Here is a 116,943-nt window from a genome sequence, read left to right as displayed (position 1 = left end):
TTGAGTGTGTCCAGGGATATACTTCTGTGGGTTCATCTGTGCTCACACATGTGTGTCTGTGTGCCTGTTTATATGGACAAGTATCATGTGCATGTGTGTACATAAGTACCTACACATGCATGTGGAATCTATGCACACATGCTGAGAGCATATCTGATTGCATGTTTCTGGATGTGTGCACATATGCATCAGAGGGAGGAAGGGACATAGGCACATTTCTATACTGTGTCTGATAGTGTTTCTAGGCACAGGGTGCACCCCAGGTTTGGCTGTTCTTGTGATAACCCTAGGGGGCTGTGGGAAGGTATCTGGACTCCCCCTTCTCAGGTCCATCCAGCTCTGGCTGCTCTGAGTCCAGCCATTCCCTTCTGCCTGGGAGAGTGTGGGGTATGAATGGGGAAAGGTTAGGAGGGACCCACGATGGCATAGTGGCTAAAAACTTGTGCTGTGAGTCCAGGCTAGCTGGGCATTGGTCCCTGCCCCACCATCCACTGATCATGTGATCTTGAGCAAGCTGAGTTGTGTTGTTTCCATGTTCCAGGTTTCCCTTCTGTAAAATGGGGATGAGAATAGAGCTCTCCCTCCCAGGGTGGTTGTGAGGATTAAAGGAGTTCGCTCACGTGAATTTCTTAGCTCAGAGCCTGACCTATATGAGTTATCTGTTATTTCCCATGGGGCAGACCCTTACGGGCAGACTGTGCCTGTGCCTACTCACTCCTCAGTCCAGAGCGCCCAGATAGCCCTGGGCCTCCACTTCCTGCCTGCTGAGCTCAGCACTTCCCAGGCCCCACCACTGTGGTAGCCACATCTGGCTGGCTCTGTGCAGGGACCACAGTAGGGCGCCTCTGTGGCCATGGTTGGGGTTTCCGCTGACTCAGGCCTCTGGCTCTGAAGGCGGGAAATCTCAGGCCTGCCCTGCCCCTGCCAGGGTTAGAAGGGGCCACAGGGCTATGGCGTCAGCTTGCCAGCTTGTTGCTTCTACAGGAAGTCCCCCATTAAGGCACTCCAGTTGCTCCCCCTTCCCCCATACCCATTCCTACCACTCCTGGGCCTCTTGAACTTACTCCTCCACAGTTGCTCAGCCTTGGTACCCAGAAATTTGTTTGCTGCTTCTGGGGAAGGCCCTTGAGAGGGTCACCTTGATCATCCTCCTGCCTCTGGACAGAAATGGACACAGTACCTGTTCCTTTCTCCTTGAAAGTCCTCTCTCTCATCCAACCTCAATCCCTCTTGCTTCCTTCCTGACTGTAAAGCAACCAACCCTGTTCCATTGCTGGAGAATAAGCTTGAATTCCAGCTTCACTCCCTCACCCCTCCCGCACTGTCCACAATTAGAATAACAGTGAATATTTATTTGGCTGTTTTGTGCCAGACCCTGTGGGAAGCACTTCTACAGACTTTAACTCGTTTCCTTCTCACAACAGCCCTGGGAGGTATATGTAATCATTATCCCATTGTACAGATGAGAAAATGGAGTCATAGTTAAACAGTAAGTTTGAAGACACAAAAGTAGAGGCAAGGACAGGGATTTGAGCCCTTCTAGCCTCGCGGGGTAAGGGAGAATGAGGGGACCCGCTGCGTTCCACTCCCCTGGGAATGAGGCCAGAGCAGAAGGGGTTAATTTAGAGCCACCCTCCTGGAGGGGGGCCCTCGCCCCCAGTTCAGCCAGAGGAGTAGACTAACTGGGAATGTTAGGCTGCGGAACTGGAAAAAGCTGACCAAGAAGGCTTGGGCAGTAGCCAGGTCACGGGTGCAGGGGGCCTGGGGAGGAGGGTCTCCATTCCCCCCACCCCAGCCTTCTGGAGGCCCAGCCAGGGAGGGGAAAAGGGGTGGCGCGGGGAGGCTTTTCAAGGTCCAGGCCTGGCTCTTAAAGGGCCGGACTCCCCCTCCTCACACACCGGCAGCTGCCGGTCGCTGGAGCCCCCTTTCAGGACAGCTCTGGGCACGCAGGGCCCTGCCTCCCGCGCTCGCTTAGCTCACCTGGCGGGGAAGTAGGAGGGGCGGGCCTGGGAGCCCCGCCAGGCCCCGAGTGGGACTGGGTGTCCCACCGCCTCTGCCGCCTCTGCAGCCCCCTCCGGCCCTCTCTCCCTCCTCCTGCCTGGCGGGCGGGTCCAGCTGTGTTCCATTAGCGGCTCTGGCAAGTCCCCAGCCCCCTGGATCCGCCCCCTCTTCCCCGCCGGAGTGGGCGGCAGTACCCGGCAGGCGCGCTCTCGGGGCAGCAATCAGCCCCCAGAGCTCAGGACCTGGGACGCTGGGGACCCTCGGCTGGCCAGAAGTGACCAAGGGCTTCCCAGTGGGCCTGAGGAACCTGGGTCCTGCTCCCTGTGGCTGGCCGCCTTTGGCTGCCTGAACTACTCAGGGAGGTTGGGGATCCCCAACCAAGGTAAGTGAGGATGGAGCGGGTGGTCTTGGGGCTCTGGGCTGAAGAGCCCCTCTGTCCCGGACTTGCTGTGTGACCTAGAGCAAGTGGCATTCCCTCTGGACCTCAGTCTCCTTCTCTATAATGGATGAGCCCTAACCTTCATCCCAGTTCTGACTCTCCCTGCCTTCAAATCTGTGCCTTTGTATTGGGTTGGGATCATCGCTTTGGAAGCTTCTCTCCTTCCATCGCTGTAGGCCCCTGCTCTGGCTGCCAGAGACCAGGATCGGGAAGGGGACATGTAGCACATCAGTGTTCACTCCTCCACATGCATGCACATGCCTCCCACAGTTGGCAGCCCTTTCATTGACAGGCAGGACGGGGAGGCCAGGGGAGGGTCTGAGAGATGGGGCTTACCTACCACTAGGATGGGGAATGAATTGGGGGATGACTAGTTTTGCCCCAGGAGAACAGGGATTGGGTATCCTACTGCCAAGTATATTGAGGCGAGGGGGTCCTTCCTACACTCATTCCCTGTCGAGGACTGAGGGAGGGGAAATATGATTCCATTACAATTGGAGGGAATGAGGTCAGACTTGCGTAAGAACTTCCTGACAGGAGGGCTTTCTAGTGGGGTAGTCATAGGCTGGCTGTGTGCACGTGTGTGTGTGTGTGTGTGCCCACTGCTGTCTGCGTGTAACAGTGAACAAGTGTCTCTCTGTGAGCATGACTGTGTTCAGGTAGGTTTATATGCACACACTGGCATGAATGAGTCTGTATATATATGTGCCTGTATATCTGTGCATGTCATGCTGACACATGCATGACTCTGTGTGTGTGCATTTGAGCTGCCCATCCCAGGGGAGGCTGGATGATATATGGCTCTGCTGGCTGCTTGCTGAGCCTGTATTGATTTATCTGGGCCCATCCATCAGGGTTTAATAAAACTAAAAGATGAGCATCCATCAGCAGGTGAGGTTGGCAACAAGGTCCTGAGCCTGGTGACCTGCACTCCCACCCACTATCCCGATGAGGGGAGCTTCCTTAGCCCACACACAGCCCTGTGATGCCTGCCAGGAGACTCAGCCCAGTCGTTAGCCCCTGACCTTGTGGGTGCCTGGCAGGCTGCCTGGCTGAGCTAGGTGCAGCTACCAGGCACCAGACTAGCTGGTAAAATATTGAAATACTTCCGAATGTCTTGGTAAATAGCCTCTGCCTCAAGTCTCCTCTCTATCTCAATTGACCTGGCTTTCCAGGGCCCTCTGATCTCTCCTCAGTCCAATAACTACCCACAGGCACAGTCAGAGGCCGCCTGGATCCTGCTTCAATGCCCCAGCCAGCATTCTCCTCTGTGCCATACTAGAGGTTAAATATTTTGAATATCACCCTAGCCCAAATCCTAACCCAAGGCGTGTGGTTGGGCCTGTGAGTGGGACTGATGCCTGGCCAGAACTCCTGCCACCCCAGAACCACTGCCTGGGCCCCATGGGCTGGCTTCTGCTTGCCCGTGTGTGGAACTGTGCTGTGTCAGCTCAGGAATCTACCTTCCCGGTTTTGATGGTTTTCAGGTGCTGCGGCTGTGGCCGTCTTCTCTGGACAAGGATGTGGGCATCTTGGGCTCCTGGCTTGTGGCTGCTCAGTCTCTGGGTCACCTGCAGTCATGGGGCAGATACAGGTGAGATGACACATGAAGATCGGGGTACCATAAACCTGTGACTGACTCCCTGGGGTGCCTATGCATATATATCACTGTGTGCCTGTGTCATACAGGCATTTATAGGAGAGTCTGGGGCTGGGCTCAGGGCGGCCTGAGGTGTTTGCCCACCTGAGCCTATGCAAGGCGAGTTAGAGTGTGCGTGTTTGTGCCTGCGAGTTCGTGTGTCTTTGAGCCTCTCTGTTTGCATCTCAGAGTCTCTATGTGCTTCTGTACATATTCCTGTGTCTGTGTGTGTGAGAAAACAACCCCTACCCCTAATACATAAACCTGTCCTGCATGCCAAGTGCTGGTAGGGCTGGTGCAGTAGGGCTGCAGGTGGTAAGCTCTCCCTGCAGAAGGAGATGCAGTCTGAAAGAGGCCCAGGCCTCTCCAGTCCTTTTCATGGTATGGATTCCATCCTCTGGCCCACGTGCTCCTCCTCCTCCCCGGCTGGCCCTGGATCCTGGATAAAGGGCCTGCCTCAAGGCCCAGACGCTGGATGGGACAGAGGGTGCAGCTTTCCAGGGCCCAAAGCCAGAGGAAGTTGACCGGGCAACTTGCCCTGCCCTGCTGGGTGCCCTCTGGGCTCAGCAGCTCAGCCGCCCAGTCGAGCAGAAATAGAACTCCTAGAACCCAAATCTAGCTGAAGGAAGCTGAAATACCAAGGTGCAGATGTGAGAGGGATGTGCACTGGGGCTTCATGTGACTGCCTGTGGTGTGTGTGTACATATGTGTTTCTGCATGTGTGTGTGTGTGCCTTGCTCTCTCCCTTACCGGGTCCCCTGGGGGTTGGGCAGAGAATTTCAACATCTGTAAGGAATCCGGGTCCATTGCCAAGGGGTGAGTCACCCACTGCTGCAGCCGATGCTGAAGACAGTGATAGTCTTTCTGGCCAGACCTGGGGGAGGGAGACTCCAATGGGTTCACTGGGCCTAGAGATCCAGGATTCCTTCCTCCAGTTAGGCAGCCAGGGAGTCCAGTGCCCAGCTTGTAGGACCTGTAGTCACTGTCTTGTCCCAGCTACCCCGTCTGCATTGATGGGAAGGCCGTTTTGCGGCTGGCCTCTGTCTCTCCTCTTGTAGCACCTCTTCCTACACTTCTGCTCTATCAGCCCCAGGAGGAGGCAGGCCTGTGACTGCCCACCTGTCCCTTCAAGGTTTTAGAGACCTGAATTAAGCCCTCCCCTTCTCCACAAGCCTTTACCCCCTTAATCTACCCTGTCTGGAGCCCCAGGGTTGTAGTGGTTTCCTCGAGCTTGTGGTCCCCTCATGCCCTCAGTCTCTTCTCACTGTTTCTTAAGGTGGTTAACGAGTTGAAAAGTCATTCTGGCAGCTCTGACTTGTGACTGGGCTCTTTGCCTGGATGTGGGAAGGGGAACATCACTTGCTGAGAACACATGTACCAGCCTCACAAGGCAACCCTGGTGGCATGGGCATTCATAACCCACACATGTGCAGACATGCACATGCACTTGTATATAATATAAATGTGCGTGAACCTGACATTTCCTTATGCCTGATGTGCTCCTCTGCCCCCCACTTAGGTGTATATCATGGAGGGAGCACATGTATACACAGCTCCCCACCCCATCTGAGCTCTAGGGCTACCCAGTTTTTTCCCTTTTTCTCTCTTGCTGGCATGGCCCTTGCCTCAGGGTCTTGAGGGTCTGGGTTCTAGGAATTCTGGTCCTGCTCTGCTGTGAACTCAGTGACCTTGGGCCGGGCCTCAGTCCCTGGGCCTTAGGCTTCCCATCTGCACACTGGAGATCCTCCTGGCTCCCAGGGCAGCCAGGACAGGAAGGCAAGGGCGAAGGCAGCCCCAAGGCAGGGTCTGGCTGAAGGTCCACAGTGGGGAATGCAGACTCGCTCCTCCCCAGGCTCCCCGAGTGCCTGGCTGTACAGCTCCCTCGGCTGGAGCCACTCAGTGCCCCACTGCCAACTCTTTTCTAGGTGAGCAATGCCCACCTTCACAGCAAGAAGGACTCAAGTTGGAACACAGAAGCCACTTATCAACCAATGTGACTGGTGAGTGCCCATCTCATCCTGCTATTCCCCCTACCACCATCTTCCTGGGGTGACTGTGCCCCTCCTCACCTGCCCAACTGAGCTCTTCATCTGATGTCACCCCCAAAGGCTTCAATCTCATCCGCCGACTCAGCCTTATGAAGACATCTGCCATCAAGAAGATCCGCAACCCCAAGGGGCCTCTCATCCTGAGACTGGGGGCAGCCCCACTCAGCCAGCCCACACGGTAAAGGCCCGAGGGTGACCACTGGGGATCCACACTTGCCTCAGCCACAGTCCCCAGCCACTCTGGAGGTGTACCTGTAGGTCATTTTATCCCACCCCTTGCTGGGAGTTGGCCTGGTCTCCACTTTGGGGACTTACAGTGTGAACAGAGAGGAGGTACCTGGCAGGCTCACCCTCTGTCCCTCCCTCTTCTGGCTCGCAGTGGCCTTGGGCCGGGCCTCAGTCCCTGGGCCTTAGGCTTCCCATCTGCACACTGGATCCTCCTGGCTCCCAGGGCAGCCAGGACAGGAAGGCAAGGGTGAAGGCAGCCCCAAGGTAGGGTTTGGCTGAAGGTCCAGAGTAGGGAATACAGACTCGCTCCTCCCCAGGCCTATAGCTTTTAGGCACTGTGAAGACCCCAGGGTGGAGGTGGGAACTTGACAAGAGTTGTGTGTGTGTGTGCATGTGCGTGCACATGTGCACAAGCACCCACATGTGTGAAATCCAAACACCCACAAGTACCTGGCAGGTGTGGCCTCCGCTTCCCTCTTCAGCTTACCTCCCCAAATGCTCCTCTTCCCTGTTGCTCCTGTCATGCTGAACTCTTTCAATCTTTTTTCAGCATCTCTCCTCCTACTCCAGTCCTGGTTATTCTGGATTCCAGGGCATCCTGGATTCCTTCAAAGCATTTACCACAATTGTAATGAACTAGCGAACTAGGCATTCTGGGGATTCTTTGTTTAGGGTTTTACTTCCCAGTCCACCCCGCTCAGTCTTGCAGGCTCATGGGGGCAAGCACCTTTGCTATGTTTTCACCACTGTTAGCCCCAGTAGCCAGACCCACACCTGGCACATGGTAGGCACTCAGTACATGGCTGTGGAATGAATAGATGTGTGTGTGTGTGTGTGTGTGTCAGTGTGGAGGCATGGGCCGGTGGCTGTCTGGTGTGGGCTCAGCAGTCCTGAGGGCTCAGGGCGGGCAACACGGGGCTCTCACCTGAGTCTCAGGGTGCCCTCTCTGCTCCACCCACAGGCGGGTGTTCCCTCAGGGCCTCCCCAATGAGTTTGCTCTGGTGCTCACACTATTGCTGAAGAAACACACCCGCCAGAACACGTGGTACTTGTTTCAAGTGACCGATGGAGATGGGTATCCACAGGTGAGCCTGGCCCCCTCTTCCAAACCCATTGCTCCCGGGCAGTCGAGCAGTGCCAGTTCAGCCCAGCTTCTGTCCCTGTGTATGACTGCTTGTTCCATCTGGTGCCCACCCCACCTGCATGTATCCCATTCTCTCAGGAATACTGCTCTGTGACACCAGCCACCTTTCTTCCCTTGCCTTGCCTCAATTTCCCCTCCTGTGAAGTGACCTTGAAAGTGCTTAACTTTGCCATGCTGTGGCTCTGGGGCTCTAATTTTCTATTCTGCTCCTTTCCCAACTCCACACAGATCTCCCTGGAAGTCAATAGCCAAGATCGGAGCCTGGAGTTCCGGGCCCGGGGCCAAGATGGTGACTTTGTGTCCTGCATCTTCCTGGTGCCCCAGCTCTTCGACCTGCGTTGGCACAAGCTGGTGTTAAGTGTGGCTGAACGCGTGGCCTCTGTGCACATGGACTGCACCTCAGCTTCTTCCCAGCCCCTGGGGCCCCGGCGACCCATGCGGCCTGTGGGCCATGTCTTCCTGGGCTTGGATGCTGAGCAGGGCAAACCCGTCTCGGTGGGTGCTAGGTTGGGCCGTGGCCTCAGCTCCTACCTTCTGGGACCCTGAAAGCTCCCCGGAATCTGGATCTGACCAGGTCCTTCCCTTGCTCAGAATCCTCTCGTGGTTCCCAATCATCCTCCAGATGTAGCCTGGACATGTTTACCTGGCATTCAAGGCCTTTCATGGTCTGATCCCTATAAACGTCTACAGTCTCGTCTTCCTTTACATCTCCAGGCAGCTCTGCTCTGGTCAGGTCCAGCCTAGTCGTCCACCTCACCTAGTGCTTCCACTCCTCTGCCCTTGCCTGTGCTGCTGCCAGCCACCTGGAATGCTTTTCTGCGCATGCCCATCTGTGGAATAAAGGCCCAGCTCGACTGGAACCTTCTCCACCCTTGTTCCCCTGGGCCAAAGTGAATATTTCTCCCCACTCTCCCTCTTTCCCCCACGTGCAGTTTTGTTTTGCTTTTGGTGACAGCTGTATCCTTGATGGCGTCCCAGGCCAGACTGGAAACACTCTGAGGGTGAATCTTGGGCAGGGCTGTCCTGGAGGCCAGGTCACAGAACTATCTGATAAAATGAGATGAAACTGACTTGTGTGTCCCCTGCAGTTTGACCTCCAGCAGGCACACATCTACTGTGACCCAGAGCTCGTGCTGGAGGAGGGCTGCTGTGAGATTTTACCGGCAGGGGTGAGTGGCCCAACCCCAGCACAGCAAGGGGTTTGGGGTGTTGCCCAGGGCACAGTGTGCTGAAGATGGGGGGGCTGGAAGGGGATGCCTAGAGACCTTAGGCATGAAGGGGTGAGGGGGATCTGTCCTCTATACTGACTCCAGCCCTTTCCCCATGCTGGGCAGTGTCCCCCAGAGACCTCCAAGGCCCGCCGGGACACCCAGAGCAATGAGCTCATCGAGATCAATCCACAGACTGAAGGCAAAGTCTATACCCGCTGCTTCTGCCTGGAGGAGCCTCAAAACAGCAAGGTGGGTGGGCAGGGCAGGCAGACATGGGCACAGGTAGGCATGAGTGAGATCACCTCTCCCGCAGCTGACCACAGGGTCTGCCACAGGGTCAGTTGTGCCTGGGTAGGGAGAGCCTGGCAGCCTACCTACTTGGCACCAGTCCTGTAGGAAGCAGGGAGGCAGACAGCCCACCAGGTGACCTGTGCCTGCCTGTCTGTTGCATTCTGGTACTCCCCAGATGCTCACTGCTGCCACCCCAGCCCCTTCTGCTGGGGGCAAGACCAGGACTGCACCCAAAGGCAGTTTCACCAGGACAGGGGTACTGGGGTCAGAGGCCAGCCCTCACTGCTTCCCTCGGGGCTTGCTTGCTGTCCTGGTTCCAGCCCTGGCCAGTGCCACGCCGGTGCTATGCCCAGCACCATGGCCAGATGCCCTGCCCACTCTCAGGTTCTTTAGGGTGCCAGGGAAGCCCAATTCCTCCTTGATCCCACCCCTGGTTGGGCAGCCTCCCTGCCCACTGGGCATCGTGCCTAACCTTTGGCTGCAGGAACACAGGATCCCATTGATTCATAGTCTTGTTTTCTCTGACATCACGTGGGTGGGGGGAAAAGGACGGGGCTTATGGGGGTGCCAGGGGCCTGAGTTCTTGATGTTCTGGGAGGTGTCAACTATCAGGATGATGGGGCACCTAGGGTCTAGGCCCCTGCCTGGGTGCCCCTTTCCAGTGGAGCTGCAGAACTTCCCCTTCCTCAAGAGTTCCCCTTTGTTCTGTGTGCCCAGGTGGATGCCCAGCTGACTGGAAGAATCAGCCAGAAGGAAGAAAGGGTAACGAAGGTAGAGATGGTGGTGGGTGGGAGGAGCCCACAGCGCCCTCTGACTGCTCTCTATGCCCTCTGTGAACCCCTTGAATAAGGCAGTCTACCCTCACTCTCGTCTCACCTGGTCAGAGCTTAGGCTGTGTAGGGGGCAGCTCCGAGAAGGAAGGATGAGTGGGGGGACAGGCATAGCACCAGGCACTAGCTGGGGCACCCACTCCTGGTGGTTCTTGGGGAAGGGTGCTGGGAACAGTGCATCATCCCCTCTGTTCCCTGCCCATCCCCATGCCTTCTGACTCCCCAGGCCCATCAGGAGACAGCAGCCAATGAGGTGAGCCTCCTGTAGAGTGGCGGAAAGAGCTTGGATGAGGAGGTGCCAGCATAAACCCTTTGCTCAAGGCTTTGGGGCCCTGGAGCCTTGAGGGTGTGGGATGTAGGATGATGACACAGCTCCCAGCATTCTTGGGGAACTGACATTGGGCCCTGTCTGTCTGCTGCCTCTCCTTGGCTGGTGGGGAAGGGGGGAGCTTGGGGGTGGGGTTAGCCTTGGACACTCCCACCACTTTGGCAGCAAATGGTCACGGGCACCATGGGGAAGGCCCAGGCCTTGGCCATGGGACCCCAGATCCTGGGCCTCCTACTGCTACTACATGCTGTGTGACCCAGAGCCCATTGCTGTCCTCTCTGGGCTTCAGTTTCCTCATTGGAGAAATGGCTTGGCTCTGGGTTGATGGGTTTGTTTGATAGGATTCCTATCTTTCTGCTCCTTCAGAATCTACTCAGGACATGTGTGATGTTCTGTGTGCTTGGTGTATATATGAGGTGGAGGGAATAGGGTGGAGGGGCCTGGTCCTGGGCCAACAGAACTGACCTGCTGGCCTGTCCTTCCCTTTCAGTGCCCACCCTGTGTCCATGGTGCCCAGGAGAGCAATGTGAGTGGACTGAGGGTGTGCAGGGTGAGGCGGGTGGGGGCTGGGGGTGGGCTGGAAGTTGGCCTGGCAGCTTCCTGAGTAAGGACAAAGGGGGTCTTTGTGCACTTTCACACTCCCTTCCTGTCCATTCGCCAGAGCTGGGCTTACCCCCACCTGCATCCCTGCCAAGCCAGGGCTGTGTGGAAGGAAGCCTCATGCCCTGTGATCTGGGCGATGTATTAGGGTCCAGGGTGGAATGGGGGCAGTGGTGGCTGCCAGGCCCAGGACCTTGGTGGCCGATCCCAGCTTTGCACCCACAGGGACTCAGGCCTGCTCTACGGGGAGGCTTCCTGAATTATCTTGGGTCCCTAGAGAAGGGGAAGGGCTGGCCGGCCCCCAAGGCACTTGTTGGCTCAGAACCTCACCTCCTATGTGTCCCTAGCTGGCCCTGGCCCAGCCCTCCCTCCAGGGGTCCAGAAGGACAAGGGACAGGAGCTCAGTGCAAGCCCAGCCGGTACCCAACTTAGCTTCTCCTGTGGGCAGCACCAGTACCACGTTCCCACCACCTGACATTCTGACTTGACATTCCACATTGGTCCACAAAGGGTACAACCCTGAGTCCCCTCAGCTCCAAACCCCTGGTCTTGGGGAACATTGGAAAATACCCCTCAGCTGCCTGCCCCTCTTCCTATCCAACCCCCTACCAAATCTGGTAAGGCTGGTGGTCCCCAGATGTGCAGGGGTTACCATGGCAACCGAGCGATCAGGAATCCTAACAACTGGGGGGTGGAGCTATCCGAAGCCAGGCAGGTTACGTAAGGCAGGTCAGACCCTTCCACAAGTCTGACAGCATGAGGATGCAAAGCAGGTTTGTTGGACTGTGAGGCAGAGCAGGCGCTGGGATTCAGGCTGTTGGTCCTGTCACCATGCTGTGTGACCCTGGCTAAATCACTTACCCTCTCTGTGCCCCAGTTTACTCTCCCTCCCTGAGGTATAATGCTCTCTTCTCTGTCCCCCCAGGTCACAATTGGTCCCTCTGGCCCCAAGGTGAGCCTCAAGTGGAGAACAGGACACTCCTGCCCTCTTCGGTGGGCCCAGCCCATCCCACAGCATGTGACCCATGGCTGTGTGTTTATATCATGGCTGTGTGTTCCCGGAGCTTGTATGAGTGTGGGGAGGGTGATTAGGGGTGTGTGTGTCTTGGAGGGAGTAGGGGTGGGTGTGTGCGTAAGGATGCTAAGAACTGCCCTTTTCTAAGGCCCTACTGTGCATCAGGCCTAGGACCACACATGTACACATCTCTTACCTTCCTCCACACCCTCCGCATCCTGAGGGGTGGGCACTATCATTTTGCTTCATGAAAACTGAGGCCCCACTGTGCCCAGATGTGTTACTGGGTATGTTGGAGTGATTGTGTGTGGGAGTGGTTACACACATCTCTGGGACGCAGCTTTGCACGTGTGTAGCCCACTGTAGCGCGGGGAGCTCGCCCATGTACCTGTGGGCCTGCCGGGATGCAGATGGGGTTGGCGGCACAGGTGCACAGGTGAGGTGGTGGGCTTGTGCCGGTGGAGATAGTTTTATTCTTGGGCCCACCTTCATGTAGTGCTGACTGAGTGCTCTGTGCTGGGCACTTCACCCACCACACCCAATTTCTTCCTTACCACAACCCCTTGAGGTAGCTGCGGACAGGAATCCCATTTCAGTGATGAAGAAACTGAGGCTCAGAGAGGTCATATGACTTGCCCTGAGTTACAGGCCAGTAAGTGGTGGGGGTAGGATTTGAACTCAGATAGTCTGACACTCACCATCATAGGTTTCTGCCACTCCACAAATGTGCCCATGCACATGTGTCCATGTGTCCCTGGGTGTGCAGCATGTGAGGTAGCGTGCTTGTGTTGGTGTGTGAGGGAAGTACCCTGTAGGTGAGACTACAGATTTGTGAAATATAGCCTTTTGGGGAGGGTTGGGGATGGGTGAAATAGGTGGAGGGGATAAGGAGGTGCACACTATAAATTATAAGATATATTAGCCATAGAAATAGAAGTATGACATGTAAGATATAACCAATAATATTGTAATATCTTAGTATGGTAATGGGGTAACTTCACTTCCCGAGGCAACGATCTGCACTATCGAGTCACTATGTTCACTGAAACCAATATACTATTGTATATCAACTTTTTTCCAGTAAAAAACATACAGCCTTTTGGGGTAGGAGGGGCATGTGGGTGAGGTGTATGGAATCCATATGCTGCCGGAGTGGCGGGGGCTTGGGGCAGGGCAGTGCTCATCTGTGCACCCATGTGTGGTGGAGGGTGGAGACCAGATCGGGGAGAGCTTCCTCGAGGTTCCCATGTGCCCTCCGTGGTCCCAGCTCCCTTTTTGGTCTCCTCCACAGGGAGGGAAAGGGGAACGGGGCCTGCCTGGCCCATCTGGCCCCAAGGGAGAGAAGGGAGCCCGGGTAAGTGCCCCAGCCATGCCCGCTGCAGGACCTTTCCCAGCTGTGGCCTGGGGGTGGGCTGGGGTATGAGGCACTATCCCATCATTTCAGCCAGAAACCTACAGCCTGGCCCCACTGGGGGTTGACCGCCAGGGTCTTTCTAGGGGTTAGTGTATGTATGGAAACCTCTATTTTCTCAGAGCACCTGAGACTGGGATTCCTGGGCCTGTCCTCAAAAGAGGGCCCCACCCTGATCCCTTGTTCCCTCCCTGCAGGGCAATGACTGTGTCCGAATCTCTCCAGATGCCCCACTTCAGGTAAGACCTGGAGGCGAGTCTTGCTTCAGGGCCAATGTTGGGTCAGCCTCAGTGTAATGGCCTGTACCCTTGGCAGCCCATGGCGTAGCCCTGGGCCCCTCTCAACACCTTGTCTTCTTGTCCAGTGTGCAGAAGGCCTGAAGGGAGAGAAGGGGGAGTCAGGAGCCTTGGTGAGTGTGGGACCAGGGATAGGGCAGGGGCAGGGGGGTCCCGGCCCGGTCTCGCTCTCCTGTCCTCATCCCTCCTTCTGGGTCCCCTTCTTACCTCAGGGACCCTCAGGACCCCCAGGCTCCACAGGCCAGAAGGTAAGGGGCCTGGATTTGGAGGGGCGGGCGCCAGGGAGGTCTGTGGGCCCTGCACACACGAGGAGGGAGGTATCTGAAGTCTCCTAAGAGGATGGGGTCATTGGGCACAGAGCCGGCAGCACCTTCCATCCCCCCAAGCACCCTGCCTCGTCCATATTCCCACCAAACCTAGAGGGAAATGGCACAGACTCCCTGAGTGAGTGGCGGTGGATTGGAAGTTCCTCCTGTTGCCTACCCTCCTGTAGTGACTGAAGCCCTTTCATCTCAAGAGAGGCAGAGGCTAGGGGCCTAGAAAACAGCTGCGTCTCCCTGAGATGGAGCTGCCGCGGTCCCTCCAGCCCCTGTCCCTAACCCTGCTCGCTTTGCCTCTTGCTTCCCTAGGGCCAGAAAGGCGAGAAGGGAGACGGAGGCATCAAGGGCTCGCCGGGAAAGCCAGGCCGAGATGTATGGTGCTTGGGACCTGTCCCTACCACACCCCCACTTCCCTCAGCATGTGATCTTGAAAGGCTGGAATCCAAACTGCGTCCTTCCCTCAGACAGAACAGAGGCCCAGGGCGGGGAGGGCTGTGCCTCAGCAGGCGTAGCAAGGAGCGGGTGTAAAAGGGCCTGAGTCCAGGCTTCCTACTCCCAGCCTAAGATGCCCCGACCTCTAGTGCCCTGAGGTTGACATTTGATGACCTTCGGGTGCTGGGTTGGAGTCTGGCTTTGGGGAGGGGTGGTGAGCTTGGGTAGGTGGGTATGGACTGGTCCCAGCAGTGGGCTGCTGCCTCAGGGGTACCTGGCCTTGGGGTGTTCTTACATCCTCCCTCCCCACAGGGCCGGCCAGGTGAGATCTGCGTCATGGGGCCCAAAGGGCAGAAGGTGAGTTGTGGGTGTCTGTGGGGTGGGGAGTGGGTTGTGGGGCTGAGGTGACAGCTCTCTCATGATCGCCTTACGTCTGTGCCAGGGAGACCCTGGCTTTGTCGGGCCTGAAGGGCTGGCAGGAGAGCCTGGGCCCCCTGGCCTCCCTGGGCCCCCTGGGGCAGGACTTCCTGGGACCCCGGTGAGTACCCTTGTCCTTCCTGCCATCCTTTCTTCAGCGTGCCCTTCTCCTGCTGGGCAGGGGTGGGGAGATAAGGCTCAGTCCCAGACGTCCTGGTTGGGGGAAGGGGCTAGAGCATATCTCACTATAATTTGAGGCCTCGGGAAGCCTCTACCTGATCCTCTTTCTGCCCTCAGGGGGACCCGGGTGGCCCACCAGGACCTAAGGGAGACAAGGTAAGCACAGACAGGACTGTGGGCACAGCAGGGAGCTCCCTGCTTAGCGGGAAGAGAGGAGACGGAGCTGGGGGCAGCCGGAGCAGTGGCAGTGCAGGGGAAGAGGCCAGGCCTTCAGAGAAGGAGTCTGGGCTTGGCTCAGCCAGGCCCCTTGGTGGGGAATATTTCCAGCCCAGTGCTTGCTGATGTGGGAGCCTTGGCCTGGGTTCCAGGCAGGCCCAAGTCTAGGAATGACCAGAGTACCCTTGACTGGATGGCTGAAGCTCATGTTAGGGCCTGGTGCCTTGATGAGCAGGAAGCCCTGAAAACCTGTCTGTCTATCTACCTGCTGTGGTTCCTCTGGGGTCACCCAGATTCCTCCCAATCTGCCACACTGGGGAAGTGTGCACAGATGCCTCACATGCTCCCTTCCTTTTCAACCAGAAGGACTTGGGTTTAGACATGGAGAAGGATGGGTATCAGGAAGGGAGTGTCTGCTGACCAAACAGACCAAGAGGAGATGGGAGACTTGGCAGAGATGGTCCTCCATCCAGGGAGAGGACTGGATACGGAAGGGGTGAATGAGCCAGTCCCAGCCAGGAGTCTCCTTCTTAACCCTTCTTCTGACCACAGGGCAGCTCCGGGGTGCCAGGAAAGGAAGGTCCTGGAGGGAAACCTGTGAGTGACCCCAGTCTGGTCGGTAGCGGGGTGGGGCGCTGTTCCCCACCGTGCCCAGGTCAGCTCTCCCAAGGCCTCCAGAGGGAGGGGCGCTAGGTCCTCAGGTCTCCCCAGCATACCAGTCCCTCTGCCCTGGCACTAACACCCACCTGCTTCTTCTCCAACAGGGAAAGCCAGGGGTGCCAGGACTGAAGGGAGAGAAGGTGAGTCCCAGGCTGGGTTGTTCCACGTTGGGGTGGGAGTGGGAGCTCCTCTCTGAAGGGGACACTGAGTATCAAGAGCTCTGGGCCCAGGGATGCTGGGCCTCCTCCGGGGACCCTTGTCCCTTCTTCATTCCTATGGTGTGCATGTGAGATTACTAAATAAAGAGCCTGGCTTGGGACCTAGTCAGCTGGGCTCAAGTCCCACCTTGGCCACTCACATGATTTATGAACATGGCAAGTCCATTAGCTTCTCTCTTGGCCCAAGTTTCCACATCTGTGAATGGATACAGTGACTTCTTATGGTTTGTGATGGCCAAGAGTCCTAAGTTGAATGAATGAGTTGATTGAACAGAAAGCACCTCCAGCTCTCCTGCTGTCCTCTTTGACGTTGGCGGGTAGGGCACCGGTCCCTTCATTGTCCAGCACTCCTTGTCTTCCCCAGGGTCTCAGCCCCACCTTGTCCACTCATGGTCTCTCCTCTCTGCTAGGGTGACCCCTGTGAAGTGTGCCCGATGCTGCCTGAAGGGCTTCAGAACTTTGTAGGCCTCCCTGGAAAGCCAGGGCCCAAGGGGGAACCAGGGGATTCTGCACCAGCCAGGGTGAGTGCTCAGGGTGGCCACTGAGGGACCCCACAAGAATCCTGGGAGTATGATCATGGAGGGGAGTTGGGCAGAGGAACTGGGTGTTCCTCATGGCCATAGAGAGAGACTATGGGCAGAGGGTCTAGGCTCTTAGTTCAGTGGGTGCAGAGACTGAATCATAGAGTTTAGGGCTGGGCTAAGAGGCCTCCCCTGGTCTCCATGGCAACCTCCCTGGGCTCTTGAGAAAGCTCTAAGATGCCTTTTGGCCAAGCTGGGGCAGAGCCAGCCCTTCTAGTGAGCTGTACCCTCAGCTTGGGATTAGGTATTGGCTGGGGTCTAGGGGAGGAGATGGCAGGGCTGGGCTAGGGTCCTGCCTGATCCCCCACCTCACTCCCTCATAGACACTTTCTTTCAGGAGGGCCTGGGAGCTGCTGGACGAAAAGGTGATCGGGTATGTGAAGGAACTTTCCAGTGGGGTAGCTTAGCCTGGCCAGATTTCCTCCATTTTTACGTAGGTTGATGAACCCTGGCTCTGGGGTGCTGACCTTGCACCTCTGGGGGTTTGAAGGGTTTGTGGCATGTGACCTTGTCCTCATATATGGCTAGGAAGTTTGGGGTACCCCAACATGCCCAGTCTCAGCCCATAACCTTTCTCGCCCTACAGGGAGACCCTGGCATCCAAGGCCTCAAAGGAGAGAAGGTAAGGGCACCCCAGTCTCCTAGCTGCCACCCTCTGACAACTGGGAGCCTTTCTCATCGCTTCTCTCCCTCCCCTAGGGGGAGTCTTGCTTGTCCTGCAGCCTAGCTGTAGGGGCCCAGCATTTGGGGCCCTCTAAAGAGGCCAAAGGAGACATGGGCCCCCCTGGCTTCGGTTTGCCTGGCCTTCCGGTGAGTGACTGCTTCCCTAGCCCAGCTCAGTCCAGCTCATCCTTCCCACTCCAGTGGCTTCCCTGACTCCTTAGGCCCAGATGTCTAGGCAGAGACCAGGAGGGAGACCCTGAGGCAGGTGTCCCAGGCCTGCAGCCCGATCTCTCCTTCCATGCCTGCTCTGCTCCAGTTACTTGCCCCAGGACTCCCTCTTAGGACCTCCGAGTGCCCAGCTGTGCAACAAGTAACCAAGCTGTCTAACTGCCTGCAGGCTTGTGGGATATGCAATTGTCTAGCTACCTGCAGGCTTGTGGGATGTACAATTCTGAGCTGACCTTTCTCCTTCCGGGTGGACTCTAGGACCCATGGAGCTTTGCAGAGAGGTGGGGGCAGGAGTGTGGAGATGCTGTGACTGTGACTTGATTGTTTTTCAGGGGAAAGTTGGGCCTTCAGGACCAACAGGACTGAAAGGAGAGAAGGTGAGATTGGGTTGTATGTCAGGGACACCAGGACTTCTTGGTAGGGAGGTGGGAGATGCGGCTGGGCAGAGATTAGGGCTGATATAGACAAGAGATCACACTGTGAATCCACAGTGAGGTACACTCATCAGTGCACACTTAAGACTACAGTGCACATTCAAGACTACCTTATAATAAAATAATAATATTTAACACTTACAATAAAATAATATTTAACATTTCTTTACCACTTGTCATATGCCAGGCACCGCTCCAAGTGCTTGTACATATATTAACTTGTTTCATCCTACTAAACCTTCTAGAGTAGGTACTCCATTATTCCCACTTTATGGATGAAGAAACACGTGCAGAAAGGCCAAGTCAGTGCTTCAAGTTCACACACGTGTTTGGGTGCAGAACTGGGATTCGAGCTCAGGAAATCTGCTCCAGGGTCTGTAACCTTCACTATTCATCTGGGTCACTCAGTTTCGGTGCCATATCACCATTTGTGTTTAGGATTGTGTTGGAGACCAGTGAGAGCGCTGAACTTACGACGCAGCATTACTCAGATGAGGGGGTCTGTGGGTGTCCAAGTGTTCAAGTGTGAGAAACACTGAAATATATTCAGACTCAGCTCTTCCGGGCAAACCACACCTGTCACTTCTCCAGTGGAGCTTTGGCACCCCCGCCCTACAGCTGCTCTTCCATCTCAGGAAATGGCACCTACCCAGCTCCTCAAACCCCAAACCTGGTGGCAACCCTGAGTCCTCCCTTGTCCACATTGTCCTTTCCATCTGACAGTTCTGCCAGCAGCATCTCTCCAAGCTCCCCTGCCTCACTCCACCTGCATGACCACCACCTTAGGCTAGGTCCCATCATCTCACCCGGATGGTGGTCGCAGCCCCCTGTCTGGCCTGCCTGCCGCCACAGCAGCTTATCAACAGTCCCTTTGTCACCCAACACCCTTGTAAAAAGAACTTGGGTTACATTATTTTCCTGCTGAAAATCTTTCCATGATTTGACTTTGTACTGAAGTTGCACTATGCCTAGCAAGACCCTGGTGAGCGGCCCCTGCCTGCCTTTGCTGCTTCGTATGGTTCTCCTCCCCAGCTCCCACATGCTTGAGATGTACTGCCCTCCTCCCATTTTGGAGTATGTCAAGACTGTTCCCACCTCTTAGATTTTGTACTTGCAACTCCCACCGTCTAGAACTTTGTTCCTGTCTGCCCTCCCCCTTCTTTCATTGACTGGTCTTATTCTCATCTTTCTGATGATAATTGTGGTTAACACTCCTCTGACCACCCTGAGTGGCCTCCCCGCCTACTTTGTCTCCTCTGGTTGTTTATTTCCTTTACAGCGCTCATTGCTATTTGCAGTTAGTTATTTAAGAAGTCCTTTTTGACCCCAAAAGTGTGTAAATTCCATAAGGCGTGTTTGCCTGTGCTCTTAACTGCTATCTACCATCCCCCCGCCCAGTGCCCAGTGCACATAGATGTCCAGTGAATAGCTGTTGGATATGAGAATTAATGATCTTTGTGTGTTGGGTCAGGGCTGAGTGTGGGGCTGGGATTCTGTGAAGTGAGGCTGGGGACACAGACAGGCTGGCCACGGATTTCCTTGAGGACCTTGGGGGAAATTGCTGTCTCTTTCTGGGCCTCAGTTTCCCTAGGCAGGAAATGACAGAGGTAGTCTACAGGTTCCAAGGGGCTGCCTTTTGTGGTCTGTGGTTTGGGATTGACCTGGCACCCAAATGCCCCCCAGCTCTGACCCAGGGTTCTCTGCTTTGCTCCCAGGGTGATTTCGGGGAGGCAGGGCCAGCTGGCAGTCCGGTAAGTGTGCTTTCACAGCACCAGCTCTGGGGAGAAGGACAAGGTGGGAGGTTCTGCCCGCTGCCAGGGCCAGATAGGCCTGGACTGTGACTCAGGACAGTGCAGGCAGATGCTGGGTATCACACATGTCTTTTTATTATGTAGGGGCCACGAGGGCCAGTGGGACCCACAGGCATCAAAGGGGAGAAGGTGAGTCTGGGGACAGTTTCCACGCTGCAGCCAGGGCAGATTTCACGAACACATACTCATCTTGCTCTACTTCAAACCCTCTGATGCTCCCCACTGCTTGAGGGTAACATTTGACTCCTTAGCATGGTGTTCAAGACCCCTGATGACTTCTCTTCTTTTCTTACCTGTCCTCCCACTATCTCTCCTGAGATATCCATTGCCCAGCAGAGGTTACCCCTTCCAAGCCTGGCCTGGGGCCCCCCAATCCTGTGTGTTTGCTTGGCAGGGGGAGCCTTGTGAGCCATGCCCAGCCCTGTCCAAGCTGCAGGATGGGGACAGCCCCATGGTGGCCTTGCCCGGGCCTCCTGGGGAGAAGGGAGACCCTGGGCCTCCAGGCTTTGGCCTTCCAGGAAAACAGGTGAGTTCTGGGGTCTTCAGCACTGGGATACAAGCTGGACTCAAGAGAGGGGAGGGACCTTGCTTGGGTCTCTTGGCTTGCTCGACAGTGGAGAGTGGGTGCGTGTTGTTGGAGGGGTCAGTGTCTCTGTGCCCAGGAAGCTGGCCTGACAGGCCTCTGCCTTTATCCTGGGACCCAGCATGGCAAAATGTACAGAAAGAGCCCCAGCCTGGGACCAAACAGACCTGGGTTTGAGTTCCAGCTCTATCTACCTTTTACTAGCTCTTTGACTTGAGCAAGTTAACCTTTCCTCTGTGTGCCTGGGCTTCCTGTGCATGGTTTTGTTGTAAAGCATAGGAGTGATATGTGTGAGATCTTAGCTAAGACTTAGCAGCACCCAGCGGGCCTCAGGAGGTGAGAGTCACCACTGTGGTGCTTGCTGTTATTTCTGTATACACCGGGTGCCTGTGCCACTCCACGTGTGTGAGGTCCTCTGATCTCACAGGGGCTCTGCCGGCTAGAAGCCTGTGCTATTTTTATCATTCCCATTTGACAGATGAGGAAATCAAGGCACAGATAGGTTGAGTGACTTGCCCAGGGTCACCCAGGCAGGACTCTGGCTCAAGCCTCTTTTCTTAATCTATTCAGTATCGCTTCCCTAGAATGAGAGCAGAGATTCAGGCCCATTTTGTGTACTGTGGTGTTCCCTGGGTCTAACACAGTGCCAGGCACTTTGGGGTGTCTTGTGTGAGTGGGTGGGTACTGGAAGTGCTTTCTCCCCAGGGCAAGGCCGGAGAGCGGGGACTGAAGGGGCAGAAGGTGAGAGAGCCTCCGTGGGCACCACATCCTCTCAGATACCCCCCCATCGCCTTCTCCTGATTGCCCTGTGCCCACTCTCCACTCCCTGCCTGGCCCCCACCCCCAGCAAAGGGCTCTGAATATCTGAAGGTCCCAAGAGGCGGTCTGCCCCCAGCGGAGTCACCTCTGCCCTCCTTGAACCTTACTCCTTACAGGGTGTTGCTGGGAATCCTGGAGATCCTGGAACGCCAGGCACCATGGGGCAGCCGGGACTGTCAGGAGAGCCTGGAGTGCGGGGCCCCATGGGGCCGAAAGGGGAAAAGGTCAGTCAGGCAGGGAGCAATTTTTTGCATGAACAAAAAGAAATTAGGCCGAGTGCTAATGAAGCAAGGAACTGTGGAGTCAAGCTGTGGGTTTTACAGGATGCCGGAATCACTGGGTGGAGCGAGGCGTCTCAGCTCTTCTCCAAGGCAGGGAGAAGACCTAGGAGTGTCAGCTACTATTTTGCTTTCCCAGGCTGAGGGGGCAGCAGAGGAGCAGAGCTTTCAGAAGGGTACTAGGACCCCTTTTCTGATGCCTCCTCCTGGCCTGGCTGCCAGCCCTGGCTCACCGGCTCATGTGCCCATCTCTGACCAGGGTGATGGATGCACTGCCTGCCCCAGCCTGCAGGGGGCGATGACGGACATGGCTGGGCTGCCTGGGAAGCCGGGTCCCAAAGGAGAGCCAGGCCTGGAAGGTGTGGGCCGGCCTGGTAAACCGGTGAGTTCCCAAGTGCCAGCCCTCTGGTCCTTCCCAGCCTGGGCTTGACCTTCTGTCCCTCCTGCCTTCTTTCTCCTGCGGGACCCATGGGCCATCTGTGTCTTTTAGGGCCAACCTGGCCTACCAGGAGTTCAAGGACCCCCTGGACTAAAGGGCATACAGGTATGTGTGGGTGAGGGTGGGCTGGGGAGACCCATGGGGGCAGTGGGCCTGAAGTGGGGAATGAGATCAGCTACAGAGAAGGGAGAAGGTAGAAGGGGAGAAGGTTAAGGAGAAGGGGCTAAGGAAGAGGTCAAGGGTGAGTGGGGAGTTTCAAGCCAACAATTGTCCTTATGCCTCTTCAGGGAGAACCTGGGCCACCAGGAATGGGAGCCCAGGGGCCCCAGGTGAGTCTCCAGCCTTACTTTCACCGGTCTGACCCCCCACCAACACTTCCATTAGCCAGCAGCCTACTCCCATATACCCCCAAAACCACCAGGCTCTGCCAGTCCCCAAGTGCTTAAAGGCACAGCCCTGGGCTAAGGGACTGGCAGTAGCCCTGGCTTGCCATTGCTTCTGTCAGGGATGGTGACTTTGACCCCTGCCTCTCTGCCCCTCAGAGTCTCCCTGGGGAGCTCTCCTGAGTTTGGACTGGTGGACACTCCACCCCAGACCAGGCCTGCCAGTGGGGCAGTTGGCTTGGGCAGCTGTGGCCCAGTCTGCCTTTTCTGACTTACAGGGAGAGCCTGGAGCCCAGGGTTTGCCTGGCATTCAGGTACGTCTGCTTTGGGCCTTAGGAAGCTGGCAGGAGAAGGGGCCACTGTAGAGTAAGGGCTGATTATCTGTGCTTCCATCTGCAGGGGCCTCGGGGACCTCGGGGGCCACATGGCTCTGCTGGAGAGAAGGGTACCAAGGTGAGCCTCCAGGCCTGCAGGCTTTGGAGTGTCCTGGCCATGGGTGCAGGGGACATGGGAGCTGAGTGGTGGATGCCATTCCAAGGGCTGCCCTGGTCTGAAGCATCTCATCTGCTGGATTGCCCTACCACCTTTGCGCCCTCTCTTCCACAGGGATCTCCAGGGGTGAAAGGAGCTCCTGGACCTATGGGACCTCCTGGAACCAGTGTCTCTGGGCCTCCGGTAAGGGTCCTCTCTGTGTGCCATGCTGGAGGCATTGCTGGGGCCAAGGATGTTGCTGCTGGGAAGAGGGCCCAGGGCTGTCTCTGCCTGTCCCACCAATATGGGACATGGGAGGAGAGGGGTCGCAGCCTGGCCCAGCCTCAGAGGAGGTAGGCGGTACTGTTTGAGGGAAGACCCTGAATAATGACATTGCTGATCTTCACCATTTTTTGAGCAATGACTGCTGAGGCCTTGTGTCAAGTTCTTAACAAGCAGCGATTCACTTACTCCTCACAACAGTCCTGGAAGGGAATGGCTATTATTGTCCCCATTTCATAGATAAGGAAACTGAAGGCCAAAGAGTGAGAAGGCAGAGCCAGGACTTGAACCCAGGTCTGTTTGATTCAAAGTCCATATGTTAACTCCCCCATGCCCACTTCAAACTTTGGAGCCATTAGGGATCATTTAAGCCAGCGCTGCCCAACAGAACTATCTAGAATGATGGAAATCTATTCTGTACTGCCCAAGATGGTAGCCACTAGCCACATGTGGCTGTTAAGCACTCGAAATGTAGCTAGTGTGGCTGAGGAACTGAGTTTTAAATGTCACTTAATTTTAAATAAAATCTAAATAATCATATGTGGCTATTGGCTATGATAGTGGACAGCACAGATCTATCTAGACAAGCTTCATTACCTCTTCCAACTTTTACCCTCAAAGACCTCTCGTTACTATCCCACCAATGATTCCCATGTTTTAGAAGATGTGTCTATTGAAAAAATTGCATAGGTTAAGTAATAATAAATACATTTCCTAATTTTCATTCACCAAAGACCCACATAATAGTCAGCTTCTGCTCCACACGAACCCACTAGAATTTTACAAGATATTATAATTCTAGCCTAAATCAAAGAAATGCTACTTTTCAGCTAAACTGTGCCATGCTGGGCTGTGGGCAAATGTGTAATTTCTCCTGGGCTTTGGGTAATGTTGAAAGTAGCCCAGTGAACCATATCTTTTCTGCCTTATGGACCCGGTGAGAAATTGAGTCTCGTTTGGGATCACAGCCAACCTGTATTGCCCAGCAGCGCTAACAGCAAGGGTGAAGGTGAAGGTGGCTCTGGCCCATGGGCTTCAAGTCCCGTGTGTGAAGGTGGCATGTCCTACAGGGGGGCAGCAGTCAGAATGCCCCTGGGCCGCCAGGCTGACCTCTCCAGAGCTTCTTTCCTCAAACTGAATCCCATCTGGGAGTCTTCTCAATCCTGGCCTCATGCTCTGTGCCAGTTGTGTGACCTTAGGCAAGTGACAGCCTTTCAGAGCCTCCAGTTCCTTGTTGATAAAATAGGGGCTGAAATTCCTCTCTCTCCATTGCCAATTGAGATAAGCTTTGTGACAGAGAGAATGTCTATTGGGCACTAAAGGGGGAGAGGAGAGGGCAGGGACTTTGGGCACCGCAGGCCTGGGCACAGTCATGCTGTTGGGTCTGTTACCAGATGTCATTAAGCCTCGGTGTTCTCGCCTGTCTAGCAGGGCGGGAGCTGGGGGCTCTTTGGTGTTCCCCATCTGTCGGGCACTCCATGCCTGGCATCTGACACCCAGCTGGGGCTCAGGAAACGCCTGTCTCCTTCCTCCTCCCTCCTCTCCTGTGTCTCAGTGTGGGGACCTGGGCCCCAGGGTTCCTGGGGTGGTTTCTGTTTGTCCTACCACCCTCCCCTGAGGTGGGCCAGATGGCTGACCTCCGTCCCGCCTTGCCCACCAACGCTGGTCTCTCTCCCTTCAGGGCCCTGGTGGGCAGCAAGGACAGACTGGACTTCCGGGAGCCAGAGGGGTGCCAGTGAGTACTGTGTCTTGGGGCAGCAGGAAACCACAGCTGGCTTTGCCTCTACACCCCATGTACTCACCTCTGTGTGTTTCTTCTCTGCAGGGTGAAAAGGGGCCTCAGGGAGAGAAGGTGAGTCCTAAGGATCTGTAGCCAATATTCTGGGGAAAATAGCAGCCCTGTAGCCCCATCACCAGGGGAACCTGTGCATGTGGTAAGGGCTCTGGACTGGAGGACAGGAGCTAAGGAGTTAACCTGGACTCCTTGCTACCCACTGGCTCTGTGGTTCCAGGAAGCAGGGGCCCTACTTTCTATTCCACCTGTTTGTTGACCCAGGAGACCAGACCTAGGGAGCCCTTAAGACCCCTGGGGTGGGGTAGCCACGCAGGTGCATTCTCCAATGGGGCCCGAGTCAGGGCAGGGCCAGGAACTGAGTTGGGAAAAACTATTGGCACAGGGGCAGAGAAGTGAGGGGCCAAGAAAGAAGGGCCTGGAAGCCAGGGTGGGCCAAGAGGTGTGGAGCTACAGCCTGGCTGAGCTGGAGGCAAGAATACTGTGTAGCAGATGCTGCCGAAATGGAAAACGATGGTAGCAGCAGCCGTCATGGGCCGAGAGCTTGCCATGTGGCAGTGACTCTCTGTACATTAATCCACTCCACCCTCATGCCTGTCTGTGCATTTGGTATTGTTCTCCCCATTTTACCGATGAGGAGACTGAGGTTCAGAGAGGTTGACTGGACTGGGCACAATCATAAGAGGCAGATCCTCTCCGTCCTGGCCTCTCCATCCCTAGAGCTTGGACTGTCTCCCAGATGTTGGTTTCCAGAAGGCCCTCCAACCTTACTCTCCTCTGACAAAGGTTTTTGTCTTTTCAGGGTGAACCAGGAGAGTGCTCTTGCCCTTCCCGGGGAGACCCTGTCTTCTCTGGCATGCCGGTAAGTGGTGCTGAGAGCCTTCCCCCCATCCCAGGGGGAGAGGCCTGGCTTCCTGCCTTGGCCCAACATGCAAGGGGGCCCTGCAGGGCTTTGCGCCACAGCCAGCTGCCTCCCCACGCAGCCCTGCGCTTGGTGTGGACGCTGCCTATAACCTCTCCCCTTCTTTTGCGACCCCCACTCCCACCCAGGGTGCTCCGGGACTTTGGATGGGCAGCTCCTGGCAGCCGGGCCCGCAGGTGTGTGTCGCTGGTCTCCTCTGCCTCTCCTCTTGTCCGCCAGCACCCTGCGGCTTACCCACCTTAAACTGCTGCCCTCAGTGAGGGGGCAGGCCTTTCTTCTGGGTCTGATTCTTTCTTTTTCCCTCAGGGTCCTCCAGGTGTTCCCGGACCACCAGGCCCCCCTGGAATGCCTGGGCTGCAGGTAAAGAGGGAGGAGAGAATAAGCGTTTGGGAGGCAGTGTGGTAGGACTCATGCTCCAGGCCGGACCCTGAGGGTGCTGCTCCCTCGCCCAGCACATACACTGGTCACTCTCCCCCTCTGCACACCAGAGTGGCATGGAGCGCCCACTGATTCCCTCAGGGCAGGTGGGCATGCCCCCAGCCTCTTCTCAAGGAACGATCTGTATGAGTCTAGGCACCCCACTGACATGGGGCAAACTCAGGCCCTGGCCAGCTGTTAGGAGCCCAGAATCTGGGTCAAGCCATCCTTTACGCTGGTACAGAGCTGCACTGTTTGGAGCAGCCTTCCACATTCATTCATGGAACAAGCAGCTTTGCACATGTGCTATTTTCCAGACACTCTTTTTACATGGTGATGCTACAGCAGTGGACAAAAATGAAAATCCCTGCTCTCTTGAAGCTTACCTTCTAGTAAGAAAGACAGACAATAAGCAAGATAAATAAAATACTGTACGTTAGAAAATGATACGTGCTAAGAAGAAAGAAAAAGCAGGAGGTGGGGTGAGAAAATGGGAGGAAGGCACTGAAGATATTTGAGAAGTGTTGAAAAGAAAGTACATTTGAATCAAGATTTAAAGGAAATGGTGAGCCTGTGAGAAGAGTATTCCTGATAGAGAAAGCAGCAGGTGCAAAGGTCTGGAGGTGGGAATGGGCCTGACATGTTTGGGGGAATAGCAAAGAGACCAGAGATAGTGAGGGGACAGCTGTAGGAGATGGATCACTGTGATTAGAGTGGGCGTTCCAGAGCCAGGAAGTCTGACTTTGATTCCCAGCTCTGCTATGTGCTAGCTGTGTGATACTGGACAAGTTACTTACCCTCCCTGTGCCTCAACTCTTTCATCTGTTAAGTGGAGATAATCACAGTACATACCTCATGGGGCTTTTGTGAGTTTTAAGCAAGTTAATCTGTGTGAAATATGTAGAGCCAAGCTGGCACATAGTAAATACTTTGGAGGCATTTAGCCACCGTTACAATGACTACTATTAAGATTTTACATTCATTCTCTCATTTGTTTGAGCCTTACATCTTCAACTTACACTTTCATCTTACAATTCCAATAGAAGGATGGTTGTTATCCCCAAGTCACAGCAGGGCAAACTAACGCCCCAAGAGGGGAAGCATCTTGCCTGAGGTTATCTGGCTAGGAACTGACGATGCTGCCACTTCCTCCTCCCTTCAGGAGAGTTCCCAGGGATGGCACAGCAGGCCACATTTTCCAGAGGCCCTAGGAGGCACACATAGTGCCTTCTGCATGTCTGGCTCCCAGCTCCTGGAAGATTGGTTCTCATCCAAACAGCAGAGCAGAATCACACGGAAGCTTTTTATAAACGATTCCCTCCTGCCCTGGTGATTTTATACACTCCCCAACCCTCCCCACCCTGGGCTGAGAATCTGTTCTGGGGAGTCACCACTGCTGATGGGACTCTCTGCCAGAACCTCAGTTTTCTCATCTCATGAAAAGCTCAGAACTAGAGCCAATTTTCAGTCTCCCATAGGCAGCCACACATTTACCAAGTTCCTGGACATCATCTTCTGCCAGGAAGCTGGAATCTGTCTGCAGGGGGCTTGCAGTTTGCTTGGGGAAGCATGAGAGTCATTTCAAAGTGACCCATTAACAAGCACATGCTGATGGAATGTGAACCCTGCCAAGACATGCTCAGGGAACAGGGCAGAAAAGAGTGACTGCAGAGACTGGAGTCCTGCTCTGGTGCCAGTGCTGGCACCATCTGGAGGCGGCTGCTAACAGGCACCTGCTTCGTGCCAGGCAGAGTGCAGGCCCTCTCTGCCAGGTGGTCTCCTGTCGTCCTTCCAAAGAAGGGAAGGCCCAAAAGTTTCTGTCTGCAGGTGCAGAAGCAGGCTCTGAGAGATACAGCATGCACTTGCCCATGTATGTAATCTCCTGTCATTCTTATCCATTTCACAGAAAAGGAGACTGAGGCACAGAGGTTAAGAAATGTGTCAGAGACTTTGTAGTTAGTAAATATTGAATAGGTAGCTCTTTACTTCTACAGTAGAACAAGTGGGACATTTAGTGGGGCAGGAAAGAAAATCACAGAGTATCTGGCTTGAACTAACACATGGCAGCAGAGAATGGAGCAGGGGGTGAATCCAGGGGCATAATTATAATAACACGTTCAAGGTGTTTTCCCTGTGCCAGGCACTGTTCTAAGCACTTTACCCTGTTAACTCATTTAGGATGAAGAACAAGAGAGGGTTGGGGTGCAGGAGGAGGCTGACTTCAGGTCTGACCCAGGCCTGGTAAAGCTTGGCCTGAAATAGTGTAGGCTGGTGAGCAAGGTGGTGTGTTCTGCTGCTAGGAGCTGGAACTTGAAGGGAGGCCAGCTCTCAGAGCGGGTGAAGGAAATCCCGTGTGGGCAGAGCAGGGTGAGCAGCGGTGCGTTCACTCAATGCGTATTTAATGCATGCCTCCTCCTTGTCGGGCATGGGGGATTTAAAACGGAACATACTCCCTGCCTCCATGGTGTATTTAATATGCAAATGTGCATTGTGAGTCTGCAAGGGAAACAGTCTGGGTAGCACACGTTTTTCGTGAGCATCCTGCGTGCCAGGCTCTGTACTAAGCTCCTTACAGCCATGATCTCCTTTAAGCCCCACAGGAACTATCCCTGTTTTACAGATAAGGCACAGAGAATCTTTTTCCCCAAGTAAAAAAGTTATACTGGTAGTCAGGGTTTGCATATAGGTAGATCTGACTCCCAAGATCCCACCTTCCTGCATGCGGGAGTGTTCTGGGGGACGTGCTGAGGAGTGATGCTGATGTAGAGGGGTTGAGGCCAGTGGTCTTCACTCTCAATCTCATCTCTGCACCTTCCTTGTCCTGTGACCTTTGGCAAGTTACCCTCTCTGAATTTTTTTTCTGAAGAGTTCTGTTTTTAAGATGGAGTAACAACACCTAGCTCACCAAGATAACCGTGATGACGAAATGAGAAAACATAGGACAAGTACCTAACTCAAAAAGAAACAATCCTTACTTATGGAAGAACCGCCGCCCAATTTCTGACCCTTCCTTAACATGGGGAAAACTCCCTGTTGGACTGATTTTGGGGTCACCCTTCCAGGCCCCCTCAGCTTTCCCTCCAAACAGTCTGGAGATTTTTTGAGTTAAGAATAGATACCAACTTGGGCCAGTCAGGGCTCTCAGCTCTGCAGGAGGAGGGGAAGAGGCCCTGGGGGTGGTGGGAATGCAGCAGGGTGACCCATGGGCTGGAGAGGGGTCCACTTACTCATGTCTCCTCTTGGCTGCAGGGAGTGCCTGGAAACAACGGCTTGCCAGGACAGCCAGGCCTAACTGCGGAACTGGTAGGTCCTGGCCAGAGCTCACTGTCCAACCCCCACCCTGCCCTCCCTGCCAGCCCCCTGAGCTGTAGGGGAGGGTCCCTCCTCTCTCCCTCTGCTGAGGCTGGGAGAAGCCTGGAGGGCTCGGGCTTCCTGAGACTCCGCCTGATCCCATAGTCTCCACCCTGGTCCCCTCACCTGCCTGAGCCCTGCTGTCTCTTGCAGGGGTCCCTACCGATTGAACAGCACCTCCTGAAGGTAAGCGGATAAAAGGAGGGAGAAGGAACTCAACGGGTGTCTCCTAAGGGGATTGCTGTAGTGAGTGCTAGGCTGTGTGATGCCGCACGCACCGAGGGAGCTGCAGATGGAGCTGTTTGTGGGGAATGTGCTTCCCAAGCATCTGTCTCTGAGGGCCTAGCTTGGGGCCTAGCTGGTAGCAGACACATAGTTATATTTGCGTTTGAAGGGATCCTGTGAAGGTACCCACACAGTGGAGGCTGTCGGCTTTCCAACTCTGAAGCCTGCCTGCGGCAGCTACCAACAAAGCCCTGCACCACCCTGGTCACACCAGGGCAGGGCCCAGCCTCTTCCAGAGCAGAGCGGGAGGGTGGAAGTACTCTTGTAGGTCATTGGAAGGGGGCTGGCTGAAAAGGAAGGTTATGTTCTATGATGGGACTGGGCCTGGGGCCTGGGAGAAGGCTTCAAGCAACCTCTGGTCAATCCAGAAACAAACCAGGGAGGAGATGGGGTTTGAGAAGCAATTCTAGTGGTGCAAGAAAGGGGGCTTGGGCCTGGTAGGGGAGTTCGCCTGTGCTAGGGCCTGCCAATAATACCAGGCTTACGCCCAGAGCTGGGTTCTGGCCTGGCCTCCCTGGCTGAGTACCAAGGGTGACACCTTCCCTGCTCAGTCACCTCTAGAGACAAGACCTGGACTCTCCTCCAGCTCAGCATCCTCTGGGGTCCCTCCCATACCTTGGCCTCCAGAGTCCCGCTGTCCTGATCCCCTCTAGTCAGTGCCCTGGGTCTCCCACCACCCCTAGGTCCCAGCGCAGACAGCAGATGTCTCCAGCAGCAGCCTGAGGTTGGGTTAACCTGGCAACAGTTGCAGATTGGATCGCAGTGAAGTGTAGCAATGAAACCCCAGCTCTTCTCCCCTAGGCTCCTGGCAAGCTGGGGTTCCTCTAAGTCCTGCCTCCAGGCATGTGACTGTAGACTCCAAATGCAGGATTTGACATTTCTCTGTATAACATTTCATCTGACGGCATCTCAATCAAGTGCTCCATGAAGGGTCCCAAACAGGAACTGATAGTGGTCTGGAGAAGGGTCAGATGGCACTCAAGGGGGGCCTGGAGCTCCAGCCACCACATGCACCCATGGCCCAGAGGAAGTCTGGACCTACGGACAGGGTGCCAGCTGTGACCTCAGACAGCCCAGCATCCAACCAGGCTGCCCTCGCCTCAGATGTATCCTGCTGTCTTGCTGAACATCCGCTTTCCCATCTCTAGAATGCATATAAGATTACTTGCCTCCTTGTGTGGTCAGGATTGAATGTGGTAATGTGTAAAGTCCTGTTATGAGGCTGGCTTCCTGGGTGCTGAGTAAATGGAGCCCACTATCATGGGGCTTTGCAGTTAACAGTGAGGGTGGAGCAGGACTTCCACCACGGACAGACCCCAGGCTCCAGAGTCTTTAACATCATAGTCCAGTTTTCACTAGTGGGTTTTATTTTCCCGGGAAGAGAGCTCATTGCTTCCCCCAAGCTTCCATAGGGGTCTGTGACCCAAAGAGGCTGAAACCCCTGGTAAGAGGAGGGCTTTCTCTTTGGGAAGACTGCTCAGGCCCAGTGAGCCCAGGAGCCTGTGACAGTCAGGGTCCCCTGGTGCGGGAGGGCAGGCGCACCCCAGAGGGTGTCTGTGAAGCGCCCGGCTCCTCCTGCAGCTGCTGCCACCATTGCTCCCTTGTGCAGAGAAGCTGGTGCTGGAACTGCCTTTTCAGCCTAAACCCTCATGGCGCGTCCCCACAGTAGGTGCAGGTTGCAGGAACAGCCGGGACAGATGGTCCCTCTGCGGGCCCCTCCGCCTCCTCCCACACGCCTGTCTGGAAAGTGGCTTTGGCTTGGCCCTACCAGAGCTGCTTGCTGGAGGAAACTCAGAGCCAGGGTTGGGATCGGGTCCCCTGAGGATGAAGCAAAGCTGCCGCAAGGATGTGGCTGGGGAGAAAGGGCGTGTGGGTGGAGGACTCCAGGCAAGATGCCCGGGCTGAGTTCCAAGGGGTTCCCCCATCCAGCCCATCCTGGCCTTCTCAGACCCATGGCCCACCAGCCTCCCTTTCCTTCCTCAGAGCATCTGTGGGGAATGTGCCCAGGGGCAGACAGCCCACCCAGCGGCCCTTGTGGAAAAAGGACAGAAGGGCGATCAGGGCATCCCTGGTGTGCCAGGCTTCGACAACTGTGCCTGGGTAGGAGGCTGGGCTCGGGGCACCCTGGTGCAGGGAGGGCTGGGCTGTCCTCCCTGACAGAGGGTCCCTCGTTGTCCTCCCCAGTGCTTCGCAGAGCGGGAGCGTCCACGAGCTGAGGAGGCCCGGGTGAGTGGCTCTTGCCTTTTCTTGGCCCTGGGTCCTGAGCCCACGGGGAGGGGCCCTGTTTGCTCACACCTGCCATCTCCTTCCCATTCCAGGGAGACAACGATGAAGGAGATCCAGGCTGTGCTGGGAGTCCCGGCCTGCCCGGCCCCCCGGGATTGCCCGGCCAGAGGGGAGAAGAGGTAAGACCAGTGGCCGAGCCCTCATCCGGGCAGGGCCTCAAGGGCTAATGTTTCCATGTTAAGAGGCCCTCAGTTCCTGGGGGGCAGTGTCATTCCAGCCAGATGTCCTCTCGGCTGTCCACTGGCTCCCTGTCTTGTGGGAGTCCTCCGGGGCCTCCGAGGCCTCAGGACACCCGTTGTCTCTTACTGCTCAGAGCACATCTGCTCTTCTTCTCCCCCCGTCCAACTGCCTCCTCTGCTGGCAGCCCTTCTCCAGGACTCGCTGCTTCCCCCCTGCAGCCCACTGCTCAAGCCTCACCTCAGGGAGACCACCTCTCTAAAGTAACCCCCCAATCCCAGAACCCCCAGGCCCCTCCTGCATCGCTCCCATCACCCTGAGTGTCTCTTCCTTCACTTAGGAATATGCTACAGGTACCTGTCGAGCAGCACGTGGCAGCCCCTGTGCTATCTGTTATGGGCACCTTTCCCCTAGAGTGTGAGCAACATGAGGCAGGGTTTTTTCTGTTTTGTTTACTGCTGTGTCCCCATCCCCTGGACTAGTGCTTCATCATAATAGCTGCTCAGTAAATGTTTGTTGGCTGATTAAATGAACTGGTTGGAGGGTTTAACATTAGCTGAATGGTCCTGCTTTGGCATCAGCCGCCCTCTGTTCACTCTGGCTATTGTGAGCTGGGAGGAAAGTTGGGGGGCCATGGGGGCTCTTTGGGGCCTGAGTCCCTTCACCCCTTTCCCTTGGCTTCCTTTACAGGGTCCACCTGGCATGAGGGGTTCCCCAGGTCCTCCGGGCCCTATTGTAAGTATCTGTGATTTCCTGCCCCACTTGAGAAGGTCTCAAAGGGGTCACAATGCCCACACACCATTCTGCTGCCTTGTCTCCAAGAAGCTGGGCAGGGCAGAAACGGGGGACTTCCACTTGCCCACTCCTTTCCCTCATCAGAGCATCTGCAGGGACTGTGGACTCTGGCCACTGAGTCCCCTGGGTCTGGCCTGCTCCACCTTGCCCTGCCTGTGGTCCTGCTTAGGGGAGCCCTCAAGGGTGCATCCCTGTCTCTGCATCCCCATCTCTGTGGTGTTTTGCACATTGGACCCAGGCTGCCCTAGGCAGGAGGGCCTCGGCTCCTGGCTCATGGTCTCAGCAGCCAAGAAAGTGGTGGCAACCTGGTCAGATCTCTTCACACCGCCGTGACACCAGTCCCTACAGGGGCCAGGAGCTGATATGGAGGTGCCCTCCATTGCTCTGTAGGGCCATCTCTAGGACAAGTCTACAAAGGCCAGAGTGGGGGCATCTACCCTGGAATCTTCTGTGGTGTTGATATGGCAGGAAAATAGAAGTGACTAAGAAAGTCTGGAAAAACTGAAAATGCTTTCTTTGGAGAAAAAAAATGGCTGGTGGGAGCCATCTTAGAACCAGGGAGCCGTCCAGCGGGGGGCGCATGGAGGTCAGGCAGCAGACAGGATGGGCTTCCATTCCAGCAAGGGTATCTGATGCAGGCAGGCAGTGGGGAGACCCCGTTTGACTCTGGGGCTGTTTCTCCTCTCTGCTGATGGCGGAGCCATCCTTCCGGAGCCAAGGGAAGGAGCCTATGTCTTCTGGGCCAAGACTTTCAAAGAGTCTCTTTCCCGCTGCCTCGAGCATATTCGTGACCTCCTCTCCCCACAGCCCTCAGCCCAGACTGTGTCCCAGGTTACTGTGCTTGTAAGATGTGACCTGCCTGTTTCTCCCCCCAGGGCCCCCCAGGTTTCCCTGGTGCTGTTGGCTCCCCCGGATTGCCCGTAAGAACCTAGCGCTGCTCGACCTCCCCTCCCCCACCTGCCAGCCAGGTCTCTGTGGCTTCGCTCGCTTGTCCCCCTCCTCCCTCCTCCGTGTTTGTCATTGTCCCCCTGCAGGCAGTGGTAGCTAACGACACGGGTCCCCCGAGGTCCCAGCAGCTTGGACATCCTCTGGCCTCTGCCTTCTTCCCATTTTCTCTTCTCCCTCATCTCCTGCTTTCATCTTCTCTCTTCTGCTCTCTCCAGTTCCCTTTTCTTTCCCAAGATCCACATCACTCCCCTAAGTTCTCAGGAGCTCTTTTACCTTCTTATTTTGAGCTGGTGCCTCCAGCGGCCTCTTTATTTGCCCCTTCTCACTTCTGCCTCCTGCTTCTCCCACCTTTGGTGTTGACTGAAGATTTGCTGAAAGTAGTTCTTGGGGCCCTGCCAGGTGCCTGGCACAGAGCCCGGAAGAGATGCCAAAGCTTTAGGGCTTCACATTGCAGGCTGGCACCGGTTTGCTGCCCTGCTGCTTGGCAGGGCTGTCCAGAGGCACCCCAGGGATTTAAAGGCGGCCTTACCTGCACCTTTCCCATCGTCCCAGAGGAAATGCTCGGCTTCCTCCCCTTCCTTTCCTCTTCCTCGGCTCCAGTCCTGGTCTGCTCCCAGGCTGGGCATGGCAGGCCAGCCAGCTGGGTTTCTGGGTGTCGGGGGGCCCTGCCCCTCTGTGCCCAGAGTCTTGGTCTGCTCCTTCTGCCAGGTGTCATTAATTGCTCTGCCTTCGTCATCGTCACAAGTGTGTTTAAATCATCCCCATCCTCACTGTTGTTCCCTCCTGGGTCACGGAAACTAACCTCCTGTTTGTCAGATTCCATGTTCCTGGGGCCTGGCTCCTCTCCTCCCAGGCCTGGTGCTGGAGGCTTAGGGAGCAGGGCCCTCCTTGTCACTCCATCTGTCCCCACGTCCTCATTCTGGCTGGACCTTGTCTGTTCCTGCTTGCTTGGGTGAAGGGGCCATCTGTCTGTCTAGCCATCTGTCTTGTGTGGTGGAAAGGTTCGGGCACCATCTCTTGAGGGCATAAGGGAGAAGGGGCAGACATGGCCCCTAAGCGGTGTGGTGAACCCACGAAGATCAGGGTGAGGACTGAGGGGCGGGGGCTCTGGCTCTGATTGAAACTGATACCCCTTTCCACCGTAAAAAGGGACAGGGACTGCTCTGGAGGGGGCCTTCACATGCCTCCCTGCTGCATCCCTAAAAGAAGGTGATTTTTGGCTGGAGGGGGGTGGGGTTGGACAGGTAAGTGTTGGGTACCTGGTTGGTGGGGAACATCACTCTAGGGACACCTCTCTTGACAGTTGCCCCTCAGGGGGAAGCACACATGTGTCACGCTCCTAAAGGTACACCGCAGATAGTTACAGTTGTAGGGCACACCAGGGACAGAGATCTGCTTGAGAGGTACTCTCCGAGAGTCACCCTCCTAGGGGGGGCTTATCTCAGTAGTTACCTGACTTGGGGGCTCTGCTCCTGAGGGGCACCCATATGCGAGAGTTCATGCCTCTAACAGTTACCCTGCTGGGGCACACCCCCTGTCGTCACCTTGCTGGGGGTACTGGGGGCAACCAGCAACTCCCACCTGTGCCTGGCCCAGGAACAGAGGGCTGCAGGCAGGAAGGAGGAGTCTGGGGCCGGCTGGGGACTGCCCTCCCCTGCAGTTACTCATGATTTTTCTCTCCAAGGGTCTTCAAGGAGAGCGAGGCCTCAGGGGCCCATCAGGAGAGAAGGGGGAACTGGTAAGAGGTGGCGGGGGATGGAGATAGATGGAGAGCTCTGGGGAGACAGAGTCTGGGCCCCAGGGATGGCTGCCAGGTGGAAGATGGGAGGTGGGCGCTATCTTCTGAAACTCTGCCCCTCAGCCCTGAGTCCCTCGGGGTGGGGGTATTCACACTCCCTCAGGACCCAGGAGGTGGAGCTCCATGTACCCAGTTCCTGTACGGGGCAAACACCCCTGTCTTCCGGCTTCCATCAGCATCCCTGGGGGTTCTCTGCATCCCTCCGCCAGCAGCAGTCAACATGCCCCTTCCCTCCCCTTCCCGGGCCTGCCCCAACCCCTGCTCTGGGCTTTCTCCTCTGGCTTAGCACCCAGGGTCCTGATCAGGCTGGTGCTAGTCACCCAGCCCCAGGCCTGTGGTGGCAGTCACAACCCAAGGCACCTGAGCCTTGGGAAAATGACCCAAGGTGGTGGCTGTCCTGGGGTGGGCGTGTGCCTGTTGAGTAGCAGCTTTAGACATTCTGGCTGTGGTTACCTTTCACTCAGGGAGTGGGGACGGAAATGTTGGGGGACTGGTCCATCATGTCTACCTTTCTTTGTAGGGTCCTCCAGGGCAACCTGGCTACCCAGGTGCCATGGGCCCCCCAGGACTGCCTGTGAGTAAGGGGATGCTGCCTCTGGGGGTACTAGAGCCTTGGGTGGTGGTCAGGACAAGACTAGGCTTGGGTATCCCTCAAGCAGGCTCCCTCCCTTCCAAGCATCTCAGCCCAGGTCATCTGGGCAGAGCCCCCACTGTCAGTCCCCTGGGCAGTGTAGCTCGGTCCTACCACTCCCCTTTGGGGGGTCCACTGCAGTCTCTGCACTTAGAGGGCTAGACTCTCACAGCACGCTGAGCGACCCAGACCCAGGGACTGAGATCTGCCTCCTGCAGGGGTTGGGAGAGTTGGGGACACAGGGGGAGGCACACTGTCCCACCTGGTGGGTGCATCCCTTCTTTCCACTGAGGGCCACAGTGGCAGGTGCGAAGTGGCCCACCCCTCTCCTCCCCCAGCCGCCATCCTCGCTGCCATCTGCCTCTAAGTGCCAGTCTGCGTGCCAGCTGCAGTCTCCACCCCTCATATTAGCGCCACGATGGGCGGGCCACTGGCTAATTCTGCTCTCTCTGCTTGCTTGTCAGGGCATCAAGGGGGAGCGTGGCTATGCTGGGCCTGCAGGAGAGAAGGGAGAGTCGGTGAGTGCAGCTCTGCAGGGGTGTGAGGAAGGGCTTCAAATGGAGCTGTCCCAGCCTATACCTCCCCGACCTCTAGAGATTGTCCCAGTGGCCTGGGAAGCGGGAGACATGACCCCTGCTTTCAAGCCCCCTGAGCCACTCCAGCTGCTGCTGAAGCAGTGGGCTGGTTGCTGCGGAGGCAGAATCTGAGAATCCCAGCAGGTTTCATGGAGAGGGGCTGGCCCGGCTGCCAAGGGGGAAGCGGGCTGGGACTTGGCTGGCAGGAGAGCTGCCTCCTCCTCACAAAGGCAGGTGGGCAGGGACGGCCTGAGAGAGCCAGGCCTGGGACTCTAGACCCTGCCCCGCCACCTGGCCTGTCCCCTGCCAGCCCAGAGCCACCTTCCACAGAGCCAGGGAGTGCTAGGCCCCGTGCTGAATGCACCAGCCGGGCGGTTAGCTGAGGACACTGGGGCAAGTCTCCCAAACTGTAATCTTACCTCCCCCATCAGGCATGTCAGTGAAGCAGCGAGCACGGGCATGCATTTATTCAATGACCAATATTTTGCATGGGCCTCTGGGTGCCAGATTCCGTTCTGAAGATGCTGTGATAAATAAAACAGGCAGTTGTGCCCATTCCCCTCATGGAGCTCATATTCGAGTCGGTGGGTTGGGGGCAGATAACAGATGAATAAAAAATACATAGAAATCATGAGAGAGAAAGCCAATGGAGAAAATGGAGCGAGGCAAGGGTCTGGAGAGGGTATAGGCTGCCTTTAGACAGAAGGTCAGGGAGGCCTTTCTGAGGAGGAGGTTTCTGAGCTGAGCCCTGAATGGAGCTGGGGGCAGGGGAGGCACAGGGGTGTCTGCACTGGGGAATCCCAGAGTGGGAGGCCATGGGGAGAAGCACCTCAGGAACAGATTGGACCCATCTAATGATTTGGTAAGGTTTCAAATACATAGAAAGGGTGTGGGGGGGGGGATGGTGGACATTCTAGATAGAGCAGACAGCTGTGCAGAGGCCCAGGGGTATGTCAGGGAACAGTAGTCAAGGGTGAGGGAGGCAAAGCAGGAAAGGCTTGTTGGTACCAGATCTCAGGATGCCTCAAAACCCAGCATGGCTGGAAAATGTACACCTCATTTGGTTGGCCAAGGGATCCATGGAAGGTTTTCAAGCAAGTGTGTTATAATCAGATCTGTGCTGAAGAAAAAAAGGTGGCAATCAGTTGCTGGCTGGATTGGAGTGGGTGGGTGGGTGAGGACTAGGCAGAGCTGGTTCAGTAGCTCAGGCCAGCTTAAAGGGGCCTCCCACCACACCCCCTGCCTCGGCTCTGTGCCCCGTCCCCTGTCCCATCCCCAGATCTCCCCCAGTCAGGCAGTCAGGTGAGTGATTCTGCTCCTGTGTGTTCCTAGGGTCCTCCAGGCTCTGAAGGCCCTGCAGGCCCCCCAGGTCCAGTGGTGAGTGAGGAAGAGAGCGGGGATGTGCAGCCATGAGGGCTCCTGGGCCTGCCCTGGGGTCTGAGGGCAGGGCGATTGGGCTCCAGCTGCACTGTTCTCTGTGGTGACAGGGTCCCCGAGGAGAGCGAGGACCCCAAGGGAACTCGGGCGAGAAGGGCGACCAGGTGAGTGGTGATGGGTCCCGGCTGGCTGTCCTGATCCCAGGGGATGGCGGGGGTGGGGGAGGCAGGGAAGGGGTGAGGGGGCAGGTCCCCTCCGGGTCCCCTCCCTGGTGGTCACCCTCACTGGCTCTAGTCCTCCAGCCCCCGCCCCCCCTGGAGGTGGAACTGCCCATCTCAGGCCTGGAGCCTCACCTGCCGGCCACCTTGGGCGGAGTGGAGGGCAAGGCCCTGTGGTGTGAGGCAGCCACACTCCTCACTCTGTCACTCTTTCCACCTGGGCGGCCGGCAGGAGGGAGTGGGTAGCACAGCAAACTATCCCTTGCTTCTTCCCTTAGGGATTTCAAGGCCAGCCAGGCTTTCCAGGTCCACCGGTGAGTGAAGACAACACAAAGCCAGCTCTGTCTGTTATGGCCCCATCTGGGGGGACTGGTGGGGGTCGGAGTGGAGGGGTGCAGGCCTGACCAGACCCGGCTGGGCAAGGCTGGGCCTGGGGAAGGGAGGGAGGAGGCATGAGAGGAACAGCCTGGGTGGCCAGGACTGACTACAGGAGCCAGGACCTGGAGAGCAAAGCCTCCCGGGTGGGCCTCAGCCCAGCTGGCCAGCCCCAGGCATGCTCCTGGGTGGTGCTTCTAGGAAGTCAAAGTGCATCCCACTGACAATGGTGAAGCACACTCAGGAGGAGAAAGATGGGGAACTGCACCTTCAGCCCTGCTTTCATTCCCGCCTGGTCCTTTGTTGCTCTAGGGTCCCCCTGGATTCCCAGGCAAAGCTGGCACACCTGGCCCCCCTGGCCCCCAAGCGGAGAAGGTGAGCAGGACCCCAAGTGGGCCACAGTCACAGATCTGAGCCATGCAGCTCCCACGCCCTGTCCTACCCCCAGCATCAGACCTGCACAAATGTAAGGACTGACTCAGTTACATCAATGGTGGGCAAAGAGACCTCCAGGATGGGCTTAGCCACTGCCGTAGGGCGACAGGGCCTGGGGCAGACCAGTGGGTCCCTAGGGATGGCAGCTGAGGTCCCTGCCTGACAGGAGATGGTGTGTGGGAAAGTGGCAGAGTTGGTGGCTAGCATGTGACACGCCAGTCCAGGCCAGCTTCATCTCCTCAAGGGGGAAGGTGAGGAGTTGAGGGAACCCCAGAGACAGGGAACCCCAGAGCCCAGCAGCAGGAAGAGCTCTGGGTATTTGCCTTCTGGGTCTGCCAACAGCAGGAACGGGGAGTGCCTCCAGGGCAGCCATGCTCAGGGTGTCCCCCATCCTCAGAAAAGGTAGGCGTGGCCGGGGACCTGGTGACAAAGGTGGGAAGGAGCGAGTCTGGGGAGCCCCCACACTGGCTGCCCCTAGGTTTGCCTTGATAAATTTGGGGACTTGCTCTTCCTTGGTGTGGGGGCTGATAGCCCCATCTCAGTCCAACCTCTGGTGACCCAGATATGATGAGTAGGTCGTGTAATAAACCCCAAGCCCCTATGACTTCTAAGTGTGGGTTGGAGGCAGATCATGGTCCAGAGGGCAGGGCAGGAGGCCTGCAGCCTTGTGGGGAGCCTCCTTCCTCTGAAAGCACATATAGCACAGCCTCTCAGAGCTGGAAGTGACCTACAGAGGGGCCGCCTTGTGCTGCCTTCTCACTGTTCAGGTGAGGAAATGAGGCTGGGAGAGGCTGGGGGACTCTCAGGTTTCCACAGCGAGATGACACAGAGCTGAGACTTCCCTCCCAGCCTAGTGCCACACTGCCCCCCGAGAGCCAGCACCTATTAGCCATGGTGGAGGCAGTGGTGGGTGCTACCTTTCCTTCTCTGTGGGACACCTGGGTGGCAGCCCTGCCAGAACCCTCTGTGTTGGCCCTTTACCCCAACACTGCCTGCTCTCCTTAGGCTGGTCATTGCAGAGAATCCCAAACCTCTGGCCAGTGGTTCCCTATCCCAAGTCCCTGTGGAGCTGACATTTCCTGAGGCTGTGCTGACCCCACCTGGCAGTTTGTGGCATTGCATTGCTACCCAGAGCTCTTTTCTCCCAGCTCTGGGGTCTCTAGTTGAATCTCTTCCCCTTGGCTTCCCGCACAGCCCCTGCTCCAGAGCAGCCACCCTTTCCCTACTAGGGAGTGCAGAAGCCCTCCCCACTAAGCTGCCTGCCTCCCCCTTCCTTATCCAATAAATGTTCTAATTCCATTTCTGATCTTATCAATCCCCTGCTTCAAACCATCAGTGGCTCCCCAGTGCGTGCAGTGGTGGTTTTCACTTTATTTTGTAGTTCCCAAGCCTTTTCATTACACAAAAGCTTATGTGAACCCCCAACATATAAAACAGATTCAAGCAGTGCTGTTCTGTCTAAGGCAAGGGTAGGGGTCCTTAGACTCCCACTGTCTGTGCTCCCACTTGGTGCTCCCAGCTCCAGGCCTCCTCCAGGAACCCCAGGGCTCTGACAAGTACCATTTGACAACCACTGGCCTGTTTGAGAGGGTCTAGCAGTGTTCAAGCTCCTCCGCCAATGAGGGTGTCCCCCTCCCGCCTCCCCTCCCACCCCACCCACCACATGGGCTCCCCAGACACCCTGGCTAAGCATGTAACCGCTTCCCAGTCTTTTTCCTCCTCTGAAGTTCCCTCTGGCATGCCCTTCTCCACTTGCCCAAATCCCAGACATCCTTCAGAGACTGTTGTCTGGAGACACTTCTGTGACACTTTCCCGGGCCCGCAGCCAGAGTGGTCTGCTCCCTCTTCTGAACTCCCAGGGCGCCTTTGTCCACAGGGCACATGGATGGCTGCATTACACCCGATTGTGGTGGGCCTGTGATCCTCCCTGGACTGTGAGCTCCTTGAGGAGAGGAACCACTCTCTTCAATCTAAATCTGGAAGAATCGGAGGTTATGTAGGGCTCGGCACCTTGTTGGGACCAACGTGTGCCTTCAGTTCACATGCATTACTGAGCACCCACCGTGACAGTCCCTGGGTCAACCCTGGAGAAGATGCCAGACTGAATAGGAGCAGTGCAGAAAGGGGGATGTCTGCAGATGAAGACAGATCCTTGGGAGAGTAGCGTGTGAAATATATACGGTTAGGCCAAAACAGAATGGGGGTTAGGAACCCGCGATCCTGACAGCCTGCAGTCATCAGGACTCATGGCCCAGAGCCTCGTCTCCAGGGCTGGGGCAAGGCCCAGCTGACTTTGCTGGGGTGGGGCTCATTTCCAGGGCAGTGAAGGGGTTCGAGGCCCAGCAGGCATGCCTGGTTCTCCTGGGCCACCAGGATCTCCTGGGATTCAGGTGAGTGCGTGGCCTCTTAGCCTGACAGACATGCGGTACGTGCGTTACATGTGCGGACGTGTATATTTGGTTGGGGTGGGACGTGGGTAAGGGGTGGGGAGGGTGGAGGAGCTGGGGTGGTCTCCCACCTCCTCAGGCTCTGGCACAGGCATGCAGAAATGCCTTTTTCCTGTTCCCAGGGCCCTGCCGGCCTGGATGGTCTGGATGGGAAGGATGGCAAGCCTGGCTTAAGGGTGAGACAATGGGCTGGTGGGGGAGGAGGGAACCCCCTTCCTTCTCCTTCCTTCCCCAAGAGCCAAAGTCAGGGAATCCTGATGAAGGGAGCTGAACCTCCCCATCTCCATCAGGGGTACCCCTGTCTTCCCCCAGTCTGCCTCTCACACCCCATTTCTCCAATGGCACCAGATCCCCTGGGTCTCTTGGTTCTCCTGGTAGCCTAACTGGGTGGGATGCCCTGGGTCTCACCAAAGACAGGCAGGGAAGATCATAAATTTATATCCAGAAATTCAGGCCGCTAAAGAAACTGGACTGGGTGTCAGAAAGAACAGGCTCTGGCCGTGGAAGGGCTTGAGTGGCCCTGGCTCCTTGGATCTGGCTTTGCTGGGGAATCTGAGAAGGATGGGGCCATGCAAAGGGCAGGGCATCAAGGGCAGTCCCCTTCTGTGGCCAAAAGAAGAAAAACTGAGGTTCAGAGAGGGGCTGGGGTTCACTCAAGGCTGAGCCCTGTTTGGAGTCTTCCCTCTGCCCTGTCTGTCCACGATTGTCCTTCTGTCCTGGGATTGCTGGGGAAGGGGCTGAAAAAAGGGGAAGACAGTGGGGAAGGAGTGGGTATAAGCTGGACAAAGCTTCTGCCTCAATGCCTCCATCTCTTTCCCTAGGGGGATCCTGGGTCCCCTGGCCCCCCTGGACTCATGGGACCCCCGGTAAGTTGAGTTGTAGGAATGAACTGGGTGCTGGGCCGTCCCAAAGCTGAGAGGTGCAGGCTCTGTCTTGATGGGTGGGGTGACTCAAACCCAGATCTTCTGTGGGCCCTGTTTGGACTCTGAGTGGGTTTGATTTATTTAACCTGAGGAAGGAATGGGACGTGGCCTCTGCCTGAGGTAAGGGATGTGGCAGCTCCCTGCTTTTTCTTCCAGGGCTTCAAGGGAAAAACAGGACATCCTGGCCTTCCGGGACCCAAGGTAAAGGTCTGGTGATTTCTTCTAGGCAGGTTTTCTTGGCTCTCTTCAGGGCCTGACCCCAGGCAGATGTGGCAGCCTAACCAGAGTGGATGTGCCACCTGACCCCTAGCTAAATGCCACCCCAGCATCCAAGCCTTCTGAGGCCAATGGTGCCCAGCAGACTGGGTCGGGGCTTCGCCATCTACCATCCTGAGGGCATCAGAGGGCCACTAGTCAGAGCCAGGGCTGGTGGCAGGACCCCACTGACGTAAGGTTGCCTTAGGATTCGGGGAGCCAAGGGGAGGTCTGGTGAGCTCCAGTTGCCCCTCTCTCTTCCAGGGTGACTGTGGAAAACCAGGTCCCCCAGGCAGCAGTGGCCGGCCCGGAGCAGAGGTAGGGACTGGGGACTCGGCACGCTGCCTCTGGACCGCCTCTGGGCTCTGCCGAGTCTGGGACACAGGCACTCCCCGCTGCTCTCTGGCCCAGTGGCTGCCGTCTCTCCTTGGCCTGTTGGGGGAGGTTGTGCCCAACACCACACATCTTGACCTTCTGCTGCCTCTCAAGAGTTGTTTCCCTCCCTACAGGCTATTGGGTCACTAACCTAAAAGGGCAGGGCCTGGTCTTCTTGGCCTGGGGGCTCTGCGTTCTCTCTCCAGTAATGGTCACCAGCAGGGCTGGTCCCTCAGGCCCTGGAAGGCTTAGGCATGGAGGCCAGGGCTCAGCTTGGCCCGCCGACGGCTGGTATTCTGCCTGCTCTGCTCTGCCCTTTCCCACCCAACAGCCCACGTGTGCAAGCCTGTTTCTGTGTCATTTCTTCCTTTCTCTGGATCCTGCAGGGTGAGCCTGGAGCCATGGGACCCCAGGGAAGACCTGGTCCTCCCGGCCATCTTGTGAGTTAACCTGTTTCCGTCTCTGCCTCTGTGAGTTAGGGTTCCACTGGGCTGGGTGGTGACCTGATAGAAGTGGCTGCAGGAGCAGCCCCAGCATGGGAGAGCAATAGGCGTCTTTGGGTTCACCCAATCCAGTGGTGCCCAGGCTGCTAGCCGTGTTCTTATGTGCTGGGCATGTTCCAGTTTACTTGTTAAAGATCCTTCAGTTATTCAACAAATAATTATTGAGCACCTGCTCCATGCCAGGCACTGTTCCAAGCACTGGGTTATGGCAGTGAGATAAATAAGGTCCCCTGGCCCCAGAGCTTCCATGCTGGCACGACAAATGAGCACATGAATGCGGAAGCATCAGGCAGTCATGTGATGTCACAGGGAGGGGCTGGAAGGCTACTTCAGAGGAACCTTTAGAGAAGTGGCATTTGAGATGAGGCCTCAGTGACAAGAAGGAGCCAGCTGTCGAGCAGTCTGGGGGAAGAATGTCCAGGTGGTGGTGGTAGGTGGGGGTGGCGGGTAGCTGATGCAAAGAGCCTGAGGTAGGGAGAGGCTTGGTGTGTCTGGGAGCCCCAGAGTTTGCCTGGCTGGAGTGGAGTTCAGGAAGGGTGTGAGTGGGAATGGGATGCAGAAGATTGAGCACACAGGGGTATGGTGAGGAGGGGGTGCAAATGGGAGGCTTTCTCAGCAATGGAAGGATGGATGTGGAGCGGTGTGGCAGCAGACAGGTGGGCCATGTGTTGGGAGGTAGAGGCCTTGCTAATGACCTGGACAGGGCAGAGGGCCTAGATCAGTGGGAAGAGCAGAGCTGAGGATGACTCTCATTTGGCTGGGGCAGCTGGGTAAATGCATGGTGAATTTCCTGGGACCAGGGGCAAGTTGGAGAGGATATTTATTAAGCAATAATGAATTTCCCATCTACTTTACTCATCAGTGAAAGATGACTGCTGATGAGTGCCTCTGATCAGCGTGACAGTGCCGAGCTGATGAGGTTCCAGAGAGAAACACTAGAGTTTCATTGCAGCCCTATTGTACCTGGATGTACAATTTCCAGGAGGCTTTTGGAAATGTTAAAAATAGTTTATGACCAAAAAAAGGAACTCTCAGATCCTCATCACTATGCTGGATCTCAAGGTGTCCAGGGGCCTTTGACTGGGGACCCTAGGTCAGCCTAGCACCCCTCACACTACACATGAAGGGAATCAACACACTCTGAATTATGTCCCCACTGGACACTGACTGGGGGCTTGCTGGGGACCAGGGGATGCACGTTCTTCCTCTCTCCTCTGTCCATTCAGCCCAGTCCCCTGCGGTGCGCCAGTCCCAGTGCTGGACATTCCTGCCCCAGGAGACTTGAGATGAGTAGAGCAGAGTCCGTGCCTCCGGACCTTTCCATCTGGGAGTGTGGAGGGAAATGCTCTGAGAGAGGCTTGTGTGCCCTGGCCTTCAGAGGGGCAGCTCTTACCAGGGAGCTGGCATGTAGCTGTGCCTCAGACGGTGGAGAGATAGGGAGGGCATTCCGACAGAGCCCGGGCCCAGGCAGGGTCTCCTGGGCCTCCAGGGGAAGGGGTGCAGCAGGAGGCCCAGGAGGCCTGCAAGCTCTTAAGGCTGTGGCTGTGGAGCTTAGTTGTGGTCCCAGGGGCTGGTGCTGACCCCCTGATGCACAGACCCAGCTCTTGGCCTTTGCCCCTCCCACAGCACAGAAGGAGGTGGAGGCCTCAGAAGCACCAGGCCCCAGGGTCAACCCCCTCAGGCCTTTGCCCTCTGCACTTGGCTCCCAGATCACGGTCTTGGCCCAGGTGCACTGTTCAGTGTGCGGGTGCAGGTATGAGCGTCCTGTGAGCTCTGGCACACCTCTTCTGGCAGAAGCTCAAGTGCAAGGCCCGAAGGGAAGGAGGGTTTAGGGAAGAGAACAGAGCTGCTGAAGTTCAGGGCTTGTTCCTGCTGTGGGCCCCTTGCTGCCTCTCCAGGCCTTATTATTGGAGCCTCTTTCCAACCCACTGATTTCGTCTCTCTTTAGGGGCCACCAGGGCCTCCAGGTCAGCCGGGCCCAGCAGGGATCTCTGCAGTGGTGAGTGATGTGCTCCTCTTTCCCTGCCTCCCAGGCCCTGCTCTGCTGTGGGCTTCTCTAAGAGGGAGAGGGGTGGGGGGACAGGGGATGAGAACAGTTTGTCCCCATCCCCCTCCTTCCCTGGCATCTGCCTCTTCTGCCTCCCCTAACTAGCATGTGGTGACGGCCCTCGGAGAGGGCTGGAAACCAGCCCAGAGCCCTACTCCTCATTCATGCAGTGCCACCTCTCACCGTGGGCCTGGGCGGCAGTGGCCATGATCCCTGGCACACGTGGGTCTCTGCCTCTGGGCATGTGGGCTCACTCTTCCCTCCCCCCTCCCCCTCACCATCCCCCTTCCTTTTCTCTAGGGCCTGAAAGGAGACCGAGGAGCTACTGGAGAAAGGGGCCTTTCAGGCCTTCCAGGCCAGCCTGGTTCACCTGGACACCCTGGCCCCCCGGTAAGATCCCGTGTCTCACTGCACAGCCCTGGGGAAAAGGGCTGGTTGGCTTTGTCAGTGGAGTGCAGCACAGCACACTGGGGTCTCTTGGGAAGGAGAGGCTATTAGCATGGAAGATGGCGGTGGGGAGCTTGTGCCTAAGGATCACATCATATCTGGAGGAAAGGAGAAGCTGTGCCTGCCAGTGCCATGCTGGCCACACGCCAGCCACCACCTCTGACCATATGCCACTAGAGCAGATCCCTATTAGGTGTCGGACAGGGGAGACCTGGCCCGTGTGCTGCCCCAGCCCCCACCCGGGGTTGGTAACTACAGAACACCTGTAAATGTCAGGAGCCAGAAACCCAGTGCTATTACTCTAGCTCTCTTGGCAACTCAGAGGCCACTCCCTGGCCTCAGCTAGGGTTCAGTGCTAAGAGCTGTGAGGTACTGGCCGCTGACAGTGTGCTGAGCGCTGACCTAAGAGCTTGACATTTTGTCATTTAATCTGTACTACAACCCTGTCTAGTAGGTCTGATTGTCCCCATTTTATAGATGAGGAAACCAAACCTCAGCAAGGTTAAGTAGGTTGCCCAGAGTCACACAGCTAGTGACCAGAAGAGCCTGCCTGATTCTTGTGTCCTTAGCTGCTCTGCAGCACTCCCCCTTTCGAGGCTTCCAGCCAAATGAATCACATCAGGTGGAACAGATTGCCAGTCTCAGGGATGGAAAGCTTCATGGGGTGGCTGAAGCAGGAACCCATCTCCCAGCCCCCAGCTCAGGGTGCTTTCCGTCAAAGCAGACTTTCTGCCAGGACCAGTGTGATGACCAGAAGGCTGGTGGCCTGGAATGAGGGGGATGACTCCAGCTGGAGAGGAGTGGCGGGTCGGCCCATCTGCCCAGAGGGCTGGGTCTCCCCTCCCACTCACTCAGATTCCTGCTGTGCACCCTGGGCAGGCAGGTTCCCCCAGCCCTCCAGCCCTCCCCACCTTAGGGGCTCTGGAGCCTCCAAGTTCCCTGCGTGGATCTGCCAGTTGCCTCTTGATCACAGTTTCCTCTTCCCCAGCATCCCCCCAGAAGCAGGCTGGGCCCAGGAAGCAGCCTCCCCTGCTCTGGGGAGGGAGCAGGCTCAGGCTGTCCTAGCGGATCCCAGGGACCTTACCAAGAATGGAGATTCACAGTTCACGCCTTCACTCAGCAAACGCTTAACATATACCCAGAGCCAGGGTGTGTGGGAGATGCCCGGATCTCAAGCCAAGAGCAAGGCAGACACAGACTGCTGTTTCCCCAGAGAACTCAGTCCAGGAGCTGTCAGCGTGGGGCTCTGGGACCAGGCTGTGTTGGGGGTGGGGTCTAAGTTCCCACAGCCTGTGCCTAGAGTGTCTGAGGGTGAGGGCTGGGGGGCTGTGGAAGGGGACTGAGCATGCCTGGTGGGCAAGGTGAGGCACGTGACCCAAGCTGGGCAGGTGCCCCTTACGACTCCATTGCTCTCAACTCCCTAGGGCGAGCCTGGTGCGGATGGTGCAGCTGGCAAAGAGGTATTGTTGTGCGGGCTTCTCCTCTCCCCTCAGGAGTGCTTCTCCGTGCTCCTCACCTTGCCCCAGCTCCTTTGTTCATTCAGTAAACGACCCCCCCATATGCACAGACTATCTCTGGGCAGACATGCAGGAAACTGGTGGCCCTTGTTGCTTTGGAGAGAGGAACTGGGGACGAAGGGAGAGGGTGAGAGTGAGACTTGCGTTTTCCATTTTTTTTTTTCCATGTACCTGGTCAAAAAGAGCCAATAATAATTCCAAACAAACATTTCCTGGACACCAGCTCCTGCCAGAGCCCCCAGTATGCCATAGAGTGACCCTTGCATTCTGACTTCTCACCCCTTTTTGTCTATGACAAGGGACCCACCCAACATGACCATACAAGGCCAGGTCCTAGGGGACATCATTCTCCCATCCAGCTGCCAGCCAACAGAGGGAGGGAGGCTGTCGTCCGCTCTCACACAGAGCCCAGGTGGACACAGCCCGGGGACCTAGGGCTGTGGAAGGTGTTCCCGTCACGGCCCCTGCTTCCCCAGGATGGCTCAGAGATGCTGCCCAGACTTGACTCCTGGCTTTGGCTCTCCTCTAGGGACCCCCTGGAAAACAGGGACTCTATGGACTGCCTGGTCCGAAGGTGAGTGGGCACTGGCTGGGTTTAGGAGGAGAAGCTCACAAGTTGATCACGTCCAACTCCAATCTATAACTTTAGCTTTGGAGAGGAGACACAGCAAGGCCAGCAGGTGGGGAATAAGAAGTGGGCAGAACTTGGAGCAGCCTCATCTCTGCAAATTTCTCATGTGGGCTGTTGCAGTGTTCTTGGCTGGGGCTGGGAAAATGGAAGTACCGTGTTCATTCATTCACTGGTTGATTGATTTCATTCACGCACGCATTTTGCAAGCATCTGCTTGATCTTGCTTACATTCCAGGCCCTCTGTCCCAGCCTTGAGGAAATAGAGGACCCTGAACAATAGAAGCTCATTTAGTCCAGTCACACTTACATTAGAGCATGGCAGGTTTTACAGAAGGTTAGACATAGACTGTGGGATCAGAGGGAGGGAGCACCCAGCTCAGCCTCGGGAGTCAGGGAGGCTGTGCAAAGAACAAGGACAGTTAGCGGAGCAGCAGAGAATGAGAGCCAGGGAGGTGTGGCTGGAGAAGATGTGATCGGGACCATGTGCGTGGTCTGGAACACCTGGCCAAGGAATTCGGTTTTTATCCTGAGGGCAACTGGAAGCCATCAGAATTCCTAAGCAGAGACTAACACCATGAATCTATCTTTTAGAGAGACCGCTCTGGGGGCAGTGAGGCAGGGCAACCTGTTGGGATGCACAGCCCAGAGGGCGATGCTGGGGGACTGGTGCAGGAATGGAGTGAGGGCAGATCTTTGAGACATCATGAGGGAGACTTGACAGTACCTGGAAGTGCTGGACTGTGGCTTCCTGTCCTTGCAGGGTGATCCTGGACCTTCAGGACAGAAGGGCCATGCAGGAGAGAAGGGAAGAGCTGGCATGCCTGGCGGGCCTGGCAAGAGTGGCTCCATGGGACCTGTTGGGCCACCAGGTCCTGCAGGGGAGAGAGGCCACCCTGGATCTCCAGGACCTTCAGGGAGCCCCGGATTGCCTGGGGTGCCTGGCTCCATGGTAAGGAGGAAGGCTGGCAGCCATGGGCACCGGCCCCCAGAGCATGCATGCAGGGTGGAACATGTACCATTTTAGAAGCTCCTGCTGACACTGTATGAAAAAAGAACATGACTCCTGTATGGATAGTTCTTAACTGTGTGTGGGAGAGTGGGGAGGGTGTTGGGGTGCCCCCTCCCCAGAAAAATGCACTGATGAACAAAATGTTTTGTACCATTTCAGGAGGGTTAGGACCTTGGATTAAGTATCTGTGGGAGGCTTCTGGGACCTTTGGCCCCTTCCCCATCCTTTATTTCCATAAAGTCTATTCCCAGGGGGAGAGCACCAGGCTTGGGGGTATAATTGAGGCAGGTTTTCTTTTTTTTTCCTCAGGGAGACATGGTGAATTATGATGAAATCAAGAGGTTCATCAGACAAGAGATCATTAAAATGTTTGATGGTAATTGGCAGCTGGCTGGGTAGCAGTGGGTGCTGCTCACTTTCCAGCTCCTTCCCCTCCCTGCCCCGCCTCCTTTCCCTTAGGCTCAATATCTTCCCCCCATGCACCCCCGCCCCTTTCAGGCATATGTTCAATTAGACTTCAGACCTTCCTTGTCACCTGCTCTGCTCAGAGATAAAATGGTTCCCTCTTGCCCTCCCCGAGGCCCCACTGGAGCAAAGGAGGCAGACAAGAAAATTGATATCAAACGAGTCTGCATGAAGTGAGCTCTAAATAGAGGGGTGAGCAGCAACTGTAAGATGGCTGATGTGATTTCATTTTAAGCTTTTTTCCTATTCATTTTCTCATTCAGGATTGATAAGCTAAGGACTGGGGAACACATGGACCCGGTCCTGGAGGGGCTAGGCATCTTGCTTGGGAAGCAGACCTTGAATGCTAAGCAAGGAATCTGGACTTTATTCTGAAGCCAGTGATGAGCCAGTAATGAAGGGTGGTGGAGGAGGGAGATACCGAATCAGATCTGCGCTCCAAAAAGATCACTGTGGAAGGCAATGTGGAGGCGAGGGCGCAGGAGACCATGTAGGAGATCACTCCCCACAGTTCCTTGCTCTGATGTCCCTCTGAAGAAAGGCTATTTTAGACTCCATGCTGCTGGCTTGTCTGCAACATCTGAAGTCATTCTGAGGTGCTGGGGTGCCCTGTGAGCTGTCCCTGTCCTTTCTTACAGAGAGGATGGGTTACTACACCTCCAGGATGCAGTTCCCCATGGAAGTGGCAGCGACTCCTGGCCGACCAGGGCCCCCAGGGAAGGATGGTGCTCCGGGCCGGCCAGGCGCTCCAGGATCACCTGGGCTCCCTGGTCAGATTGGCAGAGAAGGACGGCAAGGCTTACCAGGAATGAGAGGTAGCTCTGCCCTCTGGTTCCTGAGGTACACACGTAGCTCTTTGGGGCAAACGTGAACATTACATGAGGTCTGTTGTGAATATAATATTTGTGTGTACGTGTGTGTTTCAAATTATCTGACCAGGGGTGTCATTTTTCTGCCTAGGAATAGGACTTATTTTATTTCTTTTGTCCCAGGATTGCCTGGTACCAAAGGTGAAAAAGGAGACATTGGTATTGGCATTGCAGGAGAAAGCGGTCTCCCTGGTCCCCCAGGTAAGAAAAGCCAGCTTTTGAGACTGTGAATCTAGAGCAGCTGAGATCTCCTTTCTTTATGTTCCTTTTATAACATAGTTGTATAGAACCTCAAATAACAGCCAGCCTATCAACCAACATATATAGTAATGTCACTGTGGGTAAGACAGTCTACTAGGGCATGGTGCTGGGGAATGGGAGACCCAACGCCTGCCCTCAAGTCCTAAACAGGGCTCGATGACACAGTAGAAGACAGTAGGACAGAGTGGGCCAGGGAGTGCAAGTTCAAGTCCTGCTTGGCATCTTGCTGGCTGTATAACCTTGGTGAAGTCACTCAAGCCAGGCTGTATCGCCTAAGAGAGAAATGACCAAAGCCCCGGGCCTGGCTCTGAGGCCAGCGTCACCACTTACCATGAGTGTGGCTTCTCTGCACCTGCATCCTCATCTATGCAATGACATGACAGTTCCTTTCTCACAAAATTGTGAAAATTCATTGCATAATGCATAAAAAGCACTTGCCTGGTGCCTGGCACATGGAAGCTCCCAATAAAACTAGTCAGTAATATTGTTATTATTAAGTTAATGTAAGGATCAGGTCAGGTCTTCCTGAAAATACACTGTAACCTGAGAAATATTTACCAAGTATAAGGTATTATTTACCGTGACCATTATTTCTTCTTTTCTTGTGAGCTGGGTCTTCTGGTTTTCCATCTCCGACTCCCCCTCCCCAGGTCCTCAAGGTCCTCCGGGCTATGGCAAGATGGGTGCCACTGGACCAATGGGCCAGCAAGGAATTCCTGGTATCCCCGGCCCCCCGGGTCCCATGGGCCAGCCGGGGAAGGCTGGGCACTGCAGCCCATCTGACTGTTTTGGGGCCATGCCACTGGAGCAGCAGTACCCCCCCATGAAAACCATGAAGGGGCCTTTTGGCTGAAATCACCTCTCTTAGATGAAGGACGCCATTGGGAATAGATGAACTCTTACAGGATTCTGTGATGGGTTGTGAATGTTTTGTTTTTCTTAATGCCTATTAATATTTTTTTATCAATAAAGAAACAAACAAAACGATCTACAGTCCCACTTCAGTGCGGTTTCTCTGGTGCTACAACTACAGCTCCCGTCATCCTCCTCTTGTCATTTGGTCCCAGGGTTAAAAAGGGCATTTTCCTCCTTTTCTGTGGTCAACCAGTGGAGCTGTGGGATGCTGCTGTACTGGGAGCCTCCTGCTCAGGTCTCCTCTCTGGATGCTTCTGAGTCATCTTTGGGCCTCTAGACCTTGTGTCCTGCCCTTCATAGCACACTTTTCAAAATCAGAGAGTGGGCATCACTCAGCCTCTCCCCACAGGGTCACAAGCAGGTTTGAAGGCCCCACCTCCAGTTTGTAGAGGCCCCTCCCTATTTGCTTCCCTAAAGAAACCAGTATTTGGTACCCCACCCCTTCTGCCCACCTTCTTTACTTCTTGAGTGTGATCCAAAGCCAATCCAGGTCGCACCTTGGAAAATGGCACCAGGTGCTGAGGTGTGTGCGTCGGCTTGGCAGCACCTTGAGGCACGCAGTCTCTTCTTGCTACTCCATTAATTCTGTGATTAGATAGGCTGAGCAAACAGGAGGAGAGATAGGCTCCAGCCCCCAGCCTGGGCCGCCAGGGGCTGCTTCTCTGGGAAATGAGATGAAACTGGTGCATGGCCCTGTCACCAGCTCTCCTGGACTGCAAATGGCATCTTTTGTTGTTCTTTGTTAACCTAACGTGCGGTGCTTCTGCATATCTCAGCCAAGGCCTTCAAAAACAGGTTGTATCAGTGTCAAGGGATCATGGCAAGTCACAATCACATCTAAATTCATGGTCCTCAAAGTCCACTGGGAATTTCGTGACCTATCTGCGGTCTCCTCCTCCATATGTAAAAAGAATGGGAAGAAAAAAAAGACAGCGAGATGAGTGTTATAGAAATATAATATTCTCACGCTGACTTCTCTATTTTTCACCTCTCTTGTCCTGATGGGCTGACTGCCCCATGAGAAAGCAACAGGGCACATCCAGAGGGACTTCTAAAGAAAGCTTTCTACCGACCTCAGATTTCTGGAAGGTTTAATCAAGTTGGATAAACTTCAAAGGGATCACAGAGCAGACTCAGAAAAATACCCAGAGTCTAGATGCTTATCCAAACTGCCTGAAGCCTTCAAACTGGCTGTCAAATCTCTCGAGGCCCGGCTGTTCCAGCACAGCTCTGAAAAGTCCCTTCTCTGGATGGGCCCCAAACACCAGGAAATCAGCTTACTGACAGCCTTTTGGAAATTTTGTTGTTTTTTTCTTCCAGGGGCAGAGGTGTGCAGGGGGCCAGGGCAATGGAATCAGGCGGACTCCCGCGCATGCCCAAGTTGTCCCACACGAGGCTTTTCGATAGGGGAGGAGTTGATTTTTGTTTCATCCCTCACCAGCAATTCTCAGTTAACCTTGGTTCTAACATGAAACATTAAAGAGGAAATGCATCATCTTTGCATTGAAGTAGCAGCCAGTTTGGGATGAGGAGGACAGATGTTAAAGCGCTCCCCTCGGAAGGCCAGCCTGCAGCCCTGTCTGTGAAGTGCTCACTTGTGATGGGCCTCAGGATAAGGAGCATCTTGGCCTGAGCAGAAAGGGAAGCAAGGACCAGCTGTCAAATCGAGCAGGTTGGCTTTGAAGGCCAGAGGGGGAAATTGCTATGAGGAAACATCAAACTCATCCCCTTTGAGGACCCCCAGGGAATCGATCCTTACAGGGTAAATGATGCTTTCTTCATTTTTCTTCCTGAGCAAATTCATGCCACTCAGAGGGGATTCTACAGCAGGCTAGGTCTAAGCGTTCATGATTTGAGTGCTTGTCTCCCTGGAGTTTGAAATTGCTGTATTTTCTTGGACCATGAAGAACCAGATGGAAAGCTGAATTTTATAGTCCCTACTGTTAACGTGGTCAGCAAAAAAATCCACGGATTTTGCTCATAAGTTTTGGATCTGGGTAAGCTGAAGAGAAAGGAAGGAGGGGGTGGAGGCTTCCACTCCTTTTAGGCAGTTTTCTCACATCCCCACCCAGTTATTCTTCTGTCTTCGTTCCTTAGTGTATCCCAGGCTTTTAAGGCAACATACAGATCATTCAGATTGGCAAAGTCTAACTTGAGTCCATTTCCTCTTTCTACTTTGTGCCAGGAACCATACTGGGCTCTGGGGAGTCAGAGGCAAACTAGACAGATACGGTCCCTGCCCCCATGGTGTCTGTGAGGAAAGCAGAGAGTTAAACAAGCAATTACAGTAAAGTGGGATGATGGGGCAGGAGCAGGTGCCAGGGGAGTGCAGGGCTGAGGGACCTAACCTTGTCTAGACAGAGATAGATGGAGGCAGAGGGGACAGCACGTGCCAAGGTCCAGAGATGATTAAGTGCGGTGCAGCGACCGGAGACAGTGCAGTGTGGTTGGAATGCAGAGTGTGAGCCGGGGAGACAGTGGGAAGCAAGGGTTTTATGCAAGGGTGTGTCAGGTCAGGTTTGCCTAATGGGGAGTTCACTGCTGGCAGTGTGAAGAATGGCTCCTGCATATTTATTCTGCAGAGAAAAATCCCAAATCTGATGCCTTCTGGAATTTAGATATTCCATTTTGTCATAATAGTTTTCCCTGTCACCAGAATTCAATGGAATCTAGACTCTTTCCTCACATGCGGTTTGTTAACTCCTTGTAAGACTATACTTTTCGATGTCCCAAATAATTCATGGGAATAGAACATACCAGTGTGCTCTCTGTATGATCCCATAATGGCCGGGGAGTATGGCCAAATTGCCATGTCTGTTGTTCTCATTTTTCTGTTGTTTCTGTGGGAAGCTGCAAATCAACGCCTATCCCACAGCATCTAACTGGAATTTAAACTTCAGAACTGGATCTAGTTAGAATCAAAGAGAATTAATTCCATAATAATTAGGTGGGTGTCAGTATTCCTTCTCAGTAAGTAATACTGGGGCTTGGTGCTGAGCCAGGATGCCTGGGAGGAATGATGAATCTCCAGGGAGGCGATGTTTTCCAGGGAATGGGTCTTTCATTACCAAGCTCTGCTTCACCTCTAGGGGGTCAACCACAGGGCTTTCATGAACTCAGGAAAGTGCTTTGCTGCTCTAAAAAGGGCTGGAATCCAAGTTTTCTGGTTTGGCTAAAGTTGAAACAATAACAGGAACTTTCCCACCCTCCTCTGTCTGCCTCAGGTAGTTGAGGTTTTGGAAATGAGTTGATTGTTTTTCAGTCTTTGGAAGATGTTGATCTTCCTTTTATCCAGTCTTCTCCAAAATAAACACACCTGGGCTTCCCACAGGTCCTTGGAGGCACAGCCTTGGATGATGGCTTTGGCCGGTCCCTGCCTGAGAAATGACTTGGATACCCTTGCCCCCAAATAGTACATTCAACAGAACATCCTCCTAAGACCCTTTGTTGGGCAGAGGCATCTGGGGACATGAACTTCTCATAGGAGTTAATCCTCAGGACTAGAACAGAGGCTGGCAAGTGGTGGGAACTCAACAGGCTAATGTGTTTGTGGAATAAAATGAGTGTGTGTCACATTATCCCTGTTTGCAGTCACTGTCACTGTTCTCTCTCCCAGCAAATATCCCTTGACCTTCAGCCCAGACTTCAGGACATCTTCCTTTCTGGAATTTTGCAATTCCATTCTACCATTTTTGGGCCTGGGAGTGGGGTGGTGGGGAGTTGTTACAAAGATAAATAAGACTTACTAAGTACTGAGTAGTTAAAAGATTGTGGACCTGGCTTCAAATCCTGATTTCTCCATTTATCCTTTTGATAGTAGGGAAGTCACTGAGCCTCTCTTAGCTCCTTATTATAAATGCATAATAGTATATATCTCAAAGGATTGTTGTGAAAATGAAACAACACATTGTACTCAGCACAATGTCTGTAAGCATTTAACATGTGATAATAATAATGACTACTAATATTAATTGAAGTCATGCTGGGCACTGGGAATTAGAGGAGTGAACATGTAAACTTCAAAGAGGACAATTCAAGTAACGACAGGTATTATGAAAAAATGAGACACAGTGATATGCTAGATGACTAGAAAGTGGAGGAGGGCAGTGCTACTTTAGATTTGGTATCAAGGAATGGCCCCCAAGCAGGTGATACTTGAACTGAGACCTGGAAGGCCAGGAGGCGTCCAGTGAAGGGCCAAGAGAAGAACATTTCAGGCTGAGGAAAGAGCTATTCCCCAAACCTGGAAGTTGGAATGAGCTTAGTATGTTCTGGGAATGGGGACCAGGCCAGCATGACTGGAGTGAACTCAGGACATCAGTGGCAGAAAGTGAGGCTGCAGATGCAGGCAGGGGAAGGGCACAAGGATGAGTTTAGTTATTACTGTAAGAGTTACGGGAAGACTCTGGAGGAATTTAAGCCCAGGAATAACATTATCTGCATTACATTTCAGGTGATCACTCCAGCTGCCTTATGAAGAAGAGTGTGGGAGAAGGAGTGAAAGTGGGAACACTGATCAGGAGGCTATTGTCATGATCCAGGCTACAGATGATGGTGTCTTGGACTAGGGTGGTAGTGCAAACAGGGAGAAAATAGCAGATGTGGGTCTGTTTTTGAATTAGAGCAAATGGAAGTGGGAGAGTTCATACAAGAAGGATCCTCGGTTTTTGGGCTGAGTGAGTGAGTGGCTTTTTTGAGATGAAGGACAGTAATGGGTTTTGGGGAAAATATCAAAGAGAATTCATGAACAAGGTAGGCTGGAATACAGCACGGTGACAGTACCGAGTGCAAACGGAGGCAGGCAAGAGTGGTTAACTCTGGGGCTGAGCAGAGTGTGGGAGGGGTATGTGGAAGATGGGATTGGATGGAACTTCGAAGGACCGGAGATGGGAGGGCTGCTGGGCCAGTGAAAGGAGTGGTTTGAGTACATGTCTGAGCATGAGTAGGTGCAACAAGCTCATTTTTCAAATCTCTTTACATGTTTGTTTCTGACAGCTGAGCAAGGTGAGACTCAGGTTAAGTAACTGGCTCAAGAAAGTGGCAAAATCAGGATCCTCACTCCAAAGCAAGTGCTGAATGGTGGAACACAACACAGGAGTACAGAGTGGCAGACAGTGGCTGCAAGTTGTAAGGTTGGAAAAGTGAGCCCAAATTGTGAAGGGCCTGGAGTATCAGAATGAAAAGCTTGGTCCTTATTTTGTAGATGGAGATGAAGAGGAGCCACTGTAGGCTGTCAGTGGTCAAGTAGTATGATCAGCACTGTGATTTAGGAAACTGTGTGGCTAGATGGCTGGATAGATGGGCTGGCATGGGTAACACCTCAGGACATTCTTCACTTATATTTTTAAAAAATACGGTGTCAGTCACTGTATTAGGTACTAGAGATATAATGAAGCAAAATCAGACAATAATCTGTGCCCACATGGGAGAACTTAACAAATTAATCAAGTGAGCTTACAAACATGTCTCAGAACCAACAAGAGACAAGTACACGACTGTGAGGTCATTTAGTAACCAAGATTTAACCCACTTTGGGGACCAGTCTAGACTTCTCTGCTGAGAACTGGGCATCCATTGACCCCAGCTGTAGGCCACATTCTGCCTGTAACCCTTTATGAACTAGGGCAAGTCACTGCCCCTCTGGACCTTGGTTTCCCCATTTATGAAAGAAGAGGCCGCGATGATCTATTTCCCTCCCATTCTGACGGTTTGGGATTTCCCCCTCCAAAGGCCACAGATCCTACTCTAGAGCAACTAATTAGCACTAGAGCGCAGTTCTTCCGCTGTGGCCTCCATCCTTTCCCTGAGGTCTCAGGGGGTTCCCCGTTGTCACGGCAACCGCCTCGGTCGTCCTTCGGCGGAAACTTGGAATGACGACAGCAATGCGCCACTATCGTGCGTCCTCCTTTGCCGGGTTAAAACATGGCCACCGCGGCAAACCCGCCCCCCGTCTCCTAATTTCTTACTAAATACCCGTGTCTGACCATCTAGCGCAAGAAAAAGAGGAACAACCGCGCCAGTACAGCGAAGATTGCTCGTAACTGTCAACCAATCCTGTGCTCCTCCCGCACCTCCGGAGTCTCCTGACCACCGCCCTCTAGCGTCACTTCCGTCGACCCATGCGCCCAAGATTGACGGAGTATATATCCAATAGGAAGAGAGCCAGCCCCTTCCCGGCCTAGGCAGGAGCGGGTGTGAGCCCAGTAAGTCCCAGCCCCCTGGCGACGTGTGACGACAGAGTCGCCATGGCCAGCTATCCGTACGGGCAGGTGAGTGTGCGAAGGGCGGGCAAATGCTGGTAGGGGCCTCGCCAAGTCCCGGCCTGTGATCCCTGGCTGTGCTTTCTCCCGACTTTTCCACGCTGAGGTTGGCTTCAGCGAGGTTTCGTGTGCGAGAGAAAGGAAAGGGGTGGTCGGTCGCGCCTGTCTTACGTCCTACAGGACTTAACGTTTGGGAGGTCGCGTCGCGCCCCCTCTGACGTTGCGCACGCGAGGATTTGGGGACGTCGGACCCCACAGGCTTAGGCCTGCACCTAATACCTTCCTAGGGCTCCCGCGGGGGCCCTTGATGGGGTCATCAATGGCAACAACGTTTAGAGCTCTGATTGCGTTGGTATCATTTGGGGCGTCAGATAAAAATACACCCCGACATACTGCATAGGAATAATCAGGAGAACCTGTGATTTTAGCAGGCTCCCTGAGTGGGCTTGTTTTATTACTGTCTTAGTCCAACACCTCCATATCACACATAGCAAAAGTAAAGCCCAGAGAAAAAACAGAACTTACCTGAAGTCACCAGGCACTTGGCAGAACCCGCAGTCAGCAAATGCCTCTTCATCATGACCCAGCCCATCTCCATTCAGCCAAGAACATCTCAGCAAAGTGATTCTGTGGCCAGAATCTTTTGTTGGATGACAGAATGTTAGAATGGTTAAGTGCAATTTGGAGTCAGAGGAGGGTTCACAACTTGGCTTCATCACTTAGTTTTGAGCCCTTGAGCAAGGTATTTTGTCTTTGTGAAAAGTTTTCTCTGTAAAATAGGGCCAAATAATAGGGTCTGCCTCACAGAGCTGTTATTAAGAGTAACGAAGTGATGCTTGTAAAGCATTTGGTACGCCTGAGTGTTACAGGTGTTACCTTTTAGTATCTTGATTTTTACTAGATCCCTAGAAGATCAGTGCCACAGGGCCCTCAAAATAGCCCCATTTTAAGTAACTGAAACCCAGGGAGGGCTCCTCAGTTGCCCAGGATCACACTAATTTAAGAAATGAAATCCATGCTGGAAAAATTGGAAAGTAAAATTGTATGGGATGTTACAAGGTTCTCAACTGCGCATAGCCACATAGGAAAAGATGTGGCGAGGGAGTGCAGCCCTGTACAGATTTTGTGCGCAGTATTTGGACCTCCATTATCTGTAGAGATGCTAGCAGGGATTTTTAACCCCAGTTTCTTGAGGAATGAGCCCAGAGCAGTTAAGTAGTTTGCCCAAGGTCACACATAGCAAGGGTGAGGCTAGGGCCAGAATTTAGAACTCCTTTCACTGCAAATTTAGCAGAAGTAGGAAGCTGAGAGGCCAGCAGGAGTTGGGATTAGGAGGAAGTATAATTTAGCAGTGTTACCCAAACTCCAATTCATTTGTTGAGTCTTGTGAAATGTTAATAGGTATTGCTAATAGGGGAGGATTCTGGGGTTAAATAAGTTTAAGAAATATTCTGTTAAATATAGCCAAATACGTTTGTTCACCACAGGGCATCTCAGAATTTTTAGTTTGTTAATACACACTGCAAATCTGCCACACAGGAATAGAATATGCAGTATTTCTTAAGGTCATTTAACCATAGAACTGCTCCCCACACACACCTTTTTTGTTGTTGTTTAATTTTACTTTAATTACAAGTAACATGAATAAATGCTCAATTTTAAAAGTTAGATCATACGGAAAACACAAAAGTGAATGCGAATTTCCCTGCTACCTACCCTTACTCCAGTCCCAGTCCCATTCCTCTCCCCAGTCAGACTCTACTGGTGAGAAGTTGGGTGTGCATCTTCTATAGATCTTTCTCCTGCCACACACACCTTTTTTTTTTTTTTTTTTTAGAGGGCATCTCTCATATTTATTGATCATATGGTTGTTAACAACAATAAAATTCTGTATAGGGGACTCAATGCACAATCATTAATCAACCCCAAGCCTAATTCTCAACAGTCTCCAATCTTCTGAAGCATAACGAACAAGTTTACATGGTGAACAAGTTCTTACATAGTGAATAAGTTCTTACATGGTGAACAGTGCAAGGGCAGTCATCACAGAAACTTTCGGTTTTGATCATGCATCATGAACTATAAGCAATCAGATCAATTATGATTATTCATTTGATTTTTATACTTGACTTATATGTGAATCCCACATTTCTCCCTTATTGTTATTATTATTATTTTTTTTTTTTAAATAAAATGCTGAAGTGGTAGGTAGATGCAAGATAAAGGTAGAAAACATAGTTTAGTGCTGTAAGAGGGCAAATGTAGATGATCAGGTGACACACACACCTTTTTTATGTCTGCCTTTTTTCCCTCTATTCCTCAGGAACACAGTTTGGGAAACTTTGCCATAATGCACTGTTTCTCAGTGGATGGTCTGCAGCAGAATCACTGAGGAGCTTGTTTAAAAAGCACACTTTTAGGTCCATCTCAGATCTGTTCTGTGCCCAGAAAGGGCCCAAGAATCTTTGTTTTAATAAGCTTTTGGAGGTAATTTGTATGCATCCTAGAAGCAGTGACATTGAAATTAAGAGCCTGAACTTCTAGGCTAGACAGAACTGAGCTAGAATAGTAATTTTACTACTTATGATTATATGCCTTTGGGCAGATTACCTAAGTGCTCCAAGCTTCAGTTTCCTCACCTGTAAAAAGGGAGGAATAATACTTCTTAGGGCTGGAATGAGGATGACACATGATGAAGCCTGTAGGGAGCTTGACATGTTGCCAGGACCTAGTTTCTGCCAGTGCATGGCGGTGGCTCCTGGAGCACTGATTGCTCTTGTCATGCCATGCTGCCGGGGTTGATGTTCCGACAGAAATACTGGAAAGGAGCACAGAGAGAAATGGGTCTAGAATAGAAGATAAGTGCCCCCACATCCTCTGCCCTGTCATTCCCTGGTTCGCCTGTTCAGCTCCTAGTCCAAGGTATTCCAAGAAAAGAAAAGGGTTGTTTAAAGCATCCAAAGGCTTGGTCAGCACCACCTCCTCAGGTACAGAACCCTGGAGGATTCCAGCCTGTTACAGGCAAAGCTCCTGACATTTTCCACTCTTTGCAGCCCCAGGATCCACCAGCAAGCATGGACTGGGTGTTGGAGTAGTAAAACTCAAGGACCCTTTGGGGGAGCCACTTGATGGGTTTCAGTGGTTAAGAGCTTGGTCTCTGAGGCCAGAGTGATTTGGCTTCAAATCCCTGCTCTTCCATTTCCTTGCAGAAATGTCTTGCAAAAAAGTCTGAGGCTCGGTTTCTCCTACTTTAAAATGGTGTCATAAGAGTACCTACCTCAAGAGTTACTGTTAAGATTAACTGAGATAATTCATGTAAAGTGCTTGGTATGGTGTTTGGCATGTAGTAAACATTCCAAGTGAAAGAGCGATACAGATGTAGAAATTGTAGAATTGGTGTGATAAATGTTACATGGGAGTAAGTCGAAGGTGGTAGGACAGCACAGGAGGGGTATCTGAGTCTGGCAGGAAGAAGGTGGCATTTAAGCCAAAAACTAAATCACCAGTGGAAGTTAGTGGGGTGAAGAAAGCAGAGGAAACAGCATGTACAAAGGCCAGGAAACAAGTGAGGGAGCCCAGGTTATTTGGAGGAATTTCAGATAAGTGTAGTTGTAGTGAAGAGCAGAAATGGGGTAAGACCAGAAAGGTAGGCAAAGACCAGATCCTAAAGGGCCTTTTAAGCCTTTTGGGGGTGGGTGGACTTCATCCTAAGAGTAGTGAGGGAGCCATTGAGAGTTTTCTCTCATTTGTGCTTTGGCGCTATCACTGTGGAGCACTCAGAGAGTGGGGCTGAAGTAGGAGAGACTGGAAGCAGGGAGATGCATTTCAAAGCCATTGAAGTAACCCAGGCTAGAGGGGGTAACTCAAGTGGATTTGAGCGGCATTTGGGGGGTGGAATTGAGAAAAGTTGGTGCCTAGTTGGGATGATGGAGGGGAGGAAAGAGGAGGCGCCTATCCAGGTGCTGGGGCTTTGGGTTTGGGTGACTGGATACCAGTCTCTGAGATGGGAACACAGGGAGGACTGGATTTGGAGGAAAGGTCCAGGAGGTTGTTGGATATGTGGGTCTGCAGCTCAGGAACGATGAAGCTGGACAGAAAGATTTTGGAGTGTAAGCCCAGAGGTGGTAATTGAAGTCTTGGGACAGTTCTTGGCTCGCTATTTATTGACTGCAGGTTTCTGGCCTTTAAATATTTTAGGAGGCTCTGCTCGTGAATGCCCAAACCACTCCTGTCTTCTTGTGATTGTTTAATGCCGTAGAATGGGCTGTAGCCTCTCCAGCAGGCACTTGAGGGGTCACTCCAGAGTACAGGCTTGTCCTTGCAATGCAGCCCACTCCCTTCCCTGTTAGGAGTCTGCATGGATCAACCTTTGGTACCTCTGAGCTTCACAAGGCCCTTAGGGGTAAAAGAGCCCTCAGAGTCATTAAGCCTTAGATGGAAATCTAGGGCTGTCTGAGTGGGTAATTTAGCAGGTGCACTGCCCAGCCACTAGCAGGAATGTAGAGGTTCCAGGTGGTGCTGCAGAGAGTCCATCATCAACTGAGGGGGTCTTTGGGTCTGTTTCCATGCTGCCTTCTCAAATGGGTTCTAGATGCTGTGGTGAGAAAAGAGTAAGATTCTTCCGAGTCTCCCTGATTTCTGGGCTTAAAGCTTCTGAAAGATCAGCTAATCCAGCCCTTTCCCCTGCAGCCTCATCCAGTGTGGAAATCCATCATATTCAACAGATTCATTTAGGACAGTCCCTGGCACCATCACGTGGTAGACACCCATTCATTTACTGAGTGAACACGTAGAAGAGGGTAGTGGAGTGGAGCCATGCAGGCCTTGTTTTGAATTCCCAACTCACCCATTCTAGCTGTGTCACAGGCACATTATTAAACTCTCTACACCTTAATTTTCTCTTCTGTGAAATGGGAATAATAACACCTCACAAGACTGCGAATCAGTGAGAGCCAGTTGAACTGGAAGCATCTAACAGAGCCTCAGTAAAATGCTGATTGTCCCATCCCCCACCCCAATATATCAAATGTAGTTTATTTGTGATCAGTAGAGGCCTAGGGATGGTTTTTGGTGATGCTTTGGAAACCATGGTTACTGAAGTCTTCCTGTCTTTTTTTCCCTTTCACGGTCTTGTGTTTATCAGCATGAAATGCTCTTGGAAAAAAACTCAGAAGGGTTGGCAACATGGAGTAGTAGCAGAGAACATGGGATTGGGGTTCAGACCTTTACTAACAACTCTGTGACCCTGGAAACCATCTTCCCAAACTTCCTTCCTGGCCTGGATTCTGCCTCCATTGGTGGCTCCATTTGCTTCATCGTGTGCAAGCTAGAAACCTGAGTCATTCCAAACATTTCTCTTCCCTTACTCCCTCTCCAGTTCTTTCCTAATCTAATTAGTCATCAAGTCATGTCTAGTCTGTCTCTCAAATAGCTGCAGAATCCACCCTGTTCTCTCCATCTCCAAGTCCGCTGTCTGGTTCGAGTGCTGCCTGCCCAGCACCTGGGCTGCTGCCTCCCCCACTAAGCTCATCCTCTACACCGCCGCTGGTTAATTCTCTAAGCAAGGCTCTGATCACGTTCCTGCCCTATTGGAAACCCTTCTATGGCGCTCTGTTTCCTCAGGCATAGAGCCCACACTCTTTAGAGTGGTATAATTTGTTCACATATTTATGGAGGCTCGCAGGTGCCAGGCACTGTGCTGCAGCTTGGGGGACCGCGATGAATGACGCCCAGTGTCTGCCCCTGCGGAGCTCCCTGCTGTGTGGGGGAGATGATAGACGGACACCACCTAAGACACCGATAACTCACAAGCTAACTGAAATGCAGCGGGAGAGGTGTTTGGTCTAGGAGTGTGTAAGAGCCTGCCTTTCTGAGGCCAAGCTGTGTTCTTGCCCCTGCCTCCTACTTTTTAGCTTGCTCCTTTACACCTCCACATTCACTCAGAGGTCTGTGCCATTGTCTTTCTTCTCCCTTCTCTCTGGAATGTCCTTCCCTGCCTGCTTTTTGGGGAATGCCTATGCATCCATCCTTCAAGGCCAGTTCCAGTGTCACTCCTGCCTCCTCCAGGAAGCCTTCCTTGACTAATTTCCTGCATTTCTTCATTTGATTGCTCATTTGTCACTCTGCAAATAACAAATTCCTCTGTGCATCCCTCCTTGATAGCATTTAAGCAGATTCTTCTGATGGCACTGATCAGATAGTATCATAAGTATCTGGGTTCCTCAGAGACAGATGCTAAATTAATTTTGTGCCCCGAGTCCTAGCCCAGAACCTAGCACAGTGTTGTCACTCTGCAAATGCTGAATAAAGTTACTTAAAAGTTGTGTGCTTCAGTTTCTTCATCTGAAAATAGGTCTACTAATATCTTCCTTTTTTCTCTTAGAGGTTTGTTGGTAGGATTCTCCCAGAAGCGTTCGTAGTATCTTGAAGTGCTTTGTAAACTGTACATGGGAGGGCTTTAATGCAGGGCAGAAAGGAAAGTTGCTGCCAGACTGCACCGAACTCAGCAGGCCCCAGGAATGTGACAGCATGAAGGTCAAGACCTGGCAGGCCTGCTTTGTCGGCCTGGGGGCATTTCCCAGGGGAAGGACCAGTGCCTTGGGCACCCTAGGCCAGGTACAGTTTAAGGCTTTGCTCACAGGGCTGGTGTGGAGCAGTACTTCCTGTACTTGCTGGCTCAGTATCCAGCGGGTTCTTTGGGTATGCCCCAGCCATACCAGACTCCTGTGCTCTCTCGCTTGAGGAGAGGGCACTGTAGCGGGAGGCAGCAGGAATCACTGGGCTGAGGCTGATGGGGCGTTGCTTAGCTCCGCCTCTGCCTCCAATTAAGGGTGATCAAGAAGTCCCCTCTTCTGGCCTTAGTTTCTCCATCTAGAAACTCCTTTCCCGTCTATAACCTGTGTAATAGGTCAGGTGACTGGCTTCCTGGGCATTTCTCCCATCACACCTCTCCACCTTCCCGGGAAACCTTCCTTTCTTTCCTGAAGTCCCAGTTCAAATGCAGCTTTCACTTGGAGATCCTCTCGGTTTTACCCTCCTTCGTTTGTGTTCTCCTGGCTTATGAGTCCATTCTAAACAGCTAATTCCTTGTGCTGTCTAGTTAGATGTTACAGAGAGTGTTTCTGTGCCTCTCCTATTAACTGTGAGCTCCTTCAGGAACGTTTCACTCTTCTTTATAGACCCCCACCCACCTCCCAAAATATACCTGGCCCAGGGCTTTGCTGATAATTAATAATAAGTGTAATAATAACAATAACAGCTATGGTTTGTTGACCATTCACTTTGTGCCTGGCACTGTTGTAAGAACTTTTTTTGTGTGGTTTACAAACTGTCCTTTGAGTCACCGTGAGGGTTCCTCAGTGTTCCCTCAGAATCCAGCAAGGAGAGGACCCTGCATAGGTGGTGCTCTGGAACCCCCACGTTGCTTCAACCAGAGCAACTTTGTTTTATCAGTTTTACAAGTTTTATTTTACCAAAAAATTCTTTAGCTAAATATTAAACTAACAAAGCTCTGCTGCATTTATTCCTTGTAATCTGTAGGACAATCCAATGAGGGAAGGATTATATGCTTTACTCAGGAAACAAGCTCAGAGAGATTAAGTTACTGGCCCACAGTCCTGAATTTAGCAAGTGAGAGCAGAGCTTTGCATTGAGATTTGTCTGTGGCCTCATTGTGAAGGAACCTTGCTGTAGCTGTGGCAGCTTCAGAGGCAGAGCTCCCGTGATGCTGAGTCGGGGAGGTGGGAGGGCCTGTTTCCTTCCCTTCCTCAAGAAGCCTCCCTTCCTGGAGCAAGCACACTCCCTTTAAATGAAGTATGAACTTGGCCTTAGCCTTGAGGATAACTGTCCCAGAAGCTATCAAACACAATAAAAAAGAGAACGTCCAGGCCCGCAGTGGCTAGGCCATGGCATGCCTTACAGGTTGATCTAGAACATGCCTAGATGGCACCATCCTCAGATCTGAGCCCAGCTTTTTTCTGTGCCCTTAAGCTCAGCCTCTAGATATGTTGGGACTGTGCTCTGCCAGACCTCGCACTAGCCATTTAGGGAGATGGAGCTGAATACTCAGAGCTCAGGGATTCCTGGCTAGTGGTGTGGGGACATGAACAAGAGAGGGAATGTCCCTTTATGCGCTAATGTACAGATGGCCTGAGCTTAGCAGCCAGGAAATTTGGCCCTGGCCTTGCCACACAGTCTGTCTGAGTTTTCTCCTCTGTAGAAGGTGCGATTATTAATAGTTAATGTGTATTGAGTTCTTACTTTGTCAAAGTGCCTACCTAGAGGCAGGCATTATTATTTTTCCCATTTTAGAGCAAAAGATGTTGAAGCTTAGAGAGGGTAAGTCATTAGTCCAGTTAGTATAAGGGGTGGAACCTGAACTTGAACTGGTCTTTTTGACTCTTAACCACTGTACTTAGGAGCAGGGTCTCCTCTGCCTGCCTGACAGAGTCATGAGTGAGGATGGGGAGATGTTTCTGTAACATGAGCTACAATAGGGAAAGGAAGACATGCTATGGGTATATTGTGATTGAAGAGGGTCAAGCATTTGCATTTGCACTTGCACTGTGATTTCTACAGATAGTGATGGGGGTACCATAGGGTGAAGATTTGAAATTGTTTGATTCATTTGCCTACTCATTCATACAATAAATATTTACTCGTCATACAATCTCACTGAGGGTTGGGGATACAGTGGCAAACCGAACATGGTCACAGCCCTCGTGGAGCCCCTTGGCGTGTATGGAAGGGGAGCCAGGAGGGCAGAATTCCAGCCCTGACTCTGCATTTCATTGGTGCTGTGATCTTGGTAAGTTGTATCCTCTCTGGAAGCCTCAGGTTCCCCATTTGAGCAGCGGCATCATAATTCCAGCCCTGACATAGGTAAGTTGAAAGCATGGCAGTGGCAGTGCCTTGTAACTGTGAGGCACCACACTGTGGCAGGTTCTGGCCTTCTTATTCTGACTGATATTTTGCTCTTCTTGCAGGGCTGTCCAGGAGCTGGAGGACAAGCTCCCGGAGCCCCTCCTGGTAGCTACTACCCTGGATCCCCCCATGGTGGAGTGCAGTATGGCAGTGGGATACCCCCTGGTGGCGGTTATGGAGGAGGTGCTGCCCCTGGAGGACCTTATGGACCACCAGCTGGTAGAGGGCCCTATGGACACCCCAACCCTGGGGGACTGCCCTCTGGAACTCCAGGAGGACCATATGGAGGTGCAGCCCCAGGGGGCCCCTACGGTCAGCCACCTCCAAATTCCTATGGTGCCCAGCATCCTGGGCCTTATGGACAGGGGCTTCCTCCAGGTAAGTAGGGTTCTTGGACTCCAGGTGCCTCTGACCTTCTTCTGAGACACCCAGGGCCCATCCTTACCCTTCCTGTGGATGTGCAGACAGCCTGGTCTCACTTCTAGCTTCAGCTTGCATTAGCAGAGTGAGAAGTATGTTAGCTTTGCTCTGATAACAACTGCAAAAGTCTCTTTGGCTTATAAGCACCACCATTTGTCTCTGTTGCTTGCTCGCCCTTGCTTACTCTTGCCTGCACGTCCACAGCTGTGGGTTTGCCTGCTAAGGTTCTGCTCCACAGGTCTTCTTGCCAGCATCCAGACTGAAGCAACCTGTTTGGGATATGCCGTTCTTGCGGCAGAGGAAAAGATAAGGAGAGCTAGCAGGAAGGCTCAATGCCTTTTACAGTTTCTGATTTGAAGTATTTTATATCTCTTCCACTCATACTCTGTTGGCCAAATCACATACCCTGGTCAAGGCTAACATAATAGGACGTGAATGAATACTCCTCTCACAAGGGGCTCCACAAGCCATCAGTCAGTGGAGAGGATATACATGCTCTGTTGGGGTGGGGGTGAGGGTAGTTATTACTAATAATTAAAAGCAAATAATTGTAGGCAATAATACATTCTACTGTGGGAGAAACTGATCACTATATATAGTGTGGGAGACTGACCGCTATATATAGAAAACCTAGTGTAGTTGTTACGAGTTTTATGAGATCAGACTACTTACTGCCCTGGCCAAATTGCTTTACCTCTTTAAGCCTCAGTGTCCATATCTGTTAAATGGGTAAATGTCACTGTCTCAAAAGATTATTAATAAGCATTCAGTGAGAAGGTACAGGTAAACACTGGGAATGGTGTCTGGAACATGGGAAGGGCTTAATAAACAATACTCTATGAGAGGACTTGTTCTGGAGTATTCTCAGCAAAGAGGTACTCAGTATTTAATGTGACAGCACATGTGGCAAGGGCCTAACCACTGAAAGATGCCAAGGCAGGCAGGAGAATGATGGGATGAGGTAGGGCTGAGAAAGAGCAGAGCTACTAAAGGGAAGGTGTTAGACAAGGTGGGGGAGGAGGGGGATTTTGGAGATTCAGTGGAGATGGAGAATCCTGGGTGGGGGCTTCAGGATTGGTGAAGATTTCTGACTGGCCTCAGGGAGGGGATAAGGGAAGTGCTCAGTCCCCTGTTTCCTCCAAACTCATTCAGTCAGCTCTTCACAGAATGCTTGCTCCCAGGAGACCAAGCCAGCAGCAGGGCAGCCCAGCACCCCTCTGGTGCACATGAAGGGCCTCCAGGGGATGGCTGTGCTGGGAAGCTGCAGCATCTCCTCATACAGACCCAGCCAGAAGGCCCTGAGGGAGATGCTCAAACCTGAGGTTCTAAACCCTGAGCCCTGGCATTTATCTTGTCAGAGCCCAGAGCTTCTGGCCGTTTGCTTTCAGCTCAGCAGCTTCATGGTGGATTTCCTCATTCTTTTAAAATCTTGTTTGTGAGCTACATGAGGTCACTGCAGGTAAAGGAGCCCTTGGCTGTGAGGCTTATCACTCCAGGGCCTGAGGCCACAGATAATCTCTAGGGCCGCAGAAGAGAGGGAAAATGTGCCTCTGATTCTTACTGCTCACTCTCTGCAGTTTCCTCTCTCCCGGCCACCATTGCCGCCTCCAGGGCAGCTAGTGAGCCCCTGGAGCAGTGATTCTAAAGCGTGGCCCACAGGTCACCTGCATGTGTCATCTGGGAGGCCCCACCTCTGCCCCCACTGAATCCAGGACCTAAAGTTTGAGCACCACTGCTGTGCAAGATGGGTTTGATCATTAAAGGTGCCCCACTGCGTACAGGAAAGATCGTAAAAGCACTCAAGACCTAACAGGCCTCTCCAGCCTTTTTACCCCCAACAACCTAAGACCCTCGGGGCACTGTGAACACTCTCCTTGCCTTTGCCTCATGCTTTTCCTTCTCCCCATTGCAAATCTTTATCATCCTGTTAGACCCAGTTTAAATACCCCTTCCTGTATGAAAATGTGACTGCCCACATTCCAGGCCTCTTGCTATTGTTTAACCACTCCCAACAACCCTGGGAAGTAGGTACATTTTAGAAATGGGGGAATCAGTACTGAGGAAATTAAACAGTTTGTCTGATCTACATAAGCTAGTAGGGTCAGAGGTCCTTGCTTCCCGAGCATTCTATGCAAACTGCACAGTCTTTTACAGAGACACCCCTGCTGGGGCAGTGACCCTTGTTCCCCCAGGGCACAGCTGCTGTTTTAGGAAGGGGCTGCCTGGATTTCCATCCAATGAGGTCAGGCTAGTCCCTCCGTCAGGCAGCCCTTTTTCCTCTGGCCTCACCTTTGGGACTGGGTGGTGGTTTCTGTGCCACACAACTGCCCATGGCTGTTTTTGAAACCGGCCCTTTTGTGGCCAGTTAACTCAGAACGGTCCCCAGTACTATGTAATCTGGCTTTTCACTTAGGCAGACTTCTGTGCTCTGCTTTCATCTCCCACCCAGCTCTTGGGTGTCTTTCCAAATGAATGGTCCTTTCCTGCATCTTCTGACATACACACAAAGCTACTTATATACTCTTGACGGATACAAGCTCTTTGAATCGTGGTAACACTAATAATCAGCAGTTATATCAGATGCTGATTTAAGGGATTTCATATATTATATCTTCACAGCAATCTTACAAAGCAGATGCTACTGTGTTCTCATTTTACAGATAAAACTAAACACAGAGAACTGAAATGACCAAGGCAGAGAGCTGAGACCTGACCCCTGAGGCCAGTTCTAGAATGAACTGAGTACCTGCCCTTTCTGGGTCTGGCTCTGTGTCAGCCCCTGGGGATTCAGAGATGAGTAGGCTGGGATCTTGCCCATAGTTCGCTCCAAGTCTAACCTGGAGGGGAGTAGGGAAAAAGATTTAAACTGTGGAGTGATCAGGGCCATAAGAGAGGAGTATGAAGAAGACGGGAAGGAGGCCTGTCCAGGGACAGGAGAACAGGGAAAGCTTTATGGAAGGAACAGCATTTTATTTGATGGGAAATGGATGCAAAGTGATGAGAGAGAAGGGGTGGAGGCAGAGAGAACAGGATGAGTAAAGACTTGGGGGCGGGAATGTGCAGGCGGGGGTGAGAGCAGGGGTAATGCTTTCATCTGGGCTGGAATGGGTGAAGGATACAGGCTGGGACTGAGGAGTGGACCACATTGTGGGGGACCTGGAATGCTGTTTTAAGGATGCTAGACTTTATTTTGTAGGTGCTGGGGAGCCTTTGAAGAGTTTTGAGTTGATGTGGGGGGAAGTTGGTGAGAACAGAGTTGAATTTTGCAAAGATTTCTCGGCAGCAAGTGAAGGGTGGTGGAGAGTAGTTGCAAGGAAGGTTTGGTTAGGCTGTTGGGTTCATTCAACAGTCCAGTTGAGAGGTGTTGAACCAGGGCAGGTATAGTAGGAACCAGGAGGGGAGATGCCCATGTATGGAACTGACAGGTAGACAGCTCTTCAGATGTGTGGGATAAGGGGGTGTCCAAGCTGTCTCTGGGGAGGTTTGGAGATGGGCCCTCGCTTTGGAGGTGATAGAGAATGAAGAAGGGCGGCACCCTGTGAGCACTTGCACTCAGGATGGCTTCTGGTAGAATATGTCAGCTCTCTCTGCCAGGGAAGTCAGAGATGGATCAGACCTGGTTGCTACCCCAGAGAGCTCACTGCTGCTGTGCCTCTCAAAATACTTATCTCTAAGCTGCACATATTAGGTGTTCAGCAAACATTTTTGGGTCCCCTGTCTGTGGGAAAGAGATAATCCCTCTTTTATGAGAATTCCTAATCATCTGGACAAGTCCCTGTTCCTCAGAAACTTAAGATCAAACAGAGAAATGACTGGAACGCTACATGTAGGAAAAGCCTGATGGATTCCCTAAGTAGATGTCAACCACAAATACTCGAAAGTCTACACCAGAGGTCCTCTTTCATCAGAGTAAGGAGTTGACTTGATGGAAGATGGGGGGGGCAGGTAGATCTGTGGGGGCATACCTGCAACCAGGGAGGCACTGCGGTGGTCCTTCCAGCATTTCTGCGAATGGGCTTGGAGACCTGCATTGTACTCCCGTAGTTTGCACCCCTTCCTGCAGGTGGCACCCCTCCCAATGTGGACCCTGAGGCTTACTCCTGGTTCCAGTCGGTGGACTCGGATCACAGTGGCTGCATCTCCATCAAGGAGCTGAAGCAGGCTCTGGTCAACTCCAACTGGTCCTCATTCAATGACGAGACATGCCTCATGATGATAAGTGAGTCCTAGTACTTCCCTGTGGACCTGAGCTGGGGCAGAGCCACCTGATACCTGACAGTAGGTGGGTGGGCAGCCATTCTGAGGAGAAATGTTTTGGCCAGGGAGGACTGCAGGCAGGAAACTGGGTTCAAAGTGAATCCTCTAGACTGAGAGCTCGTAACCTTAGATATTTTTGTCAAGTTCTAGACCCTGCTGAGTCACAGGCTAACTCAGTTTCCCATTCCACAGAATGGGACTCCCTGCCCTAGTAGGAGATGGCAGGGAGGAAGTCAGTTCCCAAGCCTGCAGAGAAAATGCAATTCTGGAAGGGGTGGGGGTTTCTGTGTCACTTGAGGGTGTTTCTCGGGTATAGGCATCTGGGTCTCAAGCCTGTGTTTCTATGGAGTCTCCTACTCCAGTTGCGGGGGAAGGGCTGCCTCAGTGGGACCTGAGGATGCTTGGCTCTGTCTTGAAGCTTTCTTTCCCTCCTCTTCCTCTGAAAGACATGTTTGACAAGACAAAGTCGGGCCGCATTGATGTCTACGGTTTCTCGGCCCTGTGGAAATTCATCCAGCAGTGGAAGAACCTTTTCCAGCAGTATGACCGGGACCACTCAGGCTCCATTAGCTGCACAGAGCTGCAGCAAGGTGAGGGCTGGGCTACGGACTCAGTGCATGCGCGGAGCCAGACGGTCCTCTTCACTGCTTAAGACAGAGCAAGGCGTTTCTCCTAGCCTCTGACCACCAAATGTCCAGCTGAGCTGGAAATTGCTGCCCTCAACATGGGCCTGCTCCCAACTTCTCTGGGACCTGGCAGGGGCATTAAGCCAAGATCCAGGGCCAGGAAGCACTGGGTCTGGGATAGAGCTGGCCTCCCTGGCGACGGGACTCCTGGCAGTGCTAGGTGAGATAGGCCCCACGGCAGGGATCCTTGGGGTTGAAACTCAGTAGCCCTGGGCACTTTGATGCCATAAAGTATGGCTTCTGTGGCTCTTTCTAGTTTCTAGCCTCCAGAGTGGAAGGAGCCGTGTAGAGGAGCTCTGAAGGACAGTTTCTGTCACTAGCTCTGCTGGAAGGCAGTTTCCTTCCCCACTCTGGGACCCAGACCGCTCTAAAAGTTATAGTTGGCTTAGGTGACCTGTGGCCATAGCTCCAGGTCCGGTTCTGATTCTGCCTCTAGAGAATGGGTGGTAGTGGGGTAATGAGAACCTGACAGGGAGAGAGGAAGGGCTCTCCTGAGAACCCAGTCCCTTGTCCTGGCCGTGGCTTTCAGGCAGACTGAGGAGCTTGGCAGGTGAGGGTGAGCTCGCCCTGTCTGTGCCCTGGGAGAAGGGAAAGGAGATGACTAATCACCTACTTTTTGGTCAGGTTGTGTCATGGATATTGGGAAGAGTGATATTATCACAACAAAACTATAATAAGCACTATGTTACATCATTCATTCTCCCTGTGTGATAGGTCCTGTTTATTATTCCCCATAGTAGGTGAAGGATCCCTCTTATTGCCCTTTTACAGCTGAGAAAACTGAGGCTTAGTATAGGTAACTTGTCTAAGGGCCACGTAGCAAAAGGGGAGCTGAGATTTAGCCCAAGCTGGTAGATTATGCAGAGAGGCAGGAAGGAAAGAAGCCTCCCAGATGGAGGGGTGGGGGAGCAGGTAGGCTGTGACCTTGGAACTGCTCAGCAGCCTTGCCTGGGGAGATGGTGAATTTATTGTTTTTCATGAATAACACTTATTGGTGTTAATATTAAGTACCAGGCACTGTGCCAAGTGCTTTACACGATCACCTCCTTTTATCCCTGCTAGAACCTTCCTACAAAGTAGGTATTACCTCTATTTTAGAGATGATAAGATAGAGTATTAACAAGGTTAAGCAACTAGCTGAGGGGCTGTCTTGACTCCAAAACAGGCCCTCCAGCCTCTAGGCTGCACCGCCTCTGAGTCCATGCCAGGGAGGGTGGTCCTAGGGCTCTCAGGCTTCCTTACGTAATACAGATGAGTAGAGAGGAACACAGATAGACCCATGTCATTCTGGGACTCCATGGGTTAAAAGGCTAGTATTGGAGATTTGGAGAAAGAGGGATGGGGGCTGTCCAACTTGTGCCTCTGCCATCGTAGACAGACCCTTGGGCCTTCTGTCCCTTCTGCTCTGGTACCCAGAACCACTGTGCTCTGTGGAGCTGGGTGATGGTAGTGCTCATTGCAAGTTTTTGTGTCTGCTCTGTGTGCCTCTCCTCTCCAGCTCTGTCCCAAATGGGCTACAACCTGAGCCCCCAGTTCACCCAGCTCCTGGTCTCCCGCTACTGCCCACGCTCTGCCAATCCCTCCATGCAGCTAGATCGCTTCATCCAGGTGTGCACCCAGCTGCAGGTGCTGACCGAGGCCTTCCGGGAGAAGGACACAGCTGTGCAGGGCAACATTCGGCTCAGCTTCGAGGACTTCGTCACCATGACAGCTTCTCGGATGCTATGACCCAGCCCATCTGTAGAGAGTGGAATGTACCAGGGACCTTTCCTTGCTCCAGAGTAGGAGAAGCATATGGGCCTCTCTTCTGTATCTGTCCCTCCTAGAAAAAGATTCTCCCTTGCCTGATACAGCACTATTCCTGAAGAGAGCTGGGAGTCCTGCGTCAGCCAGCCACAGTGGGGACCTGGGCTGAGGCCACACAGGTAGGGGCCTGACCTAAGAAAGGACTGAAAGTTCAATGTCCTTACAGCCCTGGTCATTTAAATGGCACAGACTTGCACCAGGAGCAGGAGGTAGCAGTCACCGCAGTGGAGTTAGTGTCTAGTCAGCTGGGCTCCAGCCTCTAGCTTTCCCTGCTGGTCCTGATGCCAGTGTAAGTGTTCATCAGCCTCTTACATTAGCACCCATGTTCCCTCACCCATTCTGTCTAGTTTCTCCAAAGTAGAGTCTGAGCAAGCAGGAGAGAGGCTTACCCACAGGACCAGTGGCTTAGATCCCACCACCCCCACACTCACAAGTCCGTGTGTGTTAACTTCTAGCTGCCTGGGGGCTGCACCTGCGCAGGGAGCTTGGACAGTGTTCTCTGGGCAAGTTTGGCCAAGCTACCTCTCTGCAGATTGGACCCCCCACTTGCCCGCCATTCTCGGCCAGGTTTCAGTCTCCAGGGGACAGTTGCCACCTCCCACTGCCAATGCTGTTTTTTTTTTATCTGTGGTTTTTGCATTTGGGGCCAAAAATTCAATGAAACTGTAAGCTTCAATAAAATAATAAAATGCTGGAGTTCTGCATTTTCCACCACACCTTACCAGCTGGAGGTTCACATGCTCATCATTCGGCCACTTATTCTTTCATTCAGCGAGTAAGCACACACCGTGCAGAGAGAAGAGCTCCTGGGGCCCCCACAGGGCTGCTCATCTACTGGGGTGAAGAGGAAGCATACGGGCCTGCCAGGTTTAGGGCAGGAAGCTATGTGTTTTATGTCAGTTTTCAGGCTGGCATTCTGGGCTGCAAGCAGCCACCTCAAATTTGCCACATCATGGCCTTTTTTATTACATCAAGCCCTTGTTTTATCTTCCAGACAAACTGCATTTATTGAGTCAAAACTTACCCCCATTTTTATTAAGCACAGACATCTGTACTTGCCAGCCGGGCCTTCAGATCGGCATGATAACTATGTGCGCCAAATGTCAATAGTGATCTGACAAAAAAGCCAAGACACCAGACATTCTGGTTGGCCTGGGGGACCTTATCATGGGTAATGATAAGGTGATAATCCTTGTGCTCTGGGGGATGAAGACAAGAAAGCAGCCTCTCCCTGTAGTGGGTTTGTGGGAAGCAACTCAGTGATGCCCCGCAGATATGTCTGGCCCAGCCAGTTCAGCTCCATTCTCCTGTGGCTGCTCTGGCGCTAGAATCCTGGAATTAGATGGAATCCAGTTTCTAGCGGCCAGTCCCCACCTGGAGATAGAATTCCTCCCATTGCCCCACTGAGTCCAGCCTCTGCTTGCAACTCCCCATGATAACTCAGTGCCATTCCAGGCAGCTCATTGCTTCCTTGACTAGTAGGAACTTCTTCCTGATGGTGGATTCTAAATCCTGCCACCTGAAAATACCACCCATTGGCTATGGTCTTCTCTTGGGCCTCCCAGAACATACACCACACCTTTCTACATGCAGCCTTCTCGATATCTGGAACCTGCCACCATGCTTTCCCCAAGTCCTCCCTTCCCTAGGCTGCACCCTGGGCTCTTCAGCAGCTCTTCACTGAGCACCACTCCTCTTGGCATCCTGGTCGCCTCCCCTGAGTTTTCTCCAGCTTGTGCCCCAAAATGAACGCCTAAGGCCCACTGTGGTACTAGGTTCAACATGCAGAGAGCAGAGTAAAACTGTAGTCATCAGGAAAGCCCCTGTTTTCTTTGCTCCCCTGAAATCCATCTCTAGAACAGTGCCAAGCATAGTCTCAGCCTGGTGTTCACCTGGATCTGAGGAGCCCAGAACCTGGATTGGTCCTTGGGAGCATGGTTGGTTTTGAGCTTGGGGACCAGCCCTCACACCTCATTCTGCGCATTGCATCTCCATGTACTCCAAACTTCAGACAGCTTTGCATCCTAAGGCTAGTGGCAGTCTGGAATGGGCAAGACTGCCCATCCTGCCTGGCAAAAACTGCACATTGGAGAAGTGGGGTGATATAGACCACACTTTCCACCTCTTCAGGTTAAGCGTGGCGGCTAAGAGGAGGGGTGCTTAAACATTCCTGAGCTGGGCCCCTGGCAAGACCATGGTTTTACTCCACTTTTTGATGGGTGAGGTCAGAGAGAGACCCCAGCTTCATTAAGCACAGAGGTGTGCATGGCCAAGCTCGCCTCTGCAGGTTTCCTGCTCCTCTCCCCAGAGCAGACTTCAGACTGCTCCACCTCCTGCTCTGGCAGCAAGGATCAGGGCCGCTGTCAGCCCTCTGATGATCTTAGTGGCAGTGGGGGCATGTCTAGTTAAGTGTGGCTTCCCTTTTTTATCCCACGAGTTCATAGAAAACAAATGTAAGCCCTGATTTCCAGGAAGGTGAAGATTACAATAATTACCCTGTTAGCCCTACTGCCTGCCCACCCTACTGCCCTTTCCTTCCATAGGCCCCTGGGTCCGTGACCAGTGAGGCAAGGACCGAGGTCCTGGGCGTCAGAGGATTGGTGCTGCCTGAGGAGGCAGTGCCGCGTGTGCTCTGAAACCTGGCAAGGAGCCCATGTGGGACCTGGTGTTCGGAGTGAGGGACGGGAGTGGTCGGCAGACACCAGCGTTCCGGTGTTGCCTTGTCCTCTCCCCTCCCCTCCCCCCAGCCTCCCCACCTTCTCACTCCCAACCTAAGCAGCACAGATTTTATGCAATGACAGGGAAAGGGAACATTCAGTGCCAGGCTTTTAATTACAGTTGCTTCAGGCTGCTGGCCTCCTTGCCAGATGGCCACATGGAGAGTGTTCTATTGCACTGCAAAGCCAGTGGGGTCCAGCCTGTGGTGCATGCCCTCGGCACCTGGTGAGGGTGGGGCTGGGCCTAGATTAGCTCACGTGGCCTCGGAGCAGTGGGCCAGGTGCTGCCTGGGCTGTAGGGATCCACTGGGCCAGACGGAAATGCTCGGGACCCTTCCAGCAGACTCCAGGGAGGGCCTGTAATTGGGTAGAAAAGGGGTCTTTGGGAGGAGGAAGGCTAAGCTCTGGAAAGATGATGGGGATGGACGATCCTGGGGTATGGCTGTGTGAGAGGAATACAGCAATAATCCTGTCCTTAACACTTGACAAAGAATTTCCACTTTCTTGACCATGCTTAGTCCTCATATCAGCCCTGCTTAGGGGACACAACTCAGGGGAGAGAAGTGACTTGGCCAGAGTTAACAGGCAGAAAATCAGACTGGAGCCTGGTCTCACACTGCATCCAGCAGTCTTTCCCCAAGGATTGAGGCTGAGTACCCCAGGAGCCAGAGGAGCAGCCCAGGCAGGGAACAGGTTGCACCTCCTGGGGCCACCAGGGCAGCCCTCAGGGCAGCACTGTGGTGACGCTGGTGAGCACCACATGCTCTGAGACTTTGGAGACGGAGCACTGGCTCTTCAAGGACAAGGACTTGTGGCTGGCAGAGGAGCGGGGACTGGGGACCTTCAGAGAGCCGCAGGGACCCAGGCCAGGCAGGCAGCAGGAGAAGGCAGCCTTAAACTGCTCCCGGAATTTGCCTTGGGAGACAGAAGACAGCCATAAGGATATGGATGCAGCAGGAAGGGGCCTCGGGCCCAGGGACACCCACCCAGCTCCAGCTGAGCCGTCTGTGAGTGGGGTGGGAGAGAAGGGAAGAGCTGGGTGGAGAGAGCCCCAAGGCGACCTTGGCAGTGCCAGGGAGAGTGAGCACAGAGGCCCCGGATCAGGCTCCCAAGGAGAGATGCAGTTTTCATCTGATTCCTTGACTGCACTCTGGCTGTGAGCCCGCTTCAAAACGTGGTGTCTGGCTCCGGGGCCTAAGGTCACCTCTGCCCTCCTTGATGCGTAGGGGCAGGGGCTGAGGGCTCCTACAGATGGGGGCTCATCTGTAGCTAGGCTTTCCCCCATCTCTGCCCCATGGTGATGAAAAGGACAGCAGCAGCCCTCACCCTTGCCACCAGGGCACCCCAGCACCCTGGCAGGGTGACCATTATCCTCACTTCACAGATGAGTAGGTGCAGTGGCTTGCCCAAGGTCCCCCAGCCAGAAGTCGAACCTGGTTCTAACTCCAAAGCCCTTCACTTAAAGGAGAGGGCAGAGTGGGGAAGGAGGGACGACTGCAGACTGCAGCCGCCTTGTTCAGGCAAAGGGCACCAGGGAAACATCTGGCTGGAACTAAAGCCTCCCTGGTCATGTTTTGTCATCTCACAAGCCTCTCTGGTGCCCAGGGGGAGCCAGGCACACACCCCTGCTCAGTAAACGTAGACCAAACGGGGATGCTTGTCAGGAAGCTGCAGCACTCATGCCTGTCTTCTCTCTGAGCCGGAACCCCCCCTGCCCCCCAGCTAGCCTTTGTTGAGTAATTTTTTAGTCTTAATGAGGGTTATAATATTGACCCCTGGCCGCTTGTTTAACCTTTCAACCTTTTCTCAAAGATTACTTGTTTCTAGGCTTGAACAGTCATCTGGACCAGTTCTTTTAGTCCTAGTCCTAGAGACAGAGGCCTGGTGAGCCACACTTCTGTTGAGCCCAGGTAGGGGCCCAGTGTGTGTGTATGTGTGGGGGTGCGCATTGCCACCCTGAGACTGGGAGATGGAGGGAGGGGATCGGGACTGTCCCACAGTCGAGAGGAGGAGGAGGCCTGGGCCTGGTGGCAGGGACCAGGGACGTTTGGACGTGAGAGGGCTGGTGCTGGAGGTAGGTGGACTCAGCGATAGCCCCCAAAACTCAGGCTACTCTGCCAATATGTCTAGCTGGCCTTGGGGAAGCCCTTTCTCAGACCTGACTTCTCAGGATCTGGGTTGACCAGATGGGCTGGTTGGAAATCCTGCTGTGCGTGCACCAGGCAGGGGTGGAGGTGAGTTCGCCATTGCCCCTGCCTTTCCCACTCACACACTGGTCTGCATAATCTGCAAAACTGGTTCCTGGGTGCTGGTCAGCTTTCTTTGGCCACTGTTGGGAGCATGGCCTGTCTCCCACTCAGACCCGGGTTCCCGAGTGGGGCCAAGTCTGCCCCCTGAGGGGGAGTTACCAGCTATGTCCTCCCCCACCATCCTTTATTCCGTCTGGACTGGAGATGGGGAGACTGTTGTCCTGGGAGACTGTTGCCACCCTCAGTCCCCTGCCTTCCCAGCCCACTCACCACTGAGGAAGTTGTAGATGATGGGGTTGGCCGCGCTGTTAGCATACACCAGCCAGTGGGAGAAGGTGAAGCAGGCATAGACAGCTTCTCGGTCACTGGCCTGGCGGAACATCCCAAACACCCTAGGAGCATGGGTGAGGACAGTCAGAAATGGGGTGGGTGTGTGCATCTATGTGTTTATGTGTTTAGTTGGGCAGGAGTCACTATCTCATCTAATAGATAAAAAACCCAAGGCTCAGAAAAGGAAAGTGAGCTGACCAAGGCCAGACAGCTTATGAATGGCTGTGAAGGGCAAGAATGCCATAGCTCCTTCCATCTACCAGGTTTCTCTTCCCTGGTCCTCTGGGTTTGAGGTCTTGACCACAGTTCTGAGTTTCTGAGCTCAGAGCATGACCAGAGTGGGCCTAGGGACAGAGAGCAGGGTACTTCTGCTCAGCCACTGTCTCTCTGATCCCTTCCCCATCCACTCTCTTACCCATCTTCACAGCAAATGATGAGTCAGGCATCATCCATTTTTAAATAGGCAAGCTAAGGTTCAGGGAAGTAAAGTGACCTGCCCAGATCAGAGAGCAGAAAGTGGCCAAGCACAAACTCACACTGAGATGGTCTCATGTCAGACAGCCCATTCTTCGCCTGCACCCTGTGGCCTCTCACTTGTTGGGCCCTGTGTTCCCTGTGTTCCTTCCGTTTAGACTGCTGTTCCTCCAGACACCTGCGCGGCTTGGCCCCTCCCTCCCTTCTGTCTGCCAAATGTTACTCTCCGAGAAACCTCCCTCTCTTTTAAAAACCTTTAGAGCTAAAAACAAAACAAAACCACCAACCCCTGTCAGTGTCACTCAATCCTGGTATTTTGTTTTTCTTCCTAGCAGTTACCACTCCCTGATTTCTCATAGCTGTTTGTTTCTCTCCCGTGGATGTGGCCTCCATGAAGGCAGGGGCTTTGTCCTGAGCACTTGTGCATGTGTTCCCAGCCCCTCTAATCTGACGACTGAGTGAAGGGATGAAACAATTTTCACAATAGCCCTCTGAGGCCAAGACTGTCATATTCACATTTTACAGATGAGGAGATTGAGGCTCAGGGGTTCAGAGAAGAGAAAAGACCCGCCCCAAGGTCACACCGTGGATGAGTAGTGGAGCCAGGTCTTTCTCCAAAGCAGACTTGCTCTGACCCCACAACCTCTCCTGCCCCCAGCCACTCCCCAGGGCTCTCACCTCTTGAGGACATTGAGGACACTGATGGGCAGGTAGCAGAGGGCAAAGACCAGCAGCACCACCATCAGCATCTTGGCCGTCTTCCTCCGAGCTCTCATCTGCTTTACCTCGGCCAGGAAGGCCCGGGCCCGGGGCTGGGGCTCTGTGCTCGGGCCCTGCCCCTCCTCCGAGGGCCGCTTCCAGTTCCGCACCAGGGCCGCTGTGGTGCCCGGGATCTGTCCACACAGACAGCAGAGGCGGGTGGAGTTCTCGGGAGGGTCTCCTTTGCCGGGCCCCGCTTCAGGCTGGACTCTGAGGCAGGGTGGAGGTGGGCAAAGGGAACAAACCCTCGCAATAGGAAGGAACCTAATGTTCCTGATAAAGACCAGCACTCTCGACTGGCTGGTGAACAGTGGGCTTCCGTTTTCCATTAGCTCATTGTGAGACCACCCACAACATGCCTTTGGGAAGGTGTTACTGGCCTTTAGTTACAGATGAGGCAGCTGAAACTCAGAGAGGCAGGAGACCCTTGATGAGGCCCCAGGGGCCAGAATATCCTCCCAGCTACCCACTCATCCTCAAATCAGCACCTCCATTGGTGGGGGTGGGGTGGAGGTGAGTTGTACCTCCCTCTGGGCTGCGCCTGACGGTGGGGAGACCTACGCAAGGGGTGAGCAGGGGGGCAGCATCCAACGGCCTGGGCCTTTGGGCACAGGTGTCAGCCTAGGTCGGTGCCCATAAGCCTACGATGGTTCCAGGCTTCTGGAGCAGCCACAGGATATCCTTGAGCCTCTGCCACCACTGGACACTTGAGTCACCCCACAACAGGGGGCATGGGGCTAGAGTTCAGGAAACTTGGGGTCTAGGGCCCAGTCAGCCATTTGTGAGCTCTGTGGCCTTGATCAACTCTCTTTTTCTGAGCCGTGGTCTTCCTGTATGTTAGGTGAGGATAGTGACTCCTGCCTTCTTGACTCAGGCTGTGAGGAGCAGATGGCAAGTGTTGGTAGACTGTAAGGCTGGTCATGTTCCAGCCCGCAGCCTCTCACTACCCAGGCACTAACCCAGAGCTCACTCCTGCTGTTGCCAAAGGCCTTTGAACAACCCCCCTGCCCTTGCCAAAAATCCCCACAGAACAGGCTGTTGGCCAGTTTGTAAGAGAGGAGAGAGGGCAGGCCCTGGAACCAGGAAGGCTCTGCCACTCACTGGCTGTGGCCAGTTGGTTGTCCTTACTCAGCATTTGTAAAGTGGGTCGGATTTCTTCTTTGGGTGGATAGTTGTGAAGACATTGCCAGCAAAGTGCCTACTTTGGCAGGCAACATGGAGGTGCTGGGACCCGGGCACTGAACTGAGCATTGGAGGCCCATGGGTCTGGATTTTAGTTCCTGATCTTCCACTCACTGGCTGAGGGATTCGGGGTAACTTGGTTTGCCTCTCTGGGTCTCAGTTTTCTCATGCATTAAGTTGGGGATAATATATGTGGGTCAACGGACTGCAAGCCATGCTTGAAGTGCACATTACAGTAAACGGCAGCTGCTTCTGTGAGAAGGGTGCTAGCTGCCGTCTGGTCCCAGGGCAGGCACTGGCCCTTTTGGCCTGGAGTTTGACATGTGTCTGGGTCTTGCTGCTGCTGTCTGGTCACAGCGAGGATGGCATATTTGAAGACAGAGAACTGTCTGCTCTCTGAAATCAATACTCCTATCCCCTTCAAGCCCAGACAGGGACACCACAGTGGACCTCACCTGACGACCCCAGAGCTTACGGAAGATCTGGAAATAGGCCATGGCCATGAGGCCCAGCGGGGCCAGGTAGGTGACAATGAAGAAGCAACTGTGGTAGATCTTGGGGTAGAGGTCATCTGCAGGGGCAAGAGATGCAGGGGTTGGGCCCCATCTGGGAACTCCCAGCCTACCCTGCTTAGCAATGCCACCCTGCCCCAACTAGGGCCACAATGAGCAGCTGGGCCCCAAACAAGCATCATGGCAGAAAGACCTTGGTGTTGCCCAACTCGGAGGTGACCATCCTGGAGGAACCCGTAGCAGGTGTCTATGCTAGGGGAGGCATCCTCCCTGGAAGTATCCCAGGTAGATGCGTGCTCTTCTGTGTCCATCAAGGGGTTACTCACCCTGGGAGTGCACCTGGTAGCTGCCCACTCTAGGGTGTCCTCTTTGGAGATAACCCACCCTGGGGGTGCCCACCCAGAAGTGCCCTGACAGATGCCTGCCTGAGGGGTATATGCCCCAGAGGTGCCCACTTTGAGGATTCCTGCCCCAAGGCTCCCACCCTTACCAGCCCAGCGTTCATCGCAGACAGAGAAGAGCCGGGTGCGGTTGGCTAGCTCGGGCAGCACACTGTTGCATTCCATGACAGCAGCCTGGGGCACCATGACAGCCAGCGACACAGCCCAGATGCCCAGGATAGAGCCACGGGCACGCCGGGCAGTGCTCTTGAACAACAGCGGGTGGCAGATGGCATACCAGCGGTCCAGGGCGATGAAGCTGAGAGTCAGCACCGCCACTGACACAGACACAGCCTGTTCCACAGGGACACAATGTCAGTCCTCTGGGGGCCTTCAGAGACATCGGGTGAGTGATGGGGCTCGCAGCCAAGTGTAGCGCAACTCCTGACTCCACCACTTGGTAGTGAGATGTGGGCAAATCACTCACACCTGGGGAATGGGAGTATACCACCCACCTGGCAGCATTCTTGTGAGAATAATGAAATCATGGATGGAAAATGTCCAGCTCGAGACCTGGCACATAGTAAGGTGCTGCCCAGCTTACACATATGGAACTTATATGCCAAACACTGTTTCCATTATCCTCACAACAACCACGTGAGATGAGTACTCTCACCCCCATGTTACAGATAAGGAAACAGGCACAGAAAGGTTAACTTGCCGAAGGTGAATTTCCTCACCTGCCTAATTCTCAGGGTTGCCATTACAATCAGTTGGGTGGAAAAACTCAAAACAACAGAAAGTCCCCGAGGCATTTCTCTCTGCCCTGGGATGCCATCCCTTCCCCAGGCTGTTAAGAGTCATTCTGGGAGGCAGAGATGAGCTTAGGCCAGGGGTGTAGGTGGGCACTGCCGCCTGGAGTGCCCCTGACCCCTGGGATGCAGGGAGAGGCTTGGGGGATGCAACTGAGAGACCATTCTGGCCTCTGGCCAGTCCTTCTTCCGCCCCACCAGGCCCTTCTGAACATCCTGATTTCCACCACTGCGGGAGGGAAGGCCCTGGCTTTTGGGGGGGAGTGTGTGGAGTGGAGACCCTACAGTCCCCCCAGATCTGCCCCCCTAAGGATGAGGGTGCAGGCCCAGTGTGCATTTGTGTCTGTCACTGTACACTGGGGGCTTGTGCCTCTCTCCTTCACTGTGTGTCCATGTACCTGGTGCTGACTGTACATGTGTATGCACTTGGTTGTGTATATGTCTTCATGTGCCCAGGAGGGGATCTGTGTGTCAGCAGGTGGGGCCATGGCTGTGTCCTTCAGTGTTGGGGCTGGCGGCCTGCCCCTGCTACCAATGGAGGCTGACACTGCAGAGGTACTGAGTCACCATGTCATGTCTGAAAGACAAGTCTGAGGGGCACTGAGACCTAATGCAAGGCTGTGGTTTTTGTAGTTGGTGTGATGGGGGTGTTGAGCAGCACCTGGCCAGAGCTCACCTGTAGATAGGGGATGACCTTGCAGAGAGCATGCCCGAAGAGCCAGGACTCAGTGATGTCCACCAGAAGGCTGGCTGGCAGGCAGATGGCTGTCACCAGCACATCAGCCAGGGACAGGTTGACGATGAAGTAGTTGGTAACCGTCCTCATGTGGTGGTTCCGCCACACGGCCAGGCAGACTGCAGAGTTGGGTGGGGAAGAGGTGAAGCCAGTGGCAGAGCCATGCCCGTCCCAGCTTGGTCCCATTAGTCCACACTACCCGAAAGGTGGGGGTAGGGACTGGGGAGAGAGGGAGAGAATCAAGGCCCAGGACCCCTTCTTGTCCCCTGGGGAAATCCACACCACCACAGGGACCTACCCAGCGTGTTGCCCACCAGGGCCACGAGGAACACAGCCACATAGGCTGCAATGAGGACCCACTCGTACTGCTTCGGGTACAGATAATCACGCCACAGATAACGGAGAAACTCATCTTCATAGTCAGGAGGCACATGGGATGGCTCCCCACTGGCAGTGGGGACCCCAGTCTGGGCCTTTGGGGTGGCTGGGGGCTCCATGAGCTCAGGAGCCACTGCAGTTGAGGGGCATCCTGGGCTCTGTGGAGGGAGAGGAGCCCCTGCCAGGCTTCAGCTCAATTCCCTTGCACACAGGTCTTTGGGGTCCCAGCCTCAAACCTCCTGAAGGAAGTGGGGAAGGAAGGAAGAATGTGAACATTAGGGAGTATGCCAGGCAATCTGCAGATAAGCTCCCTCTTAATTTATACAGACCTGGGGGTTATAGTGAGCCTGAAATTGGTGGAGAAAGACAGACGTGGCCAGCATCCCAATTCCATACAATTTGCTCTTGGGTAAATTACCTTATCACTTTCAGCCTCAGTTTCGTCATCTCTCCATTGGAGTAAACTGTCCCTACCTCTTAGAGCTGCAGTGAGGAGCAATGTGTAAATGCCAAATGCTTACACAGAAACTGACATGGGAAGCGGGCTTCATTGCAGTTGTTGGTTACCATTATTTGAGAACCCTGCTTTGCTCAGAGAGGTTGAGCTCCTTGGTCAAGGTCACAAAGCTACCTGGCTCGGTCTGTCTGAATCCACCGAACACCACGGATTTGAGAGGGGAAGCCATCCCAACTGCAAATGGTCTCTCCTGGGTCAGTTCACAAGCCTGAATTTTTGGTTGAAAAAATGGCCAAGGGAGGCGGTTAGAGTCCCAGGCCCCGCCCACCACACCGGCGGCCAGGACTGAGACACACACACACACGCACGCACGCACACACCGTGAGGGGGCGGGGGGTGCAGGGAGGAACTGGCACGTCTCTGGGAGCAAGGGGAGAGTCCTCAACTCAGGAGCCAGGCCCCTCAGCTTCCGCAGCCAGTGCCCCCTTGAATCCCCGGGGCCGCGATACCTCCCGGCAGCCGCCAGGGGTCGCTGGGCAGGCGCACAGGCAGCTTTCTCCATTCATAAATCGGGCCTCCCTCCCCACCCCTCCTCGTTTGCTCATACCCCTCCTTCCCCCGGTTGGGCAGGGACCACCCTGGACGTGTACACATGGGTTGCCGGTGCCTGGAGACCCCTGAGGGAGGGTGAGGGGGCTCCTTCACATCCCCGATGCGTGCCGGTGGACCCGCTCCCTTAGTGAGACCTCCCTGCACATGAGGGGTTATGGGTGCTGCGGGGTGGGGGGGAAGGGAGGAACGAGGGTGCTAGGGGTTCTGCAGGAGCCAGCCTCCCGGCACCCAGGTTATCCTCCGAGACTCTTGGCTCTGCCGAGGGTCCTTTGGAACCCCCACCCCGGGCCTGGGGGGTCCCCCAACCCCGCACCTGTTGGCTCCCGGACCCTGGCGTCCTTGGCTGCTGGTCCCTGGACCCTGCACCTGGGACTTCGCCTCCCTGCTCTGAAGGCCAGGCTCCGGGGGCCCGGGCTGCGGGAGGGAGCCGGGGCAGCCCCCTCCCAGGGCTGCGCTGCCTCTGCTCGTTCGTCTGAGCCAAGTCCCGGCTCCGACGCTGGCTGTGGCTCCGCTGGGCTGCGCGCCGCGGGGAGGGCGGGAGGGGCGGAGCGGGGAGGGGAGCCCCCAGCCGGCCTCGGCTTCAGGTCTCGCAGCCCGAGCCCGGGAAGGCGGAGGGAGATGCTGGTTCCTCCTTGCCGCCTACTTCAAGCTTCCATCCCACCTCCATTCATGCGTCCATCCGTCCATTCATACCACTTGCATTCATTCAACATTCATGCCGCTGGCCACTCAGCGTTGAGAGCGCACCTACTGTGTGCAGGAGGGCCCTAGGCAGCTTCGGAGAGCTACAGTGCAGGGGGGGATCCCAGCTCCACCTCTCCTCGCTGCCTCACCTAGCTGATGAAGATGACGGCACAGGTGGGTGACTGGGGTGAGAGCGTGTCTGCGCTGCCTCCAGCCAAACTCCCATTGCTGCTGGAGCAGCCACCTCCCAGCGATGGCCAGAAAGCCCTGCTTGCCTGTCTCCCAGCCCTGGATTCTGTCTGCCTCCAAATACTTTTTGTTCATACCTACTTTCTCCCTCCCAAGACAGAGATGGTAGGTGAGGGCAGGAAGGAGGTATCAGATGGGGCTGATTAAGTCAACAAATATTTACAAAGCTGTGTGCCAGGCAATAAGCTAGAGTATTATAGCTGCCCTTTGTATAGTCCTTGCCATGCATAATCTCATTTAATCTTCAAACCAATCGGGGAGGTAGTTGTTATCACCCCCATGTTACAGATGAGGACTCTCGTTCAGTGATTTGCTCAAGACCACACAGCAGAGGCAGAGTTGAGACTCAAGCCTGTGACCTCCTCCAGGTTTACTGGCCTTCTTGCCAGACAGAGGCCCCCTGCCCTCCGCATGTGCCCAGGCTGGCCGCAGGCAGGATAGGCTCACAGCCAGACAAGTCCTCTTTGCTGTGAGGGGCCCGGAGGTCTGTAGGGCACAGAAGGACAGATTGATTCAGTCAGGACATCAGGACAGGCTTCCTGGAGCAGGGCCATGGAGACCTGAAGAACAAGAATGCGGCCAGGACTCACAGGTAGCCAGGCAGTCACCTTGGCTGTACCCTGCCTCAGGACAGGACTTACCTAACATATCAGATCCTACCCTCCTCTGTCACTCCTGGAGACTCATACTCCTTCCCTCCTTGGTGTTTGTGTCCTGATATGTAACCTCCGTCTTCTCTGGTGCAGCCAAAGCCTGTTTTCAAAGGTGCTGGAGCTGCACCGTTAGACAGACAGTGTGGAGGGGGCCTGGGGCAGCAGCTCAGGGGACAGGTCAGAGACCTTCATTTCTCCAGAACTGGAGGGAGGCCTGAAGCTAACCCTAGGGCACTGGCACAGTAGGTGATGAGTCATGGCAGTCAGAGCGCCCCTGTAGTCCCAGTGCTGCCCTGCCTGCCCGAGGTGCTGGCAGCGGTAGGCGGATGGATGAAGGGACTCGAGAGAGGAGTGCTGGCATGTGCGCATGTGTGTGTGCACGTTTGTGTGTGTGTGTGCTTAAGTACCTGTGTTTAGAAGTAAGAGGTGTGTGTCAGGGGAGTCCAGTGTGTAACTGTGGGTGTTTGTGTCTCTGTGCATGTGAGTAGGGGACTGGCTCTGGGGGTCACCCTGGGTGGGATGTGTCGGTATGGGAGGTAAATTGTGTGCCTTGGTGTTTGTGTCTATGAGGAATGCATGTGCACATATGTGTATGTGTGGCGTGGGTGTTTGTCTCTGAACGTACAGTTGGCTTTGACTAGCACTAGCCTCTGGGTGTGCTCGCCTGTGAGTGTGGGAATGTGGGTGCAGGCACGTCTTTGCGGCCATGGCTCTGTGAGTGTGCATATGTGGAACTCGGTGTGTCTGCCCCCACAGTGATGACTCATCTAATCCCCCACATTCGCCCCCCCGCATCTAGAGCTGGGACTGTTTGCTAGGTGCGGGCTGGAGAGGGGGCTGCAGCACACAGGGGATGGGAGGTGGACCATGCGGGAACTCTCAAAGGACAGCTGCAGCAAACAAGGTGCAGCCAGTTGTTCCAAAGTCACAGATGCGCGTGTGGGGGGACGGGGGAGGGGGGCGGTGGACACCAGCTGAGCCCAGCACAGCCCAGGCTTAGAACCCAGCCCAGAGCTCAGAATGCCATAATTCAGATCCTTCTAGATACCCTGGGTTGGAGTGAGCAATGTGGTTTCCGGGTCCCCCAAAATCATTGTATTTGGCAGTGCATGTGTGTGGGGAAGGAGTCACCGCTGAGAATCCACACCCACAAGGTCCACTTTCACAGAGCCAGTGCCATGTCCCCCTAAGAGGGATCCCAGCTGCCAAACCTCTTCATCCTTTGGTACCCCAGAGATGGCTGCTTCTCAGGACAAGGGGTCCGGAGTGGTTCCTTCCGCCCTGAGGCATCTTTCTTCCTGGCCTATCAGGCCCGGGCCAGGCAGGAAGCTCAGGGCTGAAAGGTCTCTCTGGCTCTGAGTCCGGCTCCCTCAGCCATGGCCTGACAGTGGGAGAAGCCAGTTATTTGGTCTGGGTGGGCATGAGGTCCCCAACTGTGCGCTCAGAGAAAACCCTGGGTTCCCAAGAGGGGCCAGTGATGCTCTGGAAGACCTGCAAGGAACTGTGGTGGCTTGGTCCTCGAGCCCAACAGCATTGGCTTCTGGCAGCTCCTGGCAAACGGCCAGTGCCCAGGGGAGGGGCTCAGGAACCTCATGTCCTCCATCTCAGGGCCGGGCACTTAGCCCTGGCGCTTCCTCCACCGAGGAGGGCCAGCCTGAAGCCTTTGCTTTGCCCAAACTGTCTGTCAACTGGTGACCACATGACCTCTTTCCTGGAACCAGCCAGCTCCAGCCTTGTTGATCTAATCCTGAGCCTCTGAGCCACAGGTCCCTGTCACATCCATCTTCAAGTGTCAGGCTGGACACTGGCCCCAGGTACTACCTCCCCCTCCCTCCCAATTCCAGTGTGACTGGCAGTAAGCTCTTGTCTGATTAGGACTAGAGTAATTGAAACGTAATTGGGTTTTCAGCTGGCTAATGCTGCCACAGGTCTGGGATGTGCACGGGGACGCTCTGTGCAGGGCAGAGGTGTGTTTAGAAGAACAGAAATCAGAAAACAAGGAGAAGGCATGCAGAGGGGTGCGAGGAGGGTCAGCAGTGGCTGGGCCACAGGCCCAGGAAAAGGGAATTCTGAGGACTGCATCTGGGCAGGCATTTTGGTCCTTGGGCCCAATGGTGGTGGACTTTGGGAGCTCCTGGCAAAGTGCCAGTGCCCAGGGAAGGGCCCAGGGACCTCATGTCCTCCATCTCTGACTGGGTGCTCAGCCTTTGTGCCTCTTCTCCTCAGGAAGGACTGGCCCTCCTTCACGGTTTCAGTGGCTTAAAGGAGACCGACATCCACTAGGAGAGCAAGGGGTCCAGGGCCCAGAGTCAGGCATTCTTGGTGACGTCTCACACTACAGATCATCTTCAAGCCAGGGGCAGGACAACGGGGAAGAGGCTGGCGACAGCTGTCTTCTGTCTGTTCACTCACTCACACGCTCACTCAACAAACACAGATGGCAGGTAGGCTGCACAGATAGGAGTCCTGCTGGTTAGGCTGGGGAGACCCCCTTGTAGATAAAAGTATGGGGGTGGGTATCAAATACATTATGGCAGGGGCCTGTGGAATCAGGGTGGGGGCTGGATGGGACCAGGGCCAACAGTGATAGTGCATGTGAACTCGAAGGAAACACACACACACAGTTAAGTCTAGTGTTGAAAGGAGGGCAGGAGCATAGGCTTTGGGACTAGAAAGACCTGGCTTAGACTCCTGGCTCTGCCACTCACTCCTGTGTTACCTTGTACTAGTCACTCCACCTCTGATAAGCTGGGTAATGGTCCGCAAGGATGTCCATGTCCCAATCCCCAGAACCCGGGACTATGTCACATGGCACATTTACAGATGCGCCCAAATCAAGGATCCTGAGATGGGGGAGATTGTTCTGGATTATCCAGGTGGGCTCAGTGTAATCACAAGGGTTGTTATGAGGAGGCAGCAGGGTCACTGAGAGGTGCAATGACTTGGCAGAGGGTGGAGTGATGGCCATGCTGGAGGGGCACATGAGCCGGGGGCGAGGGCGGCCTCTAGCAGCTGGGAAGGGTGAGGAACAGAGTCCAGCCACAGCCACCCAAGGCTCCAGGAGGGACACAGCCCTGCCAATTCCTAGATTTTAGCCCCATTAGACTCATTCTGGATAGTAGCCTCCAGAAAAGTAATAGAAAAACTTGTGTGTTGTTTTAAGCCGCTGAAGTTGTGGTAGTCTGGCAGCCAAAGGAAACTGCTACAGCCTCCCTGCCTCATTTCCCTGGTTGTAAGATGAGGCCGGCGGGAGCCTTTGCCGTATAGAGCTGTCTGAGGATACACTGCCAGCAGCTAGCATGAACGGGGCAGTGGCAAGACACAGAGACTCACACATTCGTACACATGACATTTTTGAATAGTTTAATATTTTAAAAAATCAGAGTGGTCATCCTGGGAAGAACCAGGATTTTGGCAGACATCCTATACTTGTCTTTTGGTATTGTTTTTATTTTAAGTCATGTATTGGTGCTGCATGATGCTAATGATGTCAATCCTAAAGTTATAAATAATATTAGCAACAAGCAATGATCATGGTAAATATGTGCTGGTGTGGTTATCTCAACACAAGAGCACACAAGGGGAAGGAGAAGAAGGAAAAGCCTGATCTTCCTGGGAGGTGTGTGTGTGTGTGTGTGTGTGTGTGTGTGTGTGTGTGTGTGTGTAGACTGGGGTTCCTAAAAGTATGACCTGGTATAATAGGACAGAAAAAGACCAAGATAAACAAACAAACAAAAAACTTCCAGAGGCAAGTTGGGCAGGGTCCTGAGGGATGAACAGGAGTTCACGTATGAGCTTTGACTGAGACATGCCGGTAGGAGCGGGAGAGGAAGAAGGGGTGGGATTCCTGGGAAAAGGGGACAGCATGAGCAAAGGTGAGGGGTGTGGGCATGGCCAAATATCTGTTCTGGGTCCTCAGTAAATGCTTATCTTTTACTGTTCTGGGTCCACAGTAAAGACCTAAGGGTGCTCCCATGGAGAGGAGCAATGAGAAACACACAGATGCATGAAAGGCTGGCCTCGAGTCTAGGCTGAGGAGCCTGGACTCCATCCCAGAGGCAGTGGGGTCCCTGAAGGGTTTAAGCAAGGTTGTGATGTGAACTGATTGGCACCCGTGCCCTCTGACCTAAATACATCTGAAAAAAATAAAGACTACATTTTTCTTGTAAAAGTAAAAATAAATAAAGTAAATAAATAAATAAAATAAAATAAAATAGAATAAAATAAAGTAAAATCATTATTTCTAATTATGCAGAGTAGTTATTGACTCCAATATTAGAATATAACTTCTGTGAAAAAGACTCACTAAATGACAGTGGCTTAGAAAAATGGGAATTAGTTTTTCTCTGAAGGCCATCCAGAATGTGGCCCCACAATCATCGGGAATCCTGAACGCTGCCCGGATAGAAGAGCAGCATGTTCACACACGCAGGTGAGGTGTCAGACTGTCCAGGTTTAAATCATGGGTCTCCAGTGGGACCCTGGGCATGCTGTTTAACTTCTCTGTACTTGAGTTTCATCATCGGTAAAGTGGGGCTAATACAGTACCAATCTGAGGTAGGGAGAATAATGTTCCCCCTAAGTTGTCTATGACTTAATCCCTAAAAACTGTGACTATTACCTTATATGGCAAAAAGGACTTTGCAGATGTGATTAAATTAAGAAGCATGCAATGGGGATATTATCCTGGATTGCCCACATGGGCCCAGTGTAATCCCAAGGGTCCTCATAAGAAGGAGGCAGGCAATCAAAGCAGTGATAGGAGATGTGATGATAGAAGCAAGATCATGCAGTGATATGAGGAAGGGATCATGAGCCAAGCAGCACAGCTGAAAAGCCAAGGAGATGGATCCTCCCCTGAAAGAATATACAGCAAAAAAATTTGCTGCTGAAAGAAGCAGTCTGGCCAACACCTTGATTTCAAGAGCTCTGACTTCCAGAACCATAAAAGAATAAATCTGTGTTGTTCTCAGTCACTAAGTTTGTGGTAATTTGTTACAGCAGCCCTAGGAAATAATACATATCCTCACTAAGTTACATGAGGATGCACTTAGGATAGTGCCTAACATGTAGTTAGTATATTTAAAAGTGTTAGCTATCGTTATTTATGGCAAAAAACTCTTGGCCTGGGTCAGAGATGGCCTGTCACACCCATGTTCCAGGCACATCAATTTTGTTCACTTCCATTTGGCCTGAATCTGGTCTTCTAGTCAAGTGTAGCTGTAAAGGAGGGTGGGAAATGTAATTTTTCTCTGGATAGCCGTGTGCCTGGTGAAATATACGGGTTCTCTGACTAAAGGAAGGAGGGAAGGTGATTACTGAGGCACTCACAGAATCTGGCACACTGTCCTCCTATGGAAGGTGAGAAGTTCCATAGCGAAGGTGACTTCCCTACAAATTTTGGGTAGATATGCGTTTCCCAAATCTTCCTTCTCGTGTTGTTAATTTCATGCGCTGTCTCTTACTCCCTGCTGGGAGAGATGGCACATCCTTTGTCACTCGTGCTTCCCTCCTCCTGACTCTACTCGCTAAACCACTACATTTGTATCTAGTTCTATATCCGTAACTAATAAAATATTCTGGCTTTGTGTGTTGCCTATCTCTGAATTTCAAAAATTGAAAATCAATGAAGTGTTTTTTAAAAATATTATGATTATGTAAACGTTATCCTCTGCAGAGCTAACTGGCATCCTGGGACCTGGAGAGAAAGAACCAAATCTTATGGTATAAATGCTGCTTGAAGGGAAATGCTCTGGGCTTCAAGTTCCAATGTATTTTCCTGCACTCGCTCAGATTTTCAAAGTCATGTTATATTTTAATTTGCTTCATATTTGGACCATGACTTTCTTATACAATTTTTTGTTCTCTTGGAAGTTCTAATTGCCTTTCTCTTTTCTTCTTGAGAGGAGAAACATATGCCTTTTTAATCAGGTCATTAAAATCTTCCAGCTTCTTAATTATGTTATTTGTTGAATGAAGCCCATTTTCCTCTTAAAGATGCTTTTCTTCGAACCCTCTGACTTCCTGTTCTAATTTTGACTGATGGCTTTATGGACCTCTGGTATTTCTATTTAGTGCACTCCCAGCTTAATTCTACTGTTTTGTGAATCTGTTATCTCTATTTTTGTATCTCTCTCTTTTTTGGATCTTGTCTGTTTTGCTGTATATCTGAAAAAAGCATTTTAAAAGGGGGTGCCTGGAAGGAAAGCACTCTGAATCTTTGCATATCTGACATTGTTTTCAATTTGTCCTTATACAACAAACCTTGTGGAGAGCTCAACCAGCAGGCTTCACTTTAGGACATGTAGAAGGCAGACACATATGCAAGCAGACAGCCCAGGTTCCCACCCTGGGCCGAGATATGGAGGGATTTACTTTAAGCACCAACTTGCTTAGTAGGAACCCTGGTCCTTTTGAGAAAGATCACTCAATTTCTTCAGAAAGTGGTTCTCTCTCATTTTAAAATTAATCCCCCTCCCTGTATGTCCCTGGTGTGTGTGTATTTGCAGGGGAGAATTGGTGGCTGATACTGGCTTGTCATTCACCAAGCCAGACCTTCACTTGAATATTTTCCAAACTTTGGTTATTCTCATACCACCATCCCAATTTTTGCCATCTCTTCTTACTACCTGTGTTAATATTTACTTATGGTATATTTTTCTCAAACTGTCTATATCTGGAAAATTGCAAGGTTAATGTTATAGCTATATCTATTATTGTTTGTAGTTATGCAGTTATATTTTCAAATCAATATTAAAACAACACAAAACTCTTAAGATAACAGAGGTTTATTTATGTACACTAAATGTCATCCACAGCAGTGGTGCATGTACCATGCTTGGGGATTATTTCTCTAATCAACGACTATGTTGATTAATCAATTGCCTAAGCTTTCTCTGTGTACCTGCCAGTTTGAACTTTCAGCAGGGTCTCCTCTAAATAGTCCCCAGCCTCTTCAGCCTGATTCTGACATGCTAGGAAATAAAAGAGTAATTATGGAAGACAAAATATGACTTTTGTCATTGATGATGTAAAGTGGGAGGCCTTAGCTTTGGGAGCGAGCTAAAGGATCTGCTAATGAATGGCTGTCACTGCCTGTGAAGTAGATGATTTGACCCTCAAGTTGCATGTAGTGGCTCACAGTTTCAGTCATGCCTTTCCTGTCCATTCTTGGTGGCATGTGGCTATGACCATAAAGTATCTTGTGCTCCAGTACATATGCAGAGAGCAGACAGTCCATATCTTATACAAATGGCCCTCAAAAAATAGAAAAAGAGGGAAAATAACCTATTGTATTGTATGTGGCTAGTAGAACCTTAATATTCAACCTAGATAAGGACAGTTTGAGACAGGAAGATCTTAGGTCAATCTCCATTATGGACATTGACTCTAATATCCAAAATATAATATTATCAAACTCAGTAGTATATTAAAAAAATACATAATGACAAAGTTAGGTTTATTCTGGGAGTGCAAGAATATCTCAACACTAGAAAATTGTTATTTTAAGTCTCAACATCAACAGATTAAAGGACACAAAAATCCTATGATCATATAAAATGGAGAAAAAGCATTTGATCAAATTAAGCAGTTCATAAAAATTCTTGGCAAACTAGGCACAGGAGGGAACTTTTTAAATGTGAGATATGATAAAGGGTAACTTTCTAAAACCTACAGTAAATGTGCCATTTAATTGTGAAAACTTAAAAGCACTCCCTTTAAGGTCAGAAACCCAAAAGGGATGTTCTTTCTCTGTTTCTGTTCAAAGATGGTCTGGGTTTCCTAGCTTGTGCAATAAGAAAAGGAAAAAGAAATAATGGTATAAACTGTGGAAAAATGGTCATCATGTATTTGTAGAACATGCGATTTTCTACCCAGAAAATCTGAGATTCTGTAGACAAGCTATTAAAAGTATTGAGAGGATTCTTGTTGCAAGACCATTTTCCAAGGGTCTGTTGCATTTCTGGATGCCTCTTCTTCTTCTTCTTCCTTCTTCCTTCTCCTCCTTCTTTTCTTTTTTGACAGTCTCTTCAAGGATGTTTATATATGTCAACCATCTTCAGAATATAGTGTCTCGCTCTAGAGCAAAAGGCAGATTTGCTTACACTCAGTTACAATGAAGATAATGTCTCCATTATCCCGCAAAGCGTTTGGGCTCTCTAGGCTCAGGATTCTTCAGTGACTATCCGAACTCACTCCTTGCATGTCCAGCATGACTTTGGGGCTTGGGGGACCAGGGAAACCGCTGACTCAAACACGAAGCTCATGCTGCTTCTCCTGGTTTGAGCAGCTCATGCTGCTCAAGTCAGGAGTAAGAAAGTCCTTTGTCTCTGACCTGGGAGCTTCATGTGTTCTGCCAGCATCCATGACACCATGGCAGCCAAGGGGCTCAGTGGGATAAAGTCCCAGACCCTTCACATTCTTGACAGTTCAACCATCTTACCTCTAAGTACTAGTAAAAAAGGGAAAATGTTACTTACAAATGATATCGTTTGTAAGAGTACAAAAAACTCTTAAGTGCCTCGGAATAAATCTAAGAGATGTGCAAAATTTTATGGAGAAAATTAGAAAATTCAATTGATGATCATTGAAGACATAGATAAGTGGAGGGATATAATGTTTGTAGAGGAAAGACTCAATGGTGAAGATGTCAATTCTCCTCAAATTAATCTATAAGTTTATTTCAATGTCAAAGGGTTAAATAAAGGGTTTTTAAATGAGTGTTTTTGGAAACATGTCAAGCTTATCCTGAAGTCATATGAAGGAACAGCCAAGAATCTTTGAAAAAAATGAACGAAGTGAGGAGAATCACCCTCCAGATAGCAAGACTTATCATACAACTGAAGTAGTTACGACAAGAAGATATTGGCAGAGGGATATACGAATAAATAAATGGGGCAGAATTGAGAGCTCAGAGACAGAATTGGGCAGAGTGGAAGTTCAGCATATCTCAACGGTGACATTAAACCAGTTCCCTCCAATAAATGACGGTGGGAAATTTGTTTTTCCATGTGGAAACAAGAGAATTGCACTCCTATATCACTCTGGTCATAAAAGTCAATGCAGAGGGATACTAAATATAAAGTATAAAACAACAATTTTAAATGAAAATTTTTTGCAGACCTCATGATGTAAAGATTCTTTGCACAGCAACAAGAAGAATAACAATGAAGAAAATACTGTTAGATTTAACTACATTAAATTCCTAAGTGTTATATAGAAAAAATATGAAAAAAATTAAAAGCCAAGCCACAAGACTGAGAGAGAATATACACACTGCACACAACAGACAAAGCATTAGGACCCAGACTACATAAAAACAAAAATTACAAACAACTCAATAGAAAACAAGTAAAAGATATAAATAAGCAACCATACAAATATATATGAAATGATGTCTAACCTTACTTTTAATTATTGAAATGCAAATTAAAACCAGAGTGGGATATAATTTTACACCTCAAATTGATAGCACAAAGATTGGCAACATTTCCAGTCTGACTGTATGAAGTGTTGGTGAAAATATGAACAGTGGGCGCTCTTGTTAATGCTAAAGAGAATTTAAATTATAACCACTTTGAAAAGCAGAGTGGCAAAATCTAGTAAAGCCCAGCACTGCGTACCCTCAAACATACCAATTTGCTTCTGGGAATAGATCCCAACTTCTAACAACTACAAGAATGTTCATTACAACATTCACTACAACAGAATGTGTGTAGTGAAAAATTGGAAACAATAGAATAGTGTATAAATGATCATGTTAGAGCTATGAAATAGTTAAGATGAATACACTGAGGTATATATATCACACATTTATGAGGTTCAGGGCAAAAGCAATCTGGAGGCTCAGGGCTCGCCCCATTCCCTTCCCGTTCTGGCTCCATTCTACGCAGTGAAGGACCTTCACACATCCTTGTGGACACTTCAACCTATTTGTCCAAACTGCTAATCCCCCCTCCTGCCAATAGCTATCCTGGCCACCCCTTAGAATTAGGGTGTGTATAGCTGCACACCCTCAGGAGGAAAACTCTAGGGAAGTGATTGCTATGGCCTTGGAAACAGGCTCTGGGCCTTTGGGGCAGGGCAATTCCAGGGTTCTGGGCACCCAGACCGTGGTTTAGAAGAGGGAGGGTGCTGGGTGGGCCCCGACTCCTTAACCCATGGAGGAGGGCCAGGGTGGGGCCCTGGGCCCCAGTTGCCTGAGTCTAAGTCAGGTGTGTTAACAAGGGCAGATTTCAGGTAATATTGAACATGAAAGGCAAAAGGATCTGCACCAGATGATACATTATGTGACGTTTTAGGCAAAACAATCCTATCAACTGCTCAAGGACACAAACAAGAGGAGCAGAATTAGAAAGCCCTGCACTGAAAGAGCATCCACTCCTGCAGTGCGGTGGACCAGGTGCTCTGAAGGACCTCCCCACTCCGAAAGAGTGCTGGGAAACAAACCCACAATTTGTAATTTTATTGCTGGTTTTCCCAGAAGTGAAATCTCTAAGGAGATGAAACAAAACAAAACAAAATTGTGAGCTGAACCCCAAGTTTGAGGGGTGCGTGTTTAGAGAGGGGTATTACCTAAAGGTCAGTGCCTACTCAGCACCACAGCCAGGAGCACTGGTGGGGCCAGCCGCAACGTGGGGGACCTGAGCCTGAGATGCCTGCACTTCCCCGGGGCCCTGCAAGCCTGTTACAGCGGTTCCAGGTCAGCAGCGCTCCCTACGTACCAGATACAATGATCTCAACATCATTTTCTAAACATCCTCACCGACAGATGTACATGAAAAGAACTCTGAGTATGTTCTTTAAAAAGAAGAAAACTGATAGAAGACAAGCCTGAGATGAGAAGGATTGTTCAGAAAAGACAATGATAAACACATAGATAAATCGAAACAACCATTGTATTAATATAATGATCAGGATGGCAAATTTGTGGCTGAAAAAAAAAAGAACAGACTACATGAAATGTGAATGTGAAGTGGGAGGGGGCAGCCATTGGAGGTAAAGGGTTCCAAGGTCCTTGTAGTGTTTGGAAGGAAGGTCGGGATATTAAATTTAGGCTTTGCTAAGCGTGCAATGTAAAAATTTAAGGGTAGCCACTCTACAAATAAGAATAGCATCAATGACTTCCAAACCAGTAGACAGAAGAAGTGGAATAAGTAAGCAAAACCACAGTCTATTTTGAAAAAGACAGGAAAGGAGAACAAAAAACAGAGTGAAGGGGGTACAGACAGAAAACAAAAGGTGAAATGGTAGCAACAAGCCAAATTTACCAGTAATAATAACAAATCAACACTACCCAGCTCTCAGTAGGATAGTTCAAAACATCTTTCTTCGTTATCGACTGATGTTTCTAATCAGAAAAAAATTAGTGAAGGTATGGAAGAGCATGATTAACCAGCTTGATCAATGACATAACGAGAATCCAGCACCCAACACTTCTCAAGTGCACACGGAACATTTAACAAACATTGAGCACACAAGCTTCGATAAGGCAAGTCTTACTGCCAGGAATCAGTCACATACACCTTATTCTTGGACCAAAATGCAATTAAGTTAGGAATTGATAATAAACCTTTCCCAAGTGTTTGGAAAGTTAAAAATGCACTTCTGGAAATAGTCCAAATGTTTGTCAAGAGTCGAATGGATAAATAAGTTGTAGTGTATTCATACAATGGAATGCTACACAACAAAATCCATCATATGCAAGCACACACATGACTATTATAACAGGCAACAACATGGAGAAACCTCACAGGCAGAATGTTAAGTGAAAGGAGCCAGAAAGCGTAAGTATTCCATAATTCTATGTGCATGGAATTCAAAAGCAGGCAAAATTAATTTACAGTGATATAAGTCAGAATAGTGGTTTCCTCTGGGGTGATGGGGGTGGGTATTGACTGAGATGCTGAAAAAATTTAGATCCTGCTGTAACTTAGGAAATTAAAAAAGAGCAATAAACCCAATGAAAATAAGACAAAGAAATGATGAAAATAAGAGCATAAATTAATAAAACAGAAAACAAAGACACAACTGAGAGGATGAATGAAGTCCAAAGTTGGTTCTTTGAAAAGATTAATAGTCAAACCTCTGAGGTTGCTTTATCTAAAATAAAGAAAAGCACAAATCAATAAATATTAAGCATGAAAAGGATATGATAACTATAGATCCAGGAGAGATTACTTAAAAGGTAATAACAGAACGATCTGAACAACTGCTCCTTTAATGGTGTTATTTATTTCTTATTGCCATTTCTTAAGTCAGTTTTGTGAAGTTATATTTTATGGACACTTATCCATTACATTTTCAAATGTAGCCGCATAAAGTTATGTCGTATGGTTGAAAAAAACTTTAAAGTCCCTCTTTTCATTATTTAGTTGCATCTCCTCTCTTTTTTCTTAATCGGTTCTGCTAGAAATGTATCAGTTTTATTAGTTATTTGTTTTATTGATCACCTGTGTCATTTATTTTTTGTTTTATAGGGTTTTTTGTTATCTTCATTATTTCCTGCTATAGGAGGGCATTATTCTGTTGTCTTTTTCTGATCTCCTAAATTGGATGCTTAACTTACTAACACACAATCCTTATCAATGTGCAATCTTTAATATATGCATTTGAGGGTGTACATATCCCTCTAGAATTGTTGTAGCCACATTCAAATTTCAAAATGTGCTTTCATTGTCAGCCAATTCCTAATATTTTATATTTTTTCTATGTCCATTAAATATTTGGAAGTATAATTTTAGTTTTCAAACATAAGGTTATCTTTTTGTTATGGTTTTCTCACTTACTGTATTGTGGTCTTAGAAGGCGGCCTATACGATATCAGTTCTTCACTGTATGGGCAAACTTGTTCCTTGGCCTAGTATGTGACCCATTTTTGTAAGTGTTTCCCTATTGCATGAAAAGAATGTCAATTTTCTGATTGTTTGCTCAAGCGTCTGAATTATGTTATTCAGATATTCTACATATTTTCTAATCTTATGGCTACTTGATTTAGTAACTATGGAGAGAGGAAAGATAAAATCCTCAGGAGGGTTATGGACCCAACCATCTGTCTTTAAAATTGCCTCAAGTTTTGCCTGATATTAGGGATCATAAAACTACCATCTGTGGACCAAATTTGAAACCACGCCTTGTTTTTGTAAATAAAATTTTATTGGAACATAGCCATGTTCTTTTGTTTGAGTATTTCTCACTACCGTGGCAAAGTTGAGTAGCTGAGACAGAGACTATATGACTTGCAAAGTCTAAAATATTTACTGTCCATCCTTCTATTGGAAAAGTTTTCTGACTCTGCTTTATATAATCTGAGGGCTATGCTGTTAGGTTCAAAAAAGCTCAGAATTATGTCTCCTTAGTAACATTTTCCTTGTTAATAATTTTGTAATGATCCTCTTATCCATAATGATGTCTGTGACTTAAAGTCCCCTTTGTTTGATACGGATGAAGCCCCTCCAGCTTCCTTTGGCTTAGAATTCTCCTGGTGTGCCTGTTAGGAATGCATTTAGCTGCAAATAACAAAACCCGGCTAGTGTGGCTGAAGCAAATTAGGGTACATTTGTAGATAAAAACTCCAGAGGTAGGCCACTGTCGGCATGAGTTCAGCTGCTCTGTGATGCTGTCAGGTACCCAGGCTTGCTCTGTGTTTCCCTTCATCGCATTAGTTTGTGGGCCTTTGCGCTCCGTCATGTCAAGACTGCACAAAGCCTGGTACACTCTCAGGCAGGAGAGGGGAAAGGGAAAGGGAAAGAAACACTTCCTAGATTTCCCTTTATATCCCAGTTAGCAGAACTGGGCTACACGAGCACCTTTACCGTAATCCCTGACCAAGAGAAATGAGATTCCATAATAAGCTTAGGCCAAATCATGATTTCATCCTTTGAGGCCAGTACTTTTACATTACAAGAAACAAACTGGGCCTGGGGTAGAGACACTCCTGCTGGGATTGATGGGTAGAGATTTCTGTCTACTGCCTGTAAAAAGGAAAAAAGCAAAACAAAACCAGGATTCTGTAGAAAGTACAAAAGGTTTGGGGCATGCTGTTGGTCAGACCACAGACAGTGTTACACCTGGGGGAGCTTTTTGCATCTCCTTGCTTTCAATATTTCCATGTTTGTTGTAGATGCGTCTCTCATGAACAGCACATAGCTGGATTATGTGTTTTCATTCACCCTGATAATCTATCAACGGGTGAAATCAGGCCATTTATGTTTTTCGTGATTAGCAGCATTTAACTTTTTTTTTTCCTGAATCTTATTTTGTGTTTTCTATTTACCATGTGTTATTATCAATAGTTATCTATTGTTATGTAACAAATTCCCCCAAAACTGAGAGGCTCCAAACAACAAAGATGTATTATCTCACACAGTTTCTTAGGGTCAGGAAAATGGGAACCATCTAGCTAGGGTATTCTGGCACAGGCTTTCTGGAAGGTTGCACACAAGCTATCCGCCAGGGTGAGCTTGCCTGAAGGCTCTGCTGAGGATCTGCTTCCAAGTTAATTCCCGAGGAGGGAAGATGGTGGTGGCGGGCAGGGAGCAGAAGACTTCAGTCCTTGCTGCACAAGCTTCTCCATATCTGCTGCTCGCTACATGGCTTCCCCAGAGTGAGTGATCTGAGAAAGAGTGAGAGAGAGCCCAGGGAGAGAGAGCAACCCAAACGGTAGCCTGGGGTCTTTTCTGATAGGTTGCCAGAATTAGCCAATAAAAATCTAGGATGCTCAGTTAAATTTTAAAATTTGGATAGTATTTCAATACTTGTATGGGACCTACTTATACTGAAAAATTGTTCATTGCTTGTTAGAAATTCAAATTTGACTGGGCTTCCTGAACTTTATCTGGCAACCCTATCTGTAACCTGGTTTGGAAACAAAACTAACTACGTAATCTGTGGGTCTCATTAAGAAATCGTTAGAAATTTCAGGTCAAGGAGAACAGAACCTAAACCAAGCATGGAGCTCTTCTGAGGCGGGTGCCCTCTGTGAGAACATGGGCTGTCTTCCCAAAAAGCCAGCCCTGCTTGAAAGTGACATACCATCACTTCTGCCATATTCTATTGAGCAGAAACAAGTCATCAAGTCTAGTCCATACATTGTGGGACGGGCCTACCCAAGGGCATACATCTCAGGAGGCAGGGATCACTGGGAACATCTAGGAAACTGGTAACCACACCAAACTTCCATAGCTGCTTTTATTTGTCATTTCCAGCCTGGAGGTGGACTGATGGGGTTATCTTCAACCCTGTGTTTTCTCTCCACTGGTTTAAAACACATCTATACCTGCTCTTTCATGAGTCACCCTTAAATTTTTTCTTTCATTTTCATTTTTCATTTTTCAGGCTTTGAAAAAACTTAAGGCAAAGACAATGAGATCATTTACGCAAAAGAAAAGAAGGCTGATGCAGAAGATAAAGTCCAAATATCCACTGAGTACCAAAAAAGGGAAAATGAGATTCAACCAGGGTCACATCCAAATTTATGCCCACACAGTGACAATTGCTACTAAAGTGGGTGGGGTTTCCCTCATGGTAGAGTTCTAGTCATTCGAGATAATTTCCTTATGAACCTGTGCAAAGTATTTCTTTATCCATAGTCATCCTTAAATTTTTAGCAGGCATACTTGAGTTCATAAAGTCTAAAGGGAATCCATCTCCTCTTGTAAAACCATCCAGGGTCTTAGAATACCTTTGACCTTTCATCATAACTTCTTGCCTCTAATTTGATCATTTTCCAGGTTTTGGTCTTATCTTGTTTATTTTACTCTCTAAATCAGTCTTAAAAAAATTTTTTTTCCTTATAAAGTCTGTGCTTGTCTGAATTTCCCTGGCTTAATCACTTTCATTGCTCTCCACTTCTTACAAACTGCTTCTTCCTTCTGGGTGTATTTCCTGGGTTTTTCATTATTGTCTTAATCTGATACCTTGCTAGAACTGAAAATCCCCATTTTTTGTGTCTGTTGTGATTTTTTAAAAACTTTGGTGGCATCATATCCTTCTTGTATTCCCCATATTACGTATTTTGTGCTAATAATTTATTTGTTTTATTAAGGCTTTTAAAAGAATTAGTTCAACTTTTTGTTATTTTTCCGTATCATTACTTTCTGCTTTATTTTTTCATTTCTTCAAACTGGGTTTTCTGATGGTCTCTTCCTAAAGTCTTGAGTCAGGGGCTTAATTCATTTGTTGCCAATCCTTCTGCTTTTAATAAATGCATCAAAGGCTGTAATTTTTCCTCCAAGTTCCACTTTAGCTTATTGTTATTCAGTTTTAAATATCTTGCAGTTTCCATTATAATGTTCTCCTTACCCCATAAATTATTTAACAATGAGTTTTTTTGTTATCATTAATCTACAATTACATGAAGAACATTATGTTTACTAGGGTCCCCCCTTCACCAAGTCCCCCCCACAAACCCCATTACAGTCACTGTCCATCAGCATAGTAAGATGCTATAGAATCACTACTTGTCTTTTCTGTGTTGCACAGCCCTCCCCATGCCCCCCCCACATTATACATGCTAATTGTAAGGCCCCCTTTCTTCTTCCCCACCCTTGTCCCTCCCTTCCCTCCCATTCACCCCAGTCCCTTTCCCTTTGGTAACTGTTAGTCCATTCTTAGGTTCTGTGATTCTGCTGCTGTTTTGTTCCTTCAGTTTTTCTTTGTTCTTATACTCCACAGATGAGAGAAATCATTTGGTATTTGTCTTTCTCTGTCTGGCTTATTTCACTGAGCATAATACCCTCTAGCTCCATCCATGTTGTTGCAAATGGTAGGATTTGTGTTCTTCTTATGGCTGAATAATATTCCATTGTGTATATGTACCCCATCTCTTTTATCCATTCATCTACTGATGGACACTTAGGTTGCTTCCATTTCTCGGCTATTGTAAATAGTGCTGCGATAAACATAGGGGTGCATCTGTCTTTTTCAAACTGGGCTGCTGTGTACTTAGGGTAAATTTCTAGAAGTGGAATTCCTGGGTCAAATGGTATGTCTATTTTGAGCATTTTGAGGAATCTCCATACTGCTTTCCACAATGGTTGAATTAATTTACATTCCCACCAGCAGTGTAGGAGGGTGCCCCTTTCTCCACAACCTTGAACAATGAGTTTTTTAAGTTAACAAACATACTAGATTTCCTTGGCCAACTTTTTATTGTTGTTTGCTAGTTGTATTATATTGGGATTAGAGAACGTGACTGAATGATACTGATTCTTTTAAAAAAATTTTCGACTTCCTTAATGGCCACGTAGGTGATATTTTTAAAAATGTTCCCAGTGAGCTGGAAAACAATGGGTATTCTACTGGGATGGGGCAGTGGGGGGAGGTGAGATGGTAAAGTTTATGTTTATCTAATACATGAAGTTCCTTAATTATATTGTTCAAATTTCTGGACCCTTATACTGTTTGGTACTTGATTCACTCGTTTCAGGAAAGTTTAATTAAAATTCCCCACTTTGTTTATAGATTCGTGACTTTCTCCTTGTGGTTCTGTGCTTTATATGTTTCACCAAAATACACACAAGCAACTTACATGTTAAAATACATGTAAGGTTATGTTCATTGTATCTTCTTGGAGATGTTGCCTAGTCTGAGTGTATTGGTTAGGGATAGACTGCAGTTACAAAAGACCCTAAAAGACAGTGGTTTAAATAAGACAAAAGTTTATTTTTTATTAATTTAACAGGCTGCAGCCATGGTTCCTATGGGGTTTGGTTAAATGGGGAAGCCAGCAGGAGATGAGGGGGAGTGCAGAGCTAGGTGGAGGAGTTTATTCCCAGCTCTCCCGCCCTGATGTGACCTCTTGCATCTTCAGAGTCTGGCCACCTTTTCCTCCCTGGGACCTTGTAGGCCTAGGACCAGCCCCAGAGGCCTGCACTCAGCTTGTGACTCCCCTGTACCCTGCTTTGTCATTAGTCCTTTTGAAAATAAACTCTGCCCAGATTCTCCTAATTAGAGCACGCCATCTGTTTCCTGTTGGGACCCTGAGTGGTGCGGGCTGGCATCTTGTTTCTAAAAGTCATTGATTGTGAGTGTCTTTCGCATGTGTGCACTCTCCATGCTGGACACGGGCCCCACTACTTCCTGTTCTCACATGCCCGGCTCACTCTTGGATCTGCCTAGTCTCAAAGACATTTGAGGCGGAGACCCTGGATTAGTGATCCTAGGCTAAGACAGCCACCACACCCAGGTCTCCAGAGCAATGTCCTGCCCTGTGGAAAGGAACTATTCAGAGGCCATCAGTCAACCACCTTGTCCATCTCAACACAGGCTCGACCTGGCCACTGGGCCGACAGCTACAGCTACCTCTCCCTGGACAAACTCAGCATTTCAGGGTCACAGGGACTCGCCTTTGTCTGAGGATGCCTTACGACTTTAGATGGGTCAGTATTTCCCCTTAGAGCCAGTTTCTGCAGGACCCAGAGTTAGCCTGGCCCTTCAGAGAGATTTTGCACATCTCTGCTGATGCAGCAGGTACCAGTTGCTCTAGTCTAACTCTCTGTAGGTACAGGTTGTTTCCCTCATTTCCTCATTTTTAGGGATATCCTCAATCTATGACACAGAGAGATAGCAAAGATCACTGTCCCCCTTTTACAGACTAGGAAACTGAGATTCAGAGTGGACAGTAAGCTTCAGGGAATCCAGTGGAGCTGGAATTTGAGCCTGGGTCTGTCTGGTTCTGAGTTAGAGGCTTTCCAAGGGAGGTGTGTGTGCCAGCGGTACACAAGGGAGTCTGGGTGTGGCATGGGTGAAGGACTGTGTACAGGTGAGCAAAATTCTCAAAGCCAAATTCTGACCCTCTTCTGGTCAGGCTGGGGCACAACATTCGGTGAGAGGTGCAGAATGGGAGCCCCAGCAATGAGCTGGCCTCTAAGGCCAACAGACTTGGATCCATTCTCAGCCCTGTCCCTTCCTGCTTTGTTCCCCTGGCCCAGTTATGAGGCATTGCAGAGCAGTTATGAGGACTCAATCAGGGAACACAGGTAAAACACGTAGTACCCAGTTGCTGCTCCATGCTAGGGGTCTGCCAGGCCCCTTTTTTTCAAGGTTTCTTGCCCGCCTGTGGCCGGGTGAGATGTGCATTCAGCCAGCAGGGGTCCCTGCTGCTGAGGCTGACAGTGCCTCTGGGCCCTGCCTGTGTGCAACCACGGGCTGACTCATTCCTCATTCCTCCCAGCAAACAAGCCCCTGGGTCTACTCCGTGCATGGCAGGGTTTGGGGCAGTGCTGAGAGCCTAGTGGATGAGGCCCAGCCCTGTCTCTAAGAAGCCTATAGTCAGGGGAGGGCACAGGGTAGAGAAGGTGGGGTAGGCATGGGAGCGCAGAGGCAGGACAATTACTGCACAGAGGAATCAGGAAGGCTTCTCCGAGGACAAGGCTTTTGAACCTGACTTTACAGGGAGAGTGGTGATTCAGCCACCACTCTGCAGACCCTGACACCTCCCTGCAGCCCCAGACACAGCCCACCTGAGTGTTCATAACCCCCATCACTTCTGTCCCCCCGGTGCACCATGACCACCAGCTTCTGAGAGCCCCAAAGTTCAGGTGCGGGCTGTCTGTGCACAGAGCTGAAGGCTGAAGAGTCTGTTTGGGCACAAGATGAAGAGGGCTGTGTGTCACCTGCACAGGGTGCAGGGAAAGCCCAGGCTTTGGAACCTAACAGTGGAGGTTCCTGACCACTTCCTACCAAAGTGCCCTTGGGCAATCACTACCCTTTTCCTGACCCCTACGCCTGGCTTCAGTTTCCTCCATGTAGAGTCCCCACTAGGTAATAGCAGTCCTTACCATTAGTATGGACACTTCAGTATGGCTCACTTGGCACCCATCTCCCTGATCTATAGTCTGTTACCCATCTCATCACATCCTGGTGAGGACCATACCATGCCCCGTGATGGGGGCGGGCAGGAATGCTGCACTGGAAGGCCTGCTCAGACCCAGCCTTGCTTTACTTCTGGAAGTCACTGCCTCAGGTGTTTGTGTCAGAGCCATAGAAGTTTCTTGAAGTCATTCTAGAAAAGTCATCTCCCAGAACCCAGGAGTGAGTCAACAGGGAGAAGTGGAGGGAGGAATCTCGTTCCTCTTTGACCTGCAAAGGATATCTCTCTGATCTACAAATTCAATGGAACGCAGTGTGGTCTGTATCCTCTCACCCCTCTCTGAGCCTCAGCTCAGTAATAGCAGTCCGTAGGTGCTGGACACAGTCCCGTCCTCTGTTCAGCATCTCTTCTTTACCCTGGAAGAGCAGCCCTCTCCTTCTTTGGGGATCTCCTCCTGCTCCAAAAGCATTTTCAGCAAGAACTCTCATGGCTTCTATAGTTGATTGGCCCACGGGTGGACACCTGATTAGAGCCGGGCCAATTGGAAGCCCTCCCTGTTCTGTTTTGGTTTGAATCCGAACAGAAAAAAATGGCTGTGCGCTCAGGAGTTGTCATTGGCCACATGTACTTCGTCATAGCAGAGTTGGTCTGTAGAGAGTAAGGCAGATGAGAGAGTCAGTAGTCCTGGCAGTATATGGGTCCTTGGTTCTGGCTGTGCCTGAGCTCACTAGCCCTGCTCACAATCTGGAAGTCCACCCCTCCTATAGATTCTCAGAGTCACCTCTCTGGTTTCTAAAGATAAACTTTCTCACAGAGATGTGCATAGGATCAAGTAAGCTAAAGCATGTGAAGCACTCAGCCTGAGGCCTGGCCCACTGCAGGTTCAGGAGGCATGAATTCCTTTCCCTTAATGGGCACTAGGCAAGAATGGGGGTTTGGCCAAGATACCAGGAAGATGTGAGGCATCAGCACTCATGAAGTAATGTAACAGCTACTCTGGGGAGACTAGAGTCAGGTGCCTTGGGACCCTACAGAGCCCTACAGGAGACCAGAATGAATGCCCAAGCAGAGCATATGGTGGATAGGAAAGGATGGAGCTAAGAAAAAAATGCCTGTCCCATCCCTTTATTAGAGGAAAAGTTGTCAACCGGTACTCCCTCTGTGCCAAGGATGTATGCTTGGGTAGCTGTAGGTCCAAAAGATGGGTGCCAGGAAAGGCTTTTCAGAGGATGGACATTTGAGCTGGGCTTTTAAGGATGAATACAAGTTTGCCAAACACAGAAGGACTTGGGAAGGGACATTGGACTATCACTACCAATCAACCACTACTTATTAGAGCTGATTAGTAGTAGAATTCAGACCACCTGGGTTTGAATCCTGCCTCGACCAACCTTCAGACTCCTATGCTTCTGTTGCTTATCTACTGAATCAGGGATTTATGTTTTACTATTAAATGAGATAATATATGTAAAGCACTCAGAACAAATTGCTGGCAGAAGTCTGTGCTTAAGCACTCAGTAAATGTTTAGCTTATTATGAAAAGACTTTGCATTAAATCCAGTCCCCTAAAAGGGTTCATAGCTGTCACTGTAATCTTCCCAACTCTAGGAAGTAAGTATCATTATTCCCATTAATGATAGAAAGACAGAGGCTCTGAGAGTCAACGTTACACGTAGCTAATGTAACAAACAGATCAGAAATTCAAACCCAGGTTTGTCTAACCACTCAAGCCCTTAGCCCCGCAAGAGGAAGGGCCTAGCCTCAGAAGAGCGCACAGCAAGGGGCTCAGTGCCAGGGTTTTGTTATGGACTGACTCAAGAGCAGTAATGGATTGGGGACCATTGAGGTCTGCCTCCCTCTTTATAACAACACCTCCATTACCAACATCAGAGAACCAGGGGTGGCTGATGGAGGTGACTGAGGTACCCTCTCCCACTCCAGTGCCAGCCAGGCAAGCCTGGGGTTCCCAGGCAGGGAACAGAGTTAAGCAAGGGCTGAGCCTTCTCCACATGGTCTGCAGGGCCACGCCTCCCATGCCTCCCTGTAGGGCTGCAGACTGGAGCCTCCAGTGGGCCTCACCCCTGTTCCCTCCCTTCCCCACCCGACACTGCTTCCGGCAAAGGTCCTTGTAGAAAATTCCAGCCTTGCCCAGCAAGCAGCCCCTGAACAGGGGTTTTTCCAGCAAGGTGGAAGCTGTGGAGGAGGTGGCAGTTGGCAGCCCCCACTGACCTTGCTCGGGACTCCCTGCCTGTCATCGTCCCCAGGGCCCCTGGCCAGCATTGGCTCCTTGGGAAGGGCGGGCCAGCCAGGAGAGCTGGCTCAGGACGTCCTAGCAAACAGGATATGAGACAAAGGCGGCTGCTTATCGGGAGCCCACATTCCTTTCAGGTTATGCCCACAGAGCCCCAGGATGCTGTGGCCTGGGGGCTGCTCTCCCCGCCGGAGGACCTCCCTGCTGCCTCCTTTCAGTGACTCTGGCAGCCGCTGCCTTTCTGTCAGCTGCGGATGTGAGCAAGCAGGATTCCAGCCAAGAGCACCATACTGACATCTGTCTCTAGAGGGATGGGCAGAGGCTGGTGTCTTGGGAGGCAAGTGGAAGCAAAAGGATGGTCCACATTCACTCAACCAGTCCACTGCAATGCCCCCTTGTACCAGGGTACAGGTGTGGGTACCAAGACCCACCAATGAACCAGACCCAGTTCCTGCCCTCAGGGAACTTCCTGCCCAATGGAGGAAGCAGGTAGACACAGAGATACGTGGAGCACTGGATGGAGGGGTGGGTGCAGGTGAGATCAGGGAGGGTGTGTTTGAGCCATGCAAGGCAGGGTGGGGGTGGTTTAGGGAATCATAGGTCCCTTGCACAGTACCTGGCACATCAGTGGCCCTCCACAGGTACTGTCTGAATGAAGGAAACTTGGAGTGGCTTTGAAATAGCAGTGGGACATGGGGTGGGTGGAATGGAAGTGCATCTGGGCTGCAGGAACAGCATGTGCAAATGCCCGATGATATAATGTACTGGACATTTGGGGAGCACAGTGAGGACCCTGGAGTTGCCTGGGCACTGGGCCTAGAAGCTGGGAGGGAGGCTGGTGGGCAGGTCCTGATGGCCTTGAAACTCAGGCTGAGACCTGGGCTTATTTTGCTGGCACTGAGTGCATGGGGTAGTAGAGGAGGGAGAGGGCTCAGAGAGGCAGGCCCAGCCTGGCCCAGGGGCTGGGAAGGAGGGGGGCCTCTTCGCCTGGGTGGTTTGGAGAGGCTGATCTGTAAAGACAGAGGCTCCAGCCTCTGAGGGTCTGTGCCCCCCTCGCCTGCTGGGCACTGGCACCACTTCTGCTGATTGGTGGGTTGGGCTCCCCCTGACTCAGGCAGTGCTGACTCAGCGTCTGAAAAGGTGGTTCCCATGGGCCCATGTCTCTCTGGGGGCCAAAGGCCATGCCATCTCTGCCCCAGCCACAAGTGGGTCAGTTCCCAGGGCCACCAACAATTAGGGCCGAATGGAAGCTAAGATTTCTAGTTCACCCACCCCTGCCAACCAGCAAAGCCTCAGGCAGTCCTTTCTGCTGTCTAACCACATGCCATCCCAACTTCAGCCTGGCTTTCCACTCCCAGAAGTTCCAAGGTACTACAGTTATCAATTCTTTGGTTTTATTTTAAAACAGTGAGAAGAAAAATAAATATCTTTTAAGAATAAGAGTACAGGGATGGGGTGGGGTAGTGGGGCTGGAGACTTGGGGGTGTCCTGGCTTCCGTGGTCTTGCGTGGGGTGCTGGGGGGCCTGGGATCTGCAGGCCCTCTCCTCGCGGCCAGGCCCCTGTCCCGTCCCCGCTGGGAGGTCTGGGGGCTCCACCAGCCTCGCCCGCCCGCGGCTCCCAGGCCGGGCGCTGCGTCAGCGGAACCGCTTGGATTAACCCCGTGGCGCCCGCCCGCGCCGGGAGCTCCGTCGGGCGGGGCGGAGTGGGAGGTGCAGCCCACAGCGGGCATTTCCGCCGGCGGCCGGCGTGGTGCCCGCCGCCTCAGTGGTGACCCATGTCCTCCATGCCCACGCGGCCCCAGACGCCCAGCACGAAGCTCTCGATGTCGCACTCGTTGGCACCGCGCACGATGCGGAAGTGGCCCCTCTCGCCCCAGGCTGGGCCCCAAGAGTTGGCCGCGGTCTGCAAATGAGGAGAGGCCGTGAGGAAGGGAACGGGCGAGGGGGCCCGGGGAAGAAGGGCCGGGGGAAGGAGACAGCGCCCCCCGGACGCGCGCGCGCAGAGCCTCACCCAGTATTTGAGCGTCCTTCCATCGGGCAGCGTCTCCTCTCCCCACCTGCGGGCAGAGCCGGGAGGGGAAGGGCGCTGATCACACCTGCTTTCAAGGACTCCACCACCGGGACTCCCTGCCCAGGCCCCTGTTGCCTCTGGTGACTTGGGTGCACTCTCAAGACTTGGGCAAGTCTCTGTCCCTCTGCCTACTTCCCTCAGTCTCCGTCCGCTGCATCTATGCCTGCGAACCCTACATCCAGGGTGGGAAGGCGCCAAAGGGAAGGCGCTGGAGGGGGTGAGCAGCAAAGGGGGGAACCCTATCTCTGGGCATCCACATCTGCGGCCCAGTTCTCTGCGACCTCACACATCAGCCTGCCCTCCCTCTTGGGGAACCAAGGAGAGGTGGGTGCCAGAGAACAGAAGGAAGAGACTGAAAGAATGTGGGTATCCCAGAGGCCCCAAACTCCCACTGCAAAGTGCAGTACATTAGTTGGACAATTGAAATCAGTGACGTGAGCATCTCTCATTGTAGCAAGTGGGGAAAGCCAACGCTGCGGAGTGAGTCAGCGAGTCAGGCAGAGTCAGGACAGGTGCCGAGGTGGGGAGAGGTTGAGCAACTCTTGACTCCTTGTCAAAACTCTTGAGTTATTTGATCCCAGTGTATAAGGATGGAACAATTCCTGGAAAACCTTAAAGGCCCCCAACTCTCAGTGTGACCTAGGGCAAGTCCCTCCTTTTTTTGAGTCTCTGTTTCCCTCTCTTTAAAATAGTCCTATGCAGAGAGATGGTAAGGATTCAAGGCAGGCTCAGAGCCCCAGGGCAAGCCCTGCTGCACCCCACTCCCTCCGCTCCCCGAGCCCCTCACCCTGTGATCTTGACCGAGTGGGTCCCATGCCTGCGGTATCGCTCTGGCCTCCCAAGGCTCACTGGTGTGTGTCTGTAGATGCCTCCTTGGTACAGGAAGAAGTCCTCGTGCACCTCCATGAGGGCTGTGGGTAGAGGTCAGATAGGGCTGGCTCAGCCCATTAGCACAGGCACTGACGCCCAAGTCCAGAGATGCAAGCCCAGGCCCCAGACAAGACTTTAAGTGGCCCTGTCCTGGTGCTACCTATGGGGAGGGGACACAGTCCCCACACTCCCAGCCCCAGTGGATTTGCTGCTCAATACTGTACAGACCACTTATGCCGCTGTGCCCAGACTCAAGCAGGCACAAGCTTCTGGAACCAGAGGGCAGGATGAGGGGCACTTACCTTGGACAGGGCCATTCTCCATCAGCTCCTTCATGATCTCCTTCTCCTGGAGGGTGGGGGTGGGGTGGGGAGAAGAGTATCCATCAAGGGTGAAGCTCCAGCCTTCTGGGTCTCTCACCTCTGCCCTCCACCAAGTGCAGACTTACACTGGTACCAAGGCGGTAGGCAGGAGTGACCTGGTAGATGTCATTGTCATGGACATGGCTATTGGGACAGCGGGCAGTGGCCTGGCGCTTGCCCCGGCCCACGGCCCGGCTGTGCATCATGCAGCGGGGCGCCTGGCCAGCCTCGTTCTGCTCACGGCCCGAGAATGGGTAGCAGTGGTCAGACACAACCCTGGAGGGGCAGCAGGCAGGAGCAAATGCAGAGTGAACATGGTGCGGCACAATCCAGGCCCTCCTGCAGGGTGCCGTGCCATCCTAAGGCCCCCACTTCATGCCAGCTTCCTGGCCCGTGCCCTCTGCTGCTCACCCTCGACGTCGCAGGAACCACCAGGCACCATCGAGACGTCCACCATGGCAGCCCTGCTGGTTGTGCGTGTCACAAGACAGCAGGTTCTGGGGTGACAGGACAGGTGTCATGTGGCCCAGAGAATGGATTGAGACACGATCAGATGCCACGGCTGGTAGGGGAGGCAGAAGGGCTGTCAGGGGCTCCACCTGTGGCCCTCCTTTCCCTCTGAGCCAGTCCCTGCCCTTGGACACACCTGCTGTGGAGAAGGCCCAGGAGCCTGCACAGTTGCCCTGGTCCAGAGGCTCATGGATCAGGTTGGGCCACTTCTCCGAGGCCTCAAAGGCTGTGGGTAGCACCTCTCCTGGGCCCAGCACTGTCTGCAAGGCAAAAGTGTCTGTCTGCCTCCTGCCCCTCAGGGGTGCATTGGCATTGGAGGGCCACCAAGAATCAAGGCCTTCTGCAGTTTGATCTTGAACCCGTCTGCTGCTGAGGTGTCTAGCAACATCCACGATAACTCAAGTGGAAGACCCAAGTGCTGTCATTCAGTGCCTCCCTTGTGTCAGGAGGGGTGTGACTAGTCCTGTTTTACAGATGAGGTAACTGAGGCCAGGTACACGAAAGAGGCCAGGGACAGGGACTCCCTGCTTTCCATCCTCAACCCCTGCCTTGTTCCTCCTCTGCACCTTCTGATTTGCTACATCCTTCTTCCCACCAGGACCTTGGGCTCCAGGCCCTAAAGGGCAGGAGAGGAAAGAAGCAGTAAGGTCCTGTGACCGGGCAGGCTGCCAAAGCAAACAGCAGGAGGCAGAAAATAGCAAAGGCCCAGAGGAGTGAGGGCATGGGCAGGGTCTGGTCACCCCAGCCTGGAGCTGAAATCCCTCTGCAGGGAGGGCCACTGTGGCCAGCAGCTGCCGCTCCCCGCCCACCACTGATGGACACATCCTCCAGCATGTGCCCCAGCCCCGTCCTGCTGAACTTCCCCTTCTTCACCCTTTGACTGTTCCAGGTTTGTCCCTAAGGGGTTCCACTGCTAGGAAGGGAGAAGCCCCCTTGTCCCCAGGGGTTCCATCAAGTCAGCATTTGTTTCCAAGAATTGCTGCTCTCTGTTCAGAGCAGGAGGAGTGTCAGTCCGCTTCCCAAAATACCAAGGTGACTTCCTGACCCCTTGGGCTCTGACCCAGCCATATTGGGGCCAACAGCATTTTTCCCAGGCTGGAGAGGCCAAGAAGGGGCTCATACTAGGAGCTCAGAATCTGAGCATGAGTTCTTCCAGGGCAGCTCATCTTGTTAACAGGCAGGAAACAAAGGCCCACAGAAGGAGAGTGTCTTGTCCGGGCACACAGCCTATCAGAGGAGGATAGGTCCAGGCCCTTGGAGGAATGGGGCACAGGGTACCAGGGGCCCTGAGGTCCTAGGCCATGTGAGATGGCAGGATTGAGGGCAAGGAGGGACTTACGTGAATCTCATTCATGTTGGAGACGGAGGGAGATGGGCGGATGGTGCCCAGGCGGTAGCGAATGCCCTCATTCAGGGTCATGCCCCAGAAGGCACTGTGGTTCCCAGCCCACCACCTGGAAGAGAGGGGATGGAAGTCACAGACCTGCTAAGGCTGGGGGCCCTGGAAGCACGTGCATGTGAGTAGGAGAGATGCACCCTGGCTGAGTGCACACATGAATAAGACTGAGTGTGGCTGTGCCCAGCAGGACGTGCATTTGAGGCAGACTGTACGTGGGTATGTGCGCACATGTGCATGTGTGGCCACTACGGGCACTTCCAGAGCCTCTCACCCGTAGTTGCCTTGGTTGATGGCGTTGATCATATCTTGGTCCACCAGGCATGGCTCCTGGTCACACTCCCACTGCCCTTTCTCCTGGCAGGTGCTAGGGGAACAGGAGGGAAGAAGTGAGGTGGTGCTGGGCACTCTCTGAAGGGAGGAGGCCTCGCAGGTCCATACAGCCTGCAATTCTGTACCCGCAGCTATGGGTGGATCCTAGATGATCCCATCAGGATGGTGGCTTTAAATGTCAACCTCAAGTTCTTGATTCTCAAGCATATATCTGCTGCTGGGATCTCTCCCTAAACTCCAGATTCAAGAGTCTTGCTGCCACACGTCACCACTGAGGTGTCTAACAACAGGTCAGTCTTAACACATCCCAAAACAATTTGCTGACTCCCCTTGCTCTCACGCCTGCTCCTTCCACAGTCCTCAGAAAATGGCCATTCCGTCCTTCTTGGAGCTCAAGCCAAAGTCCGGGAGTCACCCTTGACTCCTTCTCTCATGTGCCAATCCAGTTCATTGGCAAATCTTGGCTCAAACTTAAGAACACATCCAGAATCCAAACCATGTCTCATCCCCTCCTGCAGCCAACGCGGGCCAGTCACCTTTCACCTGGATTAGGCTGCAGCCTCCTCACTGCTCTCCCCGCTTCTGCCCTGCGCACACCCCTCCTTCAGTATATTTTTAACATAGTTGCCAGAGTGATCCTGCCCAACCCAAGTCATATCACGCCGTTCCCCTGCCCCAAACCCTCCTTGGCTTCACATCACAGAGTAAGAGCCAAAGCCCTTGTGCTGAGAAGGCCCTGCATGACCTGTCCTCCTGTCCCCTCTGACCCTCCTCCAAATCCTGGTTCCCAAGACCCCAGGCAGGCTGGCCCCGACTTCTCACCAGCCGTGCTCCAGCCCCAAGGCCTTTGAGCTGCTCATCCTCCAACATCCTCACGGCTCACTCTGACTTCTTCCAAGTCTCTTGGGTGACCCTTCTTAAGTGGCCTGGCCACCCTATCTTAAAATTTAGTATCCTCCACCCTTCCTATCATGCTTCCCTGTTTTATTTTTCTCCTTAGCATGTCATCACCATCTGACATTCTATATACGTAGTATCTCTATTGTTTATGCCTGTTTCCTCATAGACTAAAGTCCTTGAGGGCAGGTATTGTTTAGTATCTTCAGTGTCTAGAAAACAATACCTACTACATAATAGGCACCCGATAAATATTGTTGAGTGAATGAATGAGGCTCTCTAGTGAAGTGACTAGGAACATGGCTTCTGAAACTCAAATCCTGGGCTTCAATCCCAGCTGACTAGTCACAGACCTCAGGTAAGTATTTAAACTTTCTCCTTCAGTGTTCTTATACCCTCTTCTGGGGATTAAATGATGGGCTCCTAAGCCCTTTAGCACAGGGCCTGGCCCTTCATAAGCGCTCAAGGGTTGTTACTTGTTGCTGCTGTCCTCGTTACAAGAGCCCCAGGGCCTTTCTCTTGAGTTTCAGGCTCCTGTCCAGTGGGCCCCCTGACATCTCTGTCTGGGTGTATCCCAGACTTAAACTGGCCCAGGCCGCCTTCGTCCAAAGCTGCTCCTCCCCAACATCCTCAGCTTCGAAGATGGCATCTCAGCCACCCAGGTGTTCAAACCAGAACTCAGTGTGGTGTGCGGTGCACCCCCTCCACCCCCACCACCAGCAGGTCCTGGGAGGTCACAGACCAAAGTGCTCTGAGTCCATCTGCCTGTCACTCCTCCACTGCCACCACCCTACCTGGGGACATCATCACAGCTCACCTGGACTGTGGCAATGGCTTCCTAACCAGGACCCCTACTTCACACCCTGCAATCCATTCACCACCTATTCTGTGCTCTCTAAGTGGCTTCACAGGATTCTTAGAACAAAATAGACAATCCTCAGCACCTTTTATGAGCCCCATGGA

The 116,943-nt window shown here is 52.4% G+C and overlaps 4 protein-coding genes across 15 annotated transcripts in view; 2 read left to right on the top strand and 2 right to left on the bottom strand.

Annotated features, from left to right (window-relative positions):
- Nucleotides 1-2,181: 2,181 nt before the first annotated feature.
- Nucleotides 2,182-52,014, top strand: COL16A1 (collagen type XVI alpha 1 chain). Of its 8 annotated transcripts, none has more exons than XM_073233548.1 (72): nucleotides 2,185-2,383; nucleotides 3,928-4,034; nucleotides 6,005-6,079; nucleotides 6,188-6,305; nucleotides 7,317-7,440; nucleotides 7,728-7,994; nucleotides 8,588-8,668; nucleotides 8,834-8,959; nucleotides 9,719-9,763; nucleotides 10,058-10,084; nucleotides 10,650-10,685; nucleotides 11,685-11,711; nucleotides 13,066-13,128; nucleotides 13,383-13,424; nucleotides 13,550-13,594; nucleotides 13,694-13,729; nucleotides 14,111-14,173; nucleotides 14,546-14,590; nucleotides 14,676-14,771; nucleotides 14,948-14,986; nucleotides 15,599-15,643; nucleotides 15,811-15,846; nucleotides 16,335-16,445; nucleotides 16,843-16,878; nucleotides 17,092-17,127; nucleotides 17,205-17,315; nucleotides 17,729-17,773; nucleotides 19,546-19,581; nucleotides 19,726-19,770; nucleotides 20,036-20,167; nucleotides 20,930-20,965; nucleotides 21,160-21,267; nucleotides 21,581-21,703; nucleotides 21,812-21,865; nucleotides 22,048-22,089; nucleotides 22,422-22,457; nucleotides 22,543-22,596; nucleotides 22,750-22,818; nucleotides 24,578-24,631; nucleotides 24,722-24,748; nucleotides 25,491-25,550; nucleotides 25,739-25,786; nucleotides 25,917-25,970; nucleotides 29,277-29,330; nucleotides 29,532-29,564; nucleotides 31,647-31,763; nucleotides 31,848-31,889; nucleotides 31,982-32,068; nucleotides 32,817-32,861; nucleotides 33,797-33,841; nucleotides 35,554-35,607; nucleotides 36,188-36,241; nucleotides 36,763-36,816; nucleotides 38,206-38,250; nucleotides 38,361-38,414; nucleotides 38,747-38,782; nucleotides 39,156-39,218; nucleotides 41,597-41,668; nucleotides 41,848-41,901; nucleotides 42,547-42,591; nucleotides 42,805-42,849; nucleotides 43,168-43,221; nucleotides 43,665-43,718; nucleotides 45,730-45,780; nucleotides 46,129-46,218; nucleotides 47,700-47,735; nucleotides 48,322-48,366; nucleotides 49,184-49,372; nucleotides 49,742-49,808; nucleotides 50,536-50,712; nucleotides 50,890-50,967; nucleotides 51,678-52,014. In XM_073233548.1, exons 2-72 carry the CDS (start codon nucleotides 3,962-3,964, stop codon nucleotides 51,878-51,880), a joined length of 4,869 nt encoding a protein of 1,622 aa, XP_073089649.1. In that variant the 5' UTR covers nucleotides 2,185-2,383; nucleotides 3,928-3,961; the 3' UTR covers nucleotides 51,881-52,014. The 8 variants fall into 8 exon arrangements, with proteins under 8 accessions (XP_073089655.1, XP_073089649.1, XP_073089650.1 ...); XM_073233547.1 differs by having other exon boundaries at nucleotides 2,186-2,383; nucleotides 9,719-9,772; XM_073233549.1 differs by lacking the exon at nucleotides 10,058-10,084 and having other exon boundaries at nucleotides 9,719-9,772.
- Nucleotides 52,015-58,075: 6,061 nt separating this feature from the next.
- On the top strand, nucleotides 58,076-74,989 carry PEF1 (penta-EF-hand domain containing 1). Of its 2 annotated transcripts, none has more exons than XM_037010457.2 (5): nucleotides 58,076-58,211; nucleotides 67,187-67,502; nucleotides 71,589-71,763; nucleotides 72,248-72,391; nucleotides 73,986-74,989. In XM_037010457.2, the coding sequence occupies exons 2-5, from the start codon at nucleotides 67,254-67,256 to the stop codon at nucleotides 74,213-74,215; spliced, it is 798 nt and encodes a 265-aa protein (XP_036866352.1). In that variant the 5' UTR covers nucleotides 58,076-58,211; nucleotides 67,187-67,253; the 3' UTR covers nucleotides 74,216-74,989. The 2 variants fall into 2 exon arrangements, with proteins under 2 accessions (XP_036866352.1, XP_017515806.1); XM_017660317.3 differs by having other exon boundaries at nucleotides 58,077-58,211; nucleotides 71,608-71,763.
- A 2,117-nt stretch (nucleotides 74,990-77,106) lies between these two features.
- Nucleotides 77,107-86,435, bottom strand: HCRTR1 (hypocretin receptor 1). Of its 4 annotated transcripts, XM_073233545.1 has the most exons (10): nucleotides 86,205-86,434; nucleotides 85,454-85,547; nucleotides 84,743-85,061; nucleotides 84,385-84,563; nucleotides 83,007-83,250; nucleotides 82,460-82,575; nucleotides 80,742-80,956; nucleotides 79,530-79,651; nucleotides 77,852-77,925; nucleotides 77,107-77,367 (listed from the first exon to the last, which is right to left on the bottom strand). In XM_073233545.1, exons 3-10 carry the CDS (start codon nucleotides 84,939-84,941, stop codon nucleotides 77,260-77,262), a joined length of 1,257 nt encoding a protein of 418 aa, XP_073089646.1. In that variant the 5' UTR covers nucleotides 84,942-85,061; nucleotides 85,454-85,547; nucleotides 86,205-86,434; the 3' UTR covers nucleotides 77,107-77,259. The 4 variants fall into 4 exon arrangements, with proteins under 4 accessions (XP_073089646.1, XP_017515810.1, XP_017515811.1 ...); XM_017660321.3 differs by having other exon boundaries at nucleotides 77,107-77,925; nucleotides 86,205-86,435; XM_017660322.3 differs by lacking the exon at nucleotides 85,454-85,547 and having other exon boundaries at nucleotides 77,107-77,925; nucleotides 86,205-86,435.
- Nucleotides 86,436-110,913: 24,478 nt separating this feature from the next.
- The window catches only part of TINAGL1 (tubulointerstitial nephritis antigen like 1), a 9,858-nt gene continuing 3,828 nt past the window's right edge, over nucleotides 110,914-116,943 (bottom strand). The window contains exons 4-12 of the mRNA XM_017660318.3: nucleotides 115,025-115,117; nucleotides 114,694-114,808; nucleotides 113,491-113,614; nucleotides 113,256-113,406; nucleotides 112,931-113,120; nucleotides 112,785-112,830; nucleotides 112,400-112,523; nucleotides 111,553-111,598; nucleotides 110,914-111,444 (exon numbers count right to left, since the gene is read on the bottom strand). Coding sequence (XP_017515807.3) covers nucleotides 111,304-111,444; nucleotides 111,553-111,598; nucleotides 112,400-112,523; nucleotides 112,785-112,830; nucleotides 112,931-113,120; nucleotides 113,256-113,406; nucleotides 113,491-113,614; nucleotides 114,694-114,808; nucleotides 115,025-115,117 — 1,030 coding nt within the window. The 3' untranslated portion in view covers nucleotides 110,914-111,303. The remainder of the gene's footprint in view (nucleotides 111,445-111,552; nucleotides 111,599-112,399; nucleotides 112,524-112,784; nucleotides 112,831-112,930; nucleotides 113,121-113,255; nucleotides 113,407-113,490; nucleotides 113,615-114,693; nucleotides 114,809-115,024; nucleotides 115,118-116,943) is intronic.

The sequence above is a fragment of the Manis javanica genome, chromosome 4 (genome assembly GCF_040802235.1).
Source record: "Manis javanica isolate MJ-LG chromosome 4, MJ_LKY, whole genome shotgun sequence".
In the NCBI taxonomy this organism is placed as follows: Eukaryota; Metazoa; Chordata; class Mammalia; order Pholidota; family Manidae; genus Manis; species Manis javanica.
Note: the sequence above shows the minus strand (reverse complement) of the source record. Positions and strands in the feature narration are given on the sequence as shown.

Bases quoted from the DNA above. Each gene is read 5' to 3' on its own strand.
- COL16A1 (XM_073233547.1), top strand. From the start codon at position 3,962: ATGTGGGCATCTTGGGCTCCTGGCTTGTGGCTGCTCAGTCTCTGGGTC. The intron at 17,128-17,204 runs GTAAGGGCACCC...TCCCTCCCCTAG, and splicing joins AAGGCCTCAAAGGAGAGAAG to GGGGAGTCTTGCTTGTCCTG. The intron at 41,902-42,546 runs GTGAGACAATGG...CTCTTTCCCTAG, and splicing joins ATGGCAAGCCTGGCTTAAGG to GGGGATCCTGGGTCCCCTGG.
- PEF1 (XM_017660317.3), top strand. From the start codon at position 58,188: ATGGCCAGCTATCCGTACGGGCAG. The intron at 67,503-71,607 runs GTAAGTAGGGTT...CCCTTCCTGCAG, and splicing joins TGGACAGGGGCTTCCTCCAG to GTGGCACCCCTCCCAATGTG. The intron at 71,764-72,247 runs GTGAGTCCTAGT...TTCCTCTGAAAG, and splicing joins GACATGCCTCATGATGATAA to ACATGTTTGACAAGACAAAG.
- HCRTR1 (XM_017660321.3), bottom strand. From the start codon at position 84,941: ATGGAGCCCCCAGCCACCCCAAAGGCCCAGACTGGGGTCCCCACTGCC. The intron at 82,576-83,006 runs GTAAGGGTGGGA...TTGCCCCTGCAG, and splicing joins CTGCGATGAACGCTGGGCTG to ATGACCTCTACCCCAAGATC. The intron at 77,926-79,529 runs GTGAGTGGGCTG...CTGTCTCCCAAG, and splicing joins CATCTACAACTTCCTCAGTG to GCAAATTCCGGGAGCAGTTT.